Source organism: Podarcis erhardii (assembly GCF_964252035.2).
Source record: "Podarcis erhardii genome assembly, chromosome: 7".
NCBI lineage: Eukaryota > Metazoa > Chordata > Lepidosauria > Squamata > Lacertidae > Podarcis > Podarcis erhardii.
The window spans coordinates 89311812-89453867 of record NC_138511.1 but is presented as its reverse complement, the minus strand read 5'-3'; the positions used below and the strand labels follow the sequence as shown (position 1 = coordinate 89453867).

The window sequence follows — 142056 nt, the reverse complement described above, 5'->3', positions numbered from 1 at the left end:
ATTTGTTCATGTTTATTTATTTATTTTTCAAAATATAGTCCGGCCCCCCCATAAGGTCTGAGGGACAGTGGACCGGCCCCCTGCTGAAAAAGTTTGCTGACCCCTGGAATAGAACCAAGGCATAGATTCACATCTATGTTCCATCCCACTTTCGAACTTGTTTGAACAAGCAAAAGGAGGCTTCGGTAGAAGCCTGGCAGATAAACTGAGTGCTCGTCTTTGCCCCTATAATAACCCAGGACAGTCACAGAATCACAGAGGCACCCCAAGTGTCATCTAAACCACCCCCTTGCAACGCAGTCCTCTCCTGCTTGGTTTGCCGCAAGACCACATAGTTGCGAAGTTGATTTTATTTTATTTTATTTAGTGGGTCCTGCTCAGCTGGCTTTAAAAGCAGCCTTAGATGTTGACAGTTCAGCAAGTGAAACTTTTCCAGGCACAGAGAAAAGCGGCCAGGAAAAGCTTCGCCTGCTAAGCTATCTGCATCTCAGGCAGCTGGTAACAGCACAGGAGCAAAGCGAGCAAAAATGTTGGCAACCCTACATGTATTTGGGGGGGGGGCAGGAAAGAGAAACCCTGGTAGAGCCTGTCTCATCCTTGTAGCTGCCTGTCAACACTTGTGAGAAGGAGGGAGACCAGAATAGACGAGTCCTCGGAGGAATAGTTGAAAAGGTTGGGCTATGTTTGGGCTAGGAAACAGACGATTAAGATATTTAACACATTTATCCCCTGCCTCTCCTCCAAGAGCTCAAAGGGGCAGATGAAGACGAAACCATCAATTAACAGTTAAAAACATCCCTTGAAACAACAGCAGGAAGTAAAAGCAGCCAAACACGAGCCCACTTGATGTGGGAGGTATACTGGTTCTGGATACAGAGGTTCTATTCTTAGCCATCATGACTAATAGGCATCGACAGACATTGTCCTTTATGACTTTGTCTACATTTTTTCGAGAGAGACAGAGAGCCACCAAAGGAAGCAGCCGCCACGACGTCCTGTAGGAGATGACTTGGTTTCGTGGCATCCAAATTTCCTTTCGTCGGTCTCGAATCTGCTGCCATGGCACAAGGAGACACCCCCCCCCCCCCGTTCGCCCCAGCACAGGGCAAGAGCAGGCTTGCCCCTCTGGGTTGCCCTCCGGGGGCAGAAGGAGAACCAAAAGGGGGCGAACGTGGCAGGGAAGCAGATTCCAGCTCAACGTTCGTATTTTGGCTAAACGTTAAACAGTGGTACTCCCTGCCACAGGATTCAGTGATGGCCATCAACCTAGACAGCTTTAAAAGAGGAAAGGGGAAATTCATGGAGAAGGAGGGGGCAGAAAGGCTTCTGAATCCCAGTTGCTGGAAATCACAGGAAAGGAGGGAGCTCTTGGGGGACAGGGGGCGGGCGGGTGTGGAAGACTCCCTGGTCCTGAATGGGGCAACTGTGCCCCTGAAGGACCAGGTGCAAAGCCTTGGAGTCATTTTGGACTCACAGCTGTCCATGGAGGCGAAGGTCAATTCTGTGTCCAGCAGCTGTCCACAACCTCCATCTGGTACACAGGATGAGACCCTCCCTGCCGGCGGACTGTCTGGCCAGAGTGGTGCATGCTCTGGTTATCTCCCGCTTGGACTACAGCAATGCGCTCTATGTGGCATTAATCTACCCTGAGATTAAGAGCCTGGCGCTCTATGGACTGAACTATGTGTCTACCATCCCAGGCCAGGTGGGGCCACCTGAAGAGGCTGCTGGATCAGGCCAGAGGGCCATCTAGTCCAGCATTGTGTTCCCTTAGGGGCCAGCCAGATGCCCTAGTAGGAAACCTGCAAGCAGGATCCAATAATAATAATAATAATAATAATAATAATAATTTATTATTTGTACCCTGCCCATCTGGCTGGGCTTCCCCAGCCACTCTGGGCGGCTTCCAACAAAGATTAAAAATACATTAAAATGTTGCACATTAAAAACTTCCCTGAACAGGGCTGCCTTCAGATGTCTTCTAAACATCAGGTAGTTGTTTATCTCTTTGACATCTGGTGGGAGGGCGTTCCACAGGGCGGGTGCCACCACCGAGAAGGCCCTCTGCCTGGTTTCCTGTAACTTGGCTTCCTGCAATGAGGGAACCGCCAGAAGGCCTTCAGAGCGGGACCTCAGTGTCAGGGATGGACAATGGGGGTGGAGATGCTCCTTCAGGTATACTGGGCCTTTGAGGCCATTTAGGGCTTTCAAAGTCACCACCAACACTTTGAATTGTGCTCAGAAACATACTGGGAGCCAATGTAAGTCTTTCAAGACCGGTGTTATGTGGTCTCGGCGGCTGCCCCCAGTCACCAGTCTAGCTGCCACATTTTGGATTAGTTGTAGTTTCCAGGTCACCTTCAAAGGTAGCCCCACGTTGAACGCATTGCAGTAGTCCAAGCTGAACTATGGAAAATGTGGAGCAAGAAGTGTCAGCCCAGGGTGTTTTGCTCCCTGAGAAGGGCAAGATGGTGCTCACCCGTTCTCAATTCCACATGCGGAAGCCAACTGGACCAGCAGTTGCATCTTCTTTCAGCTCTGGTGGTGAGGTGGCCTTACTCTGACCCCTAACCATGCACAATTGACAGGGAAGTTTAGGAGGAACGGCTGGGAGGGGGGTTGTCAACAGGTCCACCCCCCCTCCAGCAGTTGCTGTCTGAGGGGTCGGTCCTAGGAGTCTGACCAGTACTTGCCAGCAGTCGCTCTTCATTCCATGCCTCCGGGCAGATAAATGACCCCCCAAATGCCATTAACCCATAGCTGTCAAGTGTCCCTTATTTGAAGGGACAGTCCCTTATTCCAGCGCCATGTCCCGCTGCTGTCCCTTATTGATGGATGTCCCTTAAATGTTCCTTAAATTTCAAAGGAAGCAGCTCCTCTCCCTCCCTCCCTGCAGGCCAGGGAGGAGGGAGGCTCCAACTGTGTTGCTTGGCTGTGTTGCTCACCCAATAAGAAGTCTAAGAATGACTGGGGGGTGGAGCTTGCATGCCTTGTGTGTGGCTAGTTAATGCAAGCTGAGGGAGTTTTTGAATGCTGGACGCCATTTTGTTGCACGTTCTGCTGCAAACTTTGCAGTTCAAAGCCAGGCCGGGGAGCCATCTTAAGTTGAGGCTGCATAGGCCTTGTGGTGCATGTGATTCAGATTCTATTCAGTTGAACCTCTGGTTACAAAGTTGGTTGGACAGTGTTCTCGAAGCTACCAGCATGAGTTTGACCAGACTGCAGGAGGACAGGAAGACTGGAGTGCCTGGAACAGGTGAGGCTGCAGGTCCCTTATTTTGGCTGCTGGTCCCTTATTTTCAAGGCTGCTGGTCCCTTATTGTCAAATCTGTAAGTTGACAGCTATGCATTAACCCCACTGCTGAATCACTGCGGAGTATTCCCACCCAAAACTGCATTATGGCCGCTAGATATCTTCAAATGCGCTCTCTGTCCCTGCCACCTAATCAAATTAAACGACAGCCATCCCCTTCACCCTTCGCTGAGCCCAGAACCTGCTCATGTCGATGCTTCCAAAGGCCTAGACCAGGCATCCCCAGACTCAGCCCTCCAGCTGTTTTGGGACAACAACTCCCATCATCCCTAGCTAACAGGACCAGTGGTCAGGGATGATGGGAACTGTAGTCCCAAATCAACTGGAGGGCTGTGTTTGGGGGTGCCTGGCCTAGACAAACCCCCAAACCCCCCATGGCACCAAGAGGGCAAAGTACCAGGTGGGGGGGAAGCTGGATCTCAGAAAGCCAAATTGGGGGTGTAATAATTTGTTAGCAGGTGTGTGACCGTATAATAAAATGATTGATTGATTGATTGATTGGCATGAGAAGCTGAGAGGAGCCTGTTGGATGGATCAAGCCAATGGCTCAACCATCTAATCCAGCATTCTGTTCTCACCTGTGACTCCTCCCCTCCTCTGACGGGCCAGGTAGGCAGAACACAGCCATTGTGGTGAGCAGCCATCGATAGCCTTATCCCGAATTAATCAGCCTAATCCTATTTTAAAACCACTTACGTATTTATACCTGGTTTTCTAAAACAGGGTTTCAAAGCGGCTAACAAGGCCCTTGTACCACAACTGGAAAGCAAAAGGAATGTCGGCAGTCGACGCAGCATTAAAAATCATATTCACAGGATCGTGGAAGGGAACCCAAGGGCCATCTAGTCCAACCCGTGCAATGCAAGAATCACAAATAAACCCTGACAGGTGGCCGTCCAACCTCTGCTTGCAAATCTCCAGTGATGGAGAGCCCTCTATTAAAAGCTGTAAACACACATCACTGTTGGCCAAACTGGCTGGGGGAAATGAAATATTTTTTTTTCAGGTTGGCCCCAAAATCTCGCTGGAACCCCTCAGCGGGTGGGGAGCCACTCCCCCCCCCCCGAAGGAACGACCTCAAAGGCTGAGTGGGAGCAGGCCCCCTTTAGATACTCCTTAGGGAATGAGAGGATGGCAACATTTCCTGCATTGCAAAGGGGTTAGACTAGATGTCCTTTGGGTGGCTTGCAAAGCTACAACTCTGTGAAACCTGCTGCCTAGTTTCAAAACAGACAAGCATGAATCGGACAAGACTCGCCCCTTCCCAAACTGATATTATTCCAGCAGGAACCGTGATTGGAAATGTTGTCAGCGTCCCCGTGAAAACCAGAGGAATCTGTGCAAGCAAATTTTGTCTCAAAAGGACACATTGCAACACACACACACACACACACACACACACACCGGCCTTCCCTTCTCCACACACACAAAGGAACCCTTTTCTGCCCCATTTCTTCCTTGAGTGGACCGAACGAGAGAGCCGGGAGGCGCATTTTTCTGCCTCAGAAGGCGCTTTCTCTGAGCGTGGCGGAGAAGGCAGACCCGGCGCAGGGAGGCAAGCTGTGCTGTAGCCACCAGTCGCTCTGCTCGCCACACAGCGGAGGACGGTAAATCCCACAAGCGTGTTTGTGTGAAGGATCAGGGCCTGGGCTTGGAGCCCTGAGCCCGTTGCTGCTCTCCATCCAGCCTGCAAGACGTCGGTAGCAGCAAGAAGTTATGGGCTGGGCAGACAAAGGGAGAGTTAGCCATCCTTGCAATGGTTATTTCAAAGTGAGCCGTCTTAGTGGTGGCTCTGCTCAGAGGCTCGTGGTCTGTGGCTGACAATCCCAGTCCCAAGGCTACTCACTCCCATCCGATACGTTTCTGAGCACAATTGAAAGTGTTGCTGCTGACCTTTAAAGCCCTAAACGGCCTCTGTCCAGTATTCCTGAAGGAGCGTCTCCACCCCCATCGTTCTGCCCGGACACTGAGGTCCAGCTCCGAGGGCCTTCTGGCGATTCTCTCATTGCAAGAAGCCAAGTTACAGGGAACCAGGCAGAGGGCCTTTTTGGTAGTGGCGCCCGCCCTGTGGAACGCCCTCATACCAGATGTCAAAGAGAAAAACAACTACCTGACATTCAGAAGACATCTGAAGGGAAGTTTTTAATGTGTGACATCTTAGTGTATTTTTGGTTTTTGTGGAAGCCGCCCAGAGTGGTTGGGGAAGCCCAGCCAGATGGGCGGGGTATAAAGAATAACAAATTGTTTTTTTTTTGTTTTTTTTTTTTTTTTTTTATTATTATTATTATTATTATTATTATTATTATTATTATTATCATCATTATCATTATTATCATCATCATCCTGTTCCTAAATGTGTTTGGAAAAGGAGGGAAAGGAGAACACAAAAACAGGCCACAGGCCAATCGAATCCAGGATCCTGGTCTCACAGTGGCCAACCAGATGCCCTGATGGGAACCTGGCCATCAGGATTTGAGCACTGGGCTTTCTAGCAACTGGTATTCAGATGCGCTGCTGCCTCCGACTGTGGAGGCCAGAGGATATCCATCCTGGCTGGTAGCCATTGATAGCCCTCTCTTCCTCCATCAATTTGTCTCATCCTCTTTTTAAAGCCATCTAGGCTGGTGGCAGGGAGTTCCGCAGTTTAACTACATGCTCTATTTTATCTGTGTGGAATCTTCCACATGCAGCTTCTGTTAAAGGTAAAGGGACCCCTGATCATTAGAGGTCCAGTCGTGGCCGACTCTGGGGTTGCGGCGCTCATCTCGCTTTACTGGCCGAGGGAGCCGGCGTACAGCTTCTGGGTCATGTGGCCAGCATGACTAAGACACTTCTGGTGAACCAGAGCAGCGCATGGAAACGCTGTTTACCTTCCCGCCAGAGCGGTACCTATTTATCTACTTGCACTTTGACATGCTTTCAAACTGCTAGGCTGGCAGGAGCTGGGACCGAGCAACGGGAGCTCACCCCGTCGCGGGGATTTGAACCGCCAACCTTCTGATCGGCAAGTCCTAGGCTCTGTGGTTTAACCCACAGTGCCACCCGCGTCCCGCCACTTCTGTTACATCATCATTAAAAATGCTAGGGGGGGAAATACACATAATCATTTAAAGCAACATTTAAAGCCAGAGATTCTGAAATCCCACTTTCTTAAAAAGGTAATTGTTGTGTATTAAGTCACAGTGACATATCTGTGTATTGACCGCGAAGTAAATTGAGCTGGATAAATCGCTGACTGGCAGATGCACTGGAGAGTGACTTTTTATTTCCTTGTGTTTTAAGTCCACCTCTCTCTCTCTGCATATACCTAACAGCCAGCACAAGGCTTGCTTGCGAAGCAACTTTGCTAATCCTGAGCAGCCACGCAGCTCAGCTCTTGCAAGGGCAGCTTAAAGCAGGGCTTGGCAGAATCAAGCCACCGTGACAGCTATGACTGGCTGGTGTTGCCGCTTTTGCAGGTGGCAGAGAAACAGGGTGGGGACTGGGGAGCATTCAGAGGTCAGTAATGTCACACAAAGGAACAAGGAAGGAAGCGCTAAGGCAGGCGGCCTCTGCGTCACACAGGTCACCTCGCCGTGCACCCAGCCGGCAGCCTCTTAACTGCACAAGGTGGTTCTTATGACCACTGCCAGGACGGCTCCACTGGTTGTGGCAGCTGCGGCCACGACCTCTCTGAGCTCCCCGAAAACTCGCTGCAATCTCCTGGGGAACCCTGCACCGTAAAATTCTGCAGCTAGCAGCTTCTTCCTGGGGAAAGAACAGCAGCATCTTTTCCCGCTGATGATTCACAGGGTCAATCCTGAGCTCAGGGCATGCGCCCCTCTTGCCATGGGTCTATCGGGAGGAGGGAGGCCAAGTGCTGATGCACCCGAGAGAGAACAACCGCTTCAAAACTCCTTGGCCTAAAAATCCACAAAGAGCCTGGCTGCTAGTCCAGCATCCCTTTCTCACAGTGGCCAAATACCCCTAAGACCCTAGAACTATATTATAATGGAACCTCCAGGTCCAGAAGAAGTCTATCTAGACTTCTTCTGGACCTGGAGGTTGCATTATAATAATTTATTATTTATACCCCGCCCATCCGGCTGGGTTTCCCTAGCCACTCTGGGCGGCTTCCAACAGAATACTAAAATACAATAACCTATTAGATTGAGGGCACAAGGAGAAGGGGACGACAGAGGACGAGATGGTGGGACAGTGTTCTCGAAGCTACCAGCATGAGTTTGACCAAACTGCGGGAGGCAGTGGAAGACAGGAGTGCCTGGCGTGCTCTGGTCCATGGGGTCACGAAGAGTTGGACATGACTCAACGATTAAACAACAACAACAACAACAACAATAATAATAATTTATTTATACCCCGCCCATCTGGCTGGGTTTCCCCAGCCAACAATTAAACATTAAAGCTTCCCAAAACAGGGCTGCCTTCAGATGTCTTCTAAAAGTCTGGTAGTTGTTGTTCTCTTTGACATCTGGTGGGAGGGCGTTCCACAGGATGGGTGCCACTACCGAGAAGGCCCTCTGCCTGGTTCCCTATAACCTCGCTTCTCGCAGTGAGGGAACTGCCAGAAGGCCCTCGATGCTGGACCTCAGTGTCCGGGTAGAACGATGGGGGTGGAGACGCTCCTTCAGGTATACTGGATCGAGGCCGTTTAGGGCTTTAAAGGTCAGCACCAACACTGAATTGTACTCGGAAACATACTGGGAGCCAATATAGGTCTCTCAGGACCGGTGTTATGTGGTCTCGGGGGCCACTCCCAGTCACCAGTCTAGCTGCCGCATTCTGGATTAGTTGTAGTTTCTGGGTCACCTTCAAAGGTAGCCCCATGCAGAGCGCATTGCAGTAGTCCAAGCGGGAGATAACTCACATTAGAGAGTCCTGTTCTAATTAATAATAATAATAATAACAACAACAATAATAATAATAGACTACGACCCTACCGGCTAAACAGAGCAGGGATAGCTGTGTTGCTGTTGTCATACTGACTCAGACCACTGGTCCATCAAGTCCAGAACTGCTTGCTCCCTCAGGTTCCCTGGGGTCTCTTGCAGATGGGGGGGGGGCCTGTTTGCCAGACTTGCAAAGTGAGATTGCATCACTACAAATGCCAAAGTTCGAGTTTGTGGCTTTCTGCATGCAAAGCAGCTGTTCAGCCACCGAGTCCCCAGAGGGAGGGTACCGGGGCCTCCACCTGTTCCAAAATCTCAGCTACATCTAATTTATCTGGTGGTAAATTTGATGATTCTGTTACTTCTGTGCATGGCCTGAGACACCTGCCCCTTTACCAATACAGTGGACGCTCGGGTTGCAAACGTGATCTGTGTGGGATGGCCATTTGCAACCCACAGCGTTCGCAACCCGCGGGTTGCGATTCTGCGCATGCGCAGAGCGCGATTTAGCGCTTCTGCGCAACTGCCGAAACCCGGAAGTAATCCATTCCGGTACTTCCAGGTTTCGGCAGTCCGCAACCCGAAAAAACACGCAACCTGAAGCGGCTGTAACCTGAGGTATGACTGTGCCCAGGCCTGCCCAAGGTGGTGCCCACCAAGCTAGGCACCGCCTACCAGCTACTGAGAGACAGTGTGGGGCAGTGGTTAGAGTCAGACTAGGACTTGGGAGAGAGCAGAGTTCAAATCCTGCCCCATGCACAATTTAGGCCATGAAACTGACTGGGTGGGCCTAGGTGATGCCCGTCACTGCATCTCTCAGCCTAACCTACCTCACAGGGTTGTTGTGAGAATGTCGTGGGGAGGAGGGGAGCAATGTGTGCTCACCTTGAGCTCCTTGCGGGGGGGGGGGAAGTGGGCTATAAATGCAATACAGAAATAAATAAATAACCTCGCCTTTTTTCCTGCTTGCCTGGGATTCTTTGCGTTTTGCTCGGCCGACGGGCCCTGGGGGGCTATTTTCCCACCAGCGGTGAAGGTTTTTCTGGGAAGCAGCAGCCCCGATGATGCGCAACTCTTCGGTTTACTTGTTTCCAATGAGAACAAAGCGCCTTTCTGTGACCCATTACGCACCGTGCTCTGGGGCAGCGGAGATTGCTTTGGGAGGCAGCGGCTGATAAGATGGCAACTTGTTTGGGGGCCAGGAGGTGCCGACTTCGGAGCCCACGGCTGTACTCCCCAAAGCCATAAATTAAGTGGGGTAACTTGGAACCACCAAGGAGAGGCAGGACTGAGATGTGGTGATATGCTTCAGAGGTCCAGACTATGGGGAGCTCCGAAAAATCAATAATTATAATTATATTTTAGTTTTTTATTTTAATTGGATTATGACTGGATATATTAATTGGATTTTTTAATTGGAATATTAATAAAAATGATTTAAAAAATTGGAACCACCAAAAGCCTGCTCCATTCTGCACAGTGAACTTCATAATAATAATCATAATAATAATTTATTATTTGTACCCCGCCCATCTGGCTGGGTTTCCCCAGCCACTCTGGGCGGCTTCCACAGAGACCAAAAATACACTAAAATGTCACACATTAAAAACTTCCCTGTACAGGGCTGCCTTCAGATGTCTTCTAAAAGTCAGACAGTTGTTTATTTTCTTGACATCTGAAGGGAGGGCATTCCACAGGGTGGGTGTCACCACCGAGAAGGCCCTCTGCCTGGTTCCCTGTAGCTTTGCTTCTCGCAATGAGGGAACCGCCAGAAGGCCCTCAGCGCTGGACCTCAGCGTCTGGGCAGAATGTGCACCCCACATTACTTTCTCATTGCAAGTGGCACCTGTCAATTACTTTTCGGTTCTTTCAAGTAAAAAAAAACCTACATCGGGAGAAGGAAACCGAGGGCTGCAGGTCCATACGATGCTCTCCAAACCCCATCAGGACTTCAAGAAGTCCAGAAGGTGGATCAGACCAAAGGCCTAGCTAAGGGGTCAGCAACCTTTTTCAGCAGGGGGCCGGTCCACCATCCCTCAGACCTTGTGGGGGGCCGGACTATATGGGGGGGGGGGAAATGAACGAATTCCTATGCCCCACAAATAAACCAGAGATGCATTTAAAATAAAAACACACATTCTACTCATGTAAAAACACCAGGCAGGCCCCACAAATAACCCAGAGATGCATTTAAAATAAAAGCTCACATTCTATTCATGTAAAAACGCGCTGATTCCCGGACCGTCCTTAGGCCGGATTGAGAAGGCGATTGGGCTGCATCCGGACCCCGGGCCTTAGTTTGCCTACCCCTGGCCTAGCTAGTCGGTTTGGTGCGGTGGTTAGCGTGTTGGAAGGGACCCCATGAGTCATCTAGTCCAACCCCCTGGCAAACAGATATTCTGTTGTGTTGACCATAACCTAGCTTTCATATTGGGGTTCCTAGCACTGCTTTGATCTTGGCAGCCATCATGACCAGGAGCTATTGATAACCCTGCCCTCTGCGCCTCCATCTCCTCTCCCGCTGGATCAGGCCCATCTAGTTCTCACAGTGGCCAACCAGATGCCCATCGTGGGGAACCCTCAGGCAGGGTTCGAACACAAGTCTCCCCTCCTCCTGTGGATTCCAGCAACTGCTGCCTCCGACCGCAGAGTCGGAGCAGAGCCATCCTGGCAAGCAGACACTGGATAGCTCTCTCCTCCTCTGTGAATTTGCCCGGTCCTCTTTTAAAGCCATCCAAGTGGATAGCCGTCGCTGCCTCCAGTGGCAGGGAGTTCCACGGGTTAACTGCATGCTGATCATTTCGGCACTGAAATAGGCTGTGAACTAGAATTACAGAAGTTCAGGCTGGTGGGAGGCAGGAAGGAAATGTGGGGTGTGTGGCTAAAGAGAGTAGGAAGTGCATAAAAGTTTGTGGGGCATGTGTAAAAAAAAAAAACAGAGTTAGCCTTGCCTCCTCCTGCTGCTCTTTAATCTCTGCTCAGGCCCTGAAGTTTGCAAATGTTTTTGTACCCCTGCTGAAGCCCTTACGAACAAAGCCCTTTGGTTTCTCTGCATACTCCATTTGGCAACAAGGAGTTGTTCCCTGGATCACAGAGTTCTGGCTTCACAAGCTGATAGGAGGACTTAGCTAAGAAAGCCGTAGCAGTGGTTAGAGTGCTGGTCTAGGGCTGGAGAGGCCTGAGTTCGAACCCCTGCTTCAGTCTCTCTCTCTCTCTCTCTCAACATAAACTTCCTCAAATATTTTTTTAAAATGATATTTATTCAGAGTTTAAAAGTTACAAAAAGAAAAAAGAACAATACAAAATACAAAAGAAGAATACAACAACAACAAAAAAGGAAAATAAAAATGAAAATGAAAAATACATTCACTTAAAAATATAAAAAGAACTGATTAAACCTTTACATAACTTTCTTCCTTTACTTATTTCCTTGACCTCCCCTCACCTCCCAATTTTGTATTCTAGTTCAAATCGTTATTTCAGCAAATCCTTCCAACCTTATTTTCATTTAAGTAATTTAATTTATTATATTATAATTTAACGTCCTCTCTTTCATCAAGTTCATCAACTCATTTTTACTTAATCCTTTATATTATTTCTACCAAAACCACCTAATTTTCTTTTTCCAACATCTTTCTAACATTCCTTAATTTTACAATATTTTTGAAGATATGCTAATAATTTTTTTCCAATCTTCTTCCACCGAACTTCCTCAAATTGTTGCTGCGAGAATAAAACGGGGGGGGGGGGGCAAAGAAGGACCACGTGTGCCACACTGATTACAGTGGTACCTCAGGTTAAGAGCTTCATTCATTCCGGAGGTCCTGAAACTGTTCTTAACTTGAGGTACCACTTTAGCTAATGGGGCCTCCCACTGCCATTGCACCGCCGCCACGCAATTTCTGTTCTCATCCTGAAGCAAAGTTCTTAACCTGAGGTACTATTTCTGGGTTAGTGGACTCTGTAACCTGAAGCGTCTGTAACCTGAGGTACCACTGTGTGTGTGTGTGTGTGTATTGTGTGTGTCTATTTACAGTGCTACCTCGGGTTACAGATGCTTCAGGTTACAGACTCCACTAACCCAGAAATATTACCTCGGGTTAAGAACTTTTGCTTCAGGATGAGAACAGAAATCGCGCAGCAGCAGCGGGAGTCCCCATTAGCTAAAGTGGTGCTTCAGGTTAAGAACAGTTTCAGGTTAAGAACGGACCTCCGGAACAAATTAAGTACTTAACCCGAGGTACCAGTGTGTGTGTGTGTGTGTGTGTGTGTGTGCGCGCACACACACACACACACACACACACACACACACAAACACTATATATACAAACACTCTCTCAACATAAACTTCCTCAAATTGTTGCTGCGAGAATAAAACAGGGAGGGCAAATAAGGACCACACTATATATATATACCACAGTATATATATAGTATATATATAGTATTTGGGCTATGCCAACATTTACAGGCTATCTGTCCAGCGAGAACAAGCAGGACACATACCTAAATCTCAGCAGAAACCATAGGCAGTGCGGATGGCATGGTGGATTTTAAGTCCACCTGGTTTTCAAGGGGAAGGTGAGTGACGTAGAATCTCCCTTGCAAGCAGAAGGTCCGGGTTCAATCCCCGTTGGCCTCTCCAGGCAGGGCTGGCAGAGCCTCCCTGCCTCAAATCCTGGAGCCCCTCTGTTGCCTGTCAGTGTAGCCATCAATGTGGGCCAATGGTGTACTCAGTATAAGGGAGATTCCTATGTTCCTAGGTTCACCTGCTTTCGACAGAGCTGGTTATGTGTTTTCCTGTACATCTTCTTCTTCCCAAGGGTGGTGCAGCGGTTAATAGTGCCAAACTCTTATATATCAACTTTCTTTTGCCCTTTTCCTAGTTTTCTTTATTTGCTTTAATCTCTTTAATTAATACTTTAATGGGACGCGGGTGGCGCTGCGGGTTAAACCACAGAGCCTGGGACTTGCCAATCAGAAGGTCGGCGGTTCAAATCCCTGCGACGGGGTGAGCTCCCGTTGCTCGGTCCCTGCTCCTGCCCACCTAGCAGTTCAAAAGCACGTCAAAGTGCAAGTAGATAAATAGGTACCGCTGCAGCGGAAAGGTAAACAGCATTTCCGTGCGCTGCTCTGGTTCGCCAGATGCGGCTTAGTCATGCTGGCCACATGACCCCGAAGCTGTACGCCGGCTCCCTTGGCCAATAAAGCGAGATGAGCGCTGCAACCCCAGAGTCGGCCACAACTGGACCTAATGGTCAGGGGTCCCTCTACCTTTACAGTGGTACCTCGGGTTACATACGCTTCAAGTTACATACACTTCAGGTTACAGACTCCGCTAACCCCGAAATAGTGCTTCAGGTTAAGAACTTTACTTCAGGTTAAGAACAGTTTCAGGTTAAGTACGAACCTCCGGAACGAATTAAGTACTTAACCCAAGGTACCACTGTACCTTCAATCTCAAAAATATATATATATTTATTGTTGGACATGGGCCTGGGAGGGACCAGGGTTCAAATCTTGCCTGGCCATGAAGCTTGCGAGGTGGTGATCTTGGACCAATCACTGCCTCTCTCAGCCCAGCCTACCTCCCAGGGTTTTCGTGGGGATTATATGAGGAGGGGGCAGAAGAACCACGTACACCAATCTTGAGCTCTTTGGAGAAGAAAGTGGAAAACAAGAGCATAAAACAACAACAAACCGACACCACCCATGTCTCTTGCCCTCTCGAACCAGAATCCATTCCCAGCAAAACAGGTGCGATTCCCAAAAGGGGACTCTGCTAACATTCAGCCCAAAGCCCCAGGCAGGTGATCTTTCATTCTGGGAGTGCCCCACTGCCTTGGCTTACTCAAAAGAGGCCAAACTCAGCCCAAATCAAAGCTCCAGACTCCCAATTACTTATTTTGGTGGTTTCGGGTTGTTGTTTTTTTGGTTTTTTTTTACTTTTGCAAAATAAAGGAGAGAGAGAGACTCAGTGGGAAGGAGGATTAGAAATCTCCCCAAATTAAGCGCCCTAGGCAACAGGTGCCAACGTGAACCAGAGGAGACGGCGCTGGCCGGCAGCAATGCATTCTGGGACGCAACTAGCCGGGTCTCCAGGGGGTGCGCAGACCAGGAATCTGGCTCGCTCCCCAGCAAGGAAAGGGCATAGATGGTTCTGGAGACGGAGGCAGGTGACAGGGGAACGGGGGGAGAACCTATTTGCAAGCTTATCTTGCGCACAAACCCTGGAAAAAAAAACCACATCCTGGCATTTGTGGGTTTTTGTGCCGCCTGGGAAATATTTTTTGGGGGGTGGTGGGAGAGTTGGTGTTGTTAACATGCTCGCCGTCACAGCCTGGCCTTTCTGAAAAGCTGGCTCTGCATTCCCACGGGAGGTTATTCAGGAATGCCTCGCTGCATTGTGGGACGCCGAGGAAGGACGCCTGTCAGGCTAGCAAGGGGGGGGGCTAGCACCACACACAGCCCACCCACCCCACTCTCCTCTGCAACCTCCACCTCAAAGCCCATCAATAATGCACTGGAAGACAACACGCCGTGCGCCACAAGGAACGGAGGGCAGGGCGAGGGAATGTGCTGGGTGCCAGCAGGGGACGGACAAACACACACACACACACACAGGTGTGCAAAGGAGGAGGCTACTTTTGTGTTGCATGCGAGAGAGAGGGGATTTATTCATTTAGAATCTGCTCAAGGCGAGGCAGAGGAGGATTGAAGGCGCTGCACTGTGTGAAATTCAAAAAACAACAACACAACCAAATGCACATTAGACGTTGCACAAAAAAATTGGAAACGACCACGGAAGCTACCCAAACAGCTTCCACTAACATAGAATTGTGGAGCGGCAAAATGGGGTTCCTGAGGCTCATCGAGTCCAAGCCAAATCACAGGTAATTTGACTGAAAGATATACAGGTTGGGCAATTCAGGCAGGGAGAAAGCAAGCGGGGATTGTAGGATTCAGGTGGATCTGATGAATCTTCCCCTGGCAGCCAAGGGGATGGGCAAGGAACCCAGAGAAGGGGATGGCTGGCTCAGGAAGCTTTTTGGTCCTCACACAACAACGCAGAAGGCTCTCTCCTTCTCCACGGTCCTGGCATCTTCCAGGCAGGGGGAACTTGAACTGAGCATTAAGAACGTAAGAAGATCCTGCACATGGCCCATGGAGCCTAGGATTCAGATCTCACAGCGGCCAAGCAAATGCCTGCGGGAAACCAGGAAGCAGCGTTCGTGGGCAAGAGGAATGCTCCCCTTCTGTGCTTTCAAGCAACAGGGATTCAGAAACATCGCTGCCTGTGACAGAGCAGAGCCATCATGGCTGGTTGCCACCAATTCCACTCTCCTCCGTGTCCTATCCTCTTTTAAAGCTATCCTCGTTGGGGGCCATCCCTGCCTCCAGTGGGAGTGAGTTCCACAGATTAACTATGTGTTGGCAACACACACAGTCTGCACGACACCTACCCCTCTTCAGTTTCAGACTGGTGCTTCTTAGCCTAATCTCAGTGACACTTTACCTAGAACACAGCTCTGGACCAGTGCTGGACTCTGGGCTTTCAAATTTCAGCAGCGCCCTGTGAGATGCCAAAATTCGGCACCCCCCTGCCTCTTGACTTCCATTCTACATCATTGTCGCAGCGCCCTTTCGGCTCAGTACCTGGTGTAGGTGAATAGGTCGAGCTCTGCAAAATCTGTCTCTAGACGCAAGCGGAGATGCTCAGAAATTGACATGCCACACCTGCCCTTCGCCAAGCCAAACCACCGCACAGTTTCCTGATTATCCCCTCGTAGTAAACCTTGTCCTCAAAGCCCCCTCCCCAAACTGCCATGCCCAGTATGTACTGAGGCTTCCATTCTTACTTCACTGCAGTGTTCAAAATTAGCCAGGAACCAGACGCATTTTGCACCTGGCTTTCGGGTGGCGCTGTGGGTTAAACCACAGAGCCTAGGACTTGCCAATCAGGAGGTCGGCAGTTCGAATCCCCGCGACGGGGTGAGCTCCCGTTGCTCAGTCCCTTCTCCTGCCAACCTAACAGTTCGAAAGCACGTCAAAGTGCAAGTAGATAAACAGGTACCGCTCCGGCGGGAAGGTAAACGGCGTTTCCGTGTGCTGCTCTGGTTCGCCAGAAGCGGCTTAGTCATGCCGGCCACAGGACCCAGAAGCTGTACGCCGGCTCCCTCGACCAGTAAAGCGAAATGAGCGCCGTAACCCCAGAGTCGGCCATGACTGGACCTAATGGTCAGGGGTCCCTTTACCTTTACCTTCGATCACATGAGACCAAGTGAAGATGCCTAGGGGCCAGGATAGTGCCTAACATCTCCACCATCTGGGGATCATTGGATCTGGACTGTTTTCACACACTAATACCACATCCTGTAGAACTGTATCGGTTACATATTATCTGCACAACTAGAATGAATTTCTGGAACCAAATTGCTTTTTCTGTGCAGACTGAGCAGAAGAAGTCGCCATTAAGAAAAAGAGGTTGGAATAGGCCAATATCTATGTGGACTGTCCCTGGATGAACTGATTTTCTTCTTTAAATTCTCAAAGTTTGTGTCCTAGCTCAAGGTTGTCATCTGAACTAGCCAGATGTTTAACTGAGAATCAATCACAGTCAGTCCACCATTCGAAAAATAAGAATTGAGAGCCATCTTGCCCTTAAATGGCAACTACACATTCTGTTTTTGGCAACTGCAACCTTGGTTTAAGGAGTCATATGGCTCCTAGCTTATATATTTGAGTTTCTAACACCGCTCTGATCACTGCAGATTGTGACAGCAGTCACGAAATTAAAAGACGCCTGCTTCTTGGGAGAAAAGCGACGACAAACCTAGACAACATCTTAAAAAGCAGAGCCATCACCTTGCCAACAAAGGTCCGTATAGTTAAAGCTATGATTTTCCCAGTAGTGATGTATGGAAGTGAGAGCTGGACCATAAAGAAGGCTGACCACCGAAGAATGGATGCTTTTGAATTCTGGTGCTGGAGGAGACTCTTGAGAGTCCCATGGACTGCAAGAAGATCCAACCTCTCCATTCTGAAGGAAATCAGCCCTGAGTGCTCACTGGAAGGACAGATCCTGAAGCTGAGGCTCCAAGACTTTGGCCACCTCATGAGAAGAGAAGACTCCCTGGAAAAGACCCTGATGTTGGGAAAGATGGAGGGTAGAAGGAGAAGGGGACGACAGAGGACAAGACGGTGGGACAGTGTTCTCGAAGCTACCAGCATGAGTTTGACCAAACTGCAGGAGGCAGTGGAAGACAGGAGTGCCTGGCGTGCTCTGGTCCAGGGGGTCACGAAGAGTCGGACACGACTAAACGACTAAACAACAACAACAACACCGCTTCACTGCCATGGTTGCTTGCTGAGTTTTTAAACCCACCCCAAACTCAATAACCAGGTTGGGACTGGAGAACGAAAGAGAGATTAGGCCAAATACAAGCACATTCAGCGTTCATCGAGCACTCCACAGCGTTCAACATACTTCACAAACACCACCACGGTCTCCGTAGAGCCCTGTAGGGTAGTCCAGGAGCCTTGCCAACATCGCAGACCGAGGTTCAAGAGGCAGCGTGAGACTCAAAGATCACCTAGCAAATCCCAAGACTTGGATGAGACATTCCGGCCGACACTCAAGTTTGAAAAGCTCCTGGCTTTTTCGGAGACGCAGAGACAAGACTGAAATATATATATTTGTATAGCTTTGGAGATATAAACATTGGCGTCCTTCCCAAAGAAAACTTCCACACAACTCAAGGGCTGAGATGTTCTCACGCCAATCTAAGCTGTCCCAGTAAAAAGGTACGCTTTACCCTGGGCTTTCCTTGGGGAGCAAAACAGCCCCCACTTTTTAAAAAATAAATAAAAAACTCAAAGTACAGGTTTGCTTTCCTGACGAAGCCATCACAGTTATTAAAAGGGGAAACCCTGGAGCAAACAAACAGGCCCCATTAAGTTCCCTTGACTCACGCGATTTCTGCTGAGCGCAGGATTCCAGTTTCCTTGGGGCAGAATCTGGCTTTCTCCCGCCCAGACAGCCGCGGATGTTTCCGTGCAGAGGGAGCCCTCAAGCCGCAACAGGAGCCCGGCGGATTTGGGGGGTAGTGGGCCCAAGCGTCTGGCCGAGGTTGCGGGAGGAGAGCTGTGCTTTCCACCAAACTGATGAAATGCTATCGGCTTCTTCATTCAGGAAGATCAACAGAGCAGGGAGGCCGGCCAGGAAGCAGGGCCCTGCCCTGACACCTCACCCCGAAAGACAACTGCGCGCAGAGGCCGCAAAACCAGCTGCAATTTCAAGAGAAACCGGTATGGCACTCGGGTCACCTCACGCTGCGGGGAGGTTGCCGACACTCAGCGCAACACAGCGACCGCCTCATTGGAGAAGGGAGGCACAGAGATTTCGGCACGAAGCGGCATATAAATGCACCACCAAAGGAACAAGGCTAAGGACACAGTGCACAGGCAGGCAGCAGCTGTGGGTTGGCCTCACTCTACGGCCACATTCACACCATGCCTTTAAAGCACCACGACACCACTTCAAAACAGTCACGGCTTGCTTCCCCCCTAAGGATCGTGGGAAGTGCAATTTTGTTGAGGGTGCTGAGAGACATTAAAGGTAAAGGACCCCTGACAGTTAAGTCCAGTCGTGAATGACTCTGGGATTGTGGCGCTCATCTCACTTTACTGGCCGAGGGAGCCAGTGTACAGCTTCCGGGTCATGTGGCCAGCATGACTAAGCCGCTTCTGGCGAACCAGAGCAGCCCACGGAAACGCCGTTTACCTTCCCGTCAGAGCAGTACCTATTGATCTACTTGCACTTTGACGTTCTTTCGAACTGATAGGTGGGCAGGAGCAGGGACCGAGCAACAGGAGCTCACCCCATCGCGGGGATTCGAACCGCCGACCTTCCGATCGGCAAGTCCTAGGCTCTGTGGTTTACACCACAGCGCCACCCGCTGAGAGACATTGGGAGACCCCAGTTCACACACACTCCAGAGCTAGTGTTAGGAGCTCAGGTGTATAAGCTAGGTGCCAAATAGCACCTTAAACCTAGGTTGCGGTCGCCACAACGGAATGTCTGTTCACCGGGAGGGTTGGACTAGATGTCTCTCAGGGTCCCTTTCAATGCTACAATTCTATGATCTCAAGTACACAGCTTGGCTGCAGCTTGCTCTTACAACAATTCACTTGTCCCAGTGTTCAGGAAAGAGAAAACCACAGTGGAAATGGAAATGGTATTACCTATGGGCTAAGGCAGAGGTTTTTTAAACTGTGGCAACCAAACCTGGAAGGGACGCAGGTGGCGCTGTGGTCTAAACCATTGAGCCTAGGACTTGCCGATCAGAAGGTCAGCGGTTCAAATCCCTGCAACGGGGTGAGCTCCTAGCAGTTCGAAAGCATGTCAACGTGCAAGTAGATAAATAGGTACTGCTCTGGCGGGAAGGTAAACGGTGTTTCCGTGCACTGCTCTGGTTTGCCAGAAGCAGCTTAGTCATGCTGGCCACATGACCCAGAAGCTGTACGCCGGCTCCCTCGGCCAATAAAGCGAGATGAGCGCCGCAACCCCAGAGTCGGCCACGACTGGACCTAATGGTCAGGGGTCTCTTTACCTTTAACCAAACCTGGCACTCAGAAATCTCCTCGTACTTGCAACTGGACCCGTGGCAATAGCAACACACACCTGGCGCCTGGGGAATTTTAAACACTGCCCCGAGCTACAATTCTCAGAGAGGTTTAACCCTCAAATCCTCTTCCCAATGAGATCCAGTGTGGTGTTGTGGTTAGTGTGCCGGACTAGGACCTGGGAGACTAGGGTTCGAATCCCCACTCAGCCAGGAAGCTCACTGGGTGACCTTGAGCCAGTCGCCGCCTCTCTCAGACTAACCTACGTCACAGGGTTGTTGCGGGGATTAAACAAAGAGGAAGAGAAACACATAAGTCACTTGAGAAGAAGGTGGTTTATCAGTGCAATAAACAAACAAGCTTTGGGCCTGGTGGCTCTGGGAGGGGAATGGGGGTGTGTGCCTCCTAATAATTCTCAGCATCCTTAAACTACAGTTCCCAGAATTCTTTGGGGGCGGAGAAGCCATGACTCTTTGAAGTGGAATCGGAGAAGTTAAGAAGTACAGTGGTACCTTGGGTTAAGTGCTTAATTCATTCCCGAGGTCCGTTCTTAACCTGAAACTGTTCTTAACCTGAAGCACCACTTTAGCTAATGGGGCCTCCAGTTGCTGCCGGAGCACGATTTCTGTTCTCATCCTGAAGCAAAGTTCTTAACTCGAGGTACTATTTCTGGGTTAGCGGAGTCTGTAACCTGAAGCGTCTGTAACCTGAAGCGTCTGTAACCCAAGGTACCACTGCATGGTGTGATGTGGCCTGACATCAGATTTCCCCAACCCTGACCCTTTAGATGTGCACAGGCTACAACTCCCTGTTGGCTGGGAGGTCAAAGAAATTCTGGGGAGGCCCTTACACGTGCCCCCTAAACTGATCCACCGTCATAATCTTCTTCATGCTTAGTTTCTGCGCGTGTAAAAGACTTCACATAACCACCTCCGAAATGCTTACAACAACCATGCGAAGTAGGCCAGGAGGATAAACCAAATATGTCAGGAGCAGGTCAGCAGTGGGCAGCCATGCCGAGGCCTAGGGATCAGCGGGGTGAGAAATATTCTCCGGCTGAGAGTCCTTGAGGTCAATGGCTGCATCTCAGGGTTTGAGCCTCAGAGCTGTTGAAACGGAGGAGGAAGTTCCCACTCCCTTGATTCCGGCAGAGGAGAAGGCCTCATCCTGGCTTTGCAATACCTGCCAACCGCAAGGACCAGGACTGCATCTTCTCTACCTGAGAAAACCATAGCCCTGCCCTCCGTTAACTTGCCCAATCCGCTTTCAAAGCCATCCGTGTCGGTGGCCATCGCTGTCCTTGACCCGCAGGGATTGTTTCTGCAGAGCCCCAGAGCCCCCAACTCAGGCGGGCGGAGACAAGCTCGGCACTGAGGGCTTGGCGCATGCTCAGAGGCACCCTTCCCCTCGCCACCGCCCTGCGAGTTTGAGCGTGGCTGCCACCGAGGACAGGCTGTGGGGCGAGGCCCACGTGGCTGCCGTGGCAAGGATTTCGCTTCCATGGAAACACAGCAGTGGTGGTGGTTGCAACAGAGAGGAGCTCTTGTTGTTGGCGAGAACGGCTCCGATGACAACAGCAAAGGTGTGAACTAGCGTTGTTTGGGTTGGAAGCCGGTCTCACCTGTGCGTTCAAAGCCACGTGGGCCATGACGGCTGAAGACCTGGATTTCACAATGAACCGTCTGGGGGAGAAGGAAGACAGGCCTCTCTCTCTCTCTCTCTCTCTCTCTCTCTCTCACACACACACACGCATGCCAGATGCAACTGGAACCGCACGCCTATCAGACTGGATAACAGATTTCTTCTATTACTGCTATCTTCATTATCATCACCATGTACATTTGCGGCTTGCCTGGCCAATGACGCTTCCTTCTTGAGGAACGGAGGAAGCCGCCTCACGCTGAATCGGACCACTGGCTCATCTCTGTCCCTCTTGATTGATTAGATGGGCTCTCCAGGGGTTTCAGACAAGGGCTCTTTCTCCCAGCCCTACCCAGAGATGCTACCAGGGACCCTCTGCATGCCAAGCGCTGAGTGACAGCCCTTCCAGTCCCTTCCTGCCACGAGCCTGCGAGGTAGGCTGCTCTCATTACGATTTTCGCACGCTGGGGAACCGAGGCTGAGAGAGTCATGCCCAGGAAGCCCGTGGCTCACCTGAGATTTTTAAAGTTGAAAACCAGAACCTATTGTATACTTTTTTGGTCGTTAAGACCCAGTGGATTTACTTCTGGGTAAGAACAAAAGCATATGTTTTAAGACTAGGGTTATTGTATTAAAAGAGCAGAAATTGTGGGGGGTTCCTTCTTTCATCCATGAGAACTGCATTCTGTAGTTAGGTCTGTGCCCCCCACTCCCGGCCCCTAACCCCAAAGCAATTTATTCCAAGATCAGTGAAAGTTATGCCATGGAATCACAGAACTGTGGCACTGGAAGGGACGCCAGGGGTCATCTACTCCAACCCCCTGAAATGCAGGAATCTCAGCTAGATCATACACGACAGGCAGCCATCTAAAGGTAAAGGTAAAGGTAAAGGGACCCCTGACCATTAGGTCCAGTCGTGGCCGACTCTGGGGTTGTGGCGCTCATCTTGCTTTATTGGCCGAGGGAGCCAGCAGAAAGCATGACTAAGCCGCTTCTGGCGAACCAGAGCAGCGCACGGAAACGCCGTTTATCTTCCCGGCGGAGTGGTACCTATTTATCTACTTGCACTTTGATGTGCTTTCGAACTGCTAGGTTGGCAGGAGCAGGGATCGAGCAACGGGAGCTCACCCCATCGTGGGGATTCGAACCGCCGACCTTCTGATCAGGAAGTCCTAGGCTCTGTCGTTTAACCCACAGCACCACCCGCGGCCATCTAACCTCTGCTTAAAAATACCCCAAAGTTGTAGTTGCGCTCAAGAGTTTTCCAGGAGAGACACCTGGCTGGCCACAGTCAGAAAATGAAGCTGGATGGGGGTGAGTCACTGGCCTAATCCAGCACCTGGCTCTTCTTATGTTCTTATAACCTGGGGCGGCCCTCTCTCACCCCCTGCGCTCAAGGATGGTGCCACTAGACCAGCAGTTCTCAACCTGTGGGTCCCCAGATGTTGGACTACAACTCCCATCATCCTGAGCTCTGGCCTTGCTAGCTAGGGGTGGTGGGAGTTGTAGTTCAACAACATCTGGGGACCCACAGGTTGAGAAAGGCCGCTCTGGATGCCTGTCCCAGCACCCTCTGCTCCACACGGGTGGAGGGGAAGGGGAAACTCACACCCCCGGAACTTCCGCTGCCACCCTGAGCTCTGTCTCACCCAAACACACTGCAGCGCCCGAGATCTCAAGCTATGTATTCCGTTTCCTGGCTTATCTAAGCCATCATAAGGGCTAGGTACGTGTGTGTGTGCATGCGTGTGTTAAATTTCCGGAAGGCCAAATGCCTAATATTCAGAGTAAGATGTAGAGCTGGCCATGAAGGATTCTGGTAGTGCCACTGGGCATACTTTGGCAGAGGGAGAGGCTACCGCCAGCTGCGTGCAGGAGGCATGGGCCTTGTGGGTCAGTATGTGGCCATTCAGAGCTCCGCACAATATCCACCAAGTAGCCATCCATCTTGCAGCCTTGAGGAATAATATTTTGGAACAGAGCGTTTTCCCGAGAGCAGAGAGACCAAGCACCCTGAACAAACTGGCTTGGAAAACGTTCATCTTGTAACCTCTGGGGTGCCTTTGGTGTGCTGTTTTTTGGGGGTTCACAACGGGCAGAGGAATGAAGGCTGAGAATCCCTCGACTTCACAGCTTGCCCACTCTCTGTGTTGGCCTGTAAGGGCCTTCTGGATCCTGAACACAGGCCCCAGCCTGAGTGTTTGCACGTTGCCTCCACAGCGCCCACTTAAACCCTCCATGGCTGACAAAGGATTGCCCTCCGGGCCCCCACGGACAGCAGCCAAAGGCCCTTTGAATCACATCAAAACGAGCCGTCGCCGCATGCTGCTCTGCGGAGAATAGCAGAACCCCCTTGCCTTCTCAGAGAGGACCCCCCTCCCTCCACACACAGGTGCATCTGTCTGGGGCTCTGCCAACCAGCAGTGCGAATATCCCCTACTGACTGCCCACCTGGGGGGCGGGTGCGCATGGGAGAAAGCCCACCCTGCCCAACTGACCGGCAGGCACCACCGCAACCCACAGCCGCCCAACCTCCTGGCTCCCAGACCCAAATGTTACCTAACAACAGCAGGCCAGAGGAAGCAAAACGGGCATTCAGGGCTGGGCACAATGCCCACCCCGATGGCATCAGGCCTTCCTCGCGGGCGGATCCTTTGCCAAATCGAGGGAGAATGTTAGGCGGGTGGGGTGTCCCCCCTCCCTCCCCCTGCGGCTTATCCACCCGTGTTTTCAGGCCGCATCAGAAGAGGGTGAAGGAGGTCTTGGGGTCGCGCGCTCCATCCCCCGGAGAGAGAGAGATCCAAGAAGCCGGGCCCCGTGGGTCACCTCGAGAGCCGCCTCCGGAAAACAACGCCGGGCTTGGATCAGCCGTCCCGGAACGGATCGATGGGAGAAAAAAGCCTGTGATGATTTTTGCTGCCCGCCCTAGTGATTGGGGGATGGGGCAGTGGGGGGTGGGGGGGAGAGAAGGTTCCTGCCTTTGCCAGTCATTCCGCAGTGCCCAGCTCCGTGGCTGGGGGCGCAAAAGCGAGCCCCCCATCTGGCTAGCCGGCGGGCGCGCGCGCGCACCGGCCAAACGAGGGGCCACCGGCGCACCCCGACCCCACCCCACCCCGTCCACCCACCCACACATACACACACACCCCACCGGCTCTTGCACGCGCGCGCGCACACACACACACACTCACAGCGCCCGGTAAACAAATGGGACTCACCGTCTCGGCATTGCGCTCATTGCCCGTCGCCAGCGCGGTGCGCAAAGACATCGTCCTCCTCCTCTTCCTCCTCCCGGAGCCGGGCCGCCGCGGGGGCGAGGGGGGCTACCTTCCTGCTGGCCTCCCCCCCCAAGCGGACACTCATAGAAGCCTCCAAGCACCGGGCCGGCGGAGGGAGGGACGGACGGACGGACGGAGGGCGCAGGAAAGGGAGATGCGATGGGTGGGGGAAGAGGGCGAAAGGCGCTCCGTGCGCCCCCGAGGAAAGGGGGCTTATTTCCCCAGGGGGGGGCTCATGTTTGGAGTGGGGTGGGGGGCAGGCTGCTGCCGCCGCCGGTGCTGCTGGTGCCGCCGCTGCTGCAAAGGCCACTGGTCAGTTGCTGGTGCCGGGGCTGCCTCTCAGAGCCTGCGCGCCCAGCCCGGCCGCCGCGTTCTCCCCGCAGGCAGGAAAGGGCAGAGGCGCTTCCTGCCACCCCCCATAAGGCTCCCGAGCGGGGAGGAGGGCTGCGGAGGGAGAGAGGTCCGCCCGGGATGCGGGCGTCCAAGGCGGGCGGGCGCAATCCGAGCCACCGGCAGGCCCCCTCCCGTCGCTGCCGCCGCCGCCGCCGCCGCCGCCAGCACAAAGCTCGGGGGCTCAGCTGCTGCTGCCGCCGCCGTCGCCGCTGCTCCTGCTCCTGCGCCGGCCGAGGCGGGGTTCACCTAAGGCTGCCGGGGCTCCGGGCGGGCGGAGAGGGAGCCATCGGGGCTCCCCGCCATCGGCAGGCGGGCTGGAGGCGGTCGGGGCGGGGAGGGGGGCTTGGGGAGGAAGCCGAAAGAGAGCGCCCCCCGCAGGAGCCTGCCAACGCCGACGGGAGACCGCGAGGAGGGAGGAAGAGGAGGAGGAGGAGCAGAGGGGGAAAAGGGGAAGGAAAAAGGACGCCGAGGAGGAGGAGGAGGAGGCTGGGCTGGGCCGGACGACTCACACACGCCAGGCGGAGGAAGCGGGCGCCGCTTAAAGGCGCCGTCGCCACCGCCGCCGCCTGCGTAAAAACGCGCAGCGGGGCGAGGGCGCACGGGAAATTATGGGGCTTGTTGGAAAGGGACGCCGCCCTGGAGCGCCAGCAGAAGAAGGAGCTTTCTCTCCTCCCCCCCCCCCACACCACACAGGTCCAATGGGGACGGCGCGTGTTGGTAAGGAAGGGTGCCTCTGAGCATGGGCAGAGCGCCCCGCTTCATCCAAGACCGGGCCAAGAGGGAAACGGGAAGCAAAGGCGCCAAGCAAAGGAGAGCGCAGGGAGATCGGGGCCATTTTCAAAGCCAGGATGTCGACCCGCGGGAAGGCGCAGTGAAGAGCGTGCTCCTGAGCATGTGCAGAGTGCTTTTCATTGAGAAACCGCACGTAGCTTTCACTCAGCTACTGGAATGAGGAAGGCAAGGAAGCTTCCCTTGACCCCCCTTTTTTTTTAACGTAATTAAAAGTGTGCGAGCCTCTGCCCGTCACCTGAGCTGCTCAGCGGCAGCTAACAATCAGTTTCTTTGGCCTGGTTTGTTCAGCCTTTGTTCTCAAAGGCAAAAACGCTCATTTAGCATTTTCTTAAAGTGATCCTCTTAAAGTGGAGGCAGTGAGAGATCTTACTTTCTTGGGCTCCATGATCACTGCAGATGGTGACAGCAGTCACGAAATTAAAAGACACCTGCTTCTTGGGAGAAAAGCAATGACAAACCTAGACAACATCTTAAAAAGCAGAGACATCACCTTGCCAACAAAGGTCCGTATACAGATAGGTAGCCGTGTTGGTCTGCCATAGTCAAAACAAAACAAATTCCTTCCAGTAGCACCTTAAAGACCAACTAAGTCAGTTCTTGGTATGAGCTTTCGTGTGCATGCACACTTCTTCAGATACCGTATCTGAAGAAGTGTGCATGCACACGAAAGCTCATACCAAGAACTGACTTAGTTGGTCTTTAAGGTGCTACTGGAAGGAAAAGGTCCGTATAGTTCAAGCTATGGTTTTCCCACTAGTAATGTATGGAAGTGAGAGCTGGACCATAAAGAAGGCTGATCGCCGAAAAATGGATGCTTTTGAATTCTGGTGCTGGAGGAGACTCTTGAGAGTCCCATGGACTGCAAGAAGATCAAACCTCTCCATTCTGAAGGAAATCAGCCCTGAGTGCTCACTGGAAGGACAGATCCTGAAGCTGAGGCTCCAAGACTTTGGCCACCTCATGAGAAGAGAAGACCCTGATGTTGGGAAAGATGGAGGGCCCAAGGAGAAGGGGACAACAGAGGACGAGATGGTGGGACAGTGTTCTCGAAGCTACCAGCATGAGTTTGACCAAACTGCGGGAGGCAGTGGAAGACAGGAGTGCCTGGTGTGCTCTGGTCCAGGGGGTCACGAAGAGTCGGACATCACTAAACAACTAAACAACAACAACAAAGTGACGTGGCTGCAAATGGGACACCTGTATCGGAACACACCAAAAAAGCAAAGTGGGTTGGGAATTTTTAATTATTTTTTTCCTTGCCTTGGGAAAAACCTGCGGAACTCCCTGCCGGTGCGCCACTGGACTGCCAGAAAGGCGTGACATCAGAGTCACGGAAGACCTGGCCGGCAGTTGGTCACTGGGATCTAGGCACCTGCTGATCATGTGGCCAAGGGGGTGTGTGCGTCTTTTTTAACCCTCCAACGGCTAGAGGAGCGGGTGCTAATTGATCGTTAAGACGTGGGATCTTTTAAACACAACAATGTTTTTTAGGAGCGTTCCCTCTGAATTATTTGGAGTCTGGTGGGGGCGCGCGGGGGCAAGACACCGTCCCGGAGCTCTGGCCACCCACCTCTGGCTGCCTCTGAGCATCTGCAGAGTGCCTTGGCTTTGCACACTTCAGCAAGAAGCCCACCTCCGCCACCAGATATCTGCAATCTGAGGGGAAGTCTTCTAAGCAGGCCTTCTCGGCCTCCCCAGCACCTCTCCTTTTGGAAATTAAAGCACTTTGTAATTAGAACTGGGAAAGCCACTAGTCCTCAAGGTTTTCTGGTTTGCTTAAAGCTGGCTTCCTCAGCTTGGGGGCTGCCAGACGTTTGGGACTACAACTCCCATCAGCCCCACTGTCTGGGTGGGGGGCTGATGGGAGTTGTAGTTCAAAAGTCTGGCAGTATCCACGGTGGAGAAGGCTGCTCTGCTCTTCACCCCTTAAAAAACACTCCAGGAACAGCTTTGGCAAAAAAAAGATTAAACACAAGTTTAATTCCAACTGTACTAAGTCAGGGGAGGCAATATTATTCTCAGTACATCATTACTTCTATTGCTATTTAGACTATTGTCCACCCTTCACCATGGGGTTGCAGGACAGAACACAACATTTTAAATATACAGCAGGCATAGGCAAACTTCAGCCCTCCAGATGTTTGGGACTACAATACCCATCATCCCTGACCACTGGTCCTGGTATCTAGGGATGATGGGAATTGTAGTCCTAAACATCTGGAGGGCTGGAGTTTGCCTATGCCTGATATACAGTACAGTAGGCATGTCCATCCAGTCCATTGTGATCTACCGGTCAATCGCGGGGCGCCCCTGTCAGATCACGTGATCACTGCCGGGGTTTTTTTTTAGTGGGAATAGATCAAAGTCTATTGTGAGTTGGACATGCCTGAATATAGTATTAAATTCCATTAAAACAAATTACAGTCCAGAAAATAGGGTGTACTCTAATATATATAAAGGTAAAGGGACCCCTGACCGTTAGGTCCAGTTGTGGCCGACTCTGGGGTTGCGGCGTTCATCTCGCTTTATTGGCCAAGGGAGCCGGCGTACAGCTTCCGGGTCATGTGGCCAGCAGGACTAAGCCGCTTCTGGCGAACCAGAGCAGTTCACGGAAACAGTGTTTACCTTCCCACTGGAGCGGTACCTATTTATCTACTTGCACTTTTGACGTGCTTTCAAACTGCTAGGTTGGCAGGGGCTGGGACTGAGCAACAGGAGCTCACCCCATCATTGCGGGGATTCGAACCGCCGACCTTCTGATCGGCAAGTCCTAGGCTCTGTGGTTTAACCTACAGCGCCACTCTAATATATAGAGAGAGAGTTTTATTGTTGAAAGCCACCCAGAGTGGATGGGGGGGGGCATATAAATAAAAAAATATTATCATCATCTGTATTTTGGGGATCAAAGCTTTAGTCCTCCAGGGCAGAAATTCCTGGCTAGGGTGACTCTACTTGCTGCCTCCTCAGCAGCAGTGAACAGAAAGACACACATCTGGTTCCTGCGCAGGTTCCCAGCGGAACAGGCCACTCAGTTTAGTGGCCCTTGCGCCCAGGGAAGCATGCAGAACTCTGCAGCCTAGCTGCCTGGTTTCGGAAAGGGGTGGCGTAGCAGGCAAACAGCCCAGGAAGGAACTTGTTAGCGCAGGAATATTTGGTTCAGCACTTGAAGAAGTGTGTACAAAGGTGGTTCTCTGGAGTCGTGTGCCAGCTTGCTCACATCAATTCCTGCAGAAGCCCCACTGAAATTAAACCTGCCTTGCAACACATCAGCTGAAAATCTCACCCCTTGAACCCGGATTCCTGAGGTAGTGGGCTGGGGTTGCTCAGTCCGTGGCGCTCTGCACGTGCTCAGGAGCCGTGCCTTCTGTTCTGCGACATGCCACAGCCGAATCCTAAAACCGAGCACGCCTCTGAAAGCTGGGAATCACAAGTGTTTAGTGTGCTGTTGGGCTCAAGTCTTTTTGCAGTCTTCCCAGAGACGTCTGGTTGTTCCATTGAGAGAATAGTATTCTGGGCTAGATGAGCCTTTGGGCCTGATCCAGCCTCAGGCTATTCTTAATGCTCTTAAAATAGATTCCCATAATAAGACGGGAATTCCCCCATTGTCCCTGCATGTGGGAAGCGACCAGAGACTGGTGGACCTGAAATTCTGAGACCTAACCTGTTCTGCTTTTTTTATATTGTTGTAAACCACTGTGATGTGTTTCCATGACGCAGCAGTATATAAATATTTTTATCCCCCCCCCCAAAAAAGCAGCCTCGCCCAACTGCCCCAGAAGTGATCCTGCCAGCTGGCTGAGACCTCAGAAGATCAAGAGATCCTTTCTGCTTGCGGCAAAGCTTATGAAAAGCAGGTTGAACGATCAAACAGGACTGGACTGGCAAATAGAACTGCCATGAAATGGCACCGACAATAAAATTTCATTGTATTTGAATCCAGAGTTTCCAGTGTTTTAATTCTGAGAAACTTTTTGGGTACTGGGAAGCTGAATTTGTTGGTTAGTGTTCAGCTGGTAGTGTTCATCCTTGTTTCAAATTTCCACTTTGCCATGAAACTCATGGGGTGATAGCTTCTGGGAGATGATATATAATGAGATAAAAAAAATTATTGAAATATACATTTATAAAGAAACCAGAAGCATTTTTACAGGGCATTGTAGGGAGTGATATAAATAGAAATGACTGTAAGCTCTTTTTATATGCAACAACGGCAGCAAGATTATTATTGGCCCAAAATTGAAAGCAAGAAGAATTACCGACGAAAGGAGAATGGAGGACGAAATGAATGGACTATGAAGAACTGGATAAACCAACAGGAAGGATTCGAAATCGGTGGGACCGGAAATTCACAGAAGACTGGAGTAAATTTACAGACTATTTGAAAAGTATTTGTGAAGCTCAAACGACGTTTGTAGGTTTGCAAGAAGTTTTGTGAGGAGTGTTATTGGAAGTATTGCAAAAATGGATAAGGGGGAGGATGATTAGTTAAGACATTTAAGGGTAATAAAAATTTAAGAAATGCATAAGAGGTGGTTAAAACGGTGGATCATCAGAGCTGCTGATGGAAGTCCAAAAAAGATTGTATAAGTGATAATGTTTTGTGGTACGTATTCTAATTTATATGTTAAAATTAATAAAAATTATTATTATAAAAAAAGTCACGGGGTGACTTTGAGCCACTCATTCTCTCTCTTTCTCTCTCTCTGCCTCACAAGTTTGTGAGGGAGGGAGGAAGGGAGAGGAACAAGTGTGAGAGGCAGTGTGGTGTAGTGGTTAGAGTGTCAGACTAGGACCCAGGAGACCTGGGTTCAAATCATCACTTGGCTGTGAAGCTCACTGGGTGTGAACCTGGGGGCCAGCTGTTGCCTAACCTACCTCACAGGGATGTTGTGAGGATAGGTAAAGGGGACCCCTGACTGTTAGGTCCAGTCATGCCCTAAAGCTGTTTTGGACTACAACTCTCATCAGCCCCCCTGGGCAGTGCAGCCAATGGTCACAGATAGTTGGAGTTGTAAGGTAAAGGGACCCCTGACCATTAGGTCCAGTCATGGCCGACTCTGGGGTTGCGGCGCTCATCTCGCTTTATTGGCCGAGGGAGCCGGCGTACAGCTTCCGGGTCATGTGGCCAGCATGACTAAGCCACTTCTGGCGAACCAGAGCAGCGCATGGAAACGCCGTTTACCTTCCCGCTGGATCGGTACCTATTAATCTACTTGCACTTTGAGGTGCTTTCGAACTGCTAAGTTGGCAGGAGCAGGGACCGAGCAACGGGTGCTCACCCCGTCGCGGGGATTCGAACCGCTGACCTTCTGATCGGCAAGTCCTAGGCTCTGTGGTTTAACCCACAGCGCCACCCGTGTCCCTTAGTGGGAGTTGTAGTAAAAGAATAAAACACCCATAGCTGGAAATGTTTACAAAGCCAGCTTAGGGAAAGCAGAACTCTTTGCTGCAAAATCAGACCGGGAGAACTTGCACAAAACTTCCCCTTAAATCTGGCTTTATCTCGGCACTCAACCTGCTGCACTCCAGTTTGCGTAAATGCGCCGGCTTGGGTGAAGTGGGCCCTTATCGCTGAGCCTCTGCTGACATTTAGAGGACGCAGATGGGCAATCCATTTTCCTGGGCAGGCTCATTTCCCCCATTTCCCTAATAATTAGACGCGTAAAGCTGTGCTGGCCTGGCAAAAGCTGTTGCCAGCTGGGCTCTCGTTCCTCTTTGAAAGGGGCATGGCAGAAATGGCCCAGTTAAGGGCAATTCTGCTGACACAGCGTCTGTCTGTGTGCAGTGGCAAACCCTGGACTGGTTTCAAAACAGAAAAATCCCAAAGGAGAGTTTGGGTGCCTGTTTTCTTTTTTAATCACTCTCCTAATTTAGGGGTTCAAGAGTTGGGACTTCCTTTGAAATCCAAGGCTGCTGTCAGAGGGTCCCAGGGAATGGGGTCTGAGGGCCTTGCTGAAGTTAAGCAGGATGGGGGGATAAAGGTAAAGGTAAAGGGACCCCTGACCATTAGGTCCAGTCGTGAATGACTCTGGGGTTGCGGCGCTCATCTCGCTTTATTGGCCGAGGGAGCCGGTGTACAGCTTCCGGGTCATGTGGCCAGCAGGACTAAGCCGCTTCTGGCGAACCAGAGCAGCGCACGGAAACGCCATTTCCCTTCCCGCCGAAGCGGTACCTATTTATCTACCTGCACTTTGACGTGCTTTCGAACTGCTAGGTGGGCAGGAGCAGGGACCGAGCAACGGGAGCTCACCCCGTCGCGGGGATTCGAACCGCCGACCTTCTGATTGGCAAGTCCTAGGCTCTGTGGTTTAGCCCACAGCGCCACCCGCATCCCTAAGGTTGGGGGGGCTAGTTGGAGGGAAATTCTTGGGACCCCCCCCCCCGAGGCTACCTCAGGTTCCATGATGGCAAAGAAACTGGGTTTGAGTGAGGCCCCCCGGAAGGAAGGCAATATCTGGGCTTTCTGCATTGCAGGGGGTTGGGCTGAATGACCTTTGAGGTTCTCTTCCAGCTCTGCAGTTCTAGGATTAGCTTAGAAAGAAAGGTAGTAAAGGGATAGGGGAGCATGACAGGGCATATACAATTATGTACAGTGTGGAGAAACTGGACAGAGAGAAATTCCCCTCCCTTTCTTCTCATAACCAGAACCTGAGATTCTTCAATGAAACTAACTGCTGGGAGATTCATAGTTTCACCTCACGCTGCGTGAATTAAAACCTTCTGCCCGGGACCTTCCGACATTCTGCTTCATCATTGCATGCCCACGAGTTCTAGCCTAATATTAACACATATTAATGCCATTAATAAGATCCTGCTTTCTTCTGAAAGCACCCAGAACCACTACAGCTAGGCATCAGGTGCCTCAGGAAAGCATCAAAGCAAACTGTTCTGGTGAGTTTTCCCTCTCCTAAAAACCTCGGCGAATCCTCGCTTCTGGTGATGCTAATATAAAGGTAAAGGGACCCCTGACCATTAGGTCCAGTCGTGGCCGACTCCAGGGTTGTGCCGCTCATCTCGCTTTATTGACTGAGGGAGCCGGCATACAGCTTCTGGGTCATGTGGCCAGCAGGACTAAGCCGCTTCTGGCAAACCAGAGCAGCGCACGGAAACACCGTTTACCTTCCCGCCGGAGCGGTACCTATTTATCTACTTGCACATTGAGGTGCTTTTGAACTGCTAGGTTGGCAGGAGCTGGGACCGAGCAACGGGAGCTCACCCCGTCGCGGGGATTCAAACCGCTGACCTTCTGATCAGCAAGCCCTAGGCTCTGGTTTAACCCGCGTCCCTAATATAATACATTTCAAATGCTCAGCATCCTGCTGCAACCTATCAGTCACCTTCACAACAACCCTGCAAAGCAGATTGCTGCTGTCCTATTGCACGCAGGGGCGAGTGTGCCGAGGTTCTTCTCTAAATTTGAGCCCGAGGAGAGATTGGTGGTGGCATCTCACAGCCCACAATGGCCCACGGTGGTGGCCTCAGCTGCTGCTGCCATGCCACCACTCACGCCCAGGAGGCCTGACATTTGCCAGGTGCCTTCCTGCCATGAGTTCATCTTTGGAACAGTCCTCTCCCTCCTTGCCTTTCCCTCCCAGCCTGAAAGCTTTTAATCTAAAGGAAAGGTGCCGTCTGAAGTTAAGCCTCTCGCACACGCATGAATTGTGCTCCATTGCAACAAAGGGTTTGACATTTTGGAGCAATGCAAGCAAGGGATCTGGCAATGGGGGTTATCTAAGCCTTCTCTCTGCAAGGATGCGCGCACACACACCCAGCCGCCTCTTGCAGGCTAGAGTGCACCAAAGGGCCAGCATGACCCAGCCTGGCCCTCGGGGTGGTTGCACAGGGCTGCCGGTGCCCACCCTGCCAAGCACGGCAGCCAATGCCCAGGCGCCGCAGTGGTGGGGAGCCAGCCCCGCCGGGCTGCGATTGGCTGCGAGGTGGCATGGAGACAAGACCGGCCTGCCTGTCACCCTCCCCTCTCCCTCCCCACCCAAATCCTTGCCGAGGGTGACTTTCAGCCTCCATGCTCACTCCCCATTGGCTTCCGGCCGCAGCCTATCCCCGTCCCCCAACCAGCTGGGCATTAACCCTTGCGCGCCAGGGTGGTGTTGCAGGCAGATGCGCCTTTGCGCATGGATAGACTACAGGTTGGCAAACTCGGCGGGGAAGGAGGGGCGGTGGAGGATAAAGCGGTTCTGGCAGACAAAGCAGCTTGCAAATGATTCTCCTCTAATGTTGTTGTTGTTGTTTAGTCGTGTCCGACTCTTCGTGACCCCCTGGACCAGAGCACACCAGGCACTCCTGTCTTCCACTGCCTCCCGCAGTTTGGTCAAACTCATGCTGGTAGCTTCGAGAACACTGTCCCACCATCTCGTACTCTGTCGTCCCCTTCTCCTTGCGCCCTCCATCTTTCCCAACATCAGGGTCTTTTCCTGGGAGCCCCATAGCACACGAATTCAAGCGCACCGTAACTCATCCCTGGGGTTTTCTCCTGCGCAAGCCCCCTTCGTCCCAGGCTGTCTGAAGTGCCATAATCTGCACCCCCCCCCTCCAATATGAACCTGCCCAGGCCCTAGGTCTTCAGGAGAGACCCTTCTCTCAGGCCCCCAACCCTCTCAGGACCCCATGGTGAGGCTGCAGGAAAGGGCCTTCTCGGTGGTGGCTGCTCCCAGGCAACTTTGGAACTCCCTGCCTAGGGATGCCAAGCTGGTTCTCTTGTTGGCAAGGTGATGTCTCTGCTTTTTAAGATGCTGTCTAGGTTTGTCATTGCTTTTCTCCCAAGAAGCAGGCGTCTTTTAATTTCGTGACTGCTGTCACCATCTGCAGTGATCACGGAGCCCAAGAAAGTAAAATCTCTCACTGCCTCCATTTCTTCCCCTTCTATTTGCCAGGAGGTGATGGGACCAGTGGCCATGATCTTCGTTTTTTTGATGTTGAGCTTCAGAACATATTTTGCGCTTTCCTCCTCTAATAGCACCACCTGATAGGGTGAGGGTTTTCTCACTGGCCCCCCTGGCCGATTCCACTGGTAATATCAGGGGCACTGATATAGTTATGGAGAGGAAGAGGAGGAAGTGGACTGGGTGGGTGGTGAACTGTAGAAGTGCCAACAGCCCTTTTGCTCCACGGAGATGACCCTGAAGGAAAAAGTCTTCTTGGAAACCGAGGGAACAAGCAGGACGCAGGTGCCACCTGGTGTTCAGCCAGAAAAATCAACAACATTAGGATTTGGCCTCACCACTGAAGGAACTTCATAAGAACATAACATCAGAATATCGGAAGAGCCTGCAGGATGAGGCCAAGTGCCCATCTAGTTCTTGCAGGAGCCAATCAGGTTGTTGTGTTGTTTAGTCGTGTCCGCCTCTTCGTGACCCCCTGGACCAGAGCACGCCAGGCACTCCTGTCTTCCACTGCCTCCCGCAGTTTGGTCAAACTCATGCTGGTAGCTTCAAGAACACTGTCCCACCATCTCGTCCTCTGTCGTCCCCTTCTCCTTGCGCCCTCCATCTTTCCCAACATCAGGGTCTTTTCCAGGGAGTCTTCTCTTCTCATGAGGTGGCCAAAGTCTTGGAGCCTCAGCTTCAGGATCTGTCCTTCCAGTGATCACTCAGGGCTGATTTCCTTAAGAATGGATCGGTTTTATCTTTTTAAAGGTAAAGGGACCCCTGACCATTAGGTCCAGTCGTGGCCGACTCTGGGGTTGCAGTGCTCATCTCATTTTTTTGTCAAGGGAGCCTGCGTACAGCTTCCAGGTCATGTGGCCAGCATGACTAAGCTGCTTCTGGGGTTATTCGAACCACTGACCTTCAGATCAGCAAGCCCTAGGCTCTGTGGTTTAACCCACAGCGCCACCCGTTGCAGTCCCCTAATTGGAAACCAGCAAGCAGGATCCAGGCACAAGAGCTGTCTTGGCTCCTGTGGCTTCCAGCAACTGGTGTTCAGAGCAGAGGGCTAGGAGCCATTGGTAGTCTCCTCCTCCTCCATGAATCTGTTTGATCCTCTATTAAAGCCATCCACGTTGGTGGGAGAGCGAATTCAAGTGCGAAGATGGCACTTCTGGACACCACAGTTTAAGAAGGACAAGCGGGAAGGTGTGCTGAGGAGGGCAACCAAGATGATGGAGAGTCTGGGGGAACCAAGCCTGATGAGGAGCGGTTGAAGGCGCTGGAGACAAGGACAAAACAAAGTCCACTGGAGAAGAGGAGACGGAGAGGAGATAGGATAGCCATTTTCAAATGCATAAAAGGGGTTGTCAGGTGGAAGATGGATTGTTTTCTGATGCTCCAGAGGGGAGGACTCTAACCGGTGGGTTTAAATTGTAAGAAAGGAAATTCTAAATAAACCTTAGGAATAACATTGTATTTTAATATTTTGTTGGAAGCCGCCCAGAGTGGCTGGGGAAACTCAGCCAGATGGGCAGGGTAGAAATAATAAATTATTATTATTATTACAGTCATGCCTTGGGTTACAGATGCTTCAAGTTGCGTTTTTTCGGGTTACGGACCCGCCGAAACCCGGAAGTTCTGGAACAGGTCATTTCCAGGTTTTGGTGGTAACGCATGCGCAGAAGCTCTAAACTGCGCTTTGCACATGCACAGAAGCACCGAATTGCAACCTGCACGTGCGCAGGTGTGCCACTGCGGGTTGCGAACGTGGATCCTGCACAGATCACATTTGCAACCCGAGCGCCCACTGTATTGTAAAAGCTGTTTGACAGTGGAGGTGACTACCTCAAAGATGGTGGGCTCGCGCACATTGGAGGTTTTTAAGCAGAGATTGGATGGCCATCCCTCAAGGATTCCTTAGCTGGGATTCCTGCATTGCAGGGGGCTGGGCTGGATGACCTTTGGGGATCCCTCCAATTCCACAGTTCTATGACACTGTAACTGTATGCGCAGACAGAACACCAAAAGCTGCCATTATGCCAGCTCAGACTATCTAGCTAAAAGCTGTGCATATGCCTAATGTTTTGGACTACAATTCCCATCAGCCCCGGCGAGAACAGCTGCATGGTGCTGGGACTAATGGGGATTGTAGTCCAAAACATCTGGAGGACATCCAGTTTGGGAAAAGGCAGGCCTGCAGTGACCTCCAGCAGTTCTGCAGGTTCTTAGAGCACGGTCTTTCTCAGTCTTGAGGGATTTAAGATGAAATCTTTTGTGCTTCACCACTAAACGTGACCATAACCACACACACAAACAAACACACACAAACCAGAACTGGAGCTTGCAGGAAGAACATTATGGAGGGATTTTTTTGAATATGACTCTGGACTCGAGGCAGTGTGGCACAGTGGTTAGAGTGTGGGACTAGGACCTGGGAGACCAGGGTTCACATCCCCACCCATAGGCCTTGAAGCTGACCTTGGGCCAGTCCCTACCTCTCAGCCCAACCTACCTCACAGGGTTGTTGTGGCGAAACCATGTACGCCCCATTGAGCTCTTTTGGAGGAAAAGGCCACAAATGCAATGAATAACAATAACACATCTGGAGGGCACCCAGTTGTGGAAAGCTGCTGAGCGGCAAGGTGTCCCTTAGGGCTGACCACGTGTGCCTCTCTCACTAGGCCTTTGTCTGGGCTTGGCCAGCCAGACTCCTCTCTCTGCACGTGGCCAGCGGCATATGAAGTCCCCACGGATGGTTCCCGTCTTGAAATTGGACTCCTGGAGAGAATAATGGAGCTGGGGAAGGACTGAGCTTGGGGAGGCAACACAGGCCAATTGTCTTTTTCTGGCTGGTTTTCATCGGTAGCAAAACAAAGGCAGCTGGAAAAGCCTTTCTGAGTTGCAGCAACAGCCTGCGCAGCTGAATCTCAGGGCTCTTGCAGTGGCATAAGAGGAGCCAGAGGAGGCCCATCTCCTGTTCTCATCATGGACCAAATGCCCCTAAGAACCCAGGAATCCATGAAGATGATGGACTTTTTGGAGCTAGCTGACCTGACTGGAAGAGTCCGCGACCAGAAGGAGGAGGTGTATAGATGAAATTTAAAGACTATTTAGTTAAATAGGCTTTGTTGTTGTTTAGTCGTGTCCGCCTCTTTGTGACCCCCTGGACCAGAGCACGCCAGGCACCCCTGTCTTCCACTGCCTCCCGCAGTTTGGTCAAACTCATGCTGGTAGCTTCGGGAACACTGTCCCACCATCTCGTCCTCTGTCCTCCCCTTCTCCTTCTGCCCTCCATCTTTCCCAACATCAGGGTCTTTTCCAGGGAGTCTTCTCTTCTCATGAGGTGGCCAAAGTCTTGGAGCCTCAGCTTCAGGATCTGTCCTTCCAGTGAACACTCAGGGCTGATTTCCTTCCAAATGGAGAGGTTTGATCTTCTTGCAGTCCATGGGACTCTCAAGAGTCTCCTCCAGCACCAGAATTCAAAAGCATCAATTCTTCGGCGATCAGCCTTCTTTATGGTCCAGCTTTCACTTCCATACATCACTACTGGGAAAACCATAGCTTTTACTACGTGGACCTTTGTTGGCAAGGTGCTGTCTCTGCTTTTTAAGATGCTGTCTAGGTTTGCCATCGCCTTTCTCCCAAGAAGCAGGCGTCTTTTAATTTCGTGACTGCTGTCACCATCTGCAGTGATCATGGAGTTAAATATGCTAAGATAACTTAATTGGAAAAACTTGCAAATACCAGATAGGCTTAGGATTTAAATACGTGATGTTAGAGAACAATATGTTTAAAGTTAAAATGAAAAGAAAGAATGATGTTAAGTGATTAAGTTAACTTTTATGAGAAATTTGGTTTTGGAAAACTGTTACGATGATATACCCTGAAACTCAGCCGGGGGGGGGGGTGCGAGGAAGTCACTTAACAATGTTACTAAGATCGGAGTAAGTACAGCTAAGATTTATGTTTGTTTGTTTAAAATTCTGGAAAATTAACAAAAAAAAATTGAAGGAAATAAAAAGAACACAGGAATCCAGATAGACTGCTCCTGGGCCTGGAGGTTCCATGAGAATGAAAGAATAAGCCTGGCTGCCGGATCAGACCAGTGGCCCATCTAGTCCTGCCTCCTGTCTCACGGGGGGGGGGGCAACCAGATGCCCCAGTGGAAAACCAGAATCAGGATTCGAACACAAGACCAACACTCTTCCCTCCTGCACTTTCCAGAAACTTTGATTCAGAAGCATGGCTGACCGTGGAGGCAGAGCAAAGCCATCCTGGCTTTGTGCAGGGTTGCTTTAGTTGTTTATTTTATTTGCATCCTATTTTTTCCTCCAAGGAGCTCACAGCGGCCTACACGGTTCTCCTCTTCCTCATTTAATGCCCACAACGATCCTGCAAGGTAGGTCACTCTGAGAGAGGCAGTGAAAGGCCCCCCAGGTTGCCCAGGGAGCTTCATGACCAATGAGTGGGAGAAAATAATAATAATAATAATAATAATAATAATAATAATAATAATAATAATATATTTATACCCGCTGGGTTTCCCCAGCCACTCTGGGAGGCTTCCAACAAAACACTAAAATACAATAACCTATTAAACATTAAAAGCTTCCCTAAACAGGGCTGCCTTCAGATGTCTTCTAAAAGTCTGGTAGTTGTTGTTCTTCTCTTTGACATCTGGTGGGAGGGCGTTCCACAGGGCGGGTGCCACTACCAAAAAGGCCCTCTGCCTGGTTCCCTCTAACTTGGCTTCTTGCAGTGAGGGAACCGCCAGAAGGCCCTTGGCACTGGACCTCAGTGTCCGAGTAGAACGAGAATCTGAGCCCTGCTCCTCCCCAGGTCCGAGTTCCATCACTCTAACCCAGAGCTTTCCAAACTTTTCCTCTTGGTGATGCCCATTTTAGACACGCCTCATTTCACGACACAGTAATTCAGTTTTACTAGCAAACCGGAGCTTAAACTAACCCCTTTCCAGCCCTGGGAGGAGCATTTGCATGACGCATCTGCACACTGCAAGCCTGGATACCGACCTGTCGCGATGTACGGTTTGGAAAGCTCTGGTCTAACCACTGCACCACACTGTCTCTCTTCAAATGTATGGGCCGGCTGTGACCTTACTGGTTAGACTCGTTTTGTTGTTGTTTAGTTGTTTAGTCGTGTCTGCCTCTTTGTGACCCCATGGACCAGAGCACGCCAGGCACTCCTGTCTTCCACTGCCTCCCTCAGTTTGGTCAAACTCATGCTGGTAGCTTCGAGAACACTGTCCCACCATCTCATCCTCTGTCGTCCTCTTCTCCTTGTGCCCTTCATCTTTCCCAACATCAGGGTCTTTTCCAGGGAGTCTTCTCTTCTCATGAGGTGGCCAAAGTCTTGGAGTGTCAGCTTCAGGATCTGTCCTTCCAGGGAGCACTCAGGGCTGATTTCCTTCAGAATGGAGAGGTTTGATCTTCTTGCAGTCCATGGGACTCTCAAGAGTCTCCTCCAGCACCAGAATTCAAAAGCATCCATTCTTCGGCGATCAGCCTTCTTTATGGTCCAGCTCTCACTTCCATACATCACTACTGGGAAAACCATAGCTTTAACTCTACGGACCTTTGTTGGCAAGGTGCTGTCTCTGCTTTTTAAGATGCTGTAGACTCGTTTTAATTGAATGTTAATATCTAAGCACTCGAGAGATGGACAGCGTCCTGTCCTCTGGACAGACCATGGTATTGTATCTCCTCACTTTCCTTTCTTGTGACCAATGACAAACTGATCCATGCTGTTCCGGCCTGCCCCACGCCATACAGCCCCGACACCATGCCCAGACATAGCCACACTGAGCTTGCATTGCTTCTACACCAACCTGTGCCCTTGCACAACATTATAGTTTGGTTTTGTTTTCAGGTGAAGCATGGGAGTTTTGCTACCTTTCTTGAAACGCGGAGAGTGCTCATATAAGACGATCAGAATATGTTGTATTTGCCAAACTGTTAGAGTATATTGAACTGGCTAGATTAACAGAGGCAATTAGAGATCACACTAGATAAGAGTTTCAAAAAGCATGGGGGAAAATGCAGAGAATACTTCACAAAACAGTGCCCTAAAATACATACCTGGACTTGTTTCGATTAATGTCTGCGGGAGACTTTGTGGATATTTAAGTTATAATTAGAAAAATCTTAATAATTCTTCATAAAGGAAACAGCTTATAAGAAGTAAATAAGGAGGCCAGATACAGGATAAAGGAAGTCTTTGATTTGGTTATTTGTATTGTTGTATGTTATGTTTATTGTATTTCTGTACTGGGGGGTGGGGTGGAGGGTTTATGATATGTTGTAAATAAAATTTCCAATAAAAATAAAAATAAAAAATAGAATATGTTGTGTTTTCTCCCCCCCCCCTTTCTCTCTCCTTTTCTTTCTTTTTGGTGTTGATATTGACATTGACCTTACTGGTTCATTTGTTCTGCTGCTGCTGCTGCTGCTATTATGTTATTTAAACTTTCTGCATAAAAATATTTCTTTTCTTTTGTTCTTTTTTTCCAAAAGGAGTGTCCACAGGGTGGCAGGAGAGGGCTAGACTTGGCTTAGATGAGCTTCCGTGTCTGGGGCAGGGAGTCTGCCCAGATGCACTCAAGTAGCAACTGAAGCAGGAGATTCCAAGAGCATGATTGCCTGCCCACAAGCAAGGCTGGGATGGAAAATTCCAAAGGGTAAACCAATTCTAGCCCGCTGGTTCCCGTGAGGTGGGCAGTTATCCCGCTTGCCTGAGCCTCATTGGCATGAACAAGAGGGGCAAAAGAGCCTTAAGTTTCCGAGCACAATTCAAAATGTTGGTGCTGACCTTTAAAGCCCTAAACGGCCTTGGTCCAGAATACCTGAAGCAGCATCTCCACCCCCATCGTTCTGCCCGGATGCTGAGATCCAGCTCTGAGGGCCTTCTGGTGGTTCCCTCCCTGTGAGAAGTGAAGTTACAGGGAACCAGGCAGAGGGCCTTTTCTGTAGCGGCACCCGCCCTGTGGAACGCCCTCCCATCAGATGTCAAAGAGATAAAACAACTACCTGGCATTTAGAAGACATCTGAAGGCAGCCCTGTTCAGGGAAGTTTTTAATGTGTGGCATTTTGATGTATTTTTAATCTTTGTTGGAAGCTGCCCACAGTGGCTGAGGAAATCTAGCCAGATGGGTGGGGGTATAAATAAATTATTATTATTATTATTATTATTATTATTATTATTATTATTATTATTATTATTATTAATGGAGGGCTCAGTGGATGCCTCGCACGCAGGACCTCGCACACAGGATCCGAGCATGAGAACGTTCTCCCCTCCTGTGGCCTCCAGCTACTGGGATTCACAGCCATCCTGGCTAGCGCCCATCAAGAGCCCTCTCCTCCTCCGTGAATTTTCCTAATCCTCTTCTAAAGCTATCCAAGTTGGTGGCCATCACTGCTTCCTGTGGCAGGGAGTTCCACAGTTTAACTGTGGAATCTTCCAGGGTTCAGCTTCACTGGATGTCCAGTGTTAGGGGACGAACATTCGTCTCTCCACTTTCTCCATGCCAGACATCATTTTATGAACTTCTCTAATATCTCCACTTGCCTGCCTTTTCTCAAAAATTACAGGCCCATGGGCTCTTGCTACCTTCAACCACCTGTCCTGGCCTCATGGTAGGCAAAGGCACTGCTAGGCACTTCAAATACTCAGGTGGAAAGGGGGCGGTCAGTGCACAGGGTTTAGGATGTAGATTTGCACCCCCAAAATATGCTAGATTATACATACAGACAGTGGCGTAGCGTGGGGGGTGCAGGGGGGGCCGGCCGCACCGGGCGCAACATCTGGGGGTTAGGGGTAGGGGTAGGGTTAGGGGGCGCAAATCCACGGGTTAAGGGGCGCAAATCCACGGGTTAAGAGGTGCAAATCCACGGGTTAAGAGGCGCAAATCCACGGGTTAAGGGGCACAAATTACTTGCCTTGCCCCGGGTGCTGACAACCCACGCTACGCCACTGCATACAGATCAACTGTTGGTTGTTCACATCCTGCAGGAATTTGACTGTGTAGGCCCTACCTTTAGTTTTGTGATTGTAAGCTGTTTTTAGCTGTTTTTAGCATTGTGTCTTAACGCTGTAAGCCGCCCGAGGGTGAAAGGCGGCTAAATAATAATAAATAATCATAATATATGTGCAAATGCTGGCAGTGCTCTCAAAACAAAAACCAGGGTTCTGAAAGATTTGAGCCCCTCTGGACATCTCAGCGCTTGGTTTAGATTCTGCTTGCTGTTTCATTAATGTTGTTAAAACTGATTTATGGATCATAAATGCTGTATGGACTTGTTAATAATATAATAGGACTTTTGCTTTAATTGTGACGCTTAGCTTAATTTTTGTTAGCTGTTGCTTTAACAGTGTTTTATAGATTGCAGTTGTTTCACCGACGATTTGTCGATTATTCTATATGACTGTGCTGTGTTTGTGGTATTCTGTCATGTTCTTATTATTTATCGTTTGCAAGCTGCTTTGGGAATCCTTTGAATGAAAAGCAACATTAATACCCCCCAAAAAAACAAACAAACACCTGTACGTGTGGTGGGGAGCTGTGTCCACTCGTTTGCAAGGCGGAAGGAAAGGGCGTTCTGCCCATGGTCCGGAGACCCTTTATTGTGACTTTGCACGCAGCAGTTATTAGCCTTGTTGCTGGGGGGAAACACATCACGGACATTCTCCCTCGCCCTGATCCGAAGGTTTTCCTGCCCCTCTCTCAAAAAAAAAAAAAAAAAAAAAAGGAAAGGAAAGGAAAAGGAAAATATGTCCCGCACTGTGGTCGCAGCTCCTTGACCCAGCAGCGCTAAGTGCGCCAGAAGGGTCGATTTCCCTGATTATATAAAGCAGCAGTTTTAACTACCAAGGTTACTGGGAGGGACATCCTCTCCAAAAAACAACAACGACAAAGAATCGAGCCCCAAGCTTCCTTCGCCTCAGAGGTCCCCACCTCCGCTTTCCTCCTTCAGAGCAACCGAGGAATCGCACAGAGCTGGAAGACGAGGAGTCGAGCGCGCAGAGAATGGACTGAGCACCAGGGATTGCCCCAAAGGACGCACGAATCAGGTAGGGTCCTCCTCGTGCGCCCCCGTCCCCTGCAGTTTCCTGGAGGTGCAGGTTTCACTGCTGCTAAATGGTATTCTTTGCTCTTTTGATCTCCAGCTGTTCTCACCAGCCAGGGCTCAGCAGCCCCCTGTTCCCCCCACATTTTCCCACGGTCCTTATTCCACGTCTGCTTTTGCCGGCTGGGGATGCTTCGTGGGAAACGCTGTTCGCATCAGTTGCTAGAGTCGCCGTTCTGCAGGATCGGGTCCCTCCCCAGGATACTCTCTGGGTGGGTAAAGGGGGGGGGGAGTGTATCAAGTCTCCCCCGAGCGCATGTGGCTAAATGCACACGCGCATGAACGCTAAGGCGCCGCGCAGAGTCTTAGTTTTACGCGCGCGCACTGCAAAATGCCAAGGTATATTTTTGCAAAGTTTTGTGAGGAATTATGTTCCGGAGGAGGCTGTAGCACGGAGTCTCGCGGTGTTAATGACCGATTGCATTTATATCCCGCATTTTTCTCCCAGCAACTCAAGGTGCCTCGCGTGATTCTTCCCCCTCATTTAATCCACGCAACAACCCTGTGAGGTTGTTGTTTAGTCGTTTAGTCGTGTCCGACTCTTCGTGACCACCTGGACCAGAGCACGCCAGGCACTCCTGTCTTCCAATGCCTCCTGCAGTTTGGTCAAACTCATGCTGGTAGCTTCGAGAACACTGTCCAACCATCTCGTCCTCTGTCCTCCCCTTCTCCTTGGGCCCTCCATCTTTCCCAACATCAGGGTCTTTTCCAGGGAGTCTTCTCTTCTCATGAGGTGGCCAAAGTCTTGGAGCCTCAGCTTCAGGATCTGTCCTTCCAGGGAGCACTCAGGGCTGATTTCCTTAAGAATGGAGAGGTTTGATCTTCTTGCAGTCCATGGGACTCTCAAGAGTTTCCCCCAGTACCATAATTCAATACATCAATTGTTCAGCGATTAGCCTTCTTTATGGGCCAGCTCTCACTTTTGGGGAAACCATAGCTTGAACTATACGGACCTTTGTTGGCAAGGTAGGTCAGGCTGAAAGAGGCCGAGTGGGGGGATTTGAACTCCAGCCTCCCAGTTCCTAACCTGACGCTCCAACCACTACACCACACTGCCTCCAATGTGGGGACCCCTCAGGCGGTAACCCCTCATATGAAAATTATTCTGGAATGACAGGCATGGCCCAGTTTCCATTTGCTCAGAGTTGCAAGTTATGTTTTCTTTTCCTTGAAAGCATCCCTCCTTCCTACCTCTGGCAAAATTTGATTCCATCGAGGGCTGTGTTCTTCTCTCTCTGTCTTTATAAATTTTTATTAGTTTTATTTTTAACATACCATTTTCAACAGTAATTTAACATACTTTTACATCTTATTCAAATTTTTGACTTCCATCAATCCTGTCTGAAAGTTTTCCAATCTAATCTCTCAGTATGCATTTCTTATTTTCCCTATTACATTTCAAACTCATAACCAATATCTCTATCTTTTTCTACTTTGTAACACTTCGTATATCTCTCCTTACAAAACTTCTTGTAGTAGCGTAATTTGTTGATTACAGTTGCTTTTCAAATAGTTCATATACTTCTTCCAATCTTCTGTAAATCTCTGGTCCCGCAGTTTCGAATCCTTCCTGCCATTTTGTCCAATTCTGCATAGTCCATTAATTTCGTCTGCCATTCTTCTTTCGTCAGAATTTCTTCTTGTTTCCATTTCTGGGCTAACAATACTCTTGCCGCAGCTGTTGCATATAAAAACAATTTAACATCTTGACTATTAATGTCCTGGCCTATAATATCAAGTAAGAATGCTTCTGGTTTTTTAAAAAATTTATATTTCAACATCTTTTTCATCTCATTATATATCATTTCCCAGAAGTTCTTTACTTTTTTACATTCCCACCACATATGATAAAATGTTCCTTCTTTTTCTTTACATTTCCAGCATTTATTATTTGTCTTATACACTTTAGCTAATTTCAGTGGTGTAATATACCCTCTATACATCGGAGGGCTGTCTTCTTCTCAGTCTAGCCTACCTCACAGGGTTGTTGTGGGTATTAAATGAGGAAGGGGCAGACATGCATGCCTCCTTCAGCTCCTTGGATAACAAAAGGGTGGGATATAACTGCAATAAAATGGGGGGGGGATATCCTGCAAATTTCTGCTTGCCTCCATGCAGCCAGGCAACAGAGCACCACAATCTCTGGGTGTGGTGTAGTGGTTAAGAGCGGTGGACTCGTAATCTGGTGAACTGGGTTCGCGTCTCCGCTCCTCCACATGCAGCTGCTGGGTGACCTTGGGCCAGTCACACTTCTCTGAAGTCTCCCAGCCCCACTCACATCACAGAGTGTTTGTTGGGGGGGAGGAAGGGAAAGGAGAATGTTAGCCGCTTTGAGACTCCTGAAGGGGAGTGAAAGGCGGGATATCAAATCCAAACTCCTCCTCCTCCTCCTCCTCCCCTTCTTCTTCTTCTTCTTCTTCTTCTTCTTCTTCTTCTTCTTCTTCTTCTTTCAGGCCCCAGGCAGATGTGGTGTAGTGGTTAAGAGCGGTAGTCTCGTAATCTGGGGAACCGGGTTTGCTTCTCCGCTCCTCCACATGTAGCTGCTGGGGGACCTTGGGCCAGTCACACTTCTCTGAAGTCTCTCAGCCCCACTCACCTCACAGAGTGTTTGTTGTGGGGGAGGAAGGGAAAGGAGAATGTTAGCCGCTTTGAGACTCCTTAAAGGGAGTGAAAGGCGGGATATCAAATCCAAACTCTTCTTCTTCTTCTTCTAATCCAGGTGTGTGCAGGCACCTCTTCCCCCACCCCTCCATCTATTGCAGATTGCAAGTGGGGGTTGGGTTGGGGAGTACGTTCACCTTTAAGAGGGGAGAAGGGCTGCAGCCCATTGGCAGAACTTTACATCTGTTTGCCAGGCCGAATGTCCCAGGTAAACTTCCCTCCATATAAGGTACATTGCCCATTCCGAAATTCTGCACCGATTGCAGGTGTGCAGAGTGATTTGCGCTGAATGGTTTGCTGTAGGTCGAGAAGGATTTCTGACTCTTGACTGTTTCGTAACATCAGCAACAGAACTGCTATGCTCACCTGAGCTGGAGCCAGGAGTTGCGTGGAATATCTGGTTCTGGAATGGAAACAGGCTCAGAGCATGGTCAGAGGCATTCTGCCCTTAAATTCTAATTGTTATGTCTTGTATGGCTACTGGGCTCTTGGGGGGGCGTTCCTAGTAAAATTCAGCAAGCCTGCAGTCTACCTGCCTCTTAGGTACAGCTCCTGGCAATGAATGTGCCTCCTCTCAAGGAGGAGGAGGAAGAGGACGATTGATGCCCACATATACCGTATTTTTCGCTCCATAAGACGCACCTGACCATAAGACACACCTAGTTTTTAGAGGAGGAGAACAAGGGGAAAAAAATATTCTGAACGAAACAATGGATGCATGATATTTTTGGTGCAGACTGTAGCCATGGACATGCTGTGTGATCTGATGGTGAATTTGGGGTGACCCAATGCAAAATACTGAGGATCCATGTGCTTTTACCTCCCCCCACCCAGGCAGCCTCCTTTATCTCTACAGTCCCTTATCTCCCTCCCAATCGCTTGCTGATCAGCTAATCAGCTGCTTCCTTTCAACACCCCCTTCCCTCTTGTTTGCCTTAGTGTCTTTTCCGAAGCTGGAACAGTCTTTTGCTCCTCCTTTTCTTCTAATTTCTCTCCTCATTGCTTTAATCTTCCTGTCTCCTCTCCTTGCAAGTTCACTGTCTTTACCTCCCCACTCCCAGGCAGCCTCCTTTATCTCAATGAAGGGATGTAGCCTACCTTGATTTCAGCAAGACATTTGACAAGGTGCCCCATGATATTCTTGTAAAGAAGCTGGTAAAATGCGGTCTTGACTATGCTACCACTCAGTGGATTTGTAACTGGCTGACTGACCGAACCCAAAGGGTGCTCATCAATGGTTCCTCTTCATCCTGGAGAAGAGTGACTAGTGGGGTGCCACAGGGTTCTGTCTTGGGCCCGGTCTTATTCAACATCTTTATCAACGACTTGGATGATGGACTCAAGGGCATCCTGATCAAATTTGCAGATGACACCAAACTGGGAGGGGTGGCTAACACCCCAGAGGACAGGATCACACTTCAAAACAACCTTGACAGATTAGAGAACTGGGCCAAAACAAACAAGATGAATTTTAACAGGGAGAAATGTAAAGTATTGCACTTCGGCAAAAAAAATGAGAGGCACAAATACAAGATGGGTGACACCTGGCTTGAGAGCAGTACATGTGAAAAGGATCTAGGAGTCTTGGTTGACCACAAACTTGACATGAGCCAACAGTGTGACGCGGCAGCTAAAAAAGCCAATGCAATTCTGGGCTGCATCAATAGGAGTATAGCATCTAGATCAAGGGAAGTAATAGTGCCACTGCATTCTGCTCTGGTCAGACCTCACCTGGAGTACTGTGTCCAGTTCTGGGCACCACAGTTCAAGAAGGACACTGACAAACTGGAACAGGTCCAGAGGAGGGCAACCAAAATGGTCAAAGGCCTGGAAACGATACCTTATGAGGACCGGCTAAAGGAGCTGGGCATGTTTAGCCTGGAGAAGAGGAGGTTAAGGGGTGATATGATAGCCATGTTCAAATATATAAAAGGATGTCACATAGAGGAGGGAGAAAGGTTGTTTTCTGCTGCTCCAGAGAAGCGGACACGGAGCAATGGTTCCAAACTACAAGAAAGAAGATTCCACCTAAACATTAGGAGGAACTTCCTGACAGTAAGAGCTGTTTGACAGTGGAATTTGCTGCCAAGGAGTGTGGTGGAGTCTCCTTCTTTGGAGGTCTTTAAGCAGAGGCTTGACAACCATATGTCAGGAGTGCTCTGATGGTGTTTCCTGCTTGGCAGGGGGTTGGACTCGATGGCCCTTGTCGTCTCTTCCAACTCGATGATTCTATGATTCTATGATTCAAGCGTCCCTTATCTCCATCCCGATCAGCAGCTTTGTTTCAACACCCCCTTCCCTCTTTCTAAAAAAAAAAAAAAAGCACGATCTGCTTTTCGCCCCTGGGCAATTCGGCTCCAGGGACCACGCATTTGCTTCATAAGACGCAAAGACATTTCCCCTTACTTTTTTGGAGGAAAAACGTGCGTCTTATGGAACGAAAAATTGCCAATGGGACTGAATTTATGCTGGGGCTCCACAGAGCTCAGCCTTGAGAGAAAAAACAAGAGAGGCTTTGGGCTTTTTAGGGACCAACAATTTTGCTGTGGCAGATTTAAAGCACCTCTCTATTAAGGTGCCCCAGTGTTCTTGCGGTTATTTTTTTGCTGCAGTGCAAAAAGAAAAAAAGGAAGCCACACCACGGCTCCTACCAGCCCAAGTTGCCTGACGCTGGTCATGTGGCTTTGCTGGCTGGCGCTGATAGTGAAGACTGCAAGTCAGCGCCTGCGAAACCAGTCATATGATTCTGGGACAGGTGGCAGTGTGGCAGGGCTGCTTGGGGCTGATAGGAAATGTAATCCATGATGTCTGGAGGGCACTGGGTTGGGGAACTCCGGCTTCTAAGAATACAACAAGGCCTCATGTGTAGCTCTTTAGAAGCTACAGCTGCTCCCCTACGAAGAAAGCTTGCAGAATTTGGGACTTTTTAGTTTAGAGAAAAGTAAGAGGTGACATGCTAGATAGAAGTTTACAAAATTATGCCTGTCACTGAGAAAGTGCATGGGGGAAAGTTGCTCTGCCTCTCTCTCTTAACAGAAGCACTTCTTTATGAAGTGCATAGCTAAACTCATAGAATCATAGAATCATAGAATCCTAGAGTTGGAAGAGACCACAAGGGCCATCGAGTCCAACCCCCTGCCAAGCAGGAAACACCATCACAGCACTCCTGACATATGGTTGTCAAGCCTCTGCTTAAAGACCTCCAAAGAAGGAGACTCCACCACACTCCTTGGCAGCAAATTCCACTGTCAAACAGCTCTTACTGTCAGGAAGTTCTTCCTAATGTTTAGGTGGAATCTTTTTTCTTGTAGTTTAGATCCATTGCTCCGTGTCCGCTTCTCTGGAGCAGCAGAAAACAACCTTTCTCCCTCCTCTATGTGACATCCTTTTATATATTTGAACATGGCTATCATATCACCCCTTAACCTCCTCTTCTCCAGGCTAAACATGCCCAGCTCCCTTAGCCGTTCCTCATAAGGCATCATTATGAGGAACTGTGGAACTCCTTGCCACATGATGGCCACCAACTTGGGTGGCTTTCTTCTTCTTCTTTTTTGTTTGTTTGTTTATTTATTGGTTTTCACATATTACATTACAATACAAATGTACCAAAGCCAACACCATTTCCTCCCCACCCCCCCATACATTTACATTTATATTTCCTCAGTCCACCATATTATTCTTTTCTCCCTCCTCCCACTTTGCCCCCACTTGATTTCCTCCACATTATACAATTTACAATAATCTTTGCATTCCACAGTCTTCTCAAATCATCTATATATTCTTATTACGTTTCCTTACTAATTTTTCTTCCCTCCAGTACTTCACATTTTAATCTAGGCATATTAGCGTACCTTTTTTTGAGCAATATGGCAAAATATTACTCAAAAAAAGATACACTCAAAACGTTTCCACTCCTTTTTAAATTTTTGATTTGGCTGATTTCTTATTACAGCAGTTAATTTTTGCCAAAATTAAATATTCATTTAGTTTACAAATCCATTCCTCCTTTGTGGGTATCGTTTGTGACTTCCACCTAGCAGCAATCACTATTCTAGCAGCTGTACTTGCATATAGAAAAATTCTCTTCATCTATTAGTCCAAGAAGATATGTCTCTGGTTTCTTTGTTATTGATATTTTCAACATCTTCTTTCGTTCTGCATGTACTACTATCCAAAATTTCTTAATTTCCTCACACCTCCACCACATATGTATTGTTGTTCCTATTTCTTGGGTGGCTTTCAAAGAGGATTGGACCAATTCATGGAGGAGGAGAGGGCTCTCAATAGCTACTAGCCACAACAACAACAACAATTTATTATTTATACCCCGCCCATCTGGCTGAGTTTCCCCAGCCACTCTGGGCGGCTCCCAATCGAGTATTAAAAAGAATACAGCATTAAATATTAAAAACTTCCCTAAACAGGGCTGCCTTCAGATGTCTTCTAAATGTCAGGTAGTTGTTTTTCTCTTTGACATCTGAAGGGAGGGTGTTCCACAGGGCGGGCGCCACCACCGAGAAGGCCCTCTGTCTGGTTCCCTGTAACCTCACTTCTCGCAATGAGGGAACCGCCAGAAGACCCTCGGCACTGGACCTCAGTGTCCAGGCAGAACGATGGGGGTGGAGACGCTCCTTCAGGTATACTGGACCGAGGCCGTTTAGGGCTTTAAATGTCAGCACCAACACTTTGAATTGTGCTTGGAAACGTACTTTGCTCTTTGGTCAGAGGCAATAAATGCTTCTGGATCCCAGTTGCTGGAACCCATTAGGAGATAGTTTCTCTTGTGCCCGGATCCTGGTTGCTGGTTTCCCACAAGAGGCAGCTGGTCAGCCACTGTGAGAACAGGGGTGCTGGACTTCAGCCGCTTATACATTATAAGGAGCGCGACTCGCTGCTGTGCGTATATACACGCAGGCTCTTCTCCTTGAGAAAAAACTGGTTTCCTGCCTCTCCATCCTGCTGTGTAATTTCCTCGTCTCCCAGAACTTCTGCGAAATTATGACTCAGGGTCTCCCAAATGGCCGGCTGCTCTGGAAGAACGGCCTGACTTCCAGGCCCCCCACCCCCACCCCAAGGTCAGATTCATACCACCCATCAGAGCACACCCTGAGCGGAAAGGAACAGCAGGGATTCTCATTAAGACCCCTGGCATTCAAGCGGGCCGTAATGCCAGAAACACGTACAGTACTGACTGTGTAGGAATGCAAGAAACTGCCTTTGTTGCTGTTGTTTAGTCGATTAGTCGTGTCCACCTCTTCGTGACCCCCTGGACCAGAGCACGCCAGGCACTCCTGTCTTCCACTGCCTCCTGCAGTTGGGTCAAGCTCATGCTGGTAGCTTCGAGAACACTGTCCCACCATCTCGTCCTCTGTCGTCCCCTTCTCCTTGTGCCCTCCATCTTTCCCAACATCAGGGTCTTTTCCAGGGAGTCTTCTCTTCTCCTGAGGTGGCCAAAGTATTGCAGCCTCAGCTTCAGGATCTGTCCTTCCAGGGAGCACTCAGGGCTGATTTCCTTCAGAATGGAGAGGTTGGATCTTCTTGCAGTCCATGGGACTCTCAAGAGTCTCCTCCAGCACCAGAATTCAAAAGCATCAATTCCTCGGCGATCAGCCTTCTTTGTGGTCCACCTCTCATTTCCATACATCACTACATTGGTACCTCGGGTTACATACGCTTCAGGTTACAGACTCCGCTAACCCAAAAATAGTACCTCGGATTAAGAACTTTGCTTCAGGATGAGAACAGAAATCGTGCTCCGGCGGAGCAGCAGCAACGGGAGGCCCCATTAGCTAAAGTGGTGCTTCAGGTTAAGAACAGTTTCAGGTTAAGAACGGAGCTCCGGAATGAATTAAGTACTTAACCCGAGGTACCACTGTACTGGGAAAACCATAGCTTTAACTATACGGATGCAAGAAACTGCCTTAGCCTCAGGCAACTGGCCCACCTAGTTCAGTCTACACTGACTGGCAGCAGTTGTCCAGGATTTCAGGCACTCCCAGCCCTACCCGGAGATGCTGTCAGCACCTGAACCCAGGACACCAAAGCAGGTGTCCGCAAACGGGAGCATTTACATGGGGATAAAAGGGAGGAGAGAGATTTCTGAAACTGGATTGTAGCCTCTGTATTTGTTGCAGCTGCGATGTGGACAAACAAGAGTCAGAAAGAGGATTTTAAAAAGAAGGAAGGAAAGAAAAAGGTCTCATGGATCTCTCTTGCAGGGTCCCCTCCCCTCTGCCTTCCCAGAATGAGGGCAGTTTTAAGAGAAGGCAGGTCACATGGCAGCAAGGGGAGGGTCCATAGACAGGCAGGTAAATCTGCTGTCAGCTGGTCATTTGAGACACTTCCACACAGGGAGAGAGGTTCAGCTGGCAGCTGTGAAAAAGCAGGAGCGAAAAAGCCCCTTCGGCCAACAGGAGCATGGAAACTCAGGTAGGGCTTCCTGTATGCTGACTTTGGGTCAGCCCAGCTTTGGGGATTCCCAATGTGGAAGATCCCTTCTTCATAAACTTCCTGCTCCCACACTGTGGGTCCCGGCCAAGTCTCTGCAGAGAGGTGCAAGGGTCAAGCAGCGGGCTTGGACCCCTTGCGCTCTCTCTCTGGGGGCTGCCTTTCCTGGTGCCCCAGATGTGTTTCTATTTATTTTTTTAAAAAAACCTTTTTATTGAGTTTTCAGGGGTTTTTCCATTTCAAAATAAACGTTTTACAAACTTTTTTTTTTTAAATAAATATTTATTAAAGTTTTTAAATATAAATGCACAAATAATAAACAATCTTACTTCTATCACAACAATTTCATCACTTCTTTGGACTCCCTCGCGTCTCCCGCTCCCATTTACATCGTTAAAAGTTTTTTTCCAAACAAATTATCAACTTGTTTACAATCTCATGTCCACTCATTCAAATATAATCTAGCACTTCTCCCAAAAAATTTTATATTTTCTTTAGTCTCACTTATCATCAAATTTAAATCTAATTTAGTGGTGGCCAATTTTTTATAATCTAGCATCCTTCTTAACATTCAACCAAATTACAATGTTTTTGTAGATACATCTTGAATTTCTCCCAGTCTTCCTCCATCTTCTCTTCTCCCAGATCACGGAGATCACATAATGATATCCCTTCTTCTCCTTCCATGGTTCATATTACATATCATACATTCCTGCACATTTTGCTATAACCATTCAAATCAATTTCCCCCTTTTACATCCAATATTGTTTACTCTGTTTATCTTTATGCTGCCAGCGTTTTGAGCTGTGTACAACTATTTTCCATGTATTCAATAATTATTCTCCACTCTTCTTTAAATATGCATTATTCCTGCTTTCTTATTCTGTGTGTTAAGCCTTCAAGTTCTGCATATTCTAACGTCTTAAAGTTGCCAATCCTCTCTGTGTGGGAACAGGCTCACTTTCCATTTGGGGGCTAACAGAACCATGCAGACCACCTTGTGCTCCTTGGAGAAAAATGGTGGGATGTAAGTGGTTTCCTTCGGTTGTCTATTTTCTGACGTGGTTTATAACGACTTCTGTTGTAGTTATGTGATTTTTCATGTCGTAAACCGCCCAGAGCATGGTTAACGGCGGAAAGGTGGCATACAAGTAAGATTATGTATGTATAAATGCAATAAAGGTTAAGGGACCCCTGATCATTAGGTCCAGTCATGGCCGACTCTGGGGTTGCGGCGCTCATCTCATTTTATTGGCCGAGGGAGCCGGCATACAGCTTCCGGGTCATGTGGCCAGCAAGACTAAGCCGCTTCTGGCGAACCAGAGCAGCGCACGGAAACGCTGTTTACCTTCCTGCCAGAGCGGTACCTATTTATCTACTTGCACTGGTGAGCTTTCGAACTGCTAGGTTGGCAGGAGCAGGGACCGAGCAACGGGAGCTCACCCTGTCACGGGGATTCGAACCACCGACCTTCTGATCGGCAAGCCCTAGGCTCTGTGGTTTAACCCACAGCGCCACGTTTTATTTACCCATATATGCACCTGAGTTTTGATGGAGGGAGTGCAGAACGTTACACCTCAAAGAGTGTCTCTGGTTGCTTCTCCTAGAGCTTCGTCAAAGCTGGGGGGCCAGAGCGGAAGGCAGCCATGCTCCTCAATCTCTCCCTAATAATAATAATTCCCCAGCCACTCTTGGCAGCTTCCAACAAAACACTAAAATACAATAACCTATTAAACATTAAAAGTTTCCCTAAACAGGGCTGACTTCAGATGTCTTCTAAAAGTTTGGTAGTTATTTTTCTCTTTGACATCTGGTGGGAGGGCGTTCCACAGGGCGGGCGCCACCACTGAGAAGGCCCTCTGCCTGGTTCCCTGTAACTTGGCTTCTCGCAGTGAGGGAACCGCCAGAAGGCCCTTGGCGCTGGACCTCAGTGTCCGGGCAGAACGATGGGGGTGGAGACACTCTTTCAGACACTCCCAGCCAGCCTCCATGGAGTTCTACCGCCCCACATGCTTTTGCTGTTTCCAAAAACCTCCGGCAAAAGGACACTTTTTTCCTGTGCTGACATCAGGCTCCCCATAACCCTGGCGCCCTCTCCCTCCCAACTTTTTTTTAATCTCTGCCCATTACTCAGGGCGGATGAAGAACAGTAATTGCCTTGTTAATCACTCTTAATGGTCCTGTCCTCTGGTCTCTTTGTTTCTTAATGGCACCTCTATCAACTGATCTCCTGAACAGGAAAGCCAGTGTAGTCTGTACTTTTACAACCCCTGTCAGCGCACCTTCATTCTCTGAACACTGATTAAACCCCAACAGCCAGGAATCTAGGGGGAGTCAGGGCACCCAGAAACCCGGGGGAGTCAGGGCACCCCCAAATCCATAACTGTGCAATAAGTCAGACCTAGGTTAGATCTGCAAGGCATTTGTTGCTATGGGCTGACTGTTGGCTTAACAGCAAAGGCAGACCTGGGCTGAAGACATGTTTCTGTTTTCACCTTTTCTTAAATATCAGGGCCTAGCGAGCTTCTAAAACTTTCATGTACACCTCCCTCTATGCTTTGCCCCCCCACCCTGTTCCTCTCTTCAGCTCGCATTTCAGCACAATTGCAATAAACACACATGGTTATGCTATATTAAAAAGGTGTCTGTCTATCACAAGATGACGTTGGTCTTGCTTGAGCTACAGCAAAGATGGAGGTGGTTTTGCTTCAGGTAGTAAATGAGTAAGTGCAGAATAAAAGCAGAGGCAGGTGTCACCCGGAGGGTGACCATTCGGTGGGGCTGACACCAAAGGGATTCATCCCTTCAGGGTAATCCTTTGAGGTCAGAGTGAGAGGGGCGGTGCCACCTCACTGTGGTTTTGTGTTTGTTCAGTTGTTTTCCTTTTTTTAAATATTTTTTTTAATTCATTTTTCTTTTTCATTCAATACATACATCTCAGATTCTTAACATTTACTATATATTCCTCCCTCCCTCCCCTCCAGGGCTTCCCCCAACCTCCGCTTCTGGTTTGGTTCTATTTTCACCCCCCTTTGCTATCTCTTAACAGAAAAAGTTATTAATAACATAACATCAAACCTAAAAACATAAAAATGAAAGTAAATACACCATCATATTTCACTATCTTCTAAACATTTTCTGATGCTGATAATGTGAATGTTTATTTAAATCCTGCCCTCAAGTACTGACTTTGTTTCTGCAAATATAATATGAATGCTTCCCACTCTTTTTCAAAGTCTCTGTTGTCTTTTTCTCTTAGTCTGTCATTTTTGCCAGTTCTGCATAGTTCATCAGCTTCTCTTGTCATTGTTCTTTAGTTGCTATTTCTCCAGTTTTCCAATTTTGTGCAGTCAACATTCTTGCTGCTGTCGTGGCATACATAAATAAAGTACTTTTTCCTTTTCGTATCTCACCTGTGGGCATTACATTGGATTCTTCACCGTTTGCAGCGTGTGTCCAGGGTGTGTGAGAGAGCACATGGATGGGTGAAGCACATAGGCTCATGCTCCTTGGGGGTGTCCATTGTGATAGACCGAGGTGCCCCATAGAGACCATAACCCCCTGGGTTATGCGAGTCTTGCGATTTTTTCCCCTCCCCCCCCTTTTTCTAAGCCGCTAAGCCGCTAATAGGGGTGCTTCGCAAGACAAAAAAACCGCAAGACGAAGAGACTCGCGGAACGAATTAATTTCATCTTGCGAGGCACCACTGTATATTGATTTTGTTTTGCAGAGTGTTCCATATACAGCATGTGTCTTGGGGTAAGGATATCGGAGGGGTGTGTGTTGTTGGGTGGCCAGTCTCAGCGATCGGGGAGAGGGAGGGAGAGGTTGTAGGGCTGATGGACTGATAATCCCCACTGAGCTGAGTTTTTGATTTGAGTTTCCACTGAAATGAGGCTGCATTTTAATGTTTTAATGTTGCATTTTAATCTTGTTTTTTTTTTGAGTTGTATTTCAATCAATTGTTTTTATATCTGCTGTTAGCTGCCCTGTCTTGGCTGGGGAGGGCGGGGTATAAATAAAATTTATACCTGTGAAAAACAAGCAAAGATCCCAAAGCATTATTATTGTTGTTATTGTTGTTGTTGCTGTTGTTGTTGTTGTTGTTGTTGTTGTTGTTGTTGTTGTTGTTGTTTTTGTTATACCCCTCCCATCTGAATGGGTTGCCCCAGCTCCCCTGGCCGGCTTCCAACATATATAAAAACAGAAGGAAACATTACACATTAAAATGTTCAGAATGTCTCCCCGAAACCTCCTCAGGCTCTCCCATTGCAACCACTTGACCCCTTCACCATTTTCCCACCTTCCCTTCCAGGTCCTGCAGTGCTTTGGCTGCCATGCCGGTCCTTAAGAACCCCTGCAAGCTCAAGATGGCCAACGGCGACACCAGCGGCGGCTCACTGATCCTTGAGAAGGAAAGCCACCGGGGGACCAACCCTTTTGAGGAAGACCTTGAGGAGAATGAGAGAGACTCTTTCCTGGGCAGCGACTCCCCTGAGAGCAGGAACCCTTCCCCGGACGGCGGTGGTGGCACCTTCGAGCGGGGCCTTTTCAACGGCAGCCCCGAGGGGCGCTACAGGCGGCGGGCGACGCTGGAGAAGCTGGTGGGGCTGTCCCCCTTCCGCATGGGCAAAGGGAAGAAGAGCGGGGAGAAGAAGTCCCCCGGGGAGAAGGGGTCAGACAGGAGGTCCTTTTTGGGCCGGATGATGATCCCCTTGACGGAGGGCAACCAGGGGACTCCAGAGAAGAGGAAGACCCGGCGCAGCTCCGAAGACTTCAGCCTGCTCCAGCTCCTGAACGGCCGCCGCAAGGAGAGCCTCTACGGTCTCGACTGCGGCCTGTCGGAGAAGGAGAACGGTGGGGGAGACAAGCGCATGTCCTTCCTCAAGATCGGGCTGGGAGGGAAGGTGCGCAGGGCTTCGCTGGTGGAGAAACTCAACCAGACCGAGGTGCCGGATCCAGCCCCCGTCACAGAGGAGGCCGAGGTCAAAGTCAAGGAGCCGCTCTCTGGTGAGTCTGTCATTTTTGACTTCTTCAGCAGGAGAGCTCCCCAGACTTCATGTTGGAACTGTTGTTGTTGTTAATAATAATAATAATAATAATAATAATAATAATAATAATAATAATTTATTTGTACCCCGCCCATCTGGCTGGGTCTCCCCAGCCACTCTGGGCAGCTTCCAACAAAAATTAAAAATACATGTCACACATTAAAAACTTCCCTGAACAGGGCTGCCTTCAGATGTCTTCTAAATGCCAGGTACAGTGGTACCTCTGGTTACGTACTTAATTAGTTCCGGAGGTCCGTTCTTAACCTGAAACTGTTCTTAACCTGAAGCACCACTTTAGCTAATGGGGCCTCCTGCTGCGCCACCGGAGCACGATTTCTGTTCTCATCCTGAAGCAAAGTTCTTAACCCGAAGCAATATTTCGGGGTTAGTGGAGTCTGTAACCTGAAGCGTATGTAACCCAAGGTACCACTGTGGTTGTTTATCTCTTTGACATCTGATGGGAGGGCGTTCCACAGGGCGGGTGCCACCACCGAGAAGGCCCCCTGCCTGGTTCCCTGTAGCTTTGCTTCTCGCACTGAGGGAACCGCCAGAAGGCCCTCGGCGCTGGATCTCAGTTTCTGGGCTGAACGATGGGGGTGGAGACGCTCCTTCAGGTATACTGGACCGAGGCCGTTTAGGGCTTTAAACAACACTTTGAATTGTGCTCGGAAACATACTGGGAGCCAACGTAGGCCTTTCAAGACTGGTGTTATATGGTCTCGGCGGCCGCTCCCAGTCACCAGTCTAGCTGCCGCATTCTGGATTAGTTGTGTTGTTCTTGCTTCTATACACAGTGGAACTTTGGTTGCCAAACGTTTCGGCTTTCGAACGCCGACAACCCAGAATGCTTCTGTTTTCGAACGTGCCTTGGCTTATTCACTTTTTTCCTCCATTGGTTCACCTCCTAGCTCTTCTGCATTTTTCGAAGGCTCCTAATGTTTAGTCGGAGTCTCCTTTCTCGTTGGGTCTTCCCCTCTGGAGCAGCGGAAAAGGAGCATGCTCCTTCTTCTGTGTGACAGCCTTTCGCCTATTTGAAAACGGCTGTCGTAGCCCCTTCACAATATACACTGTTTTGGAGAGAGCTGGTGTGTGCAGTGCTGTGCTGGACACAGTGTGAAGACGGGACACTGTGTAAGCCAGCTTCCTATGTTCTGACGGGATCAGCCTTGGCCCAGAACCTCACAGAATCGACCCGGCCGTTTCTCACCATAAAGACTTTAATGTTGAGCTGTTGAAAGTTGTGCCTTGGCAGCTGATCTTGGTCTGTCTGCAAAGTCCTTCCCAAGGGGACTGGAAACAAGACCTGATGGTTTTATTTTTTTCCCTCTTCACTCCAGGGCCAGCCTGTTTACTCAGGTTATGGCTGGGGAGAAGCTAATGAAGGGGTCTTTCTTTTTTGCTTTTTGTTCTCCCTGGCTCATTGTTCCAGCCTGATTGACCCTCCTGATTGCAGGGGCAGAAATGCAGCCCATTGACCTTGCTGGGGAATGTGCCCAGAGGGAAGGAAAAAGACTCCAAGAGCGCTGGGAGAGAGCAGGGCAAAGGGGGGAAATGAATATGCAGAACCAATTCAACTTTGCTCCACAAGCCTGGAGAGAGCCTTCCTTCCTCTCCCAAAATTTCAGCCGCTTGCCAAAGATAGCCTCCATCACCCTAGATTGCAAGACTGAAAACAACCCCCCCACTCCTTATAAAACTGTGTCCCACGCCTCTGCTTGCTTGCATGTCTGCCTGGCTGGCTGCCTTCTGCTGCCCCAGCACAGAATCATAGCACTGTTGAGTTGGAAGGGACCCCGAGGGTCATCTAGTCCAACCCCCTGCAACGCAGAAATCTTTTGCCCAACGTGACCCGCAAAACACCCATTTTGAAGATCTGCGGTGCTCAGAAACCCCCTCCAAAGCATTCTTCTTAATTAAAAAAACAACAACCTATAAAACCAGTTATGAATTTGTGTTTATATCCCAACTTTTCCTCCAAGCAGCTGAAGGTGACACACATGGTTCTCTCCTTATTCATCCCATCCCCACAACAACCTTGTGAGGAAGGCTAGGCTAGCGGCGTAGCGTGTGTTGTCATCACCGGGGCAAGGCAAGTAATTTGCGCCCCCTAACCCGGGGCAAGGCAAGTAATTTGCGCCCCCTAACCTGGGGCAAGGCAAGTAATTTGCGCCCCCTAGCCCGGGGCAAGGCAAGTAATTTGCGCCCCCTAACCCCTAACCTGCCGCCGCTGCCAGCTTCTTCTTGCTGCTGCCTGGGCTGGGGTATTTACGGTAAGGTAGCCACGGCGGCGGCGGTGGCGGGTCCGTGTCAGGTGATCTGAGGCGAGTTGCCGCTGGCGCTGCCGCCCAAATGACGCCGCTTGCCCGGAGGAGGAGGAGGGCAGAGAGGCGAGGAAAATGCAACATGGCCCAGCAGCTGCAGCAGCGGCGGCAGCAGCAGCGGGGCTGTGAGGAGGGGCTGCCTGGCGCGCCCTCTGCGGCCCTGACGCACGGGGACTGTGGCGAGCGCTGAGAGCCGCTGCCTGCCGGACTCCTTCAGCCCGGACGCGCGCACAGCTCGTCGGTTCCACGAGACATGGGGCTTTGCTACAGCCTGCGCCCGAGGCTCTTCGGCGACTCCAGAGGCGGCGAGCGCGCCCCCCCCGATGTTGCGCCCGGTGCGGCCGGCCCCCCCTGCACCCCCCACGCTACGCCACTGGGCTAGGCTGAGAGGTAGGCTAGACTGCCTGCCCCACAAGCCTCATGGCGAAGTGGGGAATTCGAACCCAGGTTTTCCGGGTCCCAGCCTGACATTATAACGAATCGCTGCACCACACTGACTCTTGAATGCAAGCAGGCGTGGCAATTTGTATTATTTATTTGTTAGTTCTTCAACTAAGGTCCCAGGATGGGCTACAGCAATTTAACCACAGTACTGAAAACGTTTTAAAACAAGTGGTGCTGTGGTCTAAACCACAGAGCCTAGGGCTTGCTGATCAGAAGGTCAGCGGTTCGAGTCCCCGCGACGGGGTGAGCTCCCGTTGCTCGGTCCCTGCTGAGTTCAAAAGCACATCAGAGTGCAAATAGATAAATAGGTACCGCTCCGGCGGGAAGGTAAACGGAGTTTCTGTGTGTTGCTCTGGTTTCTCCAGAAGCAGCTTAGTCATGCTGGCCACATGACCCGGAAGCTGTCTGCGGACAAAAGCCGGCTCCCTCGGCCTATAGAGCGAGATGAGGGCACAACCCCAGAGTCGTTAGGGGTACCTTTACAGTCACAAAAGGCTCGTAAAAACATACACCTTGGGCAGGAGTCACCAAACATTTTAAGCAGGTGGCCAGTCCACTGTCCCTCAGACCTTGTGGGGGGGGCGGACTATTTTTTTTTGGGGGGGAGGGAAATGAACGAATTCCTATGCCCCACAAATAACCCAGAGATGCATTTTAAATAAATAAAAGCACACATTCTGCTCATGTAAAAACACCAGGCAGGCCCCACAAATAACCCAGAGATGCCTTTTAAATAAAAGGACACATTCTACTCATGTAAAAACACGCTGATTCCCGGACCATCCGCGGGCCGGAGTGAGAAGGCGATTGGGCCGCATTCGGCCCCCGGGCTTTAGGTTGCCTACCCATGACCTTGGGTATCAAACGCCAGGGTGAACAGGTGTGCAATGTCAGGTGTGCAATGAAGGTTCCAGGGGCGCCTCTGTGGGGAAGGAGTTCCACAGTTTAGGGGCTGCCCTAGAGAAAACTGTCTCCCGCTGGGCCACCCCACAAGCCTCTGAGGGTAGAGGAACCGCCAAGAGGGCCAACTCTGGCCATCTCAGCACCTGAGAGCAGGGCTGGCCCCAGGGAGGCGAACCACAAAATGTTTTGCGCCCCACAATGGTGTGAGTGAAGACCTACAGTGCGAACAAGGGCAGGAGGAATTGTAGAATTGTAGAATTGGAAGGGACCCTGAGAGTCCAACCCGTGGCAAGGCAGGAATTTTTTGCCCAATGTGGAACCTATGGCCGTGAGATTAAGGGTCTCATGTCTACTGACTGAGCTGGGGGCGGCAGCCATGGGCATACGCAGGCTTTAAGTTTGGGTGGCAGAACCGACTTATCTGAGATGCACTTGGTCATTTAGTTAAGGATTTTTGTTTACTTGATTGGGGGGCAGCTGCCCCTCTGCCCCCCCCAGCTATGTCCATGGCAGCAGCCCCTCTTTTCCGCCAAGGGGCTGCTGTAGAGGTGACATGGGGGGCTGCCAAAGAGGCAACAAAACTGGCCTCCTAGGAGCAGACTGTAGTAGGCAATGCATTCCTGGCCGTCCCTCTACATCCTGCCGCCTGAGGCCATCGCCTCACCTTGCCTCATGGGTGGGTCGGCCCTGCCTGAGAGGGTCTGCAGAGAAGGAGGCTGGTTTTCGGGTCCTCAGAGCCTGGGTCCCCAACGTGAGCACCTCGAATTGGGCCCTGAAACGACCTGGCAACCCTCTCCGCTGTTGCAAAACGGGGGTTTCTATGGCTGAACGGAAGCGGCCCAATTTTGCCCAGGTTGTCCAGCGCCGGGGGCTTTCATCCCACCTTGGCCGGCAGGGGTCAAACTTGTTTGTCTGTATCCGTGCGTCTGCCATCCCATGCGGGGAAGATCTTGAGTCCTGGCAGCCGTTCTGCCCAGGGCGGTGGGAGGCTGCTATATAAATACACAGCGGAGGCAGCGAACGGAAGCAATAAGTTAAACAACATGTTTCTGGGGCTGGAAGAGGTGAGGACTGCGGCCGGGAGCCAGTTCTGTCGCCCCTCTCTCCGCTATGGGGCTGCACGCACCGCTGCAGCAAGCGGAGCCAGCACTCAAAGCGCCGAGTCTGATGGGGTGCCCCCCATCCTCAGACGCTCCCCACCCCTCGGCCTGTGGAGCTGTGAGCTTACGGGTGGGGAGCAACTTGTGACCCATAGGATGTCCTTGGGGCTCCCAGCTCTCATTGGGGTCGGTCAAGGTCATTTAGGACGATGGAGGTCATGGCCCAGTGGCTCCCAAACTTTTTTGCCCTCCCCCCGCTTGTTTCCATGAACTTGTCCCCCCCCCCTGCAATTGCCCGCTATCCTGCCTGATAAAAAAACATTATTCGGAAGAGCAGTTTGCATGGCCTGCTAAGGAATACCATAGTGCACTCAGATTCAAAACAAGTGGCAATTAATTGCACATTTCATAGAATCCTAGAGTTGGAAGAGACCACAAGGGCCCTCGAGTCCAACCCCCTGCCAAGCAGGAAACCCCATCAGAGCACTCCTGACATATGGTTGTCAGCCTCTGCTTAAAGACCTCCAAAGAAGGAGACTCCACCACACTCCTTGGCAGCAAATTCCACTGTCAAACAGCTCTTACTGTCAGGAAGTTCTTCCTAATGTTTAGGTGGAATCTTCTTTCTTGTAGTTTGGAACCATTGCTCCGTGTCCGCTTCTCTGGAGCAGCAGAAAACAACCTTTCTCCCTCCTCTATGTGACATCCTTTTATATATTTGAACATGGCTATCATATCACCCCTTAACCTCCTCTTCTCCAGGCTAAACAAGCCCAGCTCCCTTAGCCGTTCCTCATAAGGCATCGTTTCCAGGCCTTTGACCATTTTGGTTGCCCTCCTCTGGACACGTTCCAGTTTGTCCGTGTCCTTCTTGAACTGTGGTGCCCAGAACTGGACACAGTACTCCAGGTGAGGTCTGGCCAGAGCAGAATACAGTGGCACTATTACTTCCCTTGATCTAGATGCTATACTCCTATTGATGCAGAGTCATTTATTCAGAGTTCCGTTAAAACTCTTCAGTTGAATTAATTTCTGCAAAATGGATGAACTTGATCCAGAGCTTTTCAAAGCCTGGTTGTCCTTTGCACCTTCAGTGCACATCCTGTCACCACTTTGCCTCTTGATATCCCACCAACAATTTCTAGACCATCTACATATTCCCACATGGAAACCAGAGACAGAGGTTATATGCTTCTTAGTCCGACACGCTAACCCATGGGTAGGCAAACTAAGGCCTGGGGGGCCAGGTGCGGCCCAATCGCCTTCTAAATCCAGCCGGTCGGTCCGGGAATCAGCATGTTTTTACATGAGTAGAATGTCCTTTTATTTAAAATGCATCTCTGAGTTATTTGTGGGGCATAGGAATTGGTTCATTATTACAGTGGTGCCTCGCAAGACGAAAATAATTCATTCCGCGAGTCTCTTCGTCTTGCGGTTTTTTCGTCTTGCGAAGCATCCCTATTAGCGGCTTAGCAGATTAGCGCTATTAGCGGCTATTAGCGGCTATTAGCGGCTTAACGGCTAAGCAGCTATTAGTGGCTATTAGCGGCTTAGTGGCTTAGAAAAAGGGGGGGAAAGGGAAAAAACTTGCAAGACTCGCAAGACGTTTTCGTCTTGCGAAGCAAGCCCATAGGGAAATTCGTCTTGCGAAGCGCCTCGAAAAACGGAAAACCCTTTCGTCTAGCGGGTTTTTCGTCTTGCGAGGCATTCGTCTTGCGGGGCACCACTGTATTTTTTCAAAATATAGTCCGGCCCAACACATGGTCTGAGGACTGGTAGACCGGCCCCCTGTTGAAAAAGTTTGCTGACCCCTGCTCTAACCACTAAACCGCCCTGACTCTCCATCCATCTAGTCGAGTTCCCTTTAGGGTCTCATGCTATCTGAGATTCTTTTAAGTGGGTTGAGAAGGGTTGACTCTACATGCAAAGCACTTGCTCTGTCACTGTGCTGTGGTGTCTCCCATCATCCGACAAGGATGGGTCGCTGGTGGGGTGTACAGGGGCTTGTTTGTTTGTTTGTTTGTTTGTTTGTTTGTTTGTTTGTTACACTACCCTTCATTAGCCCACCATTCAATCTCAGGGTGGTTCACAACATTAAGATAAAATATTAAGAAAACCACACAAAATACATAAAAAAGAACAAAAATGTAAGCTCCCCACTCCCTCCCACAACACTTTTAAAAGGGTATCGCATGCCAATCAGTCAAAGGCAGAGGAATGTTTTTGCCTGGCACCTAAAGGTGTATAATGACGGCACCAGGCGAACTTCCCTGGGGAGAGCATTCCACAGATAGGGAGCCACCGCAGAAAAGGCCCCGTTCTTGTGTTTCCACCCTCCAGACCTCTCGTGGAGGCGGCACACGAAGGAGGGCCTCAGAAGATGATCTCAGGGTCTGGGTTGGTTTATATGGAAAAAGGCAGTCCTTGAAGTATTGTGGTCCTGAGCCGTTTAAGGCTTCATAGGTCAAAACCAGCACTTTGAATTGGGCCCGGAAACTAATTGGTAGCCCATGCAACACCGTCTTGCCCCGGTGAGCAACCTAGCTGCCAAATTCTGCCCCAGCTGGAGTTTCCGAACGGTCTTAAGAGGCGGCCCCACATATAACGTGATGCAGGATGTCTCAGGTCGCGCCCCGTGCGTCTTGTGACATTGTTTCTCGCACCAGAGATTAAACACAAGACATAAGGCTTCGGGGTTTACAAGCCAGGAAGCAGAGATTCCAAGCACGCCTGATCACCTTGTAAATATTAGCCCCTGGCTAATGCAGGAATGTGGGTTAGGAAGGGGACAGGAGCTGGGAAATGATGGAAACCCTTGTGACTTGGAACATGGAACAAGGGTGCATTGTCTGTGAGCAGAGTCAACAATGGATCGCCATAGATAATAGCATTAGTGACGGCAACCCCAAAATCCAGCCGTCGTTTCAGTCTGTGTGTGGACAGACATTATCTCCTTGCAAGGTCACACCAAGAGTTGCCGTGAAGTGCTGTCAGACGCATAGCCAGACCGAGTACCTCTGGGGTCAGAGGTCAACACTTCCCAGGTTGCTCCAAGAGCCTTTTTGGTCTGAGGTTGGGGGCATCGTGCAGGGAGAAGCTGTCCAAAATGAAACCGTTCAGGTATTGCAGTGGTCCCCAAAGGTTTTCATTAGACCACCGTTCCATTGGTTCCATAAAGTCATTCCCAGTGCCCCTGACTCGGCCCTATAAAAAGCATTCTAGCACTTTGCAAGGTCCGCTAAGTAAGATAATAATAAAACGCAAGATAATAATAAAACGCAAAAGATAATAATAATAAAACGCAAAAGATAATAATAAAACGCAAAAGATAATAATAAAACGCAAAACAGCCAACAATGAATTGCATGTCTATTCAAAATAAAAGGGAAACTTGTTGTTGTTTAGTCGTTTAGTCGTGTCCGACTCTTCGTGACCCCCTGGACCAGAGCACGCCAGGCCCTCAGCAACCAGTAGGCTTGGTCTTCATTGAAGTAGGCTTGGTCTTCATTGAAGACTGTCGCGACAGGATTCCCACCTGCCACCAGGTGGAACAAGATGGAAGCCCCAAACAAAAGAGCCCCCAAACTTTTATTAGCTGCTAATCCCCCATGCTGTTGTTGTTGTTGTTGTTTAGTCGTTTAGTCGTGTCTGCCTCTTCGTGACCCCCTGGACCAGAGCACGCCAGGCACTCCTGTCTTCCACTGCCTCCCGCAGTTTGGTCAAACTCATGTTCGTAGCTTCGAGAACACTGTCCCACCATCTCGCCCTCTGTTGTCCCCTTCTCCTTGTGCCCTCCATCTTTCCCAACATCAGGGTCTTTTCCAGGGAGTCTTCTCTTCTCAGGAGGTGGCCAAAGTCTTGGAGCCTCAGCTTCAGGATCTGTCCTTCCAGGGAGCACTCAAAGGAAAACTAGTTAAATTAATTTGCCCAAACTGATGAACTTGATCCAGAGATACCAGCTTTTCAAAGTCTGATAGTCATTTACCCCTGTCAGTGCCCCCCTGATGTCCACTTGACCCTTATCACACCGCCTAGGTAATCCTGCTGCCCCCCCCAGAGGGAAATACCACCTGCTTTGATAACCACTGACCTATCCAAACCGTAGCTTGGGCAGGACACAGAGAACCAGTGGGCTGGCAGAGGGTGAAGGTAAAGCCCCTTTCTTGCCCTCTTCCTTGCATCCCAGAGGGGCACGCTTAGAGCATGCCAAGTACGAGACTCCAGGCTCATCGCCCTGGTGACCCTTGGCAGGCAGAGAGGTGAGAGCCAGCGCGGTACAATGGTTAGTGCCAGACCAGGACGTGGGAGACCAGGGTTCAAATCTCCACGCAGCCATGGGACCTTGGGAGCCAGCCACTGTCTCTCAACCTACCCTACCTTGCAGGGTTGGTGTGGCAGCTAAATGAGCAAGGGGAGAACCATGTGCAGCTCACCTTGCAGGAAAAGGTGGGATATAAATGCAATATACAACAAACAAACAAACAAACAAAACTCCAGTCTGTTACATACACCCCTAGACACACTTCGTTTTGGGGGTTTTTGAAATCGTTTTTATTTGATTTTACAAATATAAATTTGTAGCATTCCAAATGCATATCCATATACAGTGGAACCTCAGTTTTCGAGTGTCTCGGAAGCCAAACATTTCAGAACCTGAACGCCGAAAACCCAGAAGTAATTGCTTCCGTTTTCGAACGCGCCTCGGAAGTCAAACAGCTTCCGCGGTGTGTTTTTCCATTTTCGCCATTGAAATTGCTGGCAGCCCTTTGTGCCGAGGTATAGAGATCACTCTGAATCTTGAGACTTCCATGGGTCAGCATTTACAACTGCATAATATTCCATATTCTATGTTTTAAATCAATCCGTATTATCCATAGTATTTGTTACATTAGAAGTGGGTTTCAAATCCTGCTAATATTTCCAAAGAACGTTCGCAAACCGGAACACTCACTTCTGGGTTTGCGGTGTCCGGAAGCCAAAACGTTCAACTTGCAAGGCGTTCGGCTTCCAAGGTACGACTGTACGCCATAGCTGTCAACTTTTCCCTTTTCTTGCGAGGAATCCTATTCGGAATAAGGGAATTTCCCTTTAAAAAAGGGAAACGTTGACAGCTATGGCGTACACAGGTGGCGCTGTGGGTTAAACCACAGAGCCTAGGGCTTGCCGATCAGAAGGTCGGCGGTTCGAATCCCTGCGACGGGGTGAGCTCCCGTTGCTCGGTCTCTGCTCCTGCCCACCTAGCAGTTCAAAAGCATATCAAGTGCAAGTAGATAAATAGGTACCACTCCAGCAGGAAGGTAAACAGTGTTTCTGTGCGCTGCTCTGGTTCGCCAGAAGCAGCTTAGTCATGCTGGCCACATGACCCGGAAGCTGTACGTCGGCTCCTTCGGCCAATAAAGCAAGATGAGCGCTGCAACCCCAGAGTCGGCCACGACTGGACCTAAAGGTCAGGGGTCCCTTTACCTTTACCTTTTTATGCTGTATGCTGAAATGGCTCCTAGACACACTTTGGATCTCTTTTTCCTCCTTGTGCTCCAGTTCTGGAAATCCTGAATCTGATCCACAAAAGGGATCTCCTGGTGGCTGACGAGCACATCATTGAACTGGAGGCTGAATGTGAGCAGGATGGGCAGCAGAGCACGGAGGGAAGCGAGGTCCGGAAATCGGGGAGCCGGAAAGCCAAGGACGTGGCGCTGCTGTATGAGGCCTTGCAGAAGGAGCTCTGGGCCGTCCTGGCTGAGTCTCTGGCCGGCAAGAGCTCCTGCCCGGCTCTGGAGCTCGTGGTGCGAGTGATTGAGCAGGAGGAGGACACCGACCGCAAGTGGCTGGCGGCTCAAGGGGACCGGGCAGGCGGCTGCGGACCCCGGCCACGAGCCATGAAGGAGCAGTGGGCTGAGGCAGTGCGCCAGCTGGTCGGACAGCGGCTGCGCCAGTGCACCGAGGGCAGGGTCCTCCCCGTGGCCACGCAGATGGACCGCCTGGCCAAGTGCGCCCTGGAGGACTTGTGCACCGTCAAGTTCCACCTCTTGCACGCCTACCCCAAGGAATACGAGGCCTTCGGGGTCTACCTGTGCAGCTTCCACCAGGGACTCGCCAGGTGCCTGGCTGAGGTAGTCCAGAAGAAGCTGAGCATCTCCGACCTCTACTTCGTCCTGGATTGGAGCAGCAACATCTACCAGAGGTAAAAGGCAGGGACGGATCTGGGCAGTCTGCACGCCCTCCAACATTTTCCTGATATTATTATTTTATTATGTATACTCCGCCCATCTGACTGGCTTGCCCCAGTGACTGGGTGGCTTCCAACGTACAGTGGTACCTCAGGTTACATACGCTTCAGCTTACAGACTCCGCTAACCCAGAAACAGTACCTCAGGTTAAGAACTTTGCTTCAGGATGAGAACAGAAATCATGCTCCGGCGGCGCAGCAGCAGCAGGAGGCCCCATTAGCTAAAGTGGTGCTTCAGGTTAAGAACAGTTTCAGGTTAAGAACAGACCTCTGGAACGAATTAAGCACTTAACCCGAGGTATCACTTTATATAAAAAGATGATTAAACACTGAACTTTTTAATTTTTTAAAAAAGTCATCCCTATAATCTGGTACCTCAGGTTAAGAACTTAATTCATTCTGGTGGTCTGTTCTTAATCTGAAACTGTTCTTAACCTGAAGCACCACTTTAGCTAATGGGGCCTCCTGCTGCCACCGGAGCACAGTTTCGGTTCTCATCCTGAAGCAAAGTTCTTAACCTGAGGTACTATTTCTGAGTTAGCGGAGTGTGTAACCTGAAGCATATGTAACCTGAAGCATCTGTAACCCAAGGTACCACTGTACAGGGCTGCCTTCAAATGTCTTCTAAAGGTTGTATAGTTACTTATCTCTGTGACTCGGGGATCACATAACTCCAGACCTTCCAACATTTCTTCGATGAAAATAGGGACGTCCTAGGGAAAAGAGGGGATGTGGGTGGTGCTGCGGGTTAAACCACAGAGCCTAGGACTTGCCGATCAGAAGGTCAGTGGTTCAAATCTCCTAACAGGGTGAGCTCCCGTTGCTCGGTCCCTGCTCCTGCCAACCTAGCAGTTCAAAAGCACATCAAAGTGCAAGTAGATAAATAGGTACCACTCCGGCGGGAAGGTAAACAGCGTTTCCGTGCGCTGCTCTGGTTCACCAGAAGCGAACCCCAGAGTCAGTCACAACTGGACCTAATGGTCAGGGGTCCCTTTACCTAGGCGAAAACCAAGTGGCTGGTGCTAGTTTGCCAAGTGGAAAAATTCCTACCGGGCCTCTCAATGGTGACCAACCAAGGTCCATAGCAAGGTCAAGGGATGAAAACCTTCTGGGGTGGGAGGGTGGGAAAAGCAGGAACAACTGGCAGGCGGCAAAGAGGGAGATCCCTGGCTGCGTCCTGGTTTAAATGGGGTAGGCCATGCCCCCAGAGACAGCCGATTGGCTGGCCAGGAGATGACGTGGGACAAGGGAGCTAGGAGACCAACACGTCTGTGGGGCATCAGTGTGGGCTTGCCCTGGACAGCTCAGTGGGTTAGAGCGTGGTGTGATAATGCCAAGGTTGCAGGTTCAATCCCCGTACGGGGCAGCTTAATAATAATAATAATAATAATAATAATAATAATAATAATAATTTACTTATACCCTGCCTATCTGGCTGGGTTTCCCCAGCCACTCTGGGCGACTCCCAACAGAATACAGTGGTACCTCGGGTTACAGACGCTTCAGGTCACAGACTCCATTAACCTAGAAATAGTACCTCAGGTTAAGAACTTTGCTTCAGAATGGGAACAGAAATCGCGTGGTGGCAGCGCGGCGGCAGCAGCGGGAGGCCCCATTAGCTGAAGTGGTACCTCAGGTTAAGAACAGTTTCAGGTTAAGAACAGACCTACAGAACGAATTAAGTTCTTAACCCGAGGTACCACTGTACTAAAAACACGGTAAACATCAAATGTTAAAAACTTCCCAAAACAGGGCTGCCTTTAGATGTCTTCTAAAAGTCAGATAGTTGTTTATTTCCTTGACATCTGATGGGAGGGCGTTCCACAGGGTGGGTGACGCCACTGAGAAGGCCCTGTGCCTGGTTCCCTGTAACCTCACTTCTCGCAATGAGGGAACCGCCAGAAGGCCCTCGGAGCTGGACCTCAGCGTCCGGGCAGAACGATGGGGGTGGAGGCGCTCCTTCAGGTATACTGGGCCTTTGAGGCTGTTTAGGGCTTTAAAGGTCAGTGCCAACACTTTGAATTGTGCTCGGAAATGTACATGTTCCTGCACTTGAGGGGGTTGGAGTAGATGATCGTTAGGGTCCCCTCCACCTCTAGGATTCTCAACATCAACCTTTTATTCGACCAACAGTCAGAAAAAAACAAATACATTTGTCAATACACAGTTAAAAACATCCAAGAAGATTTTAGAGCTTAGCCAACACTAAAAGGGCTAAACAGATAGCCCCATGTCAATACAGTCAATTATGGTCTTGCGATGCTTAAAGGCTAAAAAAAGAAATTTGGCCACCAAGAAAGGTATAGCTCTAGTGACATTATTCAGCAAGTATAAAACCTGGTTTTCTCCAGGTAGGAAGCTAAGTTGACATAGGAGTGGGTCTATAAGGTTTTGTCTAAGCTCTGCATAAGAAGGGCAAGTCAAGAGAATGTGTTCGGTGGACTCAACCACACCGATAGCACAATGACAGGTTCTCTGGGCGTATGGTACTCCCCTGTACCTTCCCCACAATATTGCAGAGTCAAGGACATTTAATCTAGCCGCTGTAAGAAGTCTGCGGTATTCCACATAGTGGATTTCTGCAAGGTAGGGGGCTGGTATGGTCCGATAAATCTGGTCCCCTAGGAACATCCCAGGTTTTACCTGGGCTATGTCCTCTTGTCTGGCAATATCACTCAGTCTCCAGGAGATCACATCTCTAGCTTGATTGTACATCATAGACTCAAAGTAAAGGTGAGACAATCCACAGGATTGAACCTCGTTAATGACCTCCCTTTCCCACGATGATTGGAAATCATCCCTCAATATCAAGGGGAGGGGGCAATACCCACTGGTTTAAAACAAAGCTTGAGCCATAGCCAGAGCTTCGTCTTCAAGGCCACGTACCGTAGAGCTTGCCAGCCAACCTCTAATCTCATGACCGCACCGGCTAGAATCCTCTAGGATTCTATTATTCCCTTGCCCTTTTATAAGCACTGATCCTTTTATAAGCACTGATCCTTTTATAAGCACTGATCCTCACAGAGCCAAAACAACCCCGTCCACCCAGGCTTGGGGAAGCCAGACGTTTGTTCTGATCCGGTTTTATTCTTCTTCTGTTCTTAATAAACAAGGTAGTTCAGATATGTGACTAATACTTAACACACAGCCTGTCCCTTTGATGAAACACCGTTGATTAAGGGCTTTGAACACCAAAGCCAATGTTAATCCCGCAGCTGATTTTGGAGGGTAGAGTTCAGACCAGGTATGTATGAAGTCATAACAGAACACCCCTGAGCATGTGCAGAGTGACTCCAGCTCGCTACAAGCTTTGCCCCAGACGCGTCTGACTTCAGCCAGCTCTGGCTGCCAGGCTGTCACAGTCTTGCCTTTGCGCACAGAAGGTAGGGAGGCTGTGAGCGAAATTTATTAATTATTCTTAATATCCCACTTTCCCCTCCAGATCGGGGATCAAGGCAGCTTGCACGAATTAAAACCGCTCAGATAAAATATAAGGAGCTAAAATTGTATAAAAGACCATCATTAAAGAGTCATTAAACTCTAATAGAATTGAAACAATATTTGAAAACAGATGTATTTGAATACAGATAGTAAAAGCAGCAGAGCGCGACGTAAACGTCCTTTCCTTAAAAAGCAATCAGGTCCCTAAGGCCTATCAGAACAAAGTGATCTTCAGTAGGGCTGGGCGATATCTGGTTTTCAGCATCATCATATATCACCGGCTAAACATTGTGATATACTGATATGTTGTGAAGTCTGAAATAAGGATGAAGCTATGTAGAGGCATTGGCTGGCTTCATGGTTTTCCCCACATTGCAATTGTTACGCACACACACACACACACACACACACACACACAAACAAACAAACACACACACCATGATTTGCAATATATCGCCAGAACAAAAATTATGAAACCGTTATCAGAATGCGGCATCTAGACTGGTGACTGGAAGCAGCTGCCGAGACCACATAACACCAGTCTTGAAAGACCTACATTGGCTCCCAGTACGTTTCCGAGCACAATTCAAAATGTTGGTGCTGACCTTTCAAGCCCTAAACGGCCTCGGTCCAGTATATCTGAAGGAGCGTCTCCACCCCCATCGTTCTGCCCGGACATTGAGATCCAGCGCCGGGGGCCTTCTGGCGGTTCCCTCGCTACGAGAAGCCAAGTTACAGGGAACCAGGCAGAGGGCCTTCTCAGTGGTGGCACCCGCCCTGTGGAACGCCCTCCCATCAGATGTCAAAGAGAAAAACAACTACCAGACTTTTAGAAGACATCTGAAGGCAGCCCTGTTTAGGGAAGCTTTTAATGTTTGATGCATTACTGTATTTTAATATTTTGTTGGAAGCCGCCCAGAGTGGCTGGGGAAGCTCAGCCAGATGGGCAGGGTATTAATAGTAATAATAATAATAATAATAATAATAATAATAATAATAATAATAATTACAATATGGACTTCAAACTGGTTGATATATCCATATATCTTCACCTGCCAATGGAAGGACAGCAAGGAGGGGTCCAGGCTGGCTTCATTAATAAGGGAGTTCCAAAATTGTCTGGTAGCAGCCACCACCGACAAAGCCCTCTCCTGCTACCCCACCAAGTGTCCACGTGAGGGCATTTCTTTGGTTGGTCTGTGTGATGTACTTTGCATCCCTCTGGAGGAGATCCTGCTTCTCACTCCTGCTCTCTTTCTCTACGCGGCACAGAGAAGTTCTCGGCCGAGCCGAAATCTCCTCCCTTGTCAAGACTCAGGAGCTGGGCCCGCTGCTGTCCCCCGAGACCCAGCTGAGCCTGGAAGAGGACCTCATCGCTGCTGTGAAGGTAAACAGTGAATCGCAAAAGGGTGATGGGGAAGCAGCTTTCCACCGCGGCTGTGCTGTGCCCGGGGGTAACCCGGGAAATGCTGTCCAGGACTGGTCCAGAATCCGAAGGTTCCGCTAGGAGTCAGTCCCACAGGGCCAAGGCAGGAAACCAGGCAAGGTTTGCTCCCGCAACCTGGGGCAGGGTCCGACAGCCTTTTATCTCTGTTGGGGTAATGGCCGGTCCTGATCCCCCAGCGACTCACCTCCTTGTTTCGTCCAGAGGCGAGCACTCCTCCTGTGAGTACTCAGGTCTCTCCTTCTCTCAGACCTCAGTCTCTGCAGCTCGGGAGACGTCGGTGGGTGACTAGACCCAGGGGCCGCCTCAGCCTCCCCTGACCCAACCAGTGGTGGAGCAGCTGTAAATGAAGGCCCAGCTGGAGGCAATGAGGTCATCCCCGCGTCTGGAGCCAGGGCAGGATCAGGCCCCTGACTCGGCCCAGCTGGTGTTTGCTGCAGGGGAACCTGTGCAGACTGGGGCTCTTCAGGATCAGGCCCCAGACTTGGTTCAGATGATGCCTGAGGCAGAGGATCCGGTGCAGACTGAGACTCCTCTGGTTCCGAGTCTGAGTCCCAGGCCATCACAGCAGCTAATGAGGACATAAGAAGTCCCTCCCGCAGGAGTCAAGGACAGCCACCAAGCTAAATGGGTTTAAAAGAGGGACTGGGCAAATTCATGGCAGAGAGGGCTACTTGGAGACAGCAATGCTTTTGAATGTCAGGGTCTGGGAGCCGGAGGAGGAGAGAGGGGCCTTGCTTGCAGATTTCCCATAATGGGCATATAGTTGGCCACTGTGAGAACAGGGTGCTGGACCAGAAGGGCCACAGGCCTCATCCTGCAAGGTTGTTCTTACGTTTTTAGGGTGGCAGGCATGTAGACAAGCCACCGATTCCGCCCATTCTCTCCCTGGTATGCACCTTTCCTTGCTTGTTCGTAGGCGAAGATCATTGAGGAAATGAGCCAAGAGCTGCAGAAGGAGGAGGAGAGATGGGCACATGAAGACGCAGGGGATGGCTTCCAGTTCGGCCTGTCTGGCAAAGTCATACTGGTAGGTGGGGCGCTTGGCCACCCAAAGGAGCCAGCGGCTTTGCCTGTTGGACTTCTGCCTGCACGCTTCACTCTCCCTCTCGCTCTTCCTTCACGTCTGCATGGAGCTTCAGCCATTTACACTTACTGGTCACAGTTTGGCAAGGCGGCAATTTGTTTATTACGGTCCATAGGCAGGATTCTGGATCTATCCCAGCCCTGCCCGGAAATGTCAGGAGTTGACCAGGTGTTCTGCCCCTGAGCCATGTCTCTTCCCGTGGAATTTCCCTTAAAAACCCAGACTGGATTCTCACTCATTCCTGTGACTTCTGACATGGGAGAATCGGAGGCAAACAAACCCATCTCGGAGATTTGCTGGTGTTGCCAAATGTGGTGCCAGCTAGCTAATTCCTCGCTCTTCTGGTCTCACCCCCTGGAACAATGAACTGTCCGGTGCTTGGAATGTGTGTGTCCCCCATCCCAAACACTCGCTAGCTGCCCTGTTTCCTTGTGATACTGAGTTCCTGGGTTTGCGTACATGCAGGTGTTTTTGTCAGTGTGCATTCTCAGTGTCACCAGGAGAGAAGGGCTGGACCACCTAGAATCATAGGATCGAAGAGTTGTAAGAAGAAGAAGAAGAAGAGTTTGGATTTGATATCCCGCCTTTCACTCCCTTTCAGGAGTCTCAAAGCGGCTAACATTCTCCTTTCCCTTCCTCCTGCACAACAAACACTCTGTGAGGTGAGTGGGGCTGAGAGACTTCAAAGAAGTGTGACTGGCCCAAGGTCACCCAGCAGCTGCATGTGGAGGAGCGGAGACGCGAAGCCGGTTCCCCAGATTATGTGACTCTTAACCACTACACCACACTGGCTCTCCACACTGGACCTCAAGGATCACTTAGTGCAGCCCACTGTGGGATGTGAAACACAGGAGCAGTCAAGTACAACATCCCTAGAGTGGACATAAAAGGGGATGTCTGGACCAGCCAGTCGGAACTTCCTGTTTCTCCTGTCTGGGACAGAGGTGGGCATGGCCTCACCTATGCAGGTAACAGAAGCATAGGACTGGCCGCTATCTCTCTCTCTGACTACTTTCATTGAAGAAGCAATATCTGCTTAGCCTAAGATGCCCTCAAGAGGACAAAGGGACTGTCTCCTTATGGGATAATTTCCAGGTGTACATTACTTTTCTAAGCTAAGTCTGCCTTCTGGGATCCAATTGTGAACAGAATGTGAGTGAGTAAACCCTTTTTATACTTTTATAGAAGACTGTATTGTGTCTTATCTTTTTATGAGGGACTAGGGAGCCAGTGTGGTGTAGTGGTTAAGAGCAGTGGACTCGTAATCTGGTGAACCGGGTTCGCTTCCCCGCTCCTCCACATGTAGCTGCTGGGTGACCTTGGGCTAGTCACACTTCTCTGAAGTCTCTCAGCCTCACTCACCTCACAGGGTGTTTGTTCTGGGGGAAGAAGGGAAAGGAGAATGTTAGCTGCTTTGAGACTCCTTAAAGGGAGCGAAAGGCGGGATATCAAATCCAAACTCTTCTAAATGGGTAATTACCTTTAAAATTTATTTAGAGGCTTTAGCGAGCCTGAGCAAACACATCCACTGTGCAAAGTTTAAAAAGGGGGGATGTTACTCTGCTAAATTGTAGAACTTGTTGGAAAGGATATAATCAAACAATATAGCCTCTCTGACCTTGAATCCTGAAACAAACAACTCTGCTGAATGCACAAAGGAGATGTATGATAAAAACTCTGCAGCTGAGCAGGAAGAGATGCTTTTGGAATTGACAGAGAAGAAAGAAGGAGTGCAGACACTACAAGTGGAAAATATCAACCAGGAATTTACACTGTTAGAGTATGAGCAAGAAGACCTTTGAATTACAAATCTGCGAAAGACGAGAAAGAAGAAGAGGGAAGTCCCTGGAGTACTTGGAATATTAAAACTAAAAAGAATAAAGCAACATGTTTGGGACTTTCCTCTTGAGTATGGAAAAGTAGATGATCCTTCGCAGCAAACACTTCTTAACATTTTGGATGAAAGAAAATATGATGTGACTCTGACTGAACTCCTTCGGGGTCTTAGGACCAACAAAGAGGACTACCAATATAGTTGGCAGAGAGGGGCTGACAGAGAATCAGACGCCTCGGACGTGAGGAATCCGGGCTAAGAACTATTTTTTGTTTGTTTTTTGGACATTTGTTTGGGAAGGGACAGAAACCGGGGCAGGGAGGGGAGAGAGAATAGAATTATAAAATGTTATGATTTGTTTTATTTGGTCAATGTGACCTATAATTAATATAATAAAGGGAAAATTTGTGGAAGGGAAGTTAGATCGACCTTAAAAAAAAAAAGAAATTAATGATTATAAGAGAATTGGATAAGTTGAATATAGATAAACAAAAAGAATTAAATCTTTAAAAGCAATATAAATATGTTTAAGACGTTGGGTAAGAACTTGCTGAATTAATTATCGGAATTGGGATGTAAGAGGAGGGGGTGGGGGGAAGTCAATGAAAGTGGGTAAAGAAAATTAGGGTATGAAATTGTATTTGTGTGTCTTTGTCTTTGTGTGTGTGTTTGTTGTTATAAAATGTAAAAACCCAATAAAAATTATTTAAAAAAAACAAAAAAAACCACAATATAGCCTCTCCTGCATCCCTGAACATTCCCACACCCGCTGCAATGCAGGAATCACAGCTGAAGAGTCCCTGGCGGGTGACCACCCAACCGCTGCTTAAAAACCTCCAAACCTTCCGAAGTGATCCGTTCCACAGTCAAACGCCTTTTACCACCAGAAAGTTCTTCATGACATTTAGTTGGCACCTCCATTTGAATCCATTGGTTCAGGTTCTGCCCACTGGAGTAGCAGAATACGAGCTTGCACAGCCCTTCAGATATTTGAAGACAGCTGCCCATCTACTCTTCTCCATGCTGAACATACCCAGCTCCCAAGGCTCAGCTTCCAGACCTTTGATCATGTTGTTGCCCTCTTCTGCACACCTTCCAGCTTGTTTGTACCCTTCTTAAACCGGGAACTGGGCACGGGACTCCAGTACTTCCTCTCACGAAAGACTTCATCCCTGCCTACTCTTGCCTGTTCCTTCCCTGCTTCATCTTTCCCTGAGATGTTCCTTCTCCCGGGACTGAAGGGTGGCTGGGTGGGGGTCCTTTGGGACCGGGCAGGGTGCATAGCTGTCAACTTTCAGATTTGAAAATAAGGGATCAGCAGCCTCACCTGTCGCGGGGACAGTCTACGGGATATCTTAACAATCCGGGATAGACTTCCGGTTGGCCGCACAACTAATAGCGGACGGGAGCTCCTTCAGATGAAAGAGCCCCAGCGCTTTGAAGTTTGGGGTGACTGCGAAGCGTCGCAAACCCCCCAAAAAACCTCAGATCGAGCGTTCTGAGGACCTGGTGTTCTGGCGGGTACCCTTTGCGATATATACGATATATATACGGGATATCTAACAATCCGGGATAGCAGCGGGAAACAGCGCTGGAATAAGGGAATTTCCCCTCAAAAAAAGGGAAGCTTGACAGCTATGGCAGTGTGGTTCTCCAAAGGTACCCATCTCTTGATTTTATCACAGGCCTTTTCTCCCTCTCTACAGGTGCTAAAGGCTCACGTAGACAAAGCCCCCCAGATCACAGAAGATTTTGGAAGGAGGATGGGACATTGCTGCCTGAGCTGCTTGGCGGACTTCCTGCAGAGGTAATTCCCTTCTGTTTTTTTTCTCCGTGAAAGAAGCAATTGACTCACAGCACAGCACCGTGCCGCTCACCCCGCTCCGCTCCGAAGCCCGTAAATGGGTTTCCTTGCGAGTTGGGGGGGGGACGCAAAAGGTGCCCGCCGAATCCCACGTGCACAGGCTTCACCGGCTGTGATTCCTGTAGGGTCCCCGCTTCGCCATAGCGGTACAGACCCGATTTCCACGGAGCCGGTCCCCTCCAGATCAAAGGGAATCCGCCATTAGCTGATGGCGCTAACCCTTCTGAAGGACAGGTGAGGGGGACCCCGGGAAAAGAGAAGCAAGCTCTTCTTTTCGCTGCGGGTTCGGTGGGGAAGGAGCGCGTGGTCTAGAGCATTGATAGAAGCCTTGCTTTTAATAATAATAATAATAATAATAATAATAATAATAATAATAATAAATTTCACTGTGTTTTTCGCTCTATAAGATGCACCAAACCATAAGACGGAGCTAGTTTTTGGAGGAGGAAAATGAGAAAAAAAATATTCTGAATAACAGAAGCCAGAACAGCAAGAGGGATCTGGCTTCCAGGATAGCCTCTTGTTGTTCTGGCTTCCAGGATAGCCGTGCGAAGCCTCTTCAGGGCAGCGGGATGATGGCTCCCCCAAGATTGCGCGGAGCGTGTGTGTGGCTCTTGGCAGCCCTTCTCCCTCCTTGGGGAAAAGCCCCCAAGAGCCACGCACACACTCCACACGGCTCTTTAAAGGGAGCGCTGAGCAGAGCCTCCCGCCTGCATTCGCTCCATAAGACGCACACACATCTCCCCTTACTTTTTAGGAGGGGAAAAGTGTGCCTTGTAGAGTGAAAAATACGGTATTTATATCCCGCCCTCCCCAGCTGAAGCCGGGCTCAGAGCGGCTAACAACCATAAAAGTAACACAGCGTTCTAAAAGCAATTCATTTTAAAATCAATTCAAAATCTAACTAAATTAATGGCAACCATTGGGCTAGAGTTCTGTCAGGATTACCAAAGGAGGGGGGGGGGTGTGTCAGACTGTGCCTTGGCCAAAGGCCTGGTGGAATTTTAAGATATTCCACCCGATCTGGAAGTTTCGAGCTAATCAAAAATGATCCTGGGTAATTTGACAGCTCGAAATGCAGCAGATATCTTACCTCCATGCAGATGCAAGCCTTGTTTACTGCAAGCAGCATTTTGGGGTGGGTAAAGGGGATTTTCACAGGAATCTGATGCTGGCAGTGATGGGGTGAGCTCCCGTTGCTTGGTCCCTGTTCCTGCCAACCTAGCAGTTCGAAAACACGTCAAAGTGCAAGTTGATAAATAGGTACCACTCCGGTGGGAAGGTAAACGGCGTTTCCATGCACTGCTCTGGTTTGCCAGAAGCGGCTTAGTCATGCTAGCCACATGACCCGGAAGCTGTATGCCGGCTCCCTCAGCCAATAAAGCGAGATGAGCGCCGCAACCCCAGAGTTGTCCGAGACTGGACCTAACGGTCAGGGGTCTCTTTACCTTTTTAATCCCCATCTTAAACCACCCAAACTACATCACTAATACATCACGGTTACATCATGAAAGGGGAGGTCTGGTGGCAGGAATCTGAGCATCCTGGACCCTGCCCCATGGTTCCCCTTGCCCTCCACCAAACACCCATCAAGTGAAGCAAAAGAGATATTTACATTTCCCTGTTTCCCAGCCAAGTTAATCACACCCTTTTGTCTTCATCTGGGTTTGTTATTTCTGGAATGGCTACCTGTCTGGCACTCAGGTATCAGGATGCCAGGGATTATCACTCAGGCAGAGGGGCTGCTGAGTAGCTGAGCCCACATGTCTATATGAATTTCTGAAGTTTTCCCAGTGAGCCAGTACAGAGATACATTTAACTGTGAATTCTTACATTTGGTATCGTGCAGCAGAGGCCCTTTGAATAGATAGATAGAAATAAACTGATGGGGTGTTTTGTGGGGACAAATCACAAAAGTGATTGTGCTGATCTTGGTAGTGGGCTGCACGTGCATGATATCTGCTAGAGGGGCAACCCCCCCCCAACCTATACATACATTCCTGCAACACAAGGCAACATAAGCTGGTCCTTCCCTCTCTCTTTTTTCCATTGCAACAATCCTGCGAGGTAGGCCAGCCTGAGTCTTGCAGACTGTGCCACTTGCAAGACAGCAGGCATGATGGAGAAGGCTGCGGCAGCAGCAAAGCATGTTGTTGCACAGGGCCAAGGAATAAGCTGCACAGGGGAGGGTTGCAAAAAAACCCCAACCCCTTGTTTTCCTGCCGGCCTGGGGAGGGGGGGAATCGTCCAAGGAAACCAAAGCCTGCCCTTAATTTCTCTCGTCGCAACCGTTTTCCGTGTGGATGGCACGCAGGAGGCAGCTGGGGTGGGGTAGCGGGTTTAGGAACACCCCCCAGACGGTGGTAGCAGAATGGCATGCCGTTTCCATTTCAAACTGGCCGCCGAGGACCAGGGTCATCCCGGGGTATAAATAGCCGCTCCGTAAGGAAATGCCAGGAAGATGGAGCCAGAGGACAAAGCTCCCCCCCCCGCCCCCGGTGGAGTCAGCCAGGGATGGAAAGTCAAAGCTATTCTTAGCAGGTCTGTTTCCTGATGCGCCTGTTTCAGAAAGCTGGGTGTGTGTTGTTGTTCGTCTGAATGGGATGTCTATGTCCTCTGGGAAGGCGAAAACCCAAGGAAGACCAGAGGTTCATCGCGGGGCTGCTACCCCGGTTAACAGTGGGGTGATGGGGGCTTGGAAGAGCCACCTACTGGTTTTAGCAGCGCCCAGTGAGCTTCCTGGCCGTGGCGGGATTCGAACCCTGATCTCCCAGGTCCGACTGCTCTGGCCACGACAGATGGTTGTGGGAAGATGAGGCACGGCGGGTGCCTTCGAGCAGGACTTCTTTGCGCCACTTTAATTTCCCTCTGCCTTTTCTTTCCCTCTTTGCGCCCCCCCCCCCAGTTTTCAGAGGAAGGTCGAAAGGTTCCACGAGGGGCAAATAGAGACCCCCCTCACTGCCGACACCTTAATGGATCGGACCATCATGCTTATCAACCACTGCCCACCTTTTAGGTAAGAGACGGACTCTCATTCTTTTTCCTTTCTCCCCCTGTGATGAGGCTGCATTTTAATATTTCAATATTTTAATGTTGTATTTTAATCTTGTTTTTAAGTTGTATTCATTCAACTTGTTTTTATTATTGCTTGTTAGCCGCCCTGAGCCAGGCCTTGGCTGGGGAGGGCGGGGTATAAATAAAAATTATTATTATTATTATTATTATTATTATTATTATTATTTCCCGTTTAAGCCTTGAGTGCCAGGGAAAAACCAGAGCAGGTGAAAGTTCAACCCCTTCTACTCTGGCCCCCACAATCATTGCAAACTCTCCGGTGTGTCCCCCTCCATGTCCCAACCTAATGTCTATTGGCCTGAACTTGTATCCTCTCCACTTGCACAACAACATTGAAAAGCTCACCCCCAATTTCGCTTCACCCCTATTTGGGTTGTATTGGGTACTCATTCATTTTTGCAGAACCGCCTCTTCTGGTCTGCCCCGCAGAGGACCTTAAGGTCCACAAATCACCATAGTTTAGAAGTCCTGGGCCCTAAGGAAGTCATATTATCCTCCACCAGGACCAGGGCCTTCTCAGTGATGGCTCCGACCTGGTGGAATGCTCTGTCCTAGGAGACCAGGGCCCTGCAGGATTTAACCTCCTTCCGCAGGGCCTGTAAGACAGAGCTATTCTGCCTGGCTTTCAACCTGAACTTAGCCTGATCTTTTATTCCCCTTCCTTCCCTCCCCCTCCCCTTTTTATGAAGATTACCCGCTCTGGGATCCCACAGCTAATTCTCCCCTGGTCTCCTTGCTGGCCCAAATAGGACTAATTTAGCCAGCTAGCCCTGGTGACCATCTAATATTTATTGGATGGATTTCCCCGCTAAATTGATTTTTGAATTCTGAATTTATTGTCATTCACGTTTTATACTGTATTTTATGCTGTTTTTTGTTGCATCGATTAAGTATTTTGAATTTGTTGTTAGCTGCCCTGAGCCTGGTTTTTGAACCGGGAAGGGCGGGGTATAAATTTAAAAAAAATATTATTATTATCATTATTTTCTCGGATCTGAGAGCTTTGCTCCTTTTGCGGCAATCCAATCCTACCCACTGAACTGAAGCTCGGTCAAGCAAAATCTCTCTCTGGATTTTCCATACGCTTCTATGCCCGTGCCTCCTCCCCATGGTGAGAATGTAGGCCCTGTGTGCTGCCCCCCCTGACCAGAATCTCTCCCGCAGGGATTACGTGGAGCGCTTGGCGAGGTTCGGCCACCCCGAGAGCGAGGCAGTGAGGTGCCAGGCCGACGCCTCCCTTGACAGAGTGACTCGACTGTGTAACAAGGTCTTGGCTGACCACCTCTTTCAAAACCTCAAGGTATTGATTTTGGAGAAGACCTCCCCAGAGGGACGTTAGTGGGAGCAGACTGCGGGAGGGAGAAATCAGTGGCCTCATCCAACATGATCTTGGGGTGGGTGAGGAATATTGGGGGGAAACTAACGCATAGTTAAACTGTGGAACTCACTGCTGCAGGAAGCAGTGGTTTCCCCCACCAAAGACGGCTTTATTTATTTATTATAAATTTTTATTAGTTTTTTAACGTATCATTTTCAACAATAATTAAACATACTTTTATATCTTATACAATTCTTTTTTGAATTCCAACATCTGAAAATTTTCCAATCTATTCACTTAATTTACATTTCTTACTTTCACTATTACATTTAGCTCATAACTGATATCACTATTCTTTCACAAATTTGCAATGCTTCATACATTTCTCCTTACACAGCTTCTTGTAGTCCTACTAGTGTAATTTGTTGATTACAGTTGCTCTTCAAATAGTTCGTATATTTCTTCCAATCTTCTGTGAATCTCTGGTCCCGCAGGTTTCGAATCCTTCCTGGCATTTTATCCAATTCTGCATAGCCCATTAATTTTATCTGCCATTCTTCTTTCGTCGGAATTTCTTCTTGCTTCCATTTCTGGGCTAACAATACTCTTGCCGCTGTTGCTGCATATAAAAACAATTCAACGTCTTGTCTATGAATGTCCTGACCTATAATACCAAGTAAAATTGCTTCTGGTTTTTTTTTTAAAAAATGTATATTTCAACATCTTTTTCATCTCATTATATATCATTTCCCAGAAGTTTTTGATTTTCTTACATTCCCACCACATATGGTAAAATGTTCCTTCTTTTTCTTTACGTTTCCAACATATGTTATTTCTCTTATGCATTCTAGCTAATTTCACAGGTGTAATGCACCATCTATGCATCATTTTCACTGCGAGAAGCCAAGTTATAGGGAACCAGGCAGAGGGCCTTCTCGGTGGTGGCACCCGCCCTGTGGAACACCCTCCCACCTGATGTCAAAGAGAAAAATAACTACCAAACTTTTAGAAGACATCTGAAGGCAGCCCTGTTTAGGGAAGCTTTTAATGTTTAATAGGTTATTGTATTTTAGTGTTTTGTTGGAAGCCGCCCAGAGTGGCTGGGGAAACCCAGCCAGATGGGCGGGGTATAAATAAACCATCATCATCATCATCATGTTCTCTTTCAAGGCATCACAAGCTGTAAATTTTATTCTTTCTTTCCACAACCTCTCCCAATCGTTTCTCATTCCTCCTTCTTCCCTCCTCTGCCCCATGCAGCCCTACTTCCAAAAGCTGATGAAAAGGAAGTGGCTCAGCAACTCAGAGGCCTTCTCCACCATCATGGGCACCCTGGAAGAACACGCCCGGAAGCTGAGGAAGATGAAGCTGGAGCCGTACCAGGTGAGCGGCCCTGCCAGGAAGGCAAATGGCCCTGGTTGCACAGGGGACCCCAGCCATTGCTGCTGTGATAAGAAGGTCTTAGATATATACCGTAGTTTTCGCTCTATAGGACGCACTTTTCCCCCTCCAAAAATTAAGGGGAAATGTGTGCGCGTCCTATGGAGCGAATGCAGGCTCCTTGGCTTCAGCGATAGCAACGGGAAGCCTCTGAAACGCAGAGGGAGCGCTCCCTCCGCGCTCCGCAGGCTTTGCATTGCTTTCGCTGAAGCCTGGAGAGCGAGAGGCGTTGGTGTGCACCGACCCCTCTCGCTCACCAGGCTTCAGGCAGCTATCCGCAAGCCTTCAGAGCACGCCCCCAGCCCCGCAAGCTCCGGGAGCAGTGGCAAGGCTGTGCACAACCTTGCCGCCGCTTCCGGACCTGTTCTGGAGGCTGGGGGAAGCTTGGGCTTCCCCAGCCCCAGCCCCGTGGCTAAAAACGAAGCCAATACAATGAGCGGTATCCATCTTGCTCACTGTCTTTGCTTCTGCCAAAGCCGTGCGCAGCCTCTCCCAGCTGGAGAGGTTGTGTGCGGCTAAAGAGGAAGCCAAGACAGCCAGCGGGATGGATCCTGCTCACTGTCTTGGCTTCTTTGCTCTTTGGGGTTGGGGGGGGGGAAATAATTCCCCCCCCCTTTATTCCCCTCCCTAAAAACTAGGTGCGCCCTATAGTCCGGTGCACCCTATGGAGCGAAAAATACGGTAATAAATGTTCATAAATGTACCAACCAAGCATGTTAGTACATTTACCGGCACAGGAAGACCAACCTGAAACCATTTTGACTCCCAAACTGACCAAATGTTTGGCTATTGCTGCATATTCCATTACCTTCTGTCGCCATTCTTCTACTCTTGGTATTTGCTGTTGTTTCGAGACCAGTATATTATTTATACTTTTCAGATATACACATTTCACTGGTTTCGCAATCATTATGACATTTCAAAACTGGACTTCCTTCCCCCTCCTTCTGCGGTTCCTTAAATTTATTTTTAATACCTTCTGCATGTCCAAATTTACTTACTGATTTATTTATCTTCTTTAAATAGATACTCTTATGCAGGTTATTACAGTTATCCTGCCAGTGCTTTTATCTGTTTACAATTTATCTGTAAATGTTCCGTAAACCATTTCCACTCTTTTATAAAAAGTTTGTTCTCTTGATTTCTTATCCTTCCCGTAAGTTTTGTCATTTCTTCATACAGTGGTACCTCTGGTTACGTACTTAATTCGCTCTGGAGGTCCGTTCTTAACCTGAAACTGTTCTTAACCTGAAGCACCACTTTAGCTAATGGGGCCTCCTGCTGCCACTGCGCAGCCGGAGCACAATTTCTGTTCTCATCCTGAAGCAAAGTTCTTAACTCGAGGTATTATTTCTGGGTTAGCGGAGTCTGTAACCTGAAGCGTATGTAACCCGAGGTACCACTGTATTCCATAGGTTTTTGTATCCATTCTTCCTCCTTTGCTGGGACTTCCTCTTCTGTCCATATTTTGGGCGAGTACTGTTCTTGCCTCTGTAGCTGCATACGTGAATATGTTTCTGTGCAATTTAGGCACCTGTTTCCCTGTCTCTCGCCAGATGTTGCTGAAGGATGTGCACCGCCGGGTGCTCATCGAGTACGTCCGGCCCCTGATGCGAGTGCGATTCGTCTGCACGACCTCCAAGATGAGGACCAAGATGGCAAACAAGCTGCGACGCGAAGCCAAACAGCTGGAGGAGTTCTTCATCCAGCTGGTGAGGACCATAGCTGTCAACCGTCCCTTATTTGGCGGGGAACTCCCTTATCCCAGCGCCGTGTCCCGCTGCTGTCCCGGATGGATGATGTCCCTTAAATTTCCCGGGTTTCAAAGGAAGCAGCTCCTCTCCCTCTCTCCCTCCCTGCCGGCCAGGGAGGAGGGAGGCTCCAACTGTGTTGCTTGGCTGCGTTGCTCACCCAATAAGGAGTCTAAGAACGACTGGGGGGGGTGGAGCTTGCATGCCTTGTGCCGATCCAATCGGCCGCGTTGCCTGGGGACTCGCCTTTGCTCAGCGCTTCCCAGCGGAGAGGTGACGGTGGTTTTCCTTGCTGCATCCCCTTTGCCGGGTTGCTGCGCTGTGGGAACCACCGCTTGAGGCTTCGTTTGGCTGCTGGCTGGGCTTTCTGCCTTTGGCTGGGAGGGGCTCAGAAGTTGAACATACCTGTGCCCCTTGGAAAATCCCTTATTTTGGCTGCTGATCCCTTATTTTCGAGGCTGCAGGTCCCTTATTTTCAAATCTGTAAGTTGACAGCTATGGTGAGGACCGGGGGGATGGAGTGAGGTGTGGGCCCCCCTGCCACCAAAGCGGGAAAGTGGGGCCCCTGTACCTGCCTCTAGCCCAGGGGTAAAAACCAATAGAAAAAAGACAGTCACGGAACTGAAAAATTTGCACAAAGCAAATGAAATATCATGAAAATCCCTGAAACGAGAAGTAACCAACTAGAAATATTATCTTGTGGAAATAATAATAAAAATCAATAAGCTTAAGGAAAAAATTAGAGAAACCTAAAATAGAACAAAGCCTTAATGGGATGCCGGCTACAAACCTCGTTTCACTATACTATTCAGTTTCCCCAGAAGGAAATAGGAAATCATAAACTTTAAATGACCAAAATTCAAAAATTCAAAATTTTAGGTTTTTCTAATTTTTCCCTTAAGCATGATTAAGCAGCTTCTGGTGAACCAGAGCAGTGCACGGAAACTCCATTTACCTTCCCGCCAGAGTGGTACCTATTTATCTACTTGCACTTTGAGGTGCTTTCGAGCTGCTAGGTTGGCAGGAGCAGGGACCGAGCAACGGGAGCTCACACCGTCGTGGGGATTCGAACCACCAACCTTCTAATTGGCAAGCCCCAGGCTCTGTGGTTTAACTCACAGCGCCAGACGAGGCCTTATCTCACTTGTCTGACCAGTTCAGCAGTGGGATCCTCCATTAGATTTTAACCCTTGCTTGGTCCGGGATCCCCAGAGATTAGCAGGGCATCCTGTAGACTGATACCCCATCACCGACAATTCACAACAGTGTGATAAAATGCCAGAATTTTTTTTATTTTTTTTTTTGGTGGGGGGAACGTTCTCTGAACCTTTGGCAACACGTAATTTCCAAGTTGTTTTTTCACCTACTGCTAAAACGCCTTGCATTCTTCTACTAAAGCGAAAGTCCTGTTGAATAGTCGGATTTCATCAGGGACTCGCACAGGGGTGCCGAAAACTGAGCTTTCTTCCGTGTCCTTTACCTCCAGTCAAACCCAGCGCCAAGACATTGTTTACCAGAGTTGTTTTCCTTGTTGTTCTAGGAGGAGGAGCCGTGGTAGTAATTATATCCCCTTCTCTGAGAATCATTCAAGGCAGCTTGCTACAAAAATAGAAGCAGTGTTTTGTTTTGTTTTTTTTAAAAAAGGTGCAATCAAAAACAAAAGCAGTAAAAATAGCAGGCCCTCAAAGGGCTGTAGCTCAGTTGGCAGAGTCTATTCTGCATGCAGGAGGTCCCAGATTATTATTATTATTATTATTATTATTATTATTATTATTATTATTATTATTTACCGTATTTTTCACCCCATAGGGCATACCGGCCCATAGGGCGCACCTAGTTTTTTTGGGGGGAAATAAAGGGGAAAAAATCCCCCCCCCAGGCATGGGGCTGGGGCGGGGGAAGCCCGAGCTTCCCCTGACCCCAGCCCCCAGAACAGGCTGCTATCTGCAAGCCTAGGGAGCCCGGCGGGAAGTCGCGCCGGTTTCCCCAGGCTTGAGGATATCTGTGCGACTTTGCACCGGGCTCCCACGGCTTGCGGATAGCTTCCTGAAGCCTGGAGAGCGAGAGGGGTCGGTGCGCACCGACCCCTCTCGCTCTCCAGGCTTCAGCAAAAGCCTGCATTCGCCCCATAGGACGCACACACATTTCCCCTTCATTTTTGGAGGGGGAAAAGTGTGTCCTATAGGGCGAAAAATACGGTATATCCCGCCTTCCCCGGCCAAAGCCGGGCTCAGAGCGGCTAACAACAAGTCAAAATAGCACAGTGTATATAAAATCACAGTCAATTAATTAAAATACACTATAAAATCAATTCAGAATCAAATTAATGGGCTAGAGTTCTATGAGGATTACAGAAGGAGGGGGTCAGACTGTGCCTTAGCCAAAGGCCTGGTGGAACAGCTCCGTCTTGCAGGCCCTAGTCTCTTTGGCCAGAGCGTTCCACCAGATCGGGGCCATGGCCGAAAAGGCCCTGGCTCTGGTTGAGGCCAGCCTAACCTCCCTGTGGCCCGGGATCTCCAATATGTTTTTATTTGAAGACCATAAGGTCCTCCATGGGACATACCGAGAGAGGCGGTCCTGTAGGTACGAGGGTCCTAGGCCGTATAGGGCTTTAAAGGTTAAAGCCAGCACCTTAAACCTGATCCTGTACTCCACTGGGAGCCAGTGCAGCTGGTATAGCACCGGGTGAATGTGATCCCATGGCAAGGGATCCCATCCCCGACAGCATCGCCAGGAACCCTGCCTGAAGCCCTGGCTGCCAGCCCAGACCATCCTGAGTTAGATGGACCCAGTGGTCTGACTCAGTATAAAGCAGAGGTATTAAGCAGAGGTTGAATGGCCATCTGTCATGAATGCTTTAGCTGAGATTCCTGTATTGCAAGGGGTAGGACTAGATGACTCTTGGTGCCCCTTCCAATTCTACAATTCCATGGCAGCAGATTCCTTTGTTCCTGAAACTTAAAACCAGCAGTCCCAAGAGCAACATTCACAAAGTGTCATGGCGGTTGTCACATGGAGTAAGCCAACTCTTTATTTATCCTGGTTGGCTCAGGAGCACAGCAACTCTTCTCGGAAGGTCTTGCCCCTTTGAGGCAGTTGTGGAGGCTAAAGACCCACGTCTTCCCTCAGCTCCAAGTCTCCTCCTCCACCGAGTCCTTCCCCAGCAATCTGAGACTATGCCAATGTGCCTGTACCTGCCCTCTCTCTTCATACCTCTTTGGGCCCTGGGAGACCAGAGGGGAGGGGAGTCTGTCGCAGCAGGAGGGAGAGACTCCCTGGCTTTTTCCCCACCCTGCCTCTTGACCCCTTCTCCTCTGCAGCCTCCTCTCCTGCCTCTGAGTCTGGACTGCTCTCCGCCACAGCCTCTTCCTTTTTTTTTTTTTTTAAATAATATTTATTCAAAATTTTAAAGGTTACAAAAAGAAAAGAGAGAAAAAAGAAAAATAAAAAAGACAGAAAAAATACAATCAATTAAAAAAAAAGAACAAATCGAACCTTTACATAGCTTTCTTTCCTTTACTTATTTCCTTGACCTCCTCACACCTCCCATTTTTGTATTCTAATTCAAATTGTTATTTCAGCAAATCCTTCCAACCTTGTTTTTATCTTAATAATTTGTCTTAATATACTATAATTTTACATTCTCTCTTTCACCAACTCATTTTTACTTAATCCTTTATGTCATTTCTACTAAAACCACGTAATTTTCTTTTCCCAACATCTTTCTAGCAGTCCTTAATTTTACAATATTTTTGAAGATAAACTTTAAATTTCTTCCAATCTTCTTCCACCGACTCTTCTCCTTGGTCCCGGATTCTGCCAGTCATCTCAGCCAGTTCCATGTACTCCATCACCTTCATTCCGCCACAGCCTCTTCACCCTGCTATCCTTTCAGCTTCCAGCATCTTCTCCTCCCAGTCTGCTCCTCCTTCTCCCTGTGACCACATCCCACCACCCCTAGCTCTGAGCTTTCTTCCCTTGGGGTTTCCCTCCATCTCCTCTGTACCCGGCCAGTCATGACCCAAAGGCAACTTGAAATCAGCCGAATTGCTGAAATCCCTTTAAAATGGTAGAATCATTGACATTAAAAGCCGGTCGGAAGAAAAACGGTTTCGGTGGTGCTCTACGAACAGCTCTGAAAGTTCTTCCTGGTGTTTAGCTTGAATCTCCTTTCTTGTAACTGGGAGCCACGGGTTCAAGTCCTGCCCTTGAGAGCACAATGTGGCAGCCATCTTTAAATATCTGAAAGGTTGTCACATGGAGCAAGCTTGGGTTGGACTGGATGACCCCCGGGCCCCTTCCAGCTATGATTCTATGAAAAAGATGGATGGCTGAGGGTGCAAAGATTATCATCTTCTCTCCCTGAAGCTGAGTTACAGGCGTCAACCAATATACCCCGGAAAGGTCAGGAAGGACGTGCTATTGTAGGTGCCAGTACAGAGGAGGTGTACAAGGGGATGTTGGGTCAAACAAAATAAGATCAAATCTTTATTATCGCGGTTCATGACAACACAATGTAAAGCGAAACAAAATTTGTTGTTGTTGTTTAGTCGTGTCTGCCTCTTCGTGACCCCCTGGACCAGAGCACGCCAGGCACTCCTGTCTTCCACTGCCTCCTGCAGTTTGGTCAAACTCATGCTGGTAGCTTTGAGTCCCACCATCTCGTCCTCTGTCGTCCCCTTCTCCTTGTGCCCTCCATCTTTACCAACATCAGGGTCTTTTCCAGGGAGTCTTCTCTTCTGGAGAAGAGGAGGTTAAGGGGTGATATGATAGCCATGTTCAAATATATAAAAGGATGTCACATAGAGGAGGGAGAAAGGTTGTTTTCTGCTGCTCCAGGGAAGCGGACACGGAGCAATGGATCCAAACTACAAGAAAGAAGATTCCACCTAAACATTAGGAAGAACTTCCTGACAGTAAGAGCTGTTCGACAGTGGAATTTGCTGCCAAGGAGTGTGGTGGAGTCTCCTTCTTTGGAGGTCTTTAAGCAGAGGCTTGACAACCATATGTCAGGAGTGCTCTGATGGCGTTTCCTGCTTGGCAGGGGGTTGGACTCGATGGCCCTTGTGGTCTCTTCCAACTCTATGATTCTATGATTCTCCTGAGGTGGCCAAAGTCTTGGAGCCTCAGCTTCAGGATCTGTCCTTCCAGTGAGCACTCAGGGCTGATTTCCTTCAGAATGGAGAGGTTGGATCTTCTTGCAGTCCATGGGACTCTCAAGAGTCTCCTCCAGCACCAGAATTCAAAAGCATCCATTCTTCGGCGACCAGCCTTGTTTATGGAAACAAAATTAAAGAAGCATAAAACACGATAGGGGATGCTGGGTGTGGTTTGCCAGCTGCTGAGAGCCAGTGATGGTGGTGACTGGGTGTGACCCATAGCTGGGAGTTCCAAAGGTCAGTTCTGATTTTATTTTGTTTTTCTCCCAAAAAACGCCATTTCCTAGTGTTTGTTTTGCAGAGGCAGTTCATAAACTCTCCTGTCTCCTCGAGTCGGAAGGGGTGATCTATAATTAACTCCCGTCCCTACTTTAAGGCTGATGCTGTCCCTTACTTGACCGTCTCCTGTCTCCCTCCCCTTCCGCGCAGGAATCCACCTCATCCTGGCTGGACAAGGTTGTTCCACACCTGGCAGAGATCATTGAGCTGGAAGACATTGCTGCCATCCAACTGCAAGTGGGCTTCCTCGCAAGAGATTTTCCCGATGTGCAGTGAGTTTCCGCACTCATTTTTTCGTGGGGGTGGGGAGGCCAAACCTTCTTTAATTGCAGGGGAGGGTTGTTGTACCCATAAACATTGGTAGCAGAACATTTCCCAGATCTGAAGGCTAGGAAAAAAAACCAAACAGGCAGCATCTCGTGAAAATGTAACATGGACAGCAGAACTTAACAAGAGGTTGTCTGGGTTTGCCGAGTGCATAGGAAGACATTGGCCCAGGACACGCCGGCTGCAAAAAAAAAATGGTGAATTGCATGCCAGGAATCATTAGGAAATGAATTGAAAATATCAGTCCCGAAATCATAAATGCCGTTAATGCAAATCTACGGTGCAATGTGTGCAGTTTTGGTTGCAAAGGGCCACCAAAATGATTGAGGGCATGGAGAAAGGTTGCAGCCTTTGGGACTTAGAGACGAGGCAACATGATAGAAGCTTATAATCAATCAATCAGTCTTTATTATGAAGGCGCCCTAAAGATGCTAAAGCAAAGATTATGGGGTAATACACACAGTGACTTGCAATCTAAATCACATGCAGTCTGTGGTCCGCTGGCAATAGGAGTACAATATGGGCATGTCTTTAAGTTAACATCTTACATAAAACCAGTACCAAACTATCGAAGGCTTTTCACCAAAGCCAGACTAAACGTCTTTCCTTCTGCAGTGTTGGACGGCAGGTTGAAAGGAGTCCCCTACCAGGACAGACTTTGCTCGTGTGCTCAAGACATTGATTCCATAAAACATATTTTGCTGCACTGTGCGAAATACGAGCAAGCCAGGGCTGAACTGATAAAATTACCCTTGCTGGTACCTTTCCCGGGAAAATCAGAGGCTCACTATGTCAGGTTCCTATTGGAAGACCGGACAAACGCTAAAACATTAGCAGCGGCGAAGTTTTTATCGGTGGTTGCAAGAAGCTTATAAAAATGAGAAAGAGAGCACAGAGAAAAGTTTTTCTCCTCCTCTCATAATTCTAGAAGTCGTAGAACATTCAAGGGAGCTTGGACGCTGGAAGAATCAGGGCAGTAAAAGAAAGTCCTTCTCCGTGCAGCGCAGTGTTAAACTGCGGAACTCCCCGCCACAGGAGGAGGGATGGCCACCAAGTTGGATGGCTTTAAAAGAGGGATGGACAAATTCGTGGAGGAGAGGGCTGTCGAAGGCTACTAGCCATGAGGCCTTTGCTAATAATAATAATAATAATAATAATAATAATAATAATAATGGGCGGGGTATAAATAATAAAGCATAATAATAATAATAATAATAATAATAATAATAATAATAATAATGCTTTATTATTTATACCCCGCCCATCTGGCTGAGTTTCCCCAGCCACTCTGGGCGGCTCCCAGTCAAGTGTTAAAAACAGTACAGTGTTAAATATTAAAAACTTCCCTGAACAGGGCTGCCTTCAGATGTCTTTTAAAAATGGCATATCTGCTTATTTCCTTCACATCTGAAGGGAGGGTGTTCCACAGGGCGGGCGCCACCACCGAGAAGGCCCTCTGTCTGGTTCCCTGTAACCTCACTTCTCGCAATGAGGGAATCGCCAGAAGGCCGTTGGCACTGGACCTCAGTGTCCAGGCAGAACGATGGGGGTGGAGACGCTCCTTCAGCTTATTCCTCTGTCTTTGTGATGCTACTTCAGAACAGTTCCTTTTCTGCATTCTGAGTGGCAGCAGCTTCTGTGGAGCCACAAAGCTGTCAGCAGGGGCCACCCAGGCCTCACCCAAGTCTTTGCCTGACCTCCGTGCGAAAGAAGCACGAGCTCAGAGCTCAGTTATCCATCAAGGTTGTGATCGGGAGAGGAAAAGGCCCATCAGGTGGGGATGTGCGCAACCTGAGGCCGTGGCTCCCAGCCAGTGAGGAACTTCTCAGGCCCCGAATCAGGATGCTCCAGACCTTGACCTCTTCCCTGCGGAGAAGCAAAGCCAGCGGCTCAGGGCCACAGCGGGGTCAGCGGCCGCTCAGCGCCTTTCCCCGTGCTGTGGCTGGAGGTTCTGGCGCGGATCGGGCAGCCCGGTTGCATCTTCTGAGGGTGCAAGAAGAGGAGACAAGGGAAGCGTGCTTAGGTGGGACTTCCTAAGAGGAGGGGAAACAGCTCCCCTGGGGGAACTGGCTGCTCAGGGAGGATGCCTGTCCTCGCGCCAGTTCTGAGAGGGAGCTAGATAAAGTTTCTCAGCACTGCGGAAAAGGGTTGGGCTCTGTGGTCGGTTGACCCTGTGGCCGTGTGGCTCTAATCTCCACAGAGGTCCTCTCTCTCTCTCTCTCTCTCTGCCTCTGGCATCCTCTGCCTCTTTCCTCAACGGGGCTGAACGCTGGGAGGTTCAGGACAGATAAAGTCTTTCTTGACGCAGTTAAACTGTGGAACTCCCTGCCACAGTTGGCAGCAGTGGCCGCCGACTTGGAGGGCTTTATTTTTATTTTTTTTCCAAAAAAAATTATTCATTTTATAGCACAGTTAAACAACACAATCAGAAAAACAAACAGTACAAACAAATTCTTGTCTTATCCTTATATTTTTTAAACATTGCTAGGTGAGCTTCCCCAAGTCCCCACATCCGATTTTCATTTTACCTCACCTTTAGCAGTTTACATATATCATAATTTCTAGCCATTTTTTATCACACTCACTTTGACCATAAAAATCTTCACATTTTATCACTTACAAATAATACTATTTTAAAATACACTATCTTCTACGTCTAACCCTACAGCCTATATCCACTTCCAGAGCTATTCTAAGATTTAAATATTGACATATTCTTTCAAGTATTCTTTAAACTTCTTTCAATCTTCTTCCACCGTCTCTTCTCTTTGGTCTCGGAGTCTCCTGGTCAGTTCGGCTGTATGCCGGCTCCCTCGGCCAATAAAGCAAGATGAACGCCACAACCCCAGAGTTGGCAACGACTGGACCTAATGCTCAGGGGTCCCTTTACCTTTACTGAGAACGGGGCTGGATGAGTCCCTTTTGGCCGGACCCAGCTGGCTCTTCTCATGTCCTTGCCTTCGCCCCTACCCACCCCACCCCTCTTTTGACAACACACATTCCCAATATATCTTCCTAACTCCTGCTTGACCCCTGAAGCGGGGTCTGAGGCAGGTAGGTCAGGTCCCTTAGGGATGCCAGAGGGTGTCTTCCTCCTTCCTCCAAGGATGGCCAGAGGAGTCACTCCCGGTTTTCCCAGGACGGAGGGGAGGCTGGCAAGCTATAAATACCCGCCGCCGCCGGCTTCCACGCTGCCTTCGCAGCTCCCTCCAGCTACCAGCCGGCTGCGTCACTCGGCGAGGGCGAAGGCGCTGCCTTATCGTGCCTCCTCTGTTTGTTTCCCTTTCCATCTTCCTGCTTATTGCATCCTTAGGAATTGTTTCGGAGGCGACAGATTGCCCGCTAAGTGTGGCTGACGGACGTTTCCTGTTTTATCTGGACCCTTTCGGGTATCTTGTTTCTTGGAAGAGGAAAGAGAGAGAGAGAGATTCAGCAGGAGAAAAACAAGTGGCTGGCCTTCAGACGGGAAGTGGGCTCTGTAGCAACTTCCTGGAGAGGGTGGCAGGGCAAGAATCGGACTGGCGGTGCTGAGAGCCGGAGGTCTCTGCGACCCTTCTAGGCTAGTTAGGTGTTGTCCCGAATTCTTGGAGGAAGAAAAAGTTTCGAGAATATTGAGAACTGCAGCAAAAGTCCACCCAGCGCCATGTTTCTAACTTCAGTCCTTCACAAACCTTGTAATAATAATAATAATAATAATAATAATAATAATAATAATAATAATAAATTTATTGCGCCTATCTGACTGGGTTGTCCCAGCCACCCAGCATGCAAATGGATGGATCCAGATTAATAGTCAGCCTCTGGATCCACAGAGCCCATCTTTCTCATATACAGACAGACACATGCACACAGATCTGGAACCACAGGTCATCCCTGCAGGATCAGGCCCCTGACTCGGCCCAGCTGGTGTTTGTTGCAGTGGAACCTGTGCAGACTGGGGCTCTTCAGAATCAGGCCCCAGACTTGGTTCAGATGATGCCTGAGGCAAAGGATCCGGTGCAGACTGAGTCTCCTCTGGTTCCGAGTCCGAGCCCAAGGATCGAGTTCTGCAGTTTAAACTTTCTGGCTATTAAACCGTTGCACAGCGGGAGCCTTGAACCCTGAAAGATTCCCCCAAAGTTGCCCTGCTGAGCAACCACCCTCATCCTTCCCTCTGAGCTTGTACCTCTTCAACCCAGCTTGCAGGGGAGAAGGGAACAGATCCTGTTGCCGCAGGAGTATGCAGGTCACACACGACACCCCCCACGCGGGGCTTGCAGGGAGGAAAGAACAGCCCCCCCCCTCCGTCACCCAGAATTGCCACCCTCCCCGGTTGTTGCTCCCAGAGACTCGCGCAGGAAGGAAGCTCTGCGCTTTGCCAGGCGAGACTTCCTCTGAGAAGACCCTGCTACGATGGGGGGTGGCAGCAAGGCGTCTGCGCCCGGGTGGCAGCGGTGGGGATGGTCGACAGGGGATGGATGCGAATTCCTAATTAGCAGAGGCCTTTCTGAAGAAGCTGGGCGACTTCCCCTCCACACCGCAGGGTTCTCCGGTGCTGGGAAAGAGGACCTCAGAGGGCCCATTAATGCGGCGGCCAGCCTTGCGCCAGGCCTCTCGCCCCCGCCTTTTGGGCAGCCGGCAGAACGGGGATCGGCTGATTACACGGGCCCAGCGCCAGCTTCCTGAAGTTAACGAGACATCCGAAGCAGCAGCAAAAGCAGCAGCAGCAGGGCTTTAAATAAACCGTCTCGCAAAGGCGCATTTTTGTGGAGCCACGGGGCAGCTCCTGCAGACCCTGGCCTTGCTTGGACTTGGGGGCAGCGGCGGGAGAAGGGGCAAGAGGGGGAGGACAGAGCTGTTTGGGTCTGGGGTAGGGCTGGACCAGGGGTCAGCAACCTTTATCAGCCATGGGCCGGTCCACTGTCCCTCAGACCATGTGGGGGGCCAGACTATATTTTGAAAAATAAATAAATGAACGAATTGCTATGCCCCACAAATGACCCAGAGATGCATTTTAAATAAAAGGACGCGTTCTACTCATGTAAAAACACCAGGCAGGCCCCACAAATAACCCAGAGATGCATTTTAAATAAAAGGACACATTCTACTCATGTAAAAACACCAGGAAGGGTGTTCCGGCGGGAAGGTAAACAGCGTTTCCGCACGCACCCATCTAGTGGGTTTTTCGTCTTGCGAGGCATTCGTCTTGCGGGGCACCACTGTATAAGAACGTTAACAAATAAATAAAATGCAAATTCAAAAAGAGAAGAAGAAGAAACTTCCTTTTCCTCCTTCTGCAGGAAGAAGCATGTGTCTGCCATTCTGGACATCCGCGGTCTGCAGAACCAGACCCACCGTCAGGACATCCTGGCCGCCATAGAGAGTCTGGAGCTGACCGAGGATGGGGAGGTTCCCTGCCTGGACCGGGCCTTCTTCAACGAGATCCCCACCAGCAAGGTCTTCTGCGTCCGCCTCCAGCTGCGCTGCGTCTCGGTCCTGGGGGTGACCGGACTCTCCCGGCTCCGCCAGATGCCTTGGCGGCGGCAGCAACAGCAGCGGCAGCGGCAGCACAGGCGGCGGTCCAAAGAGAGCGGGGCCGAGTCGCAGGTGTGAGGACGGGCACCCTGCCAAATGGTGGACTCCCTCTCTCGGCCGCCAGGTTACAGGGCGGGGGCCAGGAGCCTCCCACGGGGGGTGCCTTTTCTACCCCCCAAGAGCCGCCCGCTGCAGGGCTCACACTCCAAACGAGGACTGCGGCACCTGCTCCCTGCAAGAGGCAGCAGTATCTGTTGCCTGCATTTTATTCCGCAGCCGAGATTCCGCAGGCATCCTGGCTGCGTTTCAAAGCACCTGGGCGGTTGAAGGAAAGGACTCCTCTCCTATTAACTGGGCTGCAGGTTTAAAACTTTAAAACTAAGGTTGCAAATGCAGGGAGGGAGAATTTTATGCATCTGTTAAAGAAGAATCCAGCTCTGCCTGGAACAGGGAAAATCGAGCCACTGGTGTATCATGAGAGATGGGCAAAATCATTTATTTAAGTTGTGTTGGGAACCTTTTCCAGGCAGAGGGCCACATTTCTTCTGAATTAACCTCCCAAGGGCCACAGGTGGGCGGTGCCAGAGGTCAAAGTGGGCGGGGCAATGGATGTACATTTTTTACCTATGTATAGTGGGCTCGTTTCTGCGCATGATCCCTCGAGAGGCAAACAAGAAACATCATCAGAGTTCCAGGCCAGGTGGAAACTTTCCAGCAGGCCCAGGGAGGGGTGTGGCCTGGAAAATGTTCCGGGGGCCACGCGGAGAGGACTCGGGGGGCCACATTCAGATCCTCACACACACCTACAGCGTGAACAGTTCATATGTCGAGGCTCCACTGCATAATTCAGTTCCTTATATGGCAAGAGATGTATGGGGGTTACCCGACCCTCCGCTCAAAGTAAGGGGGCACGCCTCCCCTCCCCCCACTTCCGCGACTCAGTTTCTCCCTTGGACCAGGGGGCGGGTGGTTGGCACAGGGCAAAGCGAGGGTTGGAGTAAGCGAGGCCTTAAGGGAGTAAGTATACCTGCTCTGGATGTATGTATGTATGTATAAATAAATAAATGCATATTAATTTAATACCACCCTTCCCTTTGCATATTTTGGGGTGGGTGTATGGCTCTAAACCGCCTCCAGCATCTTCAAATGAGGCCTTTCTCTGCTCTTGGGAATTCTTGGTGTATCTTGGGATACACCAAGGAATTCCTGGCCTGTGTCAGTCGTAGACTCGTAGAGCTAGGGAGTTGGAAGGGACCTCCAAAGGTCATCTATTCCAACCCCCTGCAATGCAGGAATCTCAGCTAAAGAAGCCCTGACCGATGGCCATCCAATCTCTGCTTTAAAACGTCCTTCCGAGGGAGGCCGTTCCAATCGCAAGCAGCTCTTAACCTCAGAAAATTATTCTTAATAAATTAGTTGGAATCTCCTTCCTCATTTGAATCCAACAGTTTAGGTCCTACCCTCTGAAGCAGAAGAAAAAAAGCTTGCCTATAAGGAAGGTTCCACTTGCACTGTGGCTAGAAAGCACCGTTCCCAGAGGTTTTCCACTTGTAATGGGTCCAAGCGATTTCCCCCTTGCCCTGCTCCTTTTCAAGGGCAAACACACTCTTTAGTGACAGATCGGAACAAATGGAGGGGACGACCTGTATTGCTGTTTGCTCCGACTGAGCACTAAAGAGTGATTTTCCCCAGGGAAAAGTGGCGGGACCAGAGGAAGGGTGGAGAAGCCCAAAGAGAGAAAGACTAACCGCCTTCCAAGTCACAAAGGTCTTTCAACTGTTAACGGAGAAATCTGAGGGCTCCCTTGGACAAAATAACAAGGACACCAGCCAGGAATACCAGAGCAAAACAGCAGCCAGTAGGCTTGGTCTTTATTGAAGACTGTCGCAACAGGACTCCCACCTGCCACAAGGTGGAACAAGATGGAAGCCCTGAACAAGAGAGAACCCAAACTTTTATTAGCTGCTATTCCCCATGTTACCCCCCCCCAAACTACATCACCCATACATCATGGTTACATCATGAAAGGGGAGGTCTGATGGCAGTAATCTGAGCATCCTTGACCCTGCCCCATGGTTCCCCTTGCCCTCCACCAAACACCCATCAAGTGTAACAAAAGAGATATTTACATTTCCCTGTTTCGCATTCAAGTTAATCCCACCCTTTTGTCTTCATCTGGGTTTATTTCTGTAATGGCTACCTGTCTGGCACTCAGGTATCACGATGCCAGGCAGAGGGGCTGCCGAGTAGCTGAGCTCACATGTCTAGATGAATTTCGGAAGTTTCCCCATTGAGCCAGTACATAGATGCATTTATCAGTGAATTCTTACATTTGGTATCGTGCAGCAGAGGCCCTTTGAATAGATAAGAAGAAACTGTGTTTTGTGGGGACAAATCACAAAAGTCAGAAAAGCGATTGTGCTGGTTTCGGTAGTGGGCTGCACGTGCATGATATCTGCTAGAGGGGCAAACCACCGCCCAACCTAGACATAAAATTCCTGCAACATCTACCTAGTCACCTGCTGGCAAGATCCGCTCGCCGTAGGTGACTAGGCCAAGCCTGCCTTCAGGAGCTAATAGCTCAGGGCTTGAAAGAACAATTGCATGATGTTCTTCCTAATGTGTCTTGATTGCTTTTTAGAGGAGGGGGAAAGCCCCCCCCTTTCCTCCCCGCCTGCCATTAATCCTTCTCCGGTGAGACTCAGAAAAGCTTCCAGGAAGACCCTTGCCCACTCCAGCCTCCCCCCCCTTAACGGCTGAGGACGGGGACTCCCCTCCCAACACATCCGCCCTCCCACCTCCCAGACGCAATCGGCAGGAGCTAACCTGAGGCTGGCTTAATGAGTTTCCCAGCCACACGGCTTAATTGCTCTCACACAGCCTCTTTCCTTTGGGATCTGCTGGATCTCAGCGGCTTCCCCCAGAGGGGGCTGGGGCAGGGGGCAGGGCAGCGAGAGGGAGTCAGAGTCCGGGACTCAACCCACCCACCCCCCAGACATTTTGGTGCCTAAGGCAGAAAACATCTTATTCCTTCTTCCTCCAGAGGTGAATCATTAACAACTGAATGGCAGGTTTTAACTGTGCCCCAGAAGCTGCCCAAAGCAGCCCACTTCTGCCTCCTGTCCAACAGCATGGCCCGGGGTAGCTTGCCACCTGAGCCGTTGGTGGGGCTTTGTGTGACGAAGGTTCGAGGTCAGGCCCAGATCGTAATCAATTTGGAGACGTGGTTTGTAGACATAATGTTCTCCCTCCCTGGGTCAGGGGACATAGTGAGTCAAAGGTAGGCTTTGTGTGTTCCTGGAAACGTCCAAAGGATGGAGGTACAGGGAAGATCTTTGCGGGCAGAGCGCTGAGGGGACTGGTACAAAAGGTCAAGGCCAAGGTGGAGGAAGCAAGAGTGCAAGGGGCCAGGGTTTGCTATGGCCAGAGGCTAAGGACACAGAAGAGGAATTGGGCTCAGGTCACATTTAAAGCTGAGCTTTCCCCCTGCGCTTTCGGAAACCGGTTCACGAAGAACTGAATCACAGCCGTTCTCTGAAATTTGCATTGCTCTGAATTTTGCACTGCACACTGTGCTGCCCCAGGGGTAAGCCATGAAACGCAGTCCAGGACCGGTCCAGAATGAAAAGGTTCTGCTAGGAGTCAGTCCAACAGGGCCAAGGCAGGAAACCAGGCAAGGACGGGTACAGGATCTCAGGCAGGAACTGGCATACAGCAATGTTAACCTGGGGCAGGGTCCGACAGCCTTCTATCTTTGTCGGGGTAGCGGCCGGTCCTGATCCCCTGGTGACTCACCTCCCTGTCTCGCCCGAAGGTGAGCACTCCTCCTGCGAGTACTCAGGTCTCTCCTTCTCTCAGACCTTCGTCTCTGCAGCTTGGGAGACGTCGTGGGTGACTAGACCCAGAGGCCGCCTCAGCCTCCAGTTGACTTAACCAGTAGTGGAGCAGCTGTAAGTGATGGCCCAACTGGAGGCAACGAGGTCATCCCAACATCTGGAGCCAGGGCAGGCTCAGGCCCCTGACTTGGCCCAGCTGGTTGTTATGTACTGAGTTGAATAGGATCCAAAATGCAGCAATCTAATTGGTCCTAGAACAATAGGATGCAAAATGTAGCAGTCTGATTGGTCCTAGAATAATAGGATTCAGAATGCAGCAGTCTGATTGGTCCTAGAACAATAGGATTCAGAATGCAGCAGTCTGATTGGTCCTAGAACAATAGGATTCAGAATGCAGCAGTCTGATTGGTCCTAGAACAATGCAGCAGTATGATTGGTCTGCAGGAGCCACCCAATCCAGCTCCAGATGGAAGTGAATCCACAACCTGATTGGCCTACAGGAGAATTCCGGAATTAGCCAATCACGTGCAGCCCATTGTGTAAATAATGTATATAAAGCAGATACCGAGAAGGCCCTCTGCCTGGTTCCCTGTAACCTCACTTCTTGCAGTGAGGGAACCACCAGAAGTCCCTTGGAGCTGGACCTCAGCGATGGGGGTGGAGACGCTCCTTCAGGTATACTGGGCCATTGAGGGCTTTAAAGTTCAGCACTAACGCTGAATTGTGCTCAGAAACATACTGGGAGCCAGTGGGCTGATTTTTGGGGTGAGGTGGTGATGGTGGTTGTTTTAAATCTGTTAGAATTTTGCATTTCCCCAAGCATATTCCTGCCAGCTTTTGCTTCTCGGTGGTCCCACACTGGTGCCAGACCTTGGAACCTGCCTTTGCCGGAAGAAGAAGAAGAAGAAGAAGAAGAAGAAGATGAAGAAGATGATGAAGATGATGATGAAGAAGAAGATGAAGAAGAAGATGAAGAAGAAGATGAAGAAGAAGAAGAAGAGGAAGATGAAGAAGATGATGATGAAGAAGATGATGATGAAGAAGATGATGATGAAGAAGAAGATGAAGAAGATGAAGAAGATGAAGAAGAAGAAGAGGAAGATGAAGAAGATGATGATGAAGAAGATGATGATGAAGAAGAAGATGAAGAAGAAGATGATGAAGAAGAAGAAGATGAAGAAGAAGAAGAAGAAGAAGAAGAAGAAGAAGATGAAGAAGAAGAAGAAGAAGAAATTTTATTTATACCCCATCCTCCCCGGCCAGAGCTGGGCTCTGGGCAGCTAACACCAATAAAATCACAGTAAAAAACATAATAGGGGGAAAAGAAAGGGGGGAACCAATTTAAAATACAGCTTAAAATGTAATTTGAAATGCAACCTCATTTTAAAGTAGCTGATAAATGATTCCACGACTAAACACTTGGCAGGTTGCCTACAACTGGCTTGGAGGCAGGCTGCTTTGAACCGACTTGGGCCTGTGTTCCTGTGTGCCCTGGTAGTAGCTCAGCGCCAGAAAGGTCCCAGAGATTAATCCCCAGCAACATCTCTAGGTAGGGTGGGGAGAGACGTCTCTGCCTGAAAATGTGGAAAGTCACTGCTGCCAGCCAGTGCAGAAATTACCGTATTTTTTGCTCCATAAGATGCACTTTTTTCTTCCTAAAAAGTAAGGGGAAATGTCTGTGCGTCTTATGGAGTGAATGCATGGTCCCTGGAGCTGAATTGCCCAGGGGTGAAAAGCAGATCATGCTTTTTTTTTTTTTTTTTTTGAAAGAGGGAAGTGGGTGTTGAAACAAAGCCGCTAATCACCAAGTGATCGGGGAGGGAGATAAGGGAGCTAGAGATAAAGGAGGCTGCCTGGGAGGGGGGAGGTAAAAGCCCATGGATCTTCAGGATTTTTGCATTGGATCACCCCAAATTCACCATCAGATCACATAGCATGTCCATGGCTACAGCCTGCACCAAAAACACACAAACATCCACTGTTTCGTGGGGCCACAATGGCGCAAAAACGTGGTTACAAAGCACGGCTCCACGTGGATTCTCAGGATTTTTGCACTGGGCTATCCCAAACTCACTGTCAAATCACATGTCTGTGGCCACAGTATGAACCACAAAAATCATACATCCACTGTTTCATTCAGAATATTTTTTTCCTGTTTTCCTCCTCTAAAAACTTATGGTTAGGTGCATCTTATTGAGCGCAAAATACGGTACTTAGCTGCATGGACCAGTGGTCTGACTCAGTATAAATCAGTATCCTCTGTTCCTACAGGGCTGCAGCAGTCTGGACACGACATCCATTGGCGGAAGCAGCGCACTGGGGCGGCACGGACTGTCCCGGCACACCGCCTATGTCTCAGTTTCTCAGGGACGTTTTTCGGGTCCAGCTCGGAAAGACAACCCCCCCCCCCAGCCTCCTCTCCGATGGCCCCGCCAGGGGATATTCCACCGCCAGCACAGCATCCCCTATCAATCCCTCTCGTGTCCTGACCTGTCCAGAAGTAAACACAGGCGGGAAAAGGCCGGACCATTTATCCTGCGAGATGTAAACTCTCTTGATGGATGAAGAATAGCTGTGGCCGTGGCCAGGGCCCTCTTGCCAACGCAGACGCCTCCAGGGACCACTTGGCGGTCTGCTTGTGTTAGGAAACTTAACACTTGTTCTCGGTGACATTTCCTAGAACAGTCCTCCTCCTCTCCCCCCCCCCCCCCCCCGGCCGCCATCCCCTCCGTCAAAAACAAAACAAACACCCTGAGAAAAATGTCTGTGCCGGGATATATTCTGCACTCTCAAACCCACAATTCTGGGCGACCAGAAAAAACTTGCCTCCCCCTCCCGTGACACTAGAATTCGTGGGCTGAATGCTAGACAAATACAGTGGTACCTTGGGATAAATAGTACCTTGGGTTAAGAACTTTGCTTCAGGATGAGAACAGAAATCGTGCAGCAGCGGCATGGCAGCAGCGGGAGGCCCCATTAGCTAATGTGGTGCTTCAGGTTAAGAACAGTTTCAGGTTAAGAACGGACCTCCAGAACGAATTAAGTACTTAACCCGAGGTACCACTGTAAAAGAAAGCCGTTCATGTAGCACATGGTTGAACTATGGAACTCCCTTCCACAGGAGGTTGTGATGATGTAAACAAAATCTTCCCCTTTTCCCTAATAATAATAATAACAATTTATTATTTGTACCCTGCCCATATTGGGTGCCCTGCTCGGAATAGTTCATAGCTTCTCTGAGTTATTCAAGCCCCTTCGCAACGGCAAGGCAGTGATCCATGATCACTGCAGATGGTGACAGCAGCCACGAGATTAAAAGACACCTGCTTCTTGGGAGAAAAGCAATGATAAACCTAGACAGCATCTTAAAAAGTAGAGACATCACCTTGCCAACAAAGGTCCGTATAGTTCAAGCTATGGTTTTCCCAGTAGTGGTGTATGGAAGTGAAAGCTGGACCATAAAGAAGGCTGATCGCCAAAGAATGGATGCTTTTGAATTCTGGTGCTGGAGGAGACTCTTGAGAGTCCCATGGACTGCGAGAAGATCAAACCTCTCCATTCTGAAGGAAATCAGCCCTGAGTGCTCACTGGAAGGACAGATCGTGAAGCGGAGGCTCCAAGACTTTGGCCACCTCATGAGAAGAGAGGACTCCCTGGAAAACACCCTGATGTTGGGAAAGATGGAGGGCACAAGGAGAAGGGGACGACAGAGGACGAGATGGCTGGATAGTGTTCTTGAAGCTACCAGCCTGAGTTTGACCAAACTGCGGGAGGCAGTGGAAGACAGAAGTGCCAGCTCTCACTTCCATACATCACTACTGGGAAAACCAGAGCTTTAACTGTACGGACCTTTGTTGGCAAGGTGATGTCTCCGCTTTTTAAGATGCTGTCTAGTCCATAGCAATTGTTGTTATACAATTCCATTCACCATATAGATGGGTTTATGAAGCATTTCTGTACCCTTCTGCTGCGCTGAAGAAGAATTCCACGAAACAGTGGGTATATCCAGAATCACTCTTCATGGCAGCATTGGACGTCATAAAACAAAGCTTTACGGCTTGTTTTCACCAGATAAGACCCATTGCTTCTTTCAGAGATTTGCTTAGCCCACAAAGACTTCCAGAGACCTATAAGACTTATATTTATTTGGTTCTATGTTTTCAAGAGAATCCATCAAGAGTGCATATTTTGTGACTTTCGGAGATTTAGAAGCTTTCTGTTTATTTGGTTTTGCAGAGAGTGCATATTTCATATATTTCATATTGTTCAATGTTCTGTATAGATTATATAGAGTATATTGACATCGCATTGTTGTACTTGGTCATCGTGTTGCCTTTGGATATTACTGGGGTTCCCATGATGGGCAGCTGGTTGGCCACTGCGAGAACAGGGCGCCGGACTAGATGGGCTCTCATTGCATTCTTGTAGAAACTACGGGAGGAGCAGGGCTGAGGTTTGCTTATGTTTTTATTTCGGAAAAACTATGCAGCGCTTGCTCGTCAAACCAACCCACCCCGAATCCGTTTATGAAAAAGAAAAAGCAATAAGCTCCACGGTAAAAACAACCCTTTGAATCATTTGAAAGATAAAAATCAGGTTTGTGGTGCTGTAAATGCTCCTCCACCCTTCCTGTAGCATCTCCTCGTCTCTTTCTTATTTGCAAAAAAAGTCTGATTATTTTGAGAAGCGGGGGAGCTTTTTACACAAAGGAAGGGGGTGCTCAGCCAACTTCCATTAAAACAACCTGGATTTTTACATGGCCCGATAATCCCACTGGAGAATAGCAAATATCCAGTGGAAGGGAGTTCCGCAGGCCATACCCATTGGAATAGAACGAGCAGTTCTGTCCTGAGCTGCTTGTCTCTTAGCTATTGAGTAGATGACCAGGTCTAAAGGAAGGGCAGGATGGGGGGGGAAGAGAACCAGCCCCACAAACGAATCATTTCCAACTTGTGGAAGGGAGGGGGCGGTCTGCTTTGAAACAGTGTCCAGCCCCAGCGAGGAAGAAAGTGCCCTCTATTATTAGCTGCCCCACAGATGGCCTGGCCAGCTTCCCCCACCCCACCCCACCGCCGGTCAGGAGGCTGCCAGAGAAACCGGCCCGACTAGAATGAGGAGGCAAGGGAAGAAATAAATCTAGCGATAGCGTCAGACCTGGAGGTTGGTTAGGCCTTGGAGGGGGGCGCCTGGCAGCCCTCCTCGGTGGGGAGACGCTTGGCGCAAGGGGTCAGGGTGCTGTGGGTCACAGGGCAGCGGCCTGGGGGAAGGAAGGGCCCCGCCTTCTGCTGCCCCCCCTTTCCAACTGCCCTCCTGCACGTATTCCCCCTGGACGGAGCACCAGAGGCGAGGGGGTGAGGGGGGGGGTCAGAGGGATGTTTATTATCTGGGAAACGCAGGAAAACGCTCCAGCTCAGAAGTGCATTTCCTTCAAAACAGCCCTGCCTCTCCAAAAAAGGGATAAAATGCGTTTTCGTGCAGGGAAGGGAGCAGCCCAGCGAGGGCCGGAGAGAGAAGGGGGTGGCGGTGCGTGAGAACGTCAGGAGAGCCTGGTTTTTGTACCAGGCAAAGGCCTTCTCTAGTCCAGCATCCTGTGGCCAAAAGGAACCTAGAAATCTAGATAGACTGCCTCTGGACCTGGAGATTCTCCAAGAACACAACAGCCTGATGAATCAAGCCAAAGGGGGCCCGTCTGGTCCAGCATCAAGGCGGCCAACTAGATGCCCATCCCAAGAAAGCCACAAGCAGGATTTGAGTGAATGAGCAGTTCCTGCCATTCCCAGAGGTAGACTGCCCTGGCCATGGAGGTTCTGCTGTTTCAGTAGACCTTCATATAGAGAGCCCTGCTGGAGCAGGCCAAAGGCGGCAGTGGCCAAATATCCCTAAGGACCTTGTTGTTGTTGTTTAGTCATGTCCGCCTCTTTGTGACCCCCTGGACCAGAGCACGCCAGGCACTCCTGTCTTCCACTGCCTCCCGCAGTTTGGTCAAACTCATGTTGGTAGCTTCGAGAACACTGTCCCACCATCTCGTCCTCTGTCGTCCCCTTCTCCTTGTGGCCTCCATCTTTCCCAACATCAGGGTCTTTTCCAGGGAGTCTTCTCTTCTCATGAGGTGGCCAAAGTCTTGGAGCCTCAGCTTCAGGATCTGTCCTTCCAGGGAGCACTCAGAGCTGATTTCCTTCAGAATGGATTGGTTTGATCTTCTTGCAGTCCATGGGACTCTCAAGAGTCTCCTCCAGCACCAGAAGTCAAAAGCATCCATTTTTCGGTGATCAGCTTTCTTTATGGTCCAGCTCTCACTTCCATACATCACTACAGTGGTGCCTCGCAAGACGAAATTAATTCGTTCTGCGAGTCTTTTCGTCTTGCGATTTTTTCGTCTTGCGAAGCACAGACTTTGGAAAAGCTTCAAAAATCACCAAAGTCTTCAAAAACCTCAAAAAAGGCTACCACACCGCGTGCGATGAGTTGCTCCTCGAAGTGAATGCACCGTTTTAAGAAAAAGGAAACAAACTTGCAAGACAAAGGAAACAAACTTGCAAGATGTTTTTGTCTTGCGAAGCAAGCCCATAGGGAAATCCGTCTTGCGAAGCAACTCAAAAAACGAAAAACTCTTTCGTTTTGCGAGTTTTTCGTCTTACGAGGCATTCGTCTTGCGAGGTACCACTGTACTGGGAAAACCAGAGCTTTAACTATAGGGACCTTTGTTGGCAAGGTGATGTCTCTGCTTTTTAAGATGCTGTCTAGGTTTGTCATTGCTTTTCTCCCAAGAAGCAGGCATCTTTTAATTTCCTGACTGCTGTCACCATCTGCAGCGATCATGGAGCCCAAGAAAGTAAAATCTCTCACTGCCTCCATTTCTTCCCCTTCTGTTTGCCAGGAGGTGGTGGGACCAGTGGCCATGCCTAACAAAAAAAGCCTCTGGTTTTTTTTAACAAAAGTTAACTTAAACATTTTCCCCACCTCATTATATATCGCTTCCCATAAAGCTTTTACCACCCCACACAACCACCCCATATGATAAAATGTACCCTCTTTCCTTTAACATTTCCAGTACATGTTTGAACTGGTTGTATACATTTTGGCAATTTCACTAGGTGTCAAAATACTAAACAGCACATCATTTTCCTATGATTTTCTTTCAACGAACAGCAGGGAGGCTATTTTAAGCTGCCCGTCTCGGGGGCCCTTCTGTTGTGAGGATGACACATTGCCATGGCGGTGAGCAAGCCGGAGGAGGGCATGGCCTACCGGACAGAAATAACACCTTCTTGGCCTGGAAGGCAGCAAAGGGAAGGATGGACAGACAGACGGACGGGAGGAAATACTTCATACGGATGCATCACCCACGTCAGGAGCCGACGGGGCAGCCGGGTGGGGCAGGCGCTGGAGCAGGGAGGACTACAGGCCCCCACGCCAGGGGTGTGGATGGGTGTGAGAGAGACACCTTTAATGTTCTCTCTTGTTTACAAATCTTTGTGCCCCGATATAGCAACCAGATGAGCTGCGATCAACGGCTCATCTTTGTCTAGGGGATTCCCTGTCGCCCCACGCCAACAACAACAACAACAACAATAATAATTTTTTATTTGTACCCGATCCTCCCTGACCAGTAAAATTACAATTAAAAAAACCAAAACCAATTTAAAATACAGGTTAAAATATAATTTAAAATGCAGCCTCATTTTAATAGTAGCCCATAGATCAAAACCGTAAGGGGAGGGAAACATAAGGGTCAGACTGAGTCCAAACCAAAGGCCAGGCAGAACAACTCTGTCTTGCAGGCCCTGCGGAAAGATGTCAAGTCCCGCAGGGCACTAGTCTCTTGTGACAGAGCGTTCCACCAAGTCGGGGCCATAGCTGAAAAGGCCCTGGCTCTGGTTGAGGCCAGCCTAACCTCCCTGTGGCCTGGGACTTCCAAGGTGTTGTCCTTTGTGAATCAGGAAGTCCTCAGGGATTCCTGAGCTGCGATTCCTGCATTGCAGGGGGTTGGACTAGATGCCCCTTGTGAGTCCCCCTCCAACTCTTCTTCTTCTTTGGCGATCACTTGTAGGCAAGTAAGATTGTCTTCAATAAACACGGTTTTAACAATGAGTCCGTAAGTGACTGTGGAGGCCAATTCTGGATCCACACATCCTTCCACAGTGGGGACATTGGTTTCCGGGCGGGAATTGATCACGGTGTGGATTTGCCACGTGTGCCTTCCTCTTAGCACGTTCCTCCCTTGCGTCCTGAGTTCGAGTGTCTCCAAAGCCCATGACACCTTTGGTAAAAGCTGTTCTCCAACTGGAGAACTCGCAGGCCAGTGTTTCCCAATTGTTGGTGTTTATACTACATTTTTTTAGATTTGCCTTGAGAGAGTCTTTGAACCTCTTTTGTTGACCACCAGCATTACGCTTTCCATTCTTAAGTTCGGAATAGAGTAGTTGCTTTGGAAGACGATCATCAGGCATCCGCAAAACATGACCAGCCCAACAAAGTTGATGTTGAAGAATCGTTGCTTCAACACTGGTGATCTTTGCTTCTTCCAGTACACTGGTATTAGCTTTGGTTTGATTAAGTGAAGGGGAGCATTTTTCACAGGGCTGCTTTTCTGATACCGAGGATATGTTTATTCTGTAATTGAATGTGTGTTTATTCTGCTTAGGGGTCTTCTTCCTCCTTATTTTGCCCATGTTTTTATGCTTTTGCACACTGACTCAAGCAATAACACCACAACCTGACCACTAGCAGGGTGGGAATGAGTTCTATATCTGCTAAAACATACAGATAACCCATATTTCTGCTGCAACGCTGCCCTGATAATGGGTGTTCTAATCACAAGCCATTCCAGATATAAGTATCAAGCAAGTTTGTGGTTACCTGGCCGTTGCAACCTTATGGCCTTTTGAAAAAGCAACATTTTTACTTCTCACACATAGATCTCAGGGAACTTCACAGCAAGATGGAAACACAAAATACATAATAAAAATGAAACACAAATTAACAAAATGGGGCAAGCTGAGGATGAGGGCAGATGGAAAGAGCTAAGACTTAGGACTCCTTCAGACAACCAATTTCATAACGCCAGAACTCTTGGACATCCAAGGAAGATGAATGCCTTGGAAGATTCAGGAGAAGAGGAGGTTCTTCTTCACCCAGTGCAGAGTTCAACTACGGAACTCCCTGCCACAGGAGGCATTTGAGGGCCACCGACATGGATGGCTTTCAAAGAGTATGGGGCAAATCCATGCAAGAGGAGAGGACTATCGATGCCTGTGAGCCAGGATGGAGGCAGCAATTCTGAATTGCTGGTTGCTGGAAAACACAGGAGGGGAAAGTTGTTCTTGGGTTCGAATCCTGCTTGTACTCAAGCCAGGCTTGATTATTGTAACTTGCTCTATGCGGGGCTGCCCTTGAAGCTGACCCAGAAACTCCAGAGTTCCTCCAGGCCGGGGCCAGTGTTGAAAAGGCCCTGGCTCTGGTTGAGGCTAATCTGACTTCCTTAGGGCCGGCTAGGGTGTTGCTATTTATGGACCTTAAGGTCCTCTGCGGGGCAAAACAGAAGAGGCGGTCCCGTAGGTACGAGGGTCCTAGGCCATGAAGGGGGTTGGACTAGATGACCCTTGGGGGTCCCTTCCAACTCTACAGTCCTGTGATTTCATTTCCTGGCCTTCCTTCACCCCTGAGAGCAACCGGTCATCTCCCTCCCACCCCCCCCCAGGGGAATAAAAAAGCAACAACCTTTCTGTCTGGTGCCACAAACTTTGCTTAAGAGCATCAAGGAAGCAGGAACAGCCCCGCACTATTTTGAGACACATCCCCGGCATAAGAGGTCTGGTCCTCTGAAGGAAGCCTGAGCATCCCTTTGTCTAAGAGGTGAGCCAAGGACATGGATGGGGTTTTTGTTTTTCTTCAAATTCCCTTCCCTCCCCGTTCTGGATCCCAGTCGACAAAAGAAAACCCGCTTCCTCTAGGCCAGACAGACGAAAGCCTGGGGAATAAGCTATTAGGGGGTACTGACCGTATCTGTTGCGGAGGGGAAGGGGGGGCAGAGTGCGTAAAATGGGACGGGCTTGGCAAAAATGTGCCACTCGGTCGCTATATTGAAAAAACAACAACAAATGCTGTAATGTCTGGATGAAGGAAGAGGTGGCCTTTCCTGGGCTTTTGACAGCTTCAAGTCATTTCCTGAATGGGCACAGAGAATGTGAAGATGTTGGGTTGAAAACCGATCGATTGAGTCATATGGCCCTTTCCCACCATGAGCGGCTATTAGGATTCATTAATTAAATTTGTGCGCCGCCTTCATCTGCTGATCCCAGGGCAGATCTCCACCCCAAAAATTACAATACAAAAAAACCCTCCACAAAATAATAATAGTAAAAATAAGAACAACCACAAATCTGCTGGCTGCCCACTCTCCACCTTAGAGCAGATTTATGCCACAAGGTGCCAGAGGAAGGCACTGGACATAGTAAAAGATCCATCGCATCCTGGTCACTGTCTCTTCGAGCTCCTGCCGTCGGGACGGAGATACAGGACGATGAAGACAAGAACGAGCCGTCTCAAGAACAGCTTCTTCTCCAGAGCGATCTCGGCCCTGAATGGGAAACCTGGACTTTGAAAGTCATCTAATCTTCCTTGCTGTATTATATTGTATTGTTTTAATTAGTGTTTTTATAGTTGTTTTGATTTTGTGTGGAGTGCCCTACCTGGATGGATGGAGCAGCCAAGTAATTTCCGTTGTCCCCGAGAGGGGGCAATGACAATAAAGATATTATTATTATATTATTATATTATTAAATCAATCATCCCAGCTCCCTTCAAACAGTTGCCCAAAGTTATGGTGAATATTCAAAAACTTCCGAAATGCAGAGCATTGAAAATACGGCTTATGCAAAATGGGGAGTTGAGTTATAAAATGACAAAAATCCTACAGTTTGGCAAGAAATTCAATATTACCAACAAAAAGAAAAGAAAATGCAATCTAGGCTTAAGGATATAAAACCAAAGCAAAACAAGAGTTCAACGACAGCCGCGTTTGTGGCCTTGCTGCCTGGCACCCCTGGGTGCTTGGCTTAAATGCAGTTCGGAGGGGGTGGGGTGAGGACAGAGGAAGAGGCTGCAGGATCAGGCCAAAGGCCCATCGAGTCCAGCATCCTGCAATCACAGTGACCAGCCAGTTGCCACACTGGGAAATCCACAAGGAGGACATGAGCACAAAAGGAAACTCTCCCATTCCTGGAGTTTTGGGCAACGGGCATTCAGAAGCTTTGCAGACTGTCTGAAGGGGAACCATGGCATTTTGAATGTGCTTTGTGGCTTGGGCTTGTTAACAGAGAACTCTGAGGGCTCCTTTGTACAAAAAACAAGGACACCAGCCAGGAATACCAGAGCAAAACAGCAGCCAGTAGGCTTGGTCTTTATTGAAGACTGTCGCGACAGGACTCCCACCTGCCACCAGGTGGAACAAGATGGAAGCCCCAAACAAAAGAGCCCCCAAACTTTTATTAGCTGCTAATCCCCATGTTAAGGGACACAGGTGGCACTTTGGGCTAAACCACAGAGCCTAGGACTTGCCAATCAGAAGGTCGGCTGCTCGTATCCCTGCGACGGGGTGAGCTCCCGTTGCTTGGTCCCTGTCCTGCCAACCTAGCAGTTCGAAAACACGTCAAAGTGCAAGTAATGGTAGATAAATAGGTACCGCTCCGGCGGGAAGGTAAACGGTGTTTCTGTGCGCTGCTCTGGTTCGCCAGAAGTGGCTTAGTCATGCTGGCCACACGATCTGAAAGCTGTACGCCGGCTCCCTCGGCCAGTAAAGCGAGATGAGCACCACAACCCCAGAGTCGTCCGAGACTAGACCTAATGGTCAGGGGTCCTTTTACCTTTACCTTCTTCCAGAAGCTGAAAGAAATCATTTCTTGGGTCCGCACTATCCTGCGCTATCTCTGCAGCTTTCTTATGGTACCTGGAAGCATAGATTTGATCCAAGGTGGGAAGAGTGCACCCAATTATTCTCTCCACAGTCTTTACAACCCTGGACAGCATTGTTTTTTCCCTGACCGTGCAGCTCCCAAACCACACACACAGAGCATAAGTTAACACACTCTCCACAGTACAGTGGTAAAATGCCATCAACATTTTGGTTCTGTTCGTCAACATCTTTCCTAAACTGCAGTGCCTGATTCTTCGTGGCAAGAAGGGAAAGCAAAGGAACAAAGATATCGGTGGTGCAATAAGTGGATTTAATCAAATAAGCAGACCGTGGGGGCAAAGGCGAGGGAATGGGGTACAGGAGGGCAGCAGGCTCCTGGCGCTCAGATCAGACATCCCTGCAGAAATCTAGGCGGATCACACCCCCTCTGTAGACACTCAGCCCCCCCAGCCCCTCCTGCGGAGTCAGGGCACCATTCCAGGGAGGAGAGAGCAGAGAGCCAACGAAATGGGCAGGATCCTCCCTCCTCGTGGCTCAGTGTCAAACCACATGCAGCGATGGCGACTCTGGCCCAGAGAGGAGACAGTTCACTTGCAGGGCAAGAAGAATTGCCCTCTCACAAGCCAGCTGGCAGTGCCAGGACAAATACTGGTGGTTTTTTTCAGGGAGAAACTGAGACGGATGAGAGCTCTGGGCGATGGGCCTTGTCTGTTTAACTTTGTGCCTCCTCCACAGATTTGCTGGATCCTGACACCACGGCCATCATCGCATTCCTTGAGAGCAAACGCCGTAGTTTTAACTGTGCACACTTATGACTACAGAGGTACCTCGGGTTAAGTACTTAATTCGTTCCGGAGGTCCGTTCTTAACCTGAAACTGTTCTTAACCCGAAGCACCACTTTAGCTAATGGGGCCTCCTGCTGCCGCCGCGCCACCACAGTACGATTTCTGTTCTCATCCTTAAGCAAAGTTCTTAACCCGAGGTAATATTTCTGGGTTAGTGGAGTCTGTAACCTGAAGCGTATGTAACCCGAGGTACCACTGTACTGCAGAACCGAAGTCTGCATATTGCTGTGGGTTTGGTGGGAGGGGTCAGTCTGGATGAGGCCTGGAGTCCCTTCCCATTCTCAGGATTGTAAGATAACAAGAACATCAGAAGAAGCTGCTGGATCAGGCCCATCTAGTTCCAGCATCCTGTTCTCACAGTGATACCCTAAAGCAGTGATGGCCGAAGTTGGCCCTCCAGCTGTTTTGGGACTACAATTCCCATCATCCCTGACCCCTGGTCCTGTTAGCTAGAGATGATGGGAGTTGTAGTCCCAAAACAGCGGGAGGGTCGAGCCTGGCCATCACTGCCCTAAAGGGAAACCAGGAAACAGTGCTACTGTCATTGAACTCTTGTTTTGCTTTGGTTTTATATCCTTAAGCCTAGACTGCATTTCAGAGGCAGTGCTACCTCCAGTCGTGTGGAGTCAGAGAAGAGCTATCCTGGCCAGCAGCCCCCTTCTCCATGAATCCTGAATCTGTGGAAGTGGAACGTACGAGAGCGAGCTTGCCAAACCAGTTCCTTTGTCTAGGGGAACGGTTCTGGCTGACTGCTTAAGCCTCATGCCTGGCATAGCCAAAGTTGCTCTGCGCCATAGGACACAGAATCGGAGCGTTGGAAAGGGACCACAAGGGTCATCCAGTCCAGCCCCTTGCAAGCAGGAACCTTTTTGCCCAATGTGGGGCCCGAACCCATGGCAGATTAAATAATAATAATAATAATAATAATAATAATAATAATAATAATAATAATAATTTATTTATACCCCGCCCTTCCCGGTTCAGAAACCGGGCTCAAGGCGGCTAACAACAAATTTAAAATACTTAATTAATGCAACAAAAAACAGCACAAAATACAGTATTAAACATGAATAACAGTAAATTCAGAATTCAAAAATCAATTTAGGGGGGAAATCCATCCAATAAACGTTAGATGGTCACCAGGGCTAGCTGGCTAAGTTAGTCCTATTTGGGCCAGTGAGGAGACCAGGGGAGAATTAGCTGTGGGATCCCAGAGTGGGAAATCTTCATAAAAAGGGGAGAGGGAGGGAAGGAAGGGGAATAAAAGATCAGGCTAAGTTCAAGTTGAAAGCCAGGCAGAATACAGCCCTGCGGAAGGAGGTTAAATCCTGCAGGGCCCTGGTGTCATGGGACAGAGCACTCCACCAGGTCGGAGCCATCACTGAGAAGGCCCTGGCCCCGGTGGAGGATAATTGTTATGTACTGAAGTTCTCACCCTGGGCCAGCAGGGGGATACTGTAGATAGTTCAGGTCCACATATGCAAATAAGGGATCAAAAGTGACGTTCAGTGATTGGATAGTTACAGAAAGTTGTTACAGTTACGTTGTATGGGAGCTCTATATAAGCAGGCTGGCTGAACCCTTCAATTCAGTTCTGTTCTGACATGTGAATAAACAAGAGCTGTTTGGAGAATCGCTGTGTCTGATATGTTCACCCACAACTTAACAATAATCTGACTTCCTTAGGGCCTGAGACCTCTAAACTATGGTTATTCATGGACCTTAAGGTCCTCTGCCGGGCAGACCAGGAGAGGCGGTCCCATAAATACGAGGGTCCTAGGGCGTGAAGGGCTTTAAAGGTCAAGACCAGCACCTTGAACCTGACCCTGTACTCCACCGGGAGCCAGTGCAGCTGGAGAAGCACTGGGTGAATATGCTCCCATGGCAGGGACCCTGTGAGGAGCCTCGCTGCAGCATTCTGCACCCGCTGGAGTTTCTGGGACAGTTTCAAGGGCAGCCCCACGTAGAGCGAATTACAGCAGTCAAGCCTGGAGGTGACCATCGCATGGATCACTGTGGCCAGATTGGGGCGGGAAAGTTAAGCATCTCGGGTGTTACTACTAGCATATAAAACCCTTAACAATCTGGGACCAGTGTACCTACGAGATCATCTTGCCCCATGTGTGCCCATTCGACCCATTCAATTGGTGGAACGGGCACAACTTAGAGTGGTAGCACATAAACTTTGTGTGGGATGTGATCCATGAGAAGCAGTCAAGTACAACATTCCTTATAACGCTAGAGAAGACATATGAGGGAATGTTTGGTCCAGCCAGTCGAAACTTCCTATTCCTCCTGGCTGGAGCATCCTTCCTTTGCATGTGATAGAAGGCAGGCGTGACCTAACCTGTCCAGGTAACAAAAGGACGAGTCACACAGCACACCTCTCCCTTTTTCACTTCCTTCTTCATTTGACCAGCTTTTGGCTAGGACTGCTCTGTTAGCTCTCAGCTAGCAGAAGCACTGGGATTATTCCCCCATATGGGGTAGATCCACATATACATATTTGTAACTACGTCAGCCTTCAGGGATCCAACTGTGAACTGATGTAAGTAAACTTCTTTTATTGACTTTGAATAAGATTGTGTTATGTACTGAGTTGAATAGGATCCAAACTGCAGCAGTCTGATTGGTCCTAGAACAATAGGATCCAAATTGCAGCAGTCTGATTGGTCCTAGAACGATAGGATTCAGAATGCAGCAGTCTGATTGGTCCTAGAACAATGCAGCAGTATGATTGGTTGGCAGGAACCACCCAATCATGCTCCAGATATAAGTGAATCCACAACCTGATTGGCTTACAGTAGAATTCCAGAATTAGCCAATCATGTGCAGCCCATTGTGTAAATAATGTATATAAAGCAGATACTTTGAGGGGACATTCATTCATTCCTCCTCACCACTATGAGCTGAATAAAGAGCATGAAACCACTTTGCGACTCTGAGTATATTTCAGATTGTGACGTCTTTATTCTTTAAAGAGGGATTCAAGGGAACTTACCTGGAATGTACAATTCAATCTGAGACAGACTGAATTGTATACTAGTGAGCGGCTCACACGAGCCTGCAACCAGCTATCAGCTGTGCATGTAAAAAGCGGAATGTAAACTCTGCTAAGTAAAGGAACTTGCTAATGCAAATTAGGAAGGATACTAATAAACAACATATCCTCTCCTGCCGCCCTGAACATTCCCACACTTTGGAACTCCCTGCCTATCAAGCAGGAAACCTCCCTGTGCTCTTTTTGCTGACTGCAAAAAACATCCTTGTTTAGACAGGCCTGTCCAGATGCTTAGAAAGTTGGTGTGAACTTTACATTTTAGTATTTTAAGTTTTTGTATGTTTTAAACCATTGTTGTAAATTTCGCTTGATTTTATTGTGTTTTTTTCCCTTTTGTAAACCACTTGGAGGTTCTTGCTGATATTTTTTTTTAAAAAAAACCAATCAAGTGATTTTGGAACTTCTGGAAACTGACATAAATAGAAAAGCTGTGTTGATTTTTGTGGATGCAGAGAAAGCCTTTGACAATATTTGCTGGAGTTTTATGAAGAGGAATCTCCAAGGGATGGGGGTAGGCCAAAATTTTGAAAACGGTATAGGTGCAATATATTCTGAGCAAAAGGCTAAACTAATTGTAAATGGTATGGTCATGGACAAGATCCCAATTGAGAAAGGGACACGACAGGGATGCCCAATATCCCCCCTATTGTTTATATCGGTACTGGAGGTTTTCCTGAATATGATTAGAAGGGACCAGCTGGTTAAAGAAATACAGGTCGGAACTAAACATTATAAGTTAAGAGCATTTGCAGATGACCTAGTTTTGACATTGCAACAGCCAGAAGCCAGTACAAAAAGAGTTTTGGAATTAATTGAAATATTTGGTCAAGTAGCAGGTTTCAAATTAAATAAGCATAAGACAAAGGTGTTGGAAAAAAATCTAACGATGGGGGAAAAAGATAGTTTCCAAAGAGAAACCGGTTTGGAAATTGCAAAAAGAGTAAAATATCTGGGGGTGAATTTAACATCTAAGAACGTGAACTTATTCAAAGATAATTATGAGAAATGTTGGTTGGAAGTGAAGAAAGATTTTGATATATGGTCTAGGCTGAGACTTTCCTTGTTAGGCCGAATTGCTGTTATCAAGATGAATGTATTGCCGAGATTGTTATTTTTGTTCCAGACATTGCAAATTTTAGACAAGATGGACTGTTTCAAGAAGTGGCAGAAAGATATATCTAAATTTGTCTGGCAGGGCAAAAAACCCAGAATAAAATTTAAGATTTTGACTGATGCAAAGGATAGAGGGGGCTTCGCCCTGCCGGACTTAAGACTTTACTATGAAGCAGCAGCTTTTTGCTGGCTGAAACAATGGCTACTTCTTGAGAATACAGATATTTTGGATCTGGAAGGCTACGATAACAACTTTGGTTGGCATGCATACTTATGGTATGACAAGGTAAAGGTTCATAGAAACTTTAAAAACCATATTGTCAGGAAAGCACTGTATAATGTATGGAACCGATATAAAGATTTGTTAGAGAGTAAAACCCCCAGGTGGTTGTCACCAATGGAAGCTAAGGCGGTAAAAAGACTGAACATGGATTCAGACTGGCCAAAATATTGTGAAATTATAGAATATGATGGTGAAAAGTTGAAACTACAGAGTTTTGAGAAATTAAAACCTAAAGTCCGAGACTGGTTACATTATTACCAGATTAATGAGACCTTTAAGCAGGACAGGAAACTAGGATTCCAGAAGGAGAGGTCAAAGTTAGAAACAGAATTGTTAGAACCCAATACTAAGAATTTGTCTAGAATGTATAATTTGCTGCTAAAATGGAACACACAGGATGAAACGGTTAAATCAGCCATGATTAAGTGGGCACAAGATATTGGTCATGATATTATGTTTGGTCATGATATTATGTTAGATTTTGTGAAATAAATAAGAGCTGAGAAAGATTCCTACTCTGGAGCACGGGACAGCCATTGCTGCCAGCTGAGCTTGATAGATCAATGGTTGCACATGTCTGCCCAACAGTTGCTGGGGGTAAAAGATGAACAAACCCTGGAGAGGCCTCTGGCCTTATGGGACCCCACTGGGGTGTCTGGCTGGGCAATGAGAGAAAAAGGGTACTGGGCTCTGAGGGAGGTGGGGGCACATAGGTCTGATCCTCTAAGCATAGCTGTCAACGTTTCCCTTTATTCCAAATAGGATTCCTCGCAAGAAGAGGGAAAAGTTGACAGCTATGTTTCTAAGGCTGTTACTGATTTAGTTCTGGTTGGTTCCTGCTCCCCTGCCTCCCCTGCTCACATTGCTTAATTTAGTTGAAAAAATCGTCTGGTGAGAATCATACTGTTGCACCGTCAGCTGAGCATTAATCTTTTTTTTTTCTGCTGCAAAATTCATTTTTAAAAATTCATTTACTCCATAAAAATTATACTCCGCTTGAAAGTAAAAACACCCCCCCAAAGCTGCTTAGAAAAAAGACAAAACAATAAAATCAAGGGAAACAACAATGCTTTAAAACATACAAGTTAAAATACTAAACCGAATTAAAATTCACTTTATTATTTTTTTACATATGGAAGCACCGACGATGCAACAGTGACACCCAGTGGCATAAAGCAGAATTGCAGGGTACATATGGATCACAAATTATACACCGTAATATGCAAGATCACTCTTCTTTTCCTTTGGACTAACCAAGGGTCACGACCCTGTTCACTAGAGTTGATCGGGATCGTCATGCATCACCCACAAGCACACACAGCAAAAGCACCAGCCTCTCTGCTTCGCTTTGGCCACGAAGCCTGGCTGAACACAAACTTTAAATAGTAAATAACTAACCCACTTGAGACAAACCTAGACAGCATCTTAAAAAGTAGAGACATCACCTTGCCAACAAAGGTCTGTATAGTAAAAGCTATGGTTTTCCCAGTAGTGATGTATGGAAGTGAGAGCTGGACCATAAAGAAGGCTGATCGCTGAAGAATTGATGCTTTTGAATTATGGTGCTGGAGGAGACTCTTGAGAGTCTCATGGACTGCAAGAAGATCAAACCTCTCCATTCTGAAGGAAATCAGCCCTGAGTGCTCACTGGAAGGACAGATCCTGAAGCTGAGGCTCCAAGACTTTGGCCACCTCAGGAGAAGAGAAGACTCCCTGGAAAAGACCCTGATGCTGGGAAAGATGGAGGGCCCAAGGAGAAGGGGACGACAGAGGACAGGATGGTGGGACAGTGTTCTCGAAGCTACCAGCATGAGTTTGACCAAACTGCAGGAGGCAGTGGAAGGCAGGAGTGCCTGGCGTGCTCTGGTCCAGGGTGTCACGAAGAGTCGGACACGACTAAACAACAACAACCCACTTGAATTGATTTTGACCTTATTATTACATTTAAGAACATAAGCACATGAGAAGAGCCTGCTGGATCAGGCCAAGGGCCCATATAGACCAGCATCCTGTTCTCACAGTGGCAACCAGATGCCACGAGAAGGATCTGAGAGCGAGAGCAAGTCTCCCCTCCTGCAGTTTCCAGCAACTGGGATTCAGAAGCATCACAGCCTCCTGTGGGCGGGAGTTCCGCAGTTTAACCATACGCTCTTCGTTTTTGCAGTCCATGGGACTCTCAAGAGTCTCCTCCAGCACCAGAATTCAAAAGCATCAATTCTTTGGCGATCAGCCTTCTTTATGGTCCAGCTCTCACTTCCATACATCACCACAGTGGTACCTCGGGTTACATACGCTTCAGGTTACAGACGCTTCAGGTTACAGACTCTGCTAACCTAGAAATAGTACCTCAGGTTAAGAACTTTGCTTCAGGATGAGAACATAAATTGTGCTCCGGCGGTAGCAGGAGGCCCAATTAGCCAAAGTGGTGCTTCAGGTTAAGAACAGTTTCAGGTTAAGAACAGACCTCTGGAACGAATTAAGTACTTAACCCGAGGTACCACTGTACTGGGAAAACCATAGCTTTAACTATATGAACCCTTGTTGGCAAGGTGATGTCTTTTTAAGATGCTGTCTAGGTTGTCATCGCTTTCCTCCCAAGAAGCAGGCGTCTTTTAATTTCCTGACTGCTGTCACCATCTGCAGTGATCAGGGATCAAACCTCTCCATTCTGAAGGAAATCAGCCCTGAGTGCTCACTGGAAGGACAGATCCTGAAGCTGAGGCTCCAAGACTTTGGCCACCTCCTGAGAAGAGAAGACTCCCTGGAAAAGACCCTGATGTTGGGAAAGATGGAGGGCACAAGGAGAAGGGGACGACAGAGGACGAGATGGTGGGACAGTGTTCTCGAAGCTACCAGCATGAGTTTGACCAAACTGCAGGAGGCAGTGGAAGACAGGAGTGCCTGGTGTGCTCTGGTCCAGGGGGCACGAAGAGACAGATACGACTAAACGACTAAACAACAACAACTCCATTTTATCTTCTGACATTCAGCTTCACGGGATGTCCATGGGTTCTACTGTTCTGAGGGAGGGAGAGAAACGTTTTTCTCTCCACTTTCTATATGCCATGCATAATGCTGCAAACGTCGCCTTTTCTCTAAACTAAAGGTAAAGGGATCCCTGACCATCAGGTCCAGTCGTGACCGACTCGGGGGTTGCAGCGCTCATCTCGCTTTATTGGCCGAGGGAGCCGGTGTACAGCTTCCAGGTCATGTGGCCAGCATGACTAAGCCGCTTCTGGCGAACCAGAGCAGCGCACGGAAACGCCCTTTACCTTCCCGCCGGAGCGGTACCTATTTATCTACTTGCACTTTGATGTGCTTTCGAACAGCTAGGTTGGCAGGAGCAGGGATAGAGCAACAGGAGCTCACCCCATCGTGGGGATTCGAACCGCCGACCTTCTGATCGGCAAGTCCTAGGTTCTGTGGTTTAGACAGCCCCCCAAAGGCTGCAACCTTAACTTTGTTGATATGGATGCCCCAGCCAGCAGCAATATATCCAAGGGCTCAAAGGGAAATGAAGAATATCTGAGTTTGCCCAACTCCAACTCGCTTATACAGTGGTACTTAATACGTTTCGAAGGTCCGTTCTTAACCTGAAACTGTTCTTAACCTGAAGCACCACTTTAGCTAATGGGGCCTCCTGCTGCTGCTGCGCCGCTGAAGCACGATTTCTGTTCTCATCCTGAAGCAAAGTTCTTAACCTGAAGCACTATTTCTGGATTAGCGGAGTCTGTAACCTGAAGCGTATGTAACCCGAGGTACCACTCTATAACTTAAGAGCCGTGAAAAAGTGCGCGCGGGGGGGGGGGGAACGCATGGAGAAGACCCAATCCTAAGCACATCGACTCAGAAGCATGGAATTGTAGAGTTGGAAGGGCTCCCTCGAGGTCATCCAGCTCAACCCGCAGCAAGGCAGGAATTCTGACCACCACAGCCGTCCCTGGGTGGGCTCGAACCAGCAACCTTCTGGCTAGCAGTCAGATGCACTGACCGTCCCCCCCCCCCATCCCTTGTGCTGCCCCCCTGCTAAATCCCCCCCTGCTGCCAACCCCCGTTTGGAACAAGGGCAGCGCTGTATAGAGAAATCACATTGATGTCGGCGGACAAAAAATAAAGGGGGAAAGGCGAGCTCGTTTCCCCTTTAAGGGCCGGGAAGGTACCATTGTGCTCTGTCCGGGGGACGCCGCTGACGTCACCTGGCCGAGAGTGCCTGAGAGCGTGGAGCGTACCAAGTGTCTCCCCCCTCCGGTGAGAACCCGGAAGCGACTGCGGCTGCCAGGAGCTCCACGTGGGCGCTGGAGCCATGGAGGCGCGGGGCGGCCGGAGCGGAGCCCCGGAGGGTGAGCTGGGGGGGGGGGAGAGGCGAGCGGGTTCTCCGGCCCCCGTTTCCCAGAAGGAGCCTAAGATGGGGAGGCTGAGAAGGGGGCGAGGCAGCTGCAGGGAGGGTGGGATCGGAGCCTCCATGTGCAGGGGCAGTGTACCTGCGGAGGGCGTGGAGCAGAGGGAGACTGGTCCTGATGCCAAAGGGCCTGCAAGGTCTCCCTGATGTTTAGTCGTGTCCGCCTCTTCGTGACCCCCTGGACCAGAGCACGCCAGGCACTCCTGTCTTCCACTGCCTCCCGCAGTTTGGTCAAACTCATGCTGGTAGCTTCGAGAACACTGTCCCACCATCTCGTCCTCTGTCGTCCCCTTCTCCTTGTGCCCTCCATCTTTCCCAACATCAGGGTCTTTTCCAGGGAGTCTTCTCCTCTCATGAGGTGGCCAAAGTCTTGGAGCCTCAGCTTCAGGATCTGTCCTTCCAGTGAGCACTCAGGGCTGATTTCCTTCAGAATGGAGAGGTTGGATCTTCTTGCAGTCCATGGGACTCTCAAGAGTCTCCTCCAGCACCAGAATTCAAAAGCATCCATTCTTCGGCGATCAGCCTTCTTTATGGTCCAGCTCTCACTTCCATACATCACTACTGGGAAAACCATAGTTTGAACAATACAGTCCTTTGTTGGCAAGGTGATGTCTCTGCTTTTTAAGATGCTGTCTAGGTTTATCATCACTTTTCTCCCAAGAAGCAGGCGTCTTTTAATTTCGTGACTGCTGTCACCATCTGCAGTGATCATGGAGCACAAGAAAGTAAAATCTCTCACTGCCTCCATTTCTTCCCCTTCTATTTGCCAGGAGGTGATGGGCCCAGTGGCCATGATCTTCGTTTTTTTGATGTTGAGCTTCAGACCATATTTTGTGCTCTCCTCTTTCACCCTCATTATAAGGTTCTTTAATTCCTCCTCCATCAAGGTTGTGTCAGCTGCATATCTGAGGTTGTTGATATTTCTTCCGGCGATCTTAATTCCGGCTTGGGATTCATCCAGCCCAGCCTTTCACATGATGAATTCTGCATATAAGTTAAATAAGCAGGGAGACAATATAGAGCCTTGTTGTACTCCTTTCCCAATTTTGAACCCATCAGTTGTTCCATATCCAGTTCTAACTGTAGCTTCTTGTCCCACATAGAGATTTCGCAGGAGACAGATGAGGTGATCAGGCACTCCCATTTCTTTAAGAACTTGCCATAATAGTAAAGGTAAAAGGACCCCTGACCATTAGGTCCAGTTGTGACCGACTCTGGGGTTGCGGCGCTCATCTCGCTTTATTGGCCAAGGGAGCCGGCGTACAGCTTCTGGGTCATGTGGCCAGCAAGACTAAGCCGCTTCTGGCGAACCAGAGCAGCACACGGAAACACCGTTTACCTTCCCGCCAGAGTGGTACCTATTTATCTACAGTGGTACCTCAGGTTAAGTACTTAATTCGTTCCGGAGGTCCGTTCTTAACCTGAAACTGTTCTTAACCTGAAGCACCATTTTAGCTAATGGGGCCTCCCGTTGCCACCGCGCCGTCGGAGCACGATTTCTGTTCTCATCCTGAAGCAAACTTCTTAACCTGAAGCACTATTTCTGGGTTAGCGGAGTCTGTAACCTGAAGCGTATGGAACCTGAGGTACCACTGTACTTGCACTTTGACGTGCTTTCGAACTGCCAGGTTGGCAAGAGCAGGGACCGAGCGACGGGAGCTCACCCCGTCAACGGGGATTCGAACCGCCGACCTTCTGATCGGCAAGTCCTAGGCTCTAGGGTTTAACCCACAGCGCCACCCGTGTCCCTTACTTGCCATAATACTGGGGGCTATTTACTGACCTCTCCAATCTCTCCCCCCCCCCACCAGGACCATTGCGTTTTGAGTGCCCGGAGGAGTTCGTTGCCAGCCCGTTTGCCCCTGGGCCGCCCCTCAGCCCTGAGACACTCCAGAGCCCCTCAAAGCAGCTGGTGCTGATCAGAGCCCCCGCTAACTTCAGCCCTGAGAGGTAGGCATGTTTGTGTGCATGTGAGCATGAGCTATGGAAGCCTCAGGTCCCCTTTCTGCAACCTGGTGCCCTGCAGGCGTGTTGGACTACAACTCCCATCAGCCTCAGCGTCACAGGGCCACACTGGTTTCAGCTGAGGGGAGTTGTAGTCCTGGGCACCAGGTTGGAGAAGGCTGCCTTAAGATGGGGGTATTATTATTGTTGTTAATTACATTTATTTTAGTCGCTCAAAAGCGACTTGCAATATTTTGAGCAATCACATAGGTACCTTAAAACTAACCTTTAAAAAAATCTAAAAGACGATGTAATTTATTTACAGTGGTACTTTGGTTCTCGAACTTAATCTGCTCAACTCCCAAAACCATTTGAAAACCTTCCAAAAAACGTTCGCAAACTGGAACACTTGCGGTGTTTGGGAGCCGATTTGTTCGGCAACTAAGCTGTTCGGGAACCAAGATTTGACTGTATTTATTTTACACTAAAACGTCCCATCCATTCAAAAAGACCATAGAGACTTAAAAGTCAAAGGCCTGGTTAAAAAGGAATGTTTTTGCCTGGTGCCAGAAGATATGGAGTGATAATGCTGGGGAGCATCTTGTGAGGAGCCACCACTGAAAAGGCCCCGTTCTCATGTTGCCACCCTGTGGACCTTTCATTGAGGGGAAACACAAAGAAAGGCCTTGAATGATGATTGCGGGGTCCAGGCTGGTTCACATGGGGAGAGGTGGTCCTTGAGGCATTGGGGTCCTGAGACCTTTGTAGGTCAAAGCCAGCAGTACCCCCCCAATTGCTCTTTTCCTTGGGGAGGAGTGGGGACAGTCTGCGAACAAGTGTGCAGGGTCAGGTCTGGTTGTTCCCAGGTTCTGCAAATACAGCATTCGCTTGTGCAACCAACACCCTGTAAAATAATACCTTTTAAAAGCTTTTTTGCGTCTGTGTGGAAATGCATCTGTGTCCTCTTCCATGGCTAACTCTCTCACATGTCTCTTGGTTCCTGCCCCCCCCAGCCTCGAAGGCCACGCCGTGCCCCTCGTGGGCTTCCAGATTCTGAAGACGCCGCAGTCGGACGGGACCCAGAAGGTCTACCACGTCCAAGCGACTCCAGGGGACCGGGGCAGCAGTGCCCGCCTGCTCGTCCCGTCGGGCCATTTGGCCCTCCTCACCTGCGCACCCCCTTTCAGCAGCTCCCTGACTTTTTGCGAGAGGTATGGAGACCCCAGTGCCAACCAGCCCCTCTTCCCTGTGGCAGCCAGACCGGCCCCCCAAATCCCCGAAGGCCTCAAGCAGCGCTTCCTGCCTTTTGGGGGCTGTCCGAAGCGGCCCCCTCCCGTGCAGGAAGCTGCTGAGGAGCACCCCCGGAAGAAGAAGAAAAAGAAGTGGACCCTCGAGAGGGTGGCGGACCCCCAGGAGCACCCCCTGGTGAAGCAAGAGGAGTCCCAGGCGAGTCTAGGTCCGGAGGCAATTTCCGAAGGGCTGGTGGCGCAAGGGGAGATGGCCCCCGAGGAAGGGGCTGGGGAGGAGGGGCGCAGGAGCAAGAAGAGGAAGAAGGAGAAGAGGAAAGAAGAGGGGGAAGAGAGGGTGGTGGCACCTGGTGAGGCTGAGCCCAGGTCCCAGGCAGGGGGGGAGGCTGCACACAAGCATAAGAAGAAACGGAAGCATGAAGAGGAGGCAGCGACGGTGCCGACAGCCTTGGTGGGCCCTGCCTGCCTCGAGACCGAGCCGGGGAGGGAGCTGAGCAGCCTGGGGCGCAGCCCCCAGGCCTGCCTGGCACAAGTCAAAGAGGAGCCTGAGCTTAGCCCTCCCAAGAAGAAGAAAAAGAAGAAGAGGGAGAAAGCCGAGGAGGAACGGGGGACAGCGTCGCTGGAGCCCAGCTCTGTGAAGCAGGAGCTGGGGGGTTGGGAGGAGCTGGAAGCCCCCTCTGGGCCACCCGGAGAAGGAGGAGAGGGGCAGTGGGAAGGGGAGTCCTCTGAGCCCAGAGTGGAGGAGCTCAGCCAGAAGCATCACAAGAAGAAAAAGAAGAAGCACAAGAGGGAGGAGGAAGCGTCATGGAAGGAGGAGCCGGCGAGCGAGCAGGAATGAAAAGCTGCCCTCCAGCTCAGGTTGGGGACATCTTGCGGGGCTGGGGTGGGGACAAAAACTCCTGCTTTTTCAATGTCCCCTCCACCTCTACAAACTCTACGCAGCTTGTCCGGTTGCTACAGGAGACAGAGATTTGAAGGGGTCCCTGGTTTGCCCGCAGCTGCTCAGATCCTTATTTTCTGCCTCTGGATTAGATAAGGAGCTGTGGAGCAGGAACCAAACTTTCTTTTTCAGCAAAGCTTGCTCCCTCCACCCAAGAAGAATAAAGGAGAATCTGGGGGAGTGGGTTTTGCCACACAGTGGTTGTTTTATTGCAAAGTGGGTGGGGAAGAAGAGAAATATTGTTGGCTGCTAGAAAAATAAAAAAAGTTTTGTCCCCTTCCAGGAGGCTGTGCTGTTCTGCCGGGCTTCCTCAAGGCTCTGCAGCCAGCTGAGTTTTTGAGCCGGGAAGTTTGAGGGGTGGGGGGACGGGACGCCAGACAACAGACTTGCAGAGAACATGCTCCTGGTCTTCTCGCCACGGAGGCCCCGGCTCACTTGGGAGCTTTGAGGAACGGCTGGTGCAGGATGTCAAAGAGCCTTCTGGCCTGGAAGAAAAGGGGTGCTGGTGAAAATTGGGGAAACAAATGTTCAGTGTGTGTAGGAGGAGGGAGAGGTGGTTGTGGGGATTCCCATGGGTGCTGCTCTGGGGGGACCTGTGAGTGGAAAAGGAGGCTCTCTCAGTCACCCTCTTCCCCAAAGCAGTCCCAGCCCTAGGAGACCCCAAAGCCTTTGGAGAAGGGCCATTGCAGATCAGTGGGAGAGAATCCTACACTCAGTCCCCAACAGGACAGATGCCTGAAACCCTAGAGAGCTTGCTGCCAGTTAGATAGTCTATTGTGATATCAGGCAGCAGTTTCTGCTGCTATTTACTGTATTTTTCGCTCTATAGGACGCACCCGACCATAGAAGGGGGAGAACAAGGGGGTGGAATTCTCCCCCTCTCTGCTCAGCACCCCTTCAGCGAAGTGGCAGAAGAAACAGAGCCTCTTCCATTTCTCCTCCCCCTTCGCTGAAGGGGTGCTGCGCAGAGAGGGAAAACTCTGCAGCGCCTCTCCAGCGAAGCGAAGCCTGGAGAGCAAGAGGGATCGGTGTGCACCGACCGCTCTTGCTCTCCAGGCTTCAGCGAAAGCAACACGAAGCCTCTGGAGCGTGGAGGGAGCGCTCCCTCGGCGCTTCGGAGGCTTCGCGTTGCTATCGCTGAAGCCAAGGAGCCTGCATTCGCTCCATAAGATGCACACACATTTCCCCTTCATTTTTGGAGGGGGAAAAGTGCGTCCTATAGAGCGAAAAATACGGTAAATCAGCTCTGAGTTGAGAATCATTGAAGATTGGGGTGTTTACTTTTCAGAATAAGGCCCACAGCTTAGCTGCTTGTGCCCTGAGATTCCTATTACCTGCTGAGATTTGGTGCTTCTGCCGTGCTCCCTGTTCACCAGCAGCAGCCTCCCAGTCATTGCACACTTAGTTTCCCACAATGAAATCCATGACTCCCTTCCGATCTTAAAGTCACTTTTGATAGGGCCTACGAGGCTACGCTGCTGCAGCTCCATCACCCATGGGAAATGCAGCCCAGGATGCAAATCCAACCATTTTGCACTTTCTCCCCCTTCAGCCCTGAGAGCGAGAAGATTGAGGCCTCAAAAGTAGTTCCTGGGAGACCTTGCAAAGTAAAGGTAAAAAAGGTAAAGGACCCCTGGATGGTTAAGTCCAGTCAAAGGCGACTATGGGGTTGCGGCGCTCATCTCGCTTTCAGGCCAAGGGTGTCGGCGTTTGTCCACAGACAGCTTTCTGGGTCATGTGGCCAGCAGGATTAAACCGCTTCTGGTGCAACGGAACACCGTGACGGAAACCAGAGCAGCGCACAGAAATGCTGTTTACCTTCCTGCTGCAGTGGTACCCATTTATCTACTTGCACTGCTGTGCTTTTGAACTGCTAGGTTGGCAGAAGCTGGGACAGAGTAATGGGAGCTCACAACAGTTATGTGGATTCGAACCGCCAACCTTGCAATCTGCAAGCCCAAGAGGCTCGGTGGTTTAGACCACAGCACCACCTGTGTTTCCGTGCGCTCTGGTTTCCATCACAGTGTTCTGTTGCACCAGAAGCGGTTTAGTCATGCAGGCCACATGACCTGTCTGTGGACAAACACCGGCTCCCTTGGCCTGAAAGCGAGATGAGTGCCACAACCCCATAGTCGCCTTTGAGTGGACTTAACCGTCCAGGGGTCCTTTACCTTTTACCTTGCAAAGTACCTGACTACAGTACTACGATGTGGCAGGCCTTGACCTCCCACAAGCCGACAAAAAACTATTTGTGCATTGGACAGCTGTACCTTTTGGGGCCCGATCCCTGGGCACAGGGAGAGATCCTCCTTGGAAGCTTGGATGATGCTTTGCAGCGACTACAAGGCAAGAGTTAAAAAGTTAAAAAGCAAGTCTAAGAAGGAAGAACAGGGCTTAAGAGTTCACAAAGTGTTCTGCAGCAGGGCTGGGGAACCCTTTTCAAGTCTAGGGGCCGTGTTCCCCGGGCAGGACCAGAGGCCAAGGCAGGTGGAGCTGTGGATGCAAATACTACCTTTGTACAGTAAGCTAGCTGCTACACAGACACCCACACCCCTCTCGGCCCGTCCAAAGAAGCATTATTGCAGCATTCCAGCATGGCAGAAATGCTCAAGGAGGGTTTGAGGCAGGGCTGATGGGTGGTGGGGGCTGGGGAGAGATCTGAAGGCCAGGCAGAAGAGTAAAGGTAAAGGGAACCCTGACCATTAGGTCCAGTCATGGATAACTCGGGTTGCGGCGCTCATCTCGCTTTATTGGCCGAGGGAGCCGGCGTACAGCTTCCAGGTCATGGGGCCAGCATGACTAAGCCACTTCTGGCGAAACCAGAGCAGTGCACGGAAACGCCATTTACCTTCCCGCCGGAGCGGTGCCTATTTATCTACTTGCACTTTTTGGTGTGCTTTCAAACTGCTAGGTTGGCAGAATCAGGGACCGAGCAACGGGAGCTCACCCCGTCGCGGGGATTCGAACCGCCGACCTTCTGATCGGCAAACCCTAGGCTCTGTGGTTTAACCCACAGCACCACCCGCGTCCCTTTTAGAAGGCTTAGAGGGCCACATTTAGTGCCCAGGCCTGAGGTTCCCCAGCCCTGTTGTGTAGAAGGGCCACAGGAAGTGTTTCCCAAAGAGAATGGGGGTGGCGGTACCCTGAGTGTATTTTTAGTGCTGAAATAGTCCTGTCACCCCAGAATATCTCATTTCTGGGATTAAAGGGAAGGGCTCTTGGGTCAAAGCGCATAAGCTGCCAGACTTGAAATGGGTGCTTCTCTTGAAAACTTGCCCCTCCCATGCTAAGGAAAGGCACTCACTCCGAAGGTGGAGAGAAGACTCAGGGTGTCTGTCTTGTTCACCGATTTCACGCTGGTCAGGCAGTCTGTCACCTGCAATGAGAGAAGGAAGAATAGTTTGGATTTGATCTCCCGCTTTATCACTACCCTAAGGAGTCTCAAAGCAGCTAACACTCTCCTTTCCCTTCCTCCCCCACAACAAACACTCTGTGAGGTGAGTGGGGCTGAGAGACTAGCCCAAGGTCACCCAGCAGCTGCATGTGGAGGAGTGGGGAAGTGAACCCGGTTCACCAGATTATGAGTCCACCGCTCTTAACCACTACACCACACTGGCCAAGCCTGGGATAGCTCAGTCAGTAGAGCAGGAGGCTCTTAATCTCAGGGTCGTGGGTTCAAGCCCCATGTTGGGCAAGAGATTCCTGCGTTGCAAGGGGCTGCGGTAGATGACCCTCGTGGTCCCTGCCAATCTTACGATTCTGTGGAAGGCTCTGCAGCACCTGACCTGCAAAGCTCATGCTTGGGTGTTTCTATTCATTTTGCAAACTTCAGAGAGGAATGAATGCAAGTAGCATTTCAGGTGCTTTCAGGAAAAGCACGCGAGGGAGATGCTTGGTTTTAGAGATGGCAAAGAACAGCAGGGCAAAGGGTGATCTGTCATACGTGTGGCGGTCAAGGACGTACGGCCACTATCTCCTTAAAAATAGTGCCGCCTTCATCCTTTTTCCATCTGGGATACCGTATTTTTTGCTCTATAAGACGCACCAGACCACAAGACGCACCTAGTTTTTGGAGGAGGAAAACAAGAAAAAAAAATATTCTGAATCTCAGAAGCCAGAACAGCAGTGAAAGCAGCAATCCCTCTTGCTGTTCTGGCTTCTAGGATAGCTGCGCAGCCTGCATTCGCTCCATAAGACGCACACACACATTTCCCCTTACTTTTTAGGAGGGAAAAAGTGAGTCTTATAGAGCAAAAAATACGGTAATTTGGATGATGGGCATGGGAGGAAATAGATGCTGACAACCTGTTACCCAAGTGGCAGAGTTGGAAAGGGCTCTCTCTGTGAGAGTGGGAATAAAAAGGGGGCAATTAGCTACTGAGGAAGATGAGTCTGATCTAGGCCTGCGGCTCCCTAGCTAACACGGCTGAGGCTGGTGGGAAGGAGTTTCTTACTCTCGACTGGTAGTCCCGGTCTACTTTCTCCTTCAGCAAGTCGGCCGGCTTCTGCTCATAGGCTTTGTAGGTTTCCAAGTAGCGTCCTGCTTCCTCCGGGCTGGAGAGGGGAAAGAGAAGTCAAAGGGCTCAGCAGACCCACATCTGAACACAACACCCCCTGTTTCGTGAGCAAAGCTTGCCAGCAAGTTTCATGGTTGCCTTTTTTTTTTTCCTGGGGGGAAAATCTAATCTTGACAATGAGGACTGGAAACTTAGGTTCCTCGAGTAGCTGACCAGCTGAGGATTCTGCACATGGTGCAATGTGTGTCGCCACCTCGACAGGGGAGGGGAGGCAGGTGTCATCTCACAAGATCTTGGGGGCTGGGAAATGGTTTCCAAAAGGGAGCATCTCATTCCCTAGATCTTTGGAGCAATGCAACTGCTGTTGGAGGATGGATGGCGGCTAACAGATTGAGGTTGAATCCTGACAAGACAGAAGTACTGTTTTGGGGGGACAGGGGGCAGGCAGGTGTGGAGGACCCTCTGTCCCTGAAGGACCAGGTGCACAGCCTGGGAGTCATTCTGGACTCACAGCTGTCCATGGAGGCGCAGGTCAATTCTGTGTCCAGGGCAGCTGTCCACCAGCTCCATCTGGTACGCAGGCTGAGACCCTATCTGCCCGCAGACTGTCTCGCCAGAGTGGTGCATGCTCTGGTTATCTCCTGCTTGGACTACTGCAATGTGCTCTACGTGGGGCTACCTTTGAAGGTGACTCGGAAACTACAACTAATCCAGAATGCGGCAGCTAGACTGGTGACTGAGAGCAGCCGCCAAGACCACATAACACCTACACTGGCTCCCAGTACGTTTCCGAGCACAATTCAAAGTGTTGGTGCTGACCTTGAAAGCCCTAAACGGCCTTGGTCCAGTATATCTGAAGGAGCGTCTCCACCCCCATCGTTCTACCTGAGGTCCAGCACTGAGGGCCTTCTGGCGGTTCCCTCACTGCAAGAAGCCAAGTTACAGGGAACCAGGCAGAGGGCCTTCTGTGGAACGCCCTCCCACCAGATGTCAAAGAGAACAACAACAACCAGACTTTTAGAAGACATCTGAAGGCAGCCCTTTTTAGGGAAAATTTTAATGTTTGATGTATTACAGTATTTTAATATTTTGTTGGAAGCTGCCCAGAGTGGCTGGGGAAGCCCAGCCAGATGGGCGGGGTATAAATAATAAATTAATATTATTATTTATTATATATTACCCCCAGGGGTGGGGTGGGGCAGCCTGCCTTCTGACACACAGGAATCCACCCTCTGCCATGGACTCTAGCAGCAGAAAAGGCTTTGCGATGGGAAGAGGCAGGCTGAGGGCTGGATCGAGAAGGACCTCGCTGAGCACACAGACCAGCCTGTGAAAGAATGCAGCCATCCGCCATTTTCTGGGGCAGAGGCAATTCCTGGTCCTGTTGCTAGAAATCTGGCTTTTTAACCTGGATTTGCACCCTGGGTCTTCTACACACCAAGTGCTTGCCCTGCTGCTGAATCCCTGCCCCCTCCAAATTACCTTGAGCCAGAGCTAGACTGCATTCAGGCCAGTGATTCAGAAGCTGGAAACTCCCTCTATGCTGTTGTTTCGAGTTTCTGCAGATGCCCCCCCTCCCCCCCCCCCAGTCTTTGGTCCTCACCTCCAGGCCAGGATGAGGGTACAGTCAGCGAGGATGCAGATCTTGGCCAGCTCCTTCAGTGCCTGGTGTGGGTCTTTCTAAAGGGAACAAGGAAGGAGTTGGGAAAATGAGCCACACAGGTCTGGAGGGGGTAGAGAATGAGGGGTGTCTCTGTGGAAGGAGTGAGACGCGGGTGGCGCTGTGGGTTAAACCACAGAGCCTAGGACTTGCCAATCAGAAGGTCAGTGGTTCGAATTCCCCGCGACGGGGTGAGCTCCCGTTGCTCGGTCCCTGCTCCTGCCAACCTAGCAGTTTGAAAGCACATCAAAGTGCAAGTAGATAAATAGGTACCACTCCAGCGGGAAGGTAAACAGCGTTTCCGTGCGCTGCTCTGGTTCGCCAGAAGCGGCTTAGTCTTGCTGGCCACATGACCCGGAAGCTGTACGCCAGCTCCCTCGGCCAATAAAGCGAGATGAGCGCCGCAACCCCAGAGTCGGTCACGACTGGACCTAATGGTCAGGGGTCCCTTTACCTTTACCTGTGGGAGGAAGGGAATCTGGCTGCAGCATCAAAGCAAAGACCCGCCCAGCCCAGCATCCCCTCTCTCAAGCAGAACATGAAGGGGACAGTTCACAATTGGTGTCTGGGGATTCCTTGGACGTCACGGAGAGGGAAAGAACACAAGAAGTGCCTGCCAGATCAGGCCAAAGGGGGCTTGTCTAGTCTAGCATCCTCTTCTCCCAGTGGCTAAATACCCTAACGAACCTAGGAATCTAGATGATGAAGAAGAAGAGTTTGGATTTGATATCCCGCCTTTCACTCCCCTTCAGAAGTCTCAAAGTGGATCACAACCTCATTTCCCTTCCTCCCCCACAACAAACACTCTGTGAGGTGAGTGGGGCTGAGAGACTTCAAAGAAGTGTGACTGGCCCAAGGTCACCCAGCAGCTGCATGTGGAGGAGCGGAGATGCGAACCCGGTTCCCCAGATTACGTGTCTACCGCTCTTAACCACTACACCACACTGGCTCTCAGATGAGACTGCCTCTGGGCATGGAAGATCCATAAGGACATAAGAACCTGGCTCAGGCCAATGGCTAATAATAATAATAATAATAATAATAATAATAATATTTTGTTTATACCCTGCCCTTCCCGGTTCAAATACCGGGCTCAGAGCGGATAACAGCAAATTTAAAACAATTATAAAAGCAGCATAAAATACAGTATAAAAACATGAATAACAATAAAAATAAAAAATCAATTTAGGGGAAATAAGCATTGGATAATCCCCAGGGCTAGCTGGCTGAATTGGTCCTACTTGGGCCAGCGAGGAGACTAGGGGAGAATTAGCTGTGGGGTCTCAGAGCGGCTGATCTTCATAAAAGGGGAGGGGGAGGGAAGAGAAGGGAAATAAAAGATCAGGCTGAATTCAAATTAAAGGCCAGGCGGAATAGCTCTGTCTTACAGGCCCGGCGGAAGGAGGTTAAATCCTGCAGGGCCCTAGTGTCGTGGGACAGAGCATTCCACCAGGTCGGAGGCATCACTGAGAAGGCCCTGGCCCTGGTGGAGGATAGTCTGACTTCCTTAGGGCCCGGGACCTCTAAACTGTGGTTATTCGTGGACTCTAAGGTCCTCTGTGGGGCAGACCAGGAGAGGCGGTCCCGTAAATATGAGGGCCCTAAGCCACAAAGGGCTTAGTTCAGCATCCTGTTCTCACAGTGGCCAAACATATATTCCAAAGGGAAACTGAGAAGCAGGATCCCCTCTCCCTTCATTTAGGTTTCCAGCTGTGGAGCCAGAGCTGAGCCATGATTGATAACCTTATCTTCCATGAATTTCAACCCTCTTAAAACTATCCAAGTTGGTGGCCTTCACTTCCTCCTGCAGGCGTGAGTTCCACAGTTTTACTGCATGAAGAAGGACTTCCATGTCCCGAATTTTCCAACACTCAGCTTCGCTGCATGGCTACAGGTTCTAGCATTAGGAGAGAAAACATCTCTCTTACCTGCTTTCTCCTTGCCATGCGTAATTTGATAAGCTACCCTGACACACCTTGCTTGCCTTTTTGCTAAGCTAAAAGAGAAGACAAAAAGAAATGGCTGCTAAGGTCCAGGGATTTTGGAGCTGGCAGCCCGAGCCAGAGAGAAGGAGAGGGCTGGAATCAGAGGAGGTGAGGTGGTTCAAGGTGTCTCACCACATCAACCTGAAGCAGCAGCACCTGCAGCATGTATGTCTTTCCGAGCTGGCGCAAGCGTTCGTGGATGTAGCCGGGGTTCAGGTTGTGGTACCGGAGACTGCGGGTGGCAGAGAGAGAGAGAAAAGAAACCATTCAGAGCAAGTTTTATTTTGTCAAAAGGGGTGCACCAGCTGTGTGGGAGAGGCTGCCGGGCCCTTTAAATGGTCTTTGCCAAATCTTGGGGCACAGGTGAAATGTTACATTGCTGGAGAGATCCCTTTCCCAGCAAAGATGCTACAGTGGTGCCCCGCAAGACGAATGCCTCGCAAGATGGAAAACCCGCTAGACGAAAGGGTTTTCTGTTTTGGAGGCGCTTCGCAAAACGAATTTCCCTATGGGCTTGCTTCGCAAGACGAAAATGTCTTGCGAGTTCCTGCGGTTTTTTCCCCCTCCCCCCCCTTTTTCTAAGCCGCTAAGCCGCTTATCTGCTTATCCGATAAGCCGCTAAAAGCCGCTAAAAGCCACTAAAAGCGCTAATAGCGCTAATCCACTAAGCCGTCAATGGGCTTGCTTCGCAAGACGAAAAAACCGCTAGACGAAGAGACTCGCGGAACGGATTAATTTCGTCTTGCGAGGCACCACTGTATATGGTTCGATGCTTGATTTGCAAGCTGCCTGAGCCGCTTGGGGTGTGCTCAGATGCTCGTGTCTGCCAATTCTCACCTCAGGAAAAGGGCGCAGGTGCTTTGGCCCAGCACGTAATCCGGGACAATCTCGCCAAACTCCCAGGGCACATTGCGGATGAACTTCAGGATAGGGTTCCCCCTCTGAGGAAAGAAGGGGGTAAAGTGGGGAGTCAATGGGCGTCAGGGTTTCAGAGGTCATAGAAGCAACTAGAATGTGGGGTAAGTGAGAGAGGAAAGTGGGAAGGCAGACACAGAAGGAAGGGGCCAGAAAGGAGAGGCAAAAGATCTTGCCTCCTCCTGCCAAATTTTGCCAAAGCCGTTTTACATGGACATCGGGAACAGTTTTCTTGACAGCTGTGAGCACGTGACACTTTCAGATGGCTCAGCCCTGGAAGAAGTTGTGAATGCCTGGCCTGCTCATACAGAGAAGGTAGTCTCTGAACATGTGCAAAGTGCTTTCTCCTTGCCCCCTCAAAGGCTGCCAAGATGGGGGAAGAACGTTTTACAAGCAAGGTGGGGTCTGGGGCTTTTCCCTCTGCGAAACTAAGCAGGGATGTCCAATGGACAGAGTTTCTGGATTTAAGTTCAGGAGGTCTGGACTGGAATTCCTGCAAAGCCATGGAAGTTTATACAGTAAGCGCAGTCGGTTCCACACATTAGGTGTGATTCCGGCATTGCATGCGGTTAGATTAGATGGCCCTTGGCGTCCCTTACAATTCTATGGTTCATTTGGGATTTCGGAACTGCCCTGGGCTCTGTTCGAAATCAACCACAGCTTGACCTACCAATCTAGAGCAGCCGCTGGGTGCTACGTAACGCCAGCAGAATTATCCAAGGGGGCAGGAGCTGAGAGAGGAGGAGGAGGAGGAGGAGGAGGAGGAGGGGGAGGAGGAGTCCCTTGTCTGCTTGCCCACTCCCCTCCCTCACCTGACGGGGGCTGACGATGATGCTGTTGTGTTTGGTTCCTGGTTTTGGCGCTGGGTTCAAGGGGGGTGCTCTGTCTTCCGTTGCGCTTTGCACGACAGGGAGGCTCTTGTTTTCGCCATGTGGAGGGGGCACTCTTGGGAGAGCAGAGGCAGCGGTTGTGGCAACAAGTGCTCCTTGCTTCGCCTGAGGAGCTGAGGAGGCCGCCACTTGTCCAACGACATAGTCTGCGTACAATGCGCCCTCTGGCGCAACTGGGGCCTCGGATGCTGGCGAGGCTTTGGCTGCAGAAGAGGGTTTGAAAAGAAGTTTCACCTGGAAATAGAGAGGGTGGGGAGAGAATGTTGGGTGGCTGAGGAATTAATTTTGGCTCTGTTGGAGAGAAGAGACGGTGGCTTCTGTGAGGGAGGGAGCTCTGTGCATGTGTTGGGTTTCAGTGTGATTATTTACTGATTATTTCATAAAAACAAACAAAGCTCAAAGTGGTTTACAATGGGAATAATACCACAAAACTACCAGTAAAAACAACTCTTTATATCATTATAAAATCAGCAATAAACCAAAAACAGATTAAAACATGCACCAAACATTCTGCATGCTCATTTTGCATCTCTGGCTAGGCTTTTCTGAACAAAAATGCTTTTAGCAGGTGCAGGAAAGAGTTTAGTGAAGGCGCCTGCCCGATATCCACAGACAGGGAGTTCCTAAGTGTAGATGCCACCACACTAAAATATTTCGTTCTTACAAATGTGGAATGGGTATTATGTTGCACCTGTAACAGGGCCAGTTCCACTGATCGAAGCTGTCGAGGGGGCACTTGTAGGGTAAGGGGATCTCACGGGTGAACTGGTCCATGCTGCAGCATTCTGCACTAACTGCAACTTAGAATCATAGAAATATAGAGTTGGAAGAGGTGGAACAGGTACAAAAATCTATTAGAGCCTAAAACTCCAATGTGGCTATCGCCATTGGAAATAATGAGTACGAAAGGGATCAATATGACAGGGAATTGGGCCACATATGAAAATTTGATAATTAAAGAAGGAGATAAGTGGAATCTGAAACCATACGAAGAGGTTAAAGATAAGGTGAATGTTTGGTTGCAATATTTTCAATTGAATGCAATGTTTAAAAAAGATATGCGAGAAAAAGGTTTTTTAGGGAAAAAATCGAGGTTCCAGCAAGAAACCTTGAATAGTGATGTAAAAATATTGTCAAAAATGTATAAATTATTACTTGAATGGCACACAAAAGATGAGGAAGTAAAAACGGTTATGATTCAATGGGCCAAAGATTTTGGTTACAATATACAATTAGAGGAGTGGATTAAACTTTGGAAAGAAGGAATGAAATTCACCGCATGTACTACGATAAAGGAAAATGTTATGAAAATGATATACAGATGGTATATAACCCCTGTGAAACTTGGAAAGATGTTTAAAGTCAGTAATAAATGTTGGAAGTGTCAAGAGAAAGAAGGGACATTTTATCACATGTGGTGGGAATGTAAGAAAGTGAAATGCTTTTGGGAAATGATTTATAATGAGATGAAAAAAATGTTGAGATACACCTTTGTAAAGAAACCAGAAGCATTTTTACTTGGTATAGTAGGGAATGATGTTGGAAAGAAAGATGTGAAGTTATTTAGATATGCAGTAACAGCAGCCAGAATTTTGTTGGCCCAAAGGTGGAAACAGGAAGAAATGCCAACGAGGGAAGAATGGAGAATGAAATTGATGGAGTACGCAGAAATGGATAAATTAACTGGGAAAATTCGAAACCAACGCGATCAGAGATTCACCGAGGACTGGAATAAATTTACAGAGTGTGTAAAACTGTGTGTGATCAGGAAATAACGCTTGTTGGATTTCAAGAAGCTTTGTGAAAAAATAAACTGAAATGTCGCTTAAAAGAGATGATAATAGGGAATGTCAAAGTGCAACATAAATGTATGAAATGTGAGAAGTTGTGATAAATATGAAAATTGTCATATAGGCTGATGGAAGTCAAAAAGAATGTATAAGTTAAATTGGATGTTAAATTATAAATGAATTGGTTTATTGGAAATTTGAATAAAAATTAATTAAAAAAAAAAAGAGTTGGAAGAGACCACAAGGGCCATCGAGTCCAACCCCCTGCCAAGCAGGAAACACCATCAGAGCACTCCTGACATATGGTTGTCAAGCCTCTGCTTAAAGACCTCCAAAGAAGGAGACTCCACCACACTCCTTGGCAGCAAATTCCACTGTCGAACAGCTCTTACTGTCAGGAACAAGTGGGACAACTGTCTGGGACAAGTGTGAGGGAATCCTCACCCAGAGCGCATTGCAGCAATCCAGTCTGCAATTCAGACCTTCCCGGTCATAAAACCAACTGATGAAGATTTTGGGGGGTGGGGGGGAATATTCCTCCAAGAGAGATCTTCACAACCTCACCCAAAACCTCCCGTCGTACCGGAGCGACGTCTTCATCGTCCATCTTCACAGTGAACTTCTTCCTCCCTTCCGATGCCTTCTCAGATGCTGGGGGCTCCATGTCTCCAGTTCCTGGCAAGAGTCAAGAAGGTACATCTGAAAGCCTTGCTCAGTCTCTCCACCTGCTGCTGTAGGATGCCAGCTTGTAGCCCTATGGCAGCACATGTGTTTTCCAAGAAGAGTTTGGATTTGGATTTGATATCCCGCTTTATCACTACCCAAAGGAGTCTCAAAGCAGCTAACATTCTCCTTTCCCTTCCTCCCCCACAACAAACACTCTGTGAGGTGAGTGGGGCTGAGAGTCTTCAGAGAAGTGTGACTGGCCCAAGGTCACCCAGCAGCTGCAGGTGGAGGAGCAGAGACACGAACCCAGTTCACCAGATTACGAGTCTACCGCTCCTAACCACTACACCACACTGGCTCAAGAGCAGTGTGGCACAAGAGCAGCAGGCTAAAAGCTGGCATGGCACAGCTCTGAAAGATTCTCCTCTTATTTCATGATGTTCACCAGCTGCCAGAATCCAGGAGGAATACCTTACCCGCCAGCCACACACCCATTTCTCAAGCACAGAATCAGAGTTGGAAGGGAGCAACAGGGTCATCTAGCCCAACCCCTGCAAGGAAGGAATCATTGGGGGGGTCATTTTATGTGAGAAGCAGACCTAGGCATGGGGGGCAGGCTAGGAATTATGTTTCCCTCCCCTTATGGTTTTGATCTATGGGCTACTTTTAAAATGAGGCTGCATTTTAAATTGCATTTTAACCTGTATTTTAAATTGGTCCCCCCCCCATTATGATTTTACTGTAATTTTACTGGTGTTAGCTGCCCTGAACCTCTGGCCGGGGAGGGCGGGGTATAAATAAAATTCATTATTTATTATTATTATTATAAATCAATAGTTTACATATGCATCACAGAAGGTCAACGAAAACAAGTTTATGTTTACGACAACTAAATGCTTTCTGCATTCCAGGCAAATGTGTTTTTGTCTTGAGTGGGTGAAAACTGCTGAAATGCTTTGGCTCCACCCGACATGTTTGAGCGGGCCCTGTTCTTTTATTCAGGACGTTCTCTCGGCTTTCTCACCCATTAAATGGGAGCAATGGGGCCCTAAGGGCATGGTATGAGGGCACCTGCCCTTTTTGTTCCAGCTAAACAGGTCTGGGTGTGATTTGAAGTGGCTGGAGGAGACACTGCCTGGGAATACCCCCCCCCCCCCCCCGTAAAGAGTTCTGTGCTGCAAGAAAGGCAGGATAGAGATGGACTAATCTTAAAAAGCAGAGACATCATTTGCCAACAAAGGTCCGTATAGTTAAAGCTCTGGTTCTCCCAGTAGTGATGTCTGGAAGTGAGAGGTGGACCATAAAGAAGGCTGATGGCCGAAAAATGGATGCTTTTGAATTCTGGTGCTGGAGGAGACTCTTGAGAGTCCCATGGACTGCAAGAAGATCAAACCTCTCCATTCTGAAGGAAATCAGCCCTGAGTGCTCCCTGGAAGGACAGATCCTGAAGCTGAGGCTCCATGACTTTGGCCACCTCAGGAGAAGAGAAGACTCCCTGGAGAAGACCCTGAAGTTGGGAAAGATGGAGGGCGCAAGGAGAAGGGGAGGACAGAGGACGAGATGGTGGGACAGTGTTCTCGAAGCTACCAGCATGAGTTTGACCAAACTGTGGGAGGCAGTGGAGGACAGGAGTGCCTGGCGTGCTCTGGTCCAGGGGGTCACAAAGAGGCGGACATGACTAAATGACTAAACAACAACAATAGTTGGAAGGGACCCTAAGGGGACATCCAGTCCAACCCCCTGCAATCCAGGTCCGTTCTTAAACTGAAACTGTTCTTAACCTGAAGCACCACTTTGCTAATGGGGCCTCCCATTGCTGCTGCTCCGCCGGAGCACGCTTTCTGTTCTCATCCTGAAGCAAAGTTCTTAACCCGAGGTACTATTTCTGGGTTAGCGGAGTCTGTAACCTGAAGCGTATGTAACCCGAGGTACCAATGTAGTGATGTATGGAAGTGAGAGCTGGACCGTAAAGAAGGCTGATCACCAAAGAATGGATGCTTTTGAATTCTGGTGCTGGAGGAGACTCTGGAGAGTCCCATGGACTGCAAGAAGATCCACCCTCTCCATTCTGAAGGAAATCAGCCCTGAGTGCTCATTGGAAGGACAGATCCTGAAGCTGAGGCTCCAAGACTTTGGCCACCTCAGGAGAAGAGAAGACTCCCTGGAAAAGACCCTGATGCTGGGAAAGATGGAGGGCACAAGGAGAAGGGGACGACAGAGGACGAGGTGGCTCTATTCTGTTCTTTTGTCAATTACAACTCATGTTTTCCTTATTACTGGGATATGGGGAGGGGTCACGACCTCCAAACTTGGGTTTTGTCAGAATCACCATGGTAACGGGAAAACGCCCGCCCCTTCCCCTTCGCGCCGCCCATCATAAATTCTGCCTCTTGATTGGACGGCGAG

The 142056-nt window shown here is 49.5% G+C and overlaps 3 protein-coding genes across 7 annotated transcripts in view; 1 reads left to right on the top strand and 2 right to left on the bottom strand.

The window, feature by feature from the left end:
* Nucleotides 1-25219, bottom strand: part of MARK4 (microtubule affinity regulating kinase 4) — an 82027-nt gene extending 56808 nt beyond the window's left edge. For all 5 annotated transcript variants that reach the window (XM_081868873.1, XM_081868875.1, XM_081868874.1 and 2 more), the window contains exon 1: nucleotides 24681-25219. In XM_081868873.1, coding sequence (XP_081724999.1) covers nucleotides 24681-24731 — 51 coding nt within the window. In that variant the 5' untranslated portion in view covers nucleotides 24732-25219. The remainder of the gene's footprint in view (nucleotides 1-24680) is intronic.
* Nucleotides 25220-43597: 18378 nt separating this feature from the next.
* On the top strand, nucleotides 43598-98724 carry EXOC3L2 (exocyst complex component 3 like 2). The gene is made up of 12 exons (XM_081868820.1): nucleotides 43598-43898; nucleotides 57382-58076; nucleotides 68424-69066; nucleotides 73825-73939; nucleotides 74916-75026; nucleotides 78624-78724; nucleotides 81687-81797; nucleotides 83021-83156; nucleotides 84435-84557; nucleotides 86171-86326; nucleotides 91954-92075; nucleotides 97410-98724. Exons 2-12 carry the CDS (start codon nucleotides 57404-57406, stop codon nucleotides 97720-97722), a joined length of 2604 nt encoding a protein of 867 aa, XP_081724946.1. The 5' UTR covers nucleotides 43598-43898; nucleotides 57382-57403; the 3' UTR covers nucleotides 97723-98724.
* A 28684-nt stretch (nucleotides 98725-127408) lies between these two features.
* Nucleotides 127409-142056, bottom strand: part of ERCC1 (ERCC excision repair 1, endonuclease non-catalytic subunit) — a 14996-nt gene continuing 348 nt past the window's right edge. The window contains exons 2-10 of the mRNA XM_081869442.1: nucleotides 139568-139659; nucleotides 137117-137428; nucleotides 136227-136330; nucleotides 135522-135621; nucleotides 133348-133424; nucleotides 131682-131781; nucleotides 130532-130603; nucleotides 129498-129566; nucleotides 127409-127712 (exon numbers count right to left, since the gene is read on the bottom strand). Coding sequence (XP_081725568.1) covers nucleotides 127659-127712; nucleotides 129498-129566; nucleotides 130532-130603; nucleotides 131682-131781; nucleotides 133348-133424; nucleotides 135522-135621; nucleotides 136227-136330; nucleotides 137117-137428; nucleotides 139568-139648 — 969 coding nt within the window. The 5' untranslated portion in view covers nucleotides 139649-139659 and the 3' untranslated portion in view covers nucleotides 127409-127658. The remainder of the gene's footprint in view (nucleotides 127713-129497; nucleotides 129567-130531; nucleotides 130604-131681; nucleotides 131782-133347; nucleotides 133425-135521; nucleotides 135622-136226; nucleotides 136331-137116; nucleotides 137429-139567; nucleotides 139660-142056) is intronic.

What these genes read in the sequence shown, in the direction of transcription:
- EXOC3L2 (XM_081868820.1), top strand. Translation starts at nt 57,404, where the DNA reads ATGCCGGTCCTTAAGAACCCCTGCAAGCTCAAGATGGCCAACGGCGAC. An exon ending in ACCTCATCGCTGCTGTGAAG is followed by an intron (nt 73,940 to 74,915) that starts GTAAACAGTGAA and finishes GCTTGTTCGTAG; the next exon opens with GCGAAGATCATTGAGGAAAT. An exon ending in AGGAGTTCTTCATCCAGCTG is followed by an intron (nt 86,327 to 91,953) that starts GTGAGGACCATA and finishes CCTTCCGCGCAG; the next exon opens with GAATCCACCTCATCCTGGCT.